At 36.6% G+C, this 144,179-nt stretch overlaps 1 protein-coding gene and 3 pseudogenes across 1 annotated transcript; 2 read left to right on the plus strand and 2 right to left on the minus strand.

Annotated features, from left to right (window-relative positions):
- Positions 1 to 10,845: 10,845 nt before the first annotated feature.
- Positions 10,846 to 83,847, minus strand: LOC149194977 (putative receptor-like protein kinase At1g80870; annotated as a pseudogene).
- A 44,355-nt stretch (positions 83,848 to 128,202) lies between these two features.
- On the plus strand, positions 128,203 to 128,321 carry LOC149194978 (5S ribosomal RNA; annotated as a pseudogene).
- A 1,888-nt stretch (positions 128,322 to 130,209) lies between these two features.
- On the plus strand, positions 130,210 to 130,827 carry LOC149194979 (uncharacterized). Its single transcript, XM_089407859.1, has one exon. It carries the CDS (start codon positions 130,210 to 130,212, stop codon positions 130,825 to 130,827), a length of 618 nt encoding a protein of 205 aa, XP_089263985.1.
- An 8,175-nt stretch (positions 130,828 to 139,002) lies between these two features.
- On the minus strand, positions 139,003 to 144,044 carry LOC149194980 (putative receptor-like protein kinase At1g80870; annotated as a pseudogene).
- Between the last annotated feature and the right edge of the window lie 135 nt (positions 144,045 to 144,179).

Raw genomic sequence — 144,179 nt, forward strand, 5'->3', positions numbered from 1 at the left:
TCCATATCTAGTACATGAGGACTTTATGACCAAGGTACTTGCAAAGGTAGTCTTGTACTAATCAAGTAATTACTTCCAAAGTGTGTTAGAATAATAGTTAAATATTGGCTGCTTTGGCATCAATAACAACTTTTACATTTTTTTATTCTTTATTTTTTATGGAATCTATCTCCTTCCTCAAAAGTATGTACGAGATCTGAAATATAAGATATAAATATAAAACTTGTAGTTGTTGTATCAAAGTAGTTTTTGGGAAACTAAAAAAGAAACTCTCCTAATTATTAACATGAATCTTTTATGCATATAATTCTAAACTTTCCACGATAATTTCATATGAAAACCCCGATCTTATAACTTAAACATATATATCCACTCTTTATGATTTCTTAACAAAATAAGGTAGAAAATGTTACTTTACAGAATTACACACGTATATATCCAAAGACTTGTCTATGTAAGTATATTGAGATTTCTATATATTATGAACTTCTTTCTCTACTCACTATTCAACAATCATGAGACGGGATTTACTAGTTAACATGTATTATTTTTCCAAACCTTTTCTTTCTCTCCTAAATGCCTAACAAACCAATTCTTAGATAAAGTACCCATCAAAAATTCAATTATTATTTTACAAACTTATTCTAGTCGAGCTCATAAACCTAGCGTGATACCAATGTAACATCTCCCTCTCCACTTTTGGAAAAAATGTATATATATATTTTTTCTTTTTTAAGTTATTTTCAAATTATTGCCTTCATTTATTCCTGTAAATTTTACTAAAATTACCTAATTAAATTCAATATTAATGTTTAGTATACATCAAAAAGATTATTTCTCAATTTTACTTTTACCACGGTGTGTCCTCATCATTTCTAGTACATCTTGTCATCATCATTTCTAGTACATCTTATAATTATAAAATCAAACGCTCTATATTCTCTCCATTTTTTTACCAAGTTCTTTTATGACGGCCTTGCCTCTTAGGCTTGTATCCTAACCTTCTATCATGCTCATATCAACATTGCAATTTTTTTAACCTCTACCTATATATATGGTACTTCCAATGAAATGATCCTTTTAGATATCAACCTAAGCATATCTTAGACGAAATCAGCTTTTAATTGTTTGACCGCTCGACTAGCACAACATTATAATTATTTATATCTGATTTCCTAGGGTGAAGTACTAGAAGTTGAGTGATAAAATCTCCTACAGGTCATGTTCATGTAATATTATAAGTTTGATACATGATGTCACTTTCCTACCATAGTTGGCATTGTACCATTTGCATATATTTTTTTTAAAACGCGACCCTAACAAGATGTATGCTAACTCAAGGGTTGGTCATGTGAATGTGACACTTCGTTTCAATCTTTGCCTTCGTCATGGCACTTTCACAATCTGTCAATTGGACGATTGGGATTGAGTCTTGTTAATGGGAAATAGTGATTACTTCATGAGAGGGTTAGGGTAACTACCCCACCAATCCGGCCAACGAAGGTTCATTGTGATTCAGCTGTGGTGGTGAGCTGAACTCTGCATTTTGGCATCAAACCTTACTGCACTACCGTCTTTAGTGGAAGGGCATTTGTTAAAATTTAATAGTGGAAATATTACTGTGATTTTCCATTCCATATTTGAATACATCCTTGATATCCGTTGCTAATTTCATTTAGTACGAGAATCTGTGTCTTTATTTTCTTCCTACGATTTGGTTCTTTAAGCGTTCAAATGCTAGTTTTTTGCATTCCTTTATGGATTTATTATAAACTGTACACTTGGCAGGATTACAATCTCTGTAATGAATATAGAGGTTTATGATCCTACCATAGAGTTCACGTAGTAGAGGTTGTTATCCAAATCTGGCCGCTTGCAAGAACAAAATTGATGGGAAAACTCTAGTATTTTTTTTGGAGACGGTAGTGAAAACAACACTTATTATGTAGTTATTATGTTTTTATTGTGTGTTATTCCGTGTGAATGTAAATCACTGTAAATTTTTTGTTTTACTTTGTAAATGGTGGGCTCATGAAAACAACCGTTACTGTTTTTAGTGTGTGTTATTGCCAGTAAATGTAAAATCATTGTAAAATCTTTGCTTTACTTAGTAAATGAGCTGTAAATGCATTTTCATTTTTAAAAGCTCAATACTAAGTTTTAGTGTGTTGCTCCAAACCTACTTTGTTATTTTTGATGTGAGTGAATATTATTCATGAAGTCTCTCAGGTGCGCGAAGGTATTTGGGCGAAATCAGTTCTGCCAGTTCTGCCATGCGTGAAGCTATCTAGGCGAAAGTAGCTTGATAAGAATCATGTCTTTCTGACCTTTCTAACAATTTAAACTTGACTTAGAGGGCCAATCTCATCCCTAGACCTTAGATTATGAGAAGATTCTTTTTAAATACAAACTTTTCCATGGGTATGGGCACTTTGAATAAATTGTCCAAGTCCTCCAACATCTCATCTTCTTTGTAATCCTATATCATATTCTCAAACTAATGAAAATTAAAAAACATTCAAGTTAGTTTCAAAGAAACACAAGAATATATATCCAACAAATCTCATTCCAGTCAACTTAACTCTCATAACACCTTCCCTCCCATAATAAATATAAATATTTTAACCCTTAAGAAGAAAAAGTCATGCGCGGTAAAGCCTAAATTAATATGTGTTATATAGTAATAAGAATAAGTATATACATCTAAGAATAAATATTTTAACCCTTAAGAAGAAAAAGTTATGCGCAGTAAAGCCTAAATTAATATGTGTTATATATAATAATAAGAATAAGTATATACATCTAAGATGTTATTTTTATTTAAGAAAAAGATGAGTGACAAATTAATATATTAAAATAAGGTTGAAAAACTGATAGATTTATTGAAAAAAAGAGATTAACCTACATAAAGTTTTATGTATCTTATCACAGTAAAACTATATTTTTTTTGTGGAACATTAGAAGTTATTAGAGGTTACAGAATTTTGCTTTTCCAAAATAATATTGTTTGAAGTGAAAGTCCACGCCTTACACAATATTAAAAATTATGAAAGCATATATTTTTATGGAATATTAAAATTATGAAAGCATATATTTTTATTGAATATTAAAAGTGATTAGGGGTAATAAGTTTTGTTTTTACAATATAATATTGTTGAAGTGAGATTTTGCACCGTTTACAAAATATCATTCCAACCGTCAAAAAGTGATTAGAGGCAACCAAGTTTTAGTTTTGCAATACAATATTGTTCAAGTGAGCGTCCTGAAAAAATTATTTCAAGAGAAAAAAGTCTCTTCTTCGAACTCTTCTTCTAATCGTCCAATAATGTAAGCGCCATCTCCGCTTTCAAGGCTATAGACGTCCTTTGATGATGATGGCCAGTGAATGATGCGTTTAGCCATGGCAGTGGTAAAGAAGGTGAATGCCTTTCGAAAATATTGACTCTTTCATCCAGCCCACAACACACGTAAATAGCCTTGGTGATCACGTCCACTTCTTCATCCACCTTCTTCCCTACCCATTCCTGTGCCTGCTCTGAATGGCGGCACACCCTTTCAAGAATCTTCAGAGAATTTTGGATCACCATCAGCTGACCGCCCTCCTCATTAGTGCCAATTTTGTCATTTCTTTGTGGTGATTATTAGTAAGTTCCTGCGTCGGAGAAACTCCGTAGTCCAAGAGAATGAATAGCATTCCAATAATGCCTGCATCAACCATGCCTTCGCAGCTTTCCTGGTTCTCCGACAGGCGTTCTAAGGTGCTCCATAACTTTCTGTAATACTGTTTGTGTATACAATAGTCCAGTACAAGAAACATGTATGAGACAAGTACTTGTATAATTCCTCCCAATTTTCCTGCCATGACAGAAACATCAGAGCTTTCTCCAGTCTACTACATCAACTGTCGATCTCCCTTATTAATGGATGGTCGATCCTTTCTCCCACGACATCATTTACATAACGGATCACCACCCCTGAAAACTCATTAGAATTTAACTTTATGAATTTTTTATTGTTTATATACACTGATTATTTCAATACATGCACATTATTTCCCTTATATTAAACGAGCTCATATCACATTGTAAGGCCTTTGTGTGACGTGCTACTCCTTGGCCAGATTAAAAAATCTTCATATCTGCATAGAGTGAGTCTAATTGATTCTGCAGACAATGTCGAGTGTCGGCTTTCGGTCCTCTTTCTCACGAAATGAAGACTTTCAATCCTCCGCCATTGCAATCCTAGAATGCATATCGATTAGGTAGGTGATCTCCTTGAATTGAACCTAATCTCATCGACAACCAAGATCTTTATGGATAAGAAAAAATTTGAAATGTAATGTGGCCGGGGAGCGGCAATTTTAAATTTCAAACGAGTGGCCCTTATGCAATTTCTGAGCTCTGTTCCTATGAGCTAGTCATTGTCCTCATGTTGCCACGGCCGTGCAGAGTGCACCCTGTTATAATGAATACAGCGATTTTTCTACACGGGTTAAATATGATGCCTATATACATGTTTTTGGCTTTTTTACAGTTTAAATACTATTTGTTTCAAAATCTATATGTTATCCCTGAGTTTCCAATAATTTTTTAAAAAGTCATATTGACCGGTGTATTGAAAATTTACAAGTTTATATATATATATATACCCTCACTGTTTCTAGTGACTTCATGGTTAATGCCTCCAATCTTGATAGTCGATAGCATGAAAAGGTTACATAGAGATGACGCAATAAACGTGAGCTTTAAGTCCTGAATGCCATCCCAATTCTCCATGTAGTATGAATTAATTTAGTATGAATTAATTGGGTCGCTGACCTCCAAGCTGTTGACATTTTCTATTTTATTAAATTTGGGAAAAATCTCATGTATGTGACAACAATAGGATTAGTTGCTATATTAGCTCAATTGTTTTTTGAGGAGGAGTTAATGCATACTATATTTGTTGTTAGGGAATTTATGATTCAATTTTATGCTCCAACGATATAGAAATGTAATCCCGTAGAAGATTGAGTGTGTGTAGAGAAAGCAGAGAAAATAGGGAGAGCTCAGAGTATGTGTGAAGAATTAGATTTGTTGTAATCTCCTTTCAATAATAAGATTGCCGATGCCTCTCTTATGGTGGACGTAGCCCAGATTGGTTGGGTGAACCACGTTAAATCTGTGTTGTGGTTTTATGATTTTTAATGTGCTGTGTATGTTTTGTTTTGTTTATTTCCGCTGCGCATTGTTTAGTCTAACAAGTGGTATCACACCAGCGCAGCAGAAGCATGGAGGGCCCATAACCTATAGGTCTCTGGTTGTGGAGCTGGTGCGTGTGACAGAGTTGAAGGTGGAGTTTTGGTGATTAGCGCGGTTTCGGCAGAGAGAGTCGTGCCAATTCCTGACTGTGATTGGGTTGGCGCGGTTTATTTTGGAATAGATGCGCCAATTGCCATGGATCCGAGTTTAATACTCACGCAAGAGCTCATTATCCTGATTCGCGCGGAATTGACGGGTTTAAGCGCGCCAATTTTTGTCACTTACACAGATTTTGTTCTGGCGCGGATCATCTGCTGTCAAAGGAGTGTCAGGGAGTGGACTGTGTTTAAGGCGTGGGTTTTCCGCTGTCAAGGAGCACCCGACAGTTTTTCCCTCTCGTAAACCTACAATTTTTTTTTTTTTCCCTTTCAAATTGTCATTACACGGTACGACAAAGGCATTTTTAATTTGGACTTGGAGATTTTGTTTGATACAATATGGCAAAAACTCAAAATGCTCGTTTTGAGATCGAGAAGTTCAATGGCAAAAATAAATTCGAAATCTGGAAAGTGAAGATGCATGATCTACTTGTGCAACAAGGCGTGGTGAAGGCGTTGTTGGGAAGATCCAAACAGTCTTACCCCATGACAGATGATGGATGGAATGAATCGGATGGAAGAGCTCTGAGTGGTATTCGACTGTGTTTGGCGGATGATGTTTTGTTTAACATCGTGTCAGAGAAAACTGTTGTTGGTTTGTGGACAAAGCTTGAGAAGCTGTACATGACAAAATCCTTGACCAATAGGATTCTTCTGAAGCGACAATTGTACAGTCTGTTCATGAAGGAAGGTACAACTATTACTGATCATTTGAATGTCTTTAATACTCTCACGGTGCAATTAGAAAGTATAGAAGTAAAATTTGAATCAGAAGATAAAGCTATAACTTTATTGTGCTCGTTTCCCGAGTCATGGGATCATTTTGTTACTTCTATAAGTCTAAGTATATCAGAAACCCTTGAACTTGATGACGTTATTGGAGCTTTGTTGTCCGAAGAGACAAGGAAGAGGTCAAATTCCGAAACCTCTACATCAGAAGCAATGATGGCTAGAGGTTGTTCTACAGAAAGACGCTCCAGTAAGCATAGCGACTCACGTTCAAAATCGAAAGGGAAGAAGAGTAAGGTAAAGTGTTGGTTTTGTGGAAAATCGGGACATTTGAAAAAGGACTCTTGGCAGAGACAGCAAGCATCCAAAGAAGACTCTTCAATAGCGAAGCAAGAAGCAAACACGACAAATACAGGTTCGGCATCCAAGACAGGTATGAGTGATGAAGTGTTATCAATTGATTTGTCTAGTCATGATCAACATTGGCTGTTAGATTCTGGTGCATCAAATCACATGTGTATTCATAGGGAATGGTTTAAAACTTATAAACCAATCAATGATGGAGTAGTTTACAGGGGAAATGATGTCACGTGTAACATTGTGGGTATTGGAACTGTTCAGCTTAAAATGTTTGATGGGACAAATAAAATTTTAACTGATGTAAGACATGTACCTGAACGAATGAAAAACCTCATTTCATTAGGAGTACTAGACACAAATGGATATAAAACCTTTATTCAAGCTGGAGTAATGAAAATTTATAAAGGAATTTTACTAGTAATGAAAGCAAACAAGGTTGGAAATTTTTTTCATTTAGAAGGAAGAACAGAGTCAGATTATGTTTCTATAGTGTCTGAAAATGACAGTAATTCTATTCGTTTATGGCATCAAAGGTTGGGCCATATGAGCGAAAGAGGATTAAAGATTTTATCTGATCGCAAGTTACTTCCTAGTCGAAAGTTTGTTAAGTTAGATTTCTGCAAACATTGTCTGTTTGGGAAACAAGGCAAGCAGAAGTTTCAAATTGGAAAACATACTAGTAAGGGAATCCTTGATTATATCCATTCTGATGTTTGAGGTCCATCTCCTGTAACCTCATATGGAGGTTCATCATATTTTGTATATTTTATTGATGATCTCTCTAGAAAAGTGTGGGTCTACATGTTAAAGAAGAAGACTGATGTGTTTATAGTTTTCAAATAGTTTAGAGCATTAGTTGAAAACATCACTGGAAGAACTATTAAATTTTTAAGAACTGACAATGGTGGTGAGTTTAATTCAAAGGAATTTGATAATTATTGCAAGGAAACTCGGATCGAAAGACATAAAACCACTGTATATACGCCTCAACAAAATGGAGTTGCTGAACCATGAATAGGACTCTTTTAGAGAGAGCAAGAAGTATGCTGAGTAATGCCAATTTGCAGAAGGAATTGTGGACAGAAGCGATTGCTACAGCTTGCTATTTGATAAATCGATCACCATCAATTGCAATAGGATGCAAAATTCCTCAAGAGGTATGGAAAGGTCATCCTTGTGATTATTCTAAACTGAAAGTTTTTGGTTGTGATGCATATGCTCTAGTTCCAAAACATCAGCATTCTAAATTAGATCCTAAATCAAAAAGGTATATCTTTGTTGGATATGGTGATGGGACTAAGGGATACAGATTGTGGGATCCTACTACTCACAAGATCATCATTAACAGAGATGTTAAATTTAATGAATCCTCACTTGAAAGTTCAGATGTAGATGATAAAGTGAAATAGGATAATGTATCTAAGCTTCAACACATTCAATTTGAAACCAGTCCAAATATTGATGATGATCAAGATGAACATGGTTCAGATGTAAGTCATGAACAAGTTTCAGATGTAGGTCATGAACAAGTTTCAGATGTAGATCATGAACATGATTCAGATGCTAATCATGAAGAAGTTCCTACAGATAATAATCAGCAAATTGTGGAAGTAACAGAAACATCTTTAAGGAGGTCCACCAGAATTAAACGTCCTCCTAGAAGGTATGATGATTATGTTACTTTAGTTGCTTTAACCACTAACGATGATGAACCTTTGTGTTATCAGGAAGCTGTAGAAGGTTCTAAAAGTGAAAAGTGGAAAGAAGCTATGAAGGACGAGATGATGGCATTACAGAAGAATGAGACATGGGATCTCGTAGAACTTCCTAAAGACAGAAAAACTGTGGGATGTAAATGGGTGTACAAATTGAAAAGGGGTTTTAATGGTTCAAAGGATAGGTAGAAAGCAAGGCTGGTCGCGAAAGGTTTTTCTTAGAGAGCAGGCATTGATTTTCATGAGATATTTTCACGAGTTGTAAAAATTGTTTCAATTCGAATTGTATTATCATTAGTTGCTTTTCTTGATTTAGAATTACAGAAACTAGATGTTAACACTGCATTTTTACATGGAGATTTAGATGAGGAAATTTACATGGAACAACCGGAAGGGTTTTCTCAAGATCGCAACAAGAAATTTGTCTACAGGCTTAAGAAATCATTGTATGGTCTGAAGCAGTCACCTCGACAATGGTACAAGAAATTTGATTCTTTCAAGTTGAGTCAAAATTATATAAGAAGTGAATATGATCATTGTGTTTAATTTAAGAAATTAAGTAATGGCATGTTCATTATCTTAGTGTTGTATGTTGATGATATTCTTTTAGCAAGCAAAAGCATAACAGAGATCAACAGGTTAAAGGCTCAGATGGCTAGGACATTTGATATGAAAGATCTAGGAGCAGCAAGACAAATTTTGGGCATGGAGATTTTCAAAGACAGGAGCAATGGTAAGTTGTGGCTATCACAACAGAAGTATATTGAGAAAATACACTTGAGGTTTGGTATGAACAATGTGAAGCCTGTTTCAGTCCCTTTAACTTCCCATTTTAATCTTTCTTCAAGTTTATGTCCTAGTACAAATGAAGAAAAGGAATATATGTCTCGAATTCCATATGACAATGTAGTAGGTTGTTTAATGTATGCGATGGTTTGTACTCGACCAGATATTTCACATGCGGTTGGGGTTGTCCGCAGGTATATGGAAAATCCAGGAAAAGAACACTGGTCAGCAGTGAAATGGGTGCTTCAGTATTTTAGAGGCACAAGTGATTATTGTATCACTTATAACAGAAGTAGTGAATTTGTTTGCGGTTATGCTGATTCCGATTTTGCAGGTGATTTGGATAAGAGAAGGTCAACTTCAGGGTATGTCTTTACTCTTGTAGGTGGAGCTATTAGCTGGATGTCAAAGCTATAGAATATTGTTGCTTTATCCACTACTAAAGCAGAATACATAGCTACTTCACATGCTTGCAAAGAAGCGGTTTGGTTGAAAGGTTTGATTGGTGAGTTTGGTAGGTTACAGGACAACATCAAGTTATTTTTTTATAGTGAAAGTGCAATTCGTTTGGCTAAGAATCCAGCCTATCATAGTAAATCAAAGCATATACCTATCAAGTACCATTTTGTAAGACAGGTTATCACTGAAAGGGGTGTTTCTCTTGAAAAGGTGCATACGAAGGAAAACTATGCACACATGTTCAGGAAACCAGTTTTGTTAGGGAAGCTACGTTGGTGTCTGGCTTCTCTTGGCTTGTAGAAAATATAAAAATAATAAATGAACAGGGATCAGGCTAATTGTTGTCAAGGTGGAGATTGTTGAGATTTTCTGTTTTATTAAATTTGGGAAAAATCTCATGTATGTGACAACAATTGGATTAGTTGCTATATTAGCTCCAGTATTTTTTGAGGAGGAGTTAATTCATCCTATATTTGTTGTGAGAGAATTTATGATTCAGTTTTATGCTCCAACTATATAGAAATCTAATCCCGTAGAGGATTGAGTGTGTGTAGAGAAAGTAGAGAAAATAGGGAGAGCTGAGAGTATGTGTGAAGAATTAGATTTGTTGTAATCTCCTTTGAATAATAAGATTGCCGATGCCTCTGTTCTGGTGGACGTAGCCCAGATTGGTTGGGTGAACCACGTGAAATCTGTGTTTTGTGGTTTTGTGATTTTTAATGTGCTGTGTATGTGTTGTTTAGTTTATTTCCACTCCGCATTGTTTAGTCTAACATGAGATACCACTTATGTTCACAACTTCCAAGTTCAAAATTCTTATTATGTTCATTGTTCTCCTCTATCCTGCTTGCCTCACTAGCTGCAGCCTGCAACTACAAGTTATTGAACTTGATGTGAATTCTTATGGGGAGAAGGGGCTTAGGTATTAGGCATAAGACCCATGCTACAAAATATGGATCTTGGAAGGCTACAGAACTTAGAGGTTGGAACTCAACAGACCACTCGCACACTTTGAGAAGATTTATCTTCTTAGTGGCTCTTAATCTTCTTACCGGTAGATTTCGCGAGAGGTAGGTGGTTTCTACGAAGGTGAATAAAAAAAGAAAGGGTTACCACAACATGAAGTATATATATGTCAAAATAGAACTCATCTGATTCCCCATAGAGGTGGGTGCTTGATTCTTTAGTGCTTTTGTATTTTGAGGTATATAATGCAATATTGAAATAGTTTGTAAGTTAGGTCACCAACAGAATCGATACTACCTAGAACTTGCCACAAATATATTGTGCCTCCGTCGAATATATTTATTGTGATCACTTTCATACTATTAACGAGATTTGATGAAATGTAATTTTAATATATAAACAAATTTTGTATTTCACATATTTGTAATTAAGTTATGGGATCTCACCAAAATACTCTTCCTTCCACCATTCTTTGAACTTCTTGAACTTCTTGTGGTTGTTCTTTCTTTAATTTTACTCTGTTATTCACATGGATTCACTGAGAGTCAACTCTCAACTAGATTCTTTATGGACCTCCGGGGTCTTGGTTCCTTTTCTCCCCCTTGTTCTCATCATCCCAGTTTCCACTCCTTAAAGGCCTAATTTGATTACCAATCCACTCCATCACATAGTATTTAGCACATATCTCACCACTGCCATCTTGTCTCCACCAACTATCGTTTCCCCACGGCTACTTCTTTTTCAAATCTTTGCAATCAAAGGCATATGCTCTCAATTCCTTTCTCCTATCAAAGCTACTAATATCATCGATTCCAGCATCTGAAGGGAACTATTTGCACCAATCCTCACCCTCTGTCAGAATCTATTTTCCCTTCATCTGTAACCCAAATACCTCATCCCACTACTCACAACCTCATGCACAAGACCATTATCACTAAAATACTCAATTTTACTAGAGGAACAAGCTTGATGCTACAAATGTAATGCTAGAGTGAAGTCGACCTCAGATACACAAGCGAAGTCTATCTTTAATGTTTACTATATTCCTATCATAAAGCTTCCCAATTCTTCCCTCCCCATAGTCAAGATTATTTGTTTTAGTATTTGCATTATCTCTGTTCATCTTTCCAACATCTTGGTGTTTATAAAGATCATAGCATATCTTAAAATCCTCGCTTATGTTAAGGTATTGGCTCTTCCACAGATCCTCACATCTACGTTGAGACTCGTCTCCCCCCAAGGTCCTCACTAAACAACTCAGGCCCATAGTCAACATCACACTTAAGTTTGGCTAGCCCAAAATTAGCTAGTTCGGCATTGAAACGGGCTTCGAGAAGAACATTGTTGGGCTTTAGATCACCATGAATAATGGTTGGATCACACTTAAGTTGCAGAAAGGCCAGTGCTTGGGAAATTCCCAAAATTATCTTAAACCTGTTTTCCCAATCCAACTTCTAAGGTGAACCATTCAAAAACAGAGCCTCGTGCAAGATTTTGTTCTGCATATGGTCATACACTAGGAGTCTCCTCTTCCTATCAGCACAGTACCCCAACAACCCCCCAATGATCGACAATTCATTCTGAAATTCACTTTCGCCTTACGGAGAACTGATATCATACCTCTTTACTACAATTTCCTTGCCATTCCTGAGAACCCCTATGTAAACTACATTGAATCCTCCCTTCCCAAGCCTATCATTAGAGTTGAACGAGTGAGTAGAAGCTTCGAGCTCATGGTATTTAAATCTTTGAATCCTGACAACGGTGAGATCATAAGAGGTGGTTTTATTGCCTTTCAGGTGATTGTACCTGAGGATCAACAACAACACCACTAGCCTCTGATATACAGATTAGAGCATGAACCACCTAACCTAAGACTTGAAGTGCTCTGATATACAAATCGGATCAGAGGATGAACAAATATGAATGATTCAATAAACAAATCAAAGTCAACGGGTGAAATTGAAAGAAATGGCGAAGCCATAACTGTCAAGGTCAATGTAACTGCCAACCATATTTATGGATTTCTTGTGTTTCTTGTGCTATGAGAACTTCCAGAACATACAAGTGACATGAACCGAGGATTATACTATACTAGTCAAAGATAGAAAAAGCTTTAAGTTGCTCCACCGTCACTCGCTAGAGAAGATGATATAAACATTGGTGACCATATCACAATCTAACTCGATCTATAAAGTTCCAAGCTTTTCCATCAAACTTGGGGTGTTTCAAATCATTTTCTGTTACTTGTTAGAAAGCTCTCAGAGGATTGTTAATAACTTGCAACACCATGCCAAAAGTGCATCCTCCTGTTGTTAGAAATTGTAATTTTTAATAAATGCATCAACAAAATCCAACTGTATTCAACATTTTAATATAGATATATATAATATGACTTTGATCGAAATGAAAGTTGAAATATGCCACTTATAGGTTAACAAAAAAAACCCTATTATAATGATAGAAATGAAAATATCAAAAAAATATACTATAATAATTAAAAAAAATCTTAACCCTATTAAAAAGATTAAAGCTCCACTTCCTTTTGATGCTTCTTAGTGCTTAATAAAAGTAAGATTGAGATAGAATTTAAGATAATGAAAGAATTTCAATTTAGAACACGAATATGGTAAGAATTGGCATTCAACCAAGAACAAAAGTAGACATTAAACCTTATTTGTAGAGCTTTTCACATCATGAAATGATTTCATTCTGGTATTATGGGTCTATGAATGAAATGTGTAAGGCAATTTAAGATAAAGCAGTAAGTTGGCTTGAGCATAAGTATCGGGGTCACTCCATATACCCCAACTATATACGTATGCATTAACGGCTTCCAATGACTGAAATTATTTTCCTAAATGGTACATAATAAATATCATTATCTTTGACTTTTTCAGGGAAAAAAAGTTCGATAGTATTATATATAATGGCAAATATTACATCATTTGTCGAGAAAATAGGTTCATTCAATATACAGAAACAAATTTTGCAGATTAGCTGGAACCAAAAGATGATCCCCAATATGGCTTAATAGTCATTATCTTTGGCTTTTTAGACATTACACATTTGACTTCTCTGCATAGACATTGAATTTGCAATATGTTTATTGAAAATTTTGAAATCTAGCCATGCCAACTCGCCATTTTGTTTCACTGTCCAGGTACAAAGCATTAACCTTTCTGCTTAGCCATGGCTTATCTCATCAACATGGTATAATTATCAAAGGAATGATGTCAGTGAGAATGGGTCTAAGTGTTGGGGAAATTTAGGTACCATCGAAATTTTGGTGGAATCCATAACTTTCCTTACAAAGAACCATGTTCCATAAATCCACATGTCCATATCAAAGGAGATATTTAGGTGTTAGTTTTACTGTTTTATGTTTATAATTTTTTTTTTGAGTAAAAATGTCTATTTTTAATATATAAATTGATTGTTTTAAAAAATTATATTTTGAATATATAAATTGATTATTTTAAAAGAAATGTTCCACACTTTTTTTTTTCAATATTTGGCAGAAATTTACGCTTAATATTTATAGGTTATCCTTATATTTTTTGTTGGCATTCCAAAACAATTCAAAAATAGCTAAATTGTATGTTTTTATTTCAGTCACAAAGTGTTGCTGCAAATTTTTTTTTTCAACCTACTTTGTGAGCAAATCACAATAAGTGCTCAAGGAGGAGTAAGTCAATTCATATATAAAATTCATTTATTTTTATTATGTGAGCAAAAATTTATATTTATATGTCTTTAATACAATTTAAACCAAATAAAAACTTATTTTTTTTTTATCAAAAAATGAATGAGAGAGAAACAATAACTCAACTAAAAATTTGAATATGTTCACTTCTCACACCATGAAAGAGTGTTGTTGAAATAACTATTATTAATTGCAAGACTAAGACATATTTATTTGCTAAACAATTAGATGAGTGAAATAGATAGAAGAAATAGACAATTTATTGTAAATATTGAAAAACTTTTACCTAGACTTGAGAAATTATTAAATATTATAAAAAATTAATATGTATATGTTAAATGTTATAAACAATAAATAGGTATATTCCCTTCTTAATATCCTTTCTTGAAATGAGGGCAAGGTTAATTTTCAAATATGTTATTAATTGATATTTTCAAATGCATATATACTAATTTATTTATTTTTATTATATATGCATTATATATCAAAAACTCTCTTCAAAAAAGGGGAATCAACTTTCTATAATAAAAAAACTTTGGATGGTGTAGTACATCTCAACTTTCATTTCATGATAAAGAAAATCATGATTTTTATCTAAATAATGATTTAGATGTCTTAGGGCATAATGAAGAATTTGATATCTTGGGGCATAATGAAGAATGTGATGAATAATTTTGACGAAGGAAAACCTAGCACCCAAAAAAAAAAAGAAAATGAAAGTAAGAAGAGAATTATTGATGAGTGGGAAACTAAGTATAAGTCATTGAGAGAGGCAATGCATAAAGGAAAAACATGTATCAAATGCATATATTGTGAAATGCATAAGGAAATGTGACCATGGGGAACTAATACTTGTTTCTCTACATTGCAACATGATTCTATAGTTGTTCATGCTAGTTCAAGCATCCATAAACTCTTAGAGGAAAAGTTGACATGTGGAAATGAGATGAAAGAAAATACTGTTACAAAACACATTGCATGCACTGACAATGTGAACAAAGAAAGAGTCATCACTACTATAAAATTAGTGTATTGTATGGTGCAAGAGGATCTACCACTCTCAAAATATGAATCTCTTTGCTTATTTACAATGCGTTTACACACACAAAATATGCCAAAGAATAAATATGATACATCATATACAAATCACGTGGTTGTGAAAGAATTCCTTTTTGCTATATTGCAATATCTTGAAGAGATACAAATTTTAAAATACTAGAAAGCCCTTTTGAAAATATAGTTCGTACCATAGAAAAGCATCTTGTGGTTTATGCCATGTTTTAAAATTCAAAATTATTGGCGCATCCAATTTCACAGTTTTTAAAGTTCATAAATGTTTGTGATTGAAGAGGGAAAATAACTTTTGATGTAATCAAATATTTAATGGAATCAAGGGGCCTTTCAAAAGAAAGATTGATAGGAGTTTCCATAGATGGTGCTTCTTCAATGGTTGGTAATGAAAATGGTTTTATTTCATTCTTGAAGAAAGATGTACCTAATCTTGCAGTTGTTCATTAAATTTCTCATCATGGAGCTTTAGCCACATCAGATGCTTCGAAAATAATACCTCAATTATTGTTTGTTGAGAAATTGGCAAATAAGATACATTCTTGAGTGTACAATTCTACGAAAAGAAAGAGTTAACTTGTTACTCTACAAGAACTTATACAACTTGAAACTCTCGAGGCTATTCAAATCCATGGAGTTAGATTGCTTTCAATGGGAGAAGTCATTGAAAGACTTGTTGTACTTTTACCTCCCATATTAATGTTGTGGAAAACTTAAAGAAAAGACTTATGGTATCATAAGGGAAGGATATTTTCAGTGCAATTCTGTTTAAATATGCTTGCACATATAATATGTGAATTAAACAAGTTGAACAAGCAATTCGAGGAAGAGTAGATTGATGTCAGATCTTTAGGGAAATCCATAGATGTTACTATAAATACTTTGAAAAGGTGTTCTTTTAGAAGTGACACATTTGCAGAAGCGAGATGTTATTTATCTAAATTTATAGATGCCTCTAAATTTGGCTTTTTAGGAATTTTTTATAAGGATGGGCTTGTTCACAGGTATGAATTAGAACTTGCAGCAATTCCACATGCATATGATGATTGTGTTGATATACAAAAACAATCACAGTAACCTTGTATTGAAGGTTTAGTAGAAAGTTACAAACAACTTGCAAAAGATTACGTTCAAGCTCTTGTAGAGAGTTTGAAAGGAAGATTCCATAATCTTTCATTTTTAAACTCAACAAATTTGTTTAGACCTTTCCATTATTTAGAGGATGTTGATGGCAAATAATGAAGTTCAAAGCGTTGGCTTGAAAAAAAATTTCAACACATACAAGATCCTTATTATGAAAGTGAATAAAACAAAACAACATTTTATTTTGAGGCTTCTTTGAAGAAGTTGCATCCATTTGTTGACACTCTTCGTGTTAAATATGAGGGGTCATCCAGGAAATATGCATGCAGGGTTTTTTATGTTACACGGTTACATACAAATTTTCCTAACATGACAAAGTTATGGGAGGCAACACTTACTGTTCCGACAAGTAAAATTACTTGTGAGAGAGGATTCTCAAGACAAAACATAATAAACGATGTCTGAAGAACAAAGCTATCATTATTTGGATTGTATGCCTTGATGCGAGTGTCCCTAACTAGGCTTCATTCATCGATGGGGGAATGGGATAGGGTACATGGCATCCGGAATGATGCTAAAGAAAGAATAATCTTAAATATTCATTAGAGGAAATTTTAGCCTAAAAGTGCCCATGAAACTTTGACATAATTTCCATGGCATAATATGTTAATGAATAAATATCGTTTAAATTTAAAAGGAGTTACATATAAATATTTTGGAGGGAAAATAATAAAAAGTAACTTTTTTAATTGTACTTTTGGCTCATATCCTTATAGGTTTACTCAAAATTCAAGTGTAGATACTCATTGGATGCACAATTAAATTTCACATCCAATGTGTATGCGTTATGCATACTTTTGAGAAGACATACATTGATAAAAAATGAAGATACATTAAAAAATATGTTAAAAATGAAGATACATTAAAAATCGTGTTCAACATGCTTTTTAAATGCATCTTCATTTTTTATCAATGTAGGTCTTCTCAAAAGTGTGCATAATGGGTAGTAGTTGGATGTGGAACTTATTTATGCATCCAACAAGTGTCTAAGCTTGAAATTTGAGTAAACCTATAAAGAGAAAAGCTATAAATTCAATTTAAAAAAGTATTTTTCTTATTTTCCCTACAAAATTCATAAGCCTTATTTTATTTTTTTAACTATTATTTTATTATTTTTCCTGTGGAGACCACTTTTAGGCTAAAATTTCTTCTAATGTAAATTTTTTCCATTTATGTTTATGTTTTAATGGTGTTGTGTTTTGACAATTACCTCTTTTGGTGAAACTATCAAAAAATTTAGCTTGTGTACATGTTGATATTGAATGTACTTTCTGAACATTTGCATAGTTCATTTACATTATGTTTTTGGTTTGAAACTTATTTCGCAACTATTGTTCTTGTAATGGGATAGACATCCAAGTGACTTAAATGGAAAACATGGTATGTGTGTTTCAATTTATGTTAAGTAAATTTCTTTCGTCTAATTTTAGTTGCAACAACATTTACATTCACTATTTTCATGTGAATATATATATATATATATATATATATATATATATATATATCCTTTTCACTTTATAATATTAATTTTTGTTATTTCTTAGAAATAAAAAAATTACAGATATGCATATACATATTTTCTAGATATTTTCCCGCTATTTCCTTCTTAAAAAAAATGTTGAACATTTGAACAACATGGAAAAATCATAGAAAAGATTCATCAACAAGTCTCAAATGAAAGTGTAGCCATGGGACTTGAGTGGATTGGTACAACAAAGAATGAAAATTTTTCAACAATTATAAATACAATTTGCATAAATTAGATCGTGTACAAATAAATATTAAAAGTCATGTGATGGGCAGTTTAAAAGTAAAACAATCATAAAAAAAATCTGTGATGGGTAGGGGCACCCATCAAATTTAACTTCGCATTTTACACAACAAGTCAACTCATCGCTCGAATAGAGGAAGCCGACATCGTTTGGAAGGGAGTAGTCTATACGTCTGAATTCCTGGACATCGTTGTGAAATTTCATGTATGGTTGTACATACCATGACAAAGGTTTCCACCATCTCCATTTGACTTCGGCTGAGGGAATTCCGACCATCCAAGTGCGTCGCCTCTGCCACCAAGAGACCATTAGACTTCCATTGTATATGATATCATGTATTTAATGTACCATACTCTCATTTGAATTTAGAAACCCACCCAAACACAAGCTTGAATTTCCACCATTCTATTCTACATTGGTTTCAAAATTTGAAATTATCGCCTACCCTCACTCTCAATCTCGCATGTGGCATTGCCACATGCCCTTGGGATTTATACAAAAATCAACTCATTCAAGACCACAATGGATGTTGCAAGGGCAACTTCGAACATGAATATGTTGGAGTTGATTTGCCAACATTTGTTGGAAAGCGAGGATGAAATAGATATTGATAATAGAACCAACAATGTTTATATTAATATTGTGAATAGTGATGATATCCAATCCAATGTCGCTGCCACCTGGGGCTCATGGCCTCATAAAAGTGGAAGATCAATATCAAAAGACAAATAGAAGAAAATTACAAAAGAAAACTATTTTTCTTGTTATTTTTTATCCACAGTTACAAAAAGTAAAAGGGAGTTCTCTTCTTGTTATTATTCTTTTATCCGTAGTTACAAGAAGTACGAAGGATGTAGGGGTAAATGAGAAGTTGAAGGAGGAAGAGAAAGAAGAGTTGAGGCATATGAGGGCTAGGTTGTACACAGGAGTCAAGTAGCGCCCGTGGAGGAAGTTTGTTGTAGAAATTAGAGACCCTAATAGTGAGAGCTCTTGAGTTTCGCTAGGCACTTTCGACACTACCAAATATGATGTTGTCTCTTGCATATGACTATGATGGAATCATGATCGAGGTCTCATCTTAATTTTCCCTCTCTTGTTTCTAATTGAGAGAATTTTTTTCCAAACAAATTTGTTTTCCTCGTTTTTTTTCAAAAGATAATTTTAAAGGGGAGTTTTCGGGTCATGGTTATTTGGAATAAAAATTGCTTTTGGAAAACTCTAACCTTAGAAGTTCACGAAGATCTTATTTATCAAATTTTTGAAAAATTATCTATTTATCTAATTTTCTAAAATTTATTCATTTGATTAACTTCATATATTCTTTATTCACGTGTCTTACTAAATTCAAATATATTTTATTTATCTTAGTCGAATTAAATTTTATCATCTTACTATACTGTATTTTGTTTATAATTTACATTATAATAATCATTTTTTTAAATGTAAATATATAAAGTTTGTATATTAAATTTTTTATTAATTTTAAATTTAATAATAAAATATTAAAATAAATTTTTAATTATTAAAATTTATAAGCGTTTTCATATTTTTAAATATATTTCATAAATTTATTTAAATAATAATAATTTTAATTAAAAATCAAAATATAAACTAATTATATTATTATATTGAATTTATCTTATTATATTGAATGAGACACTCTCCTTCTTAAAAATTCCATTTTTTAAATGGTTTTCTTTCCCTTTATTGATAGAGTATTAATAAATTGAAAATTGATAAATCCCAAAAAAAACACATCTATCATTCATACAACATGCTATGGTGATTAATGTGTTACGTTGGTTTAGTAAAAAATGTCTTTTATAAGTTATAATTTAATAAATGTATTTTTATATGCATTAATTAATTAATCTTATGTTTAAGACATCTATCGTTTACAATAGACTACTCGATGCCTTAAGTTACTAAAAATGTCTTCAGCAAGATATACTATAAAAGAAAATCACCACAATTTATAAATCTATAAATTATAATTTAATAAATCTATTTTTGTATTAATTAATTAATTAATTAATATTTTAATTAGAAAAATGTTATTTTAATATATAAATAACAAATTTGATGTATGTATGGTTTTTGTATTTATTTTAAATGAATTGCTATTAAAACCAGAGTTTAAACAAATGGTTTTAATTCATTTGAATTGTGATATCAAAGAAAATCCTATTAAAATAAGAGGTTAAACAAATTAGTTATTTAAAAAGCTTCTCTTTTTCATATATATAAAAGTACTAAGACATTAATATCCTAAAAGTCTTTAGTCTATTTTACATTTAGCTTTAAAATAAGTTATAATATGGTTAAAGAATCTTCTTAAAAGCGCAATTTGAAAATAACAAAATTATAAAGATTTAAGTTCAAATTGAGTAAATTTATCAAAACTATAAAGTTTGACATTTACATTGAGTAGTCCAATATGTTACGGATATTTAAACTCAAAAAATGTTTAGATATAGGAGTTTTTAAAAAAAAATTCAAATATTTCCATGTTTTTTAATACGATGTCACTCCATGCTTTAAAGGTTTTGACTCCATCATTGCATGAGATTTAGTTGATCATAAGAAGAGAATCCCAAAAATCATTCAAGTTCGATAATTTTTTTTTTCTTTGGTAATTTGAAGCTAAGCATACTAGTTCACTGAATTTTTTTCTAGTAGCCCAATAATGGTTCGATTATCATGCACTTTTTGTATCTCATAAGGTTCGAGCCATCGTGTCTGGAGTTTTCCAGGGAAATTCTGGAACCTTGAATCATATAGGAGTGCCCAGTATCCTTCGTGGAAGATCCTTTTTTTAATAAGGGCATCGTGCCATTTCACCCTCTGTTGTTGAATTAATGTAGTGTGTTGAAGAGCCAAGAGCCTGATGTCATCTAATTCATTGATTTGTTGTAACCTATTGGTCTGAGCTTCATTTAAATTCAAACCCACCTTGTGCGTTGTTCTTAATATTTGAATCTCAAATTCGATTGGGAGCATGGGTTCCTTACCAAATACCAATTGATATGGTGAATATCCCGTGGTGTTTCTCCATGTTGTGCGATATGCCCACAAGGCTTCTAGAAATCTTGAAGCCCAGTCACGTCTCTGTGATGCAACTGTTTTTGTAAGTATTGCCTCAATCACCTTATTAGTACTTTCTAGTTGGCCATTTGGCTGTGGGTGGTATGGAGTTGTAATTTTGTGTTGGATATGGTAATTTCTCAATGTTGTGGCAATCCTGTTACCTACGAATTTTGGTCCTCCATCTGTAGTTATGTCTCTTGGTAGGCCATATCGCACAAATAATTGGAAAAGAGAATGTATTACTGAATCCTCTGTAGCTCTTGTCACCCCCTCTACTTCAACCCATTTAGTAACATACTCTGTTGCAACCAGTATGTATGTTTTTTGATTGGATGATGGGTTAATAGGACCAATGAAAGCTACTGGCCACTGCTCAAAAGGCTCAATTAATAATTACGGGTTCAAAGGCATTTCATCAAATTGTCCAGGGCGTCCCACCCTCTGGCAGCTATGACAGGCTTGAAAAAACTTTTTAGCATCTTTAAATATAGTGGGCTAGTAATAGCCTATTTGTAAGACTTTGTGACCAGTTCTGTGGTCTACAAAATGTCCATCACACAGCCCATCATGGCATGCTTTTAGAATGTAAATCACTTCATCTTCCCAGACGCATCTTCTGATGTGCATATCTGCCCCTATATAGAATAAGTAGCCCCCAATCCAAGAGAATCGGGTACTGCATTGCACTGTTTGTTTTCATTCATTAGGCGTAAGGTGCTTGGGTAATTTTCCCACTACCAAGTAGTTTTCAACGTAGGCATACCATGGTGTTTTGACAATAGCAACAAATAAATGTTCATCGGGAAATTGATCCTCAACAACTGCTGCATCCACTGGCTTTGGCATTTGTGAGAGAAAATCAGCTACAGGGTTTTCTTTTACAGGTTTATCCTTAATTGTGATGTCAAATTCCTACAAGAGAACCAACCATCTAGTCACTCTTCCATTTGTAACAGGTTTATTTGCTAAATACTTAATGGTAGAGTGATCTGTATATAAAACTACAGGATATCCAGTTATATAGTGTCTAAATTTATTTACAACATATATTACAACTAAGAATTCCTTTTTAGTCACAGTATAGTTTAATTCAGGAGGAGATATATTTTTGTTGATATAATATATTGCATATGGCTTTTTATCTTCTTCATGTCCAAGAACTTCTCCGATTGTTGTGTCTAAAGCATCAAATGAAATTTGGAATGACAAATCCCAATTTGGGTCCCTTAGCACTCGGGTTGTTGATACAAGCTTTTTTATATGCTCAAAAGCACGGTCACACTTATCTATCCAAATAAAATCAATATGTCCTGTTAGTGCGTATAAAGGTGCAGAAATATGAGAAAAATGCTTTATAAATCTTCCATAATAGTAAGAAAATCCCAAAAAACTATGTACCTCTGTTTGTGTGGTAGGTGTAGGTATTAAGAAAATTATCTAAATTTTAGTCGGATCTACCTGTATTCTAGTTGCTGAGATATAATGACCTAAGATGACTCCCTCGGTCATCATCATATGATCCTTTTCGTGGCTCAAACAGAGCCTGGTGCCAATGCACCTTTGCAACACTTTTTCTAATGTTTGTAATGTTGGCTCAAAGTCATCCCCATAAGGTGTGAAATCATCCATATATACTTCGAGCCCTTCATTTATTAAATCTGAAAAAATGTTGAGTACAGCCCTCTGAAATGTGGTAGGGGCATTGCATACCCCAAAGGGTAAGACCCTGTAATCAAATGTTCCCCAAGGACAGGTAGAGGTAATTTTATCCTAATCTTCAGGGGCAATCTAGATCTGTTTGTATCCACTGAAGCCATCTAGGAAAGAAAATAATTTCTTTCCTGCTAAAGTGTCCAAGACCTGATCAATGAATGGAAAGGGGAAGTGGTCTTTCTGGGTTCCTTTATTTAGTTCTCTATAGTCAACACATATCCGCCACTTTCCATTCTTTTTCAGCACCACTACTAATGTAGAGACCCACCTGCTGTCAGATATTGGGTAGATAAAGTTTACATCTAAAATTTTTTGCAATTCAGCTTTCACAATATCCTGAAGATGAGGATTTAATCTCCGTTGGTGTTGGCAAACGAGTCTAGCATCATTTTCCATATAGATGTGGTGCGTACACAACTGGGGATCAATTCCTTTCATGTCTGGGTCATCCCATGCAAAGGCTTCTTTATATTTTCTCAGGAATTGAACCAACTTTTATTCTCATTCAGCAGTTAGGTTTTTGTTAATGTTTAAAGTTTTTCCTGGCTCAATTTCTACGGGATCTTCTTCTACTTCATTATCAAATGTCGCTTCAATCATGTGACATTAGATGAGATCTGGTTTATGGTTGGTTAATGAAGCTGTTAATGATGTTGTCCTTTGTTTGGTCTTTAAATTCGAGGGCATCTTCTATGGTTAGCGGTGATCTAATGTTTTCAGTTAGGTATGTTACAGGTTGTTTTTTCATTTTGAATATTGTTAAACTAGGCTGGGCTGGAGGATCTAAGGCAAAATTCTTTACATTACTTCCTCTTGGTATAGTCATGCTGCCTTGTCGACAACCAATGTAAGTGTCAGCAGTTGCTAGCCAAGGCTACCTACAATTAAGGGGTGTCCATGCAATCGATTTTTAGGATTGATGATTAGAAAGTCTGCAGGGTACTCCCAAGAGTCTACAGACACCATTACATCATGTAATGTGCCTTCTGGTCTTACTACCGATCGGTCAGCCAACTCCAATAAGGTTGTGGTTGGGTCTAATGATGTAATGCCAATTTTTTGACAAGTGGTGGTTGTAAGGATATTGATTGCATCTCCTAATCAACTAAGGCATTGGGGAAGGAGCATCCATTGATTTGCACCATGACCATAGGATTTCCTGGGTCCTCATATTTGACAGGTGCTTCTCTTCCTAATAGTAGGTTAGATAGGGTACCGACTATATGGACAGTTGGATTAGTTGTTATTTTCCTCTTTGGCTTTTTCGTACATAATTCTTTGATAGTTTTTGCATAAATCAGGATGTCTTGAATAGCCTGGAGGAGTGGAATTTTTATACACAAATTTTTTAGTTTTCCCAGAAGATCAAAATTAGGATGTTCTATTGGGCGAGGTATGATCAGTTATTCTGGGAATGGTGGAGAAGAGGTGGTTTCTTCTTCATGAGTTTTCTGTCTAGGCAGATTCTCTTCCTGTAGTTTTTTTTCTATGGGTAATGGATTTTCAGTTTGAACATTTTTATCTCCCTCTGATTCTATTATATGCCCAGATCTTAATTGAAGGTTGTTGCACTCCCTTAACTCTGTTTCTGGTTCTATTCCTTCAATTATTTGCATAGATTAAACCAGTTTGTTGTTGGGGTTCAGGTTGGGTTGGGTTGGGAGCTGCGTTCTTAAGTGGTTTCTTCTTCATGAGTTTTCTGTCTAGGCAGATTCTCTTCCTGTAGTTTTTTTTCTATGGGTAATGGATTTTCAGTTTGAACATTTTTATCTCCCTCTGATTCTATTATATGCCCATATCTTAATTGAAGGTTGTTGCACACCCTTAACTCTGTTTCTGGTTCTATTCCTTCAATTATTTGCATAGATTAAACCAGTTTGTTGTTGGGGTTCAGGTTGGGTTGGGTTGGGAGCTGCGTTCTTAAGTTGGTCTGGGGGTTTTGTTGCAATGTATAAGGTGTGGGCAGTGTGGGTTGAGGGAGAGGGATCATTCTAGCTGGGTGATTCATAGGTGATTGCCAGTTCGACTGCCAGTTTTGACTTTGCGAGGTGGAGGGTGACCATTGTGTTGAATATGCATTATTTTGCCAAAATGGTGGACAATAAGGAAATTTCGGTCAATTGGTTTGATTTGTTTGATTTGGCCATGGTGATATGGGGAATGGCTATTGTGATAAACTGGAGAAAGGTGGCTGATTATGCCACATTCCATTATACTATTGAGCATTATACTAAGGAGGCTGAAAAGAAGAGGATGAATCAATGGGCATACTTGTTTGTCGCGACTACCACTGGTGGTGTTGATTCAGTAGGTAAACCAGTTCTGTTTCTTCTTCTACTTCTTTGTAGACTGCTTTCAGTCCTAGGAGTGATGGGAAACTTTCTGTGGTGTGATCTTTCATACAAATAGCATAGATTTTGACCATATCCAGTGGGCACTCTTTGTGGCTATGTTTCTTTCTGTATCTGGCGCAGAATATTGCCAAATTCTATTCCGCTTCTACTTGCTTTTATTTAGCTTGCATAATGTCCAACTGCGTTGTCAGAGTCCCTAGGATATCAGTTTTGAAATCTTCAAGTAGATTGTCAATTTCTTCACGGGTTATACCTCCACCAGAGATCTTGTTATCCCTTGTGATCATGTCACGTTCTGTTGGCTTCAGTCTTGTTCTGCCTCTTGAACTCCTAATACAAAAATCAATGATGTCCGCAAAATTTTCCTGATATATGTCACCTTTACCCATAATGTTTAATGTTTCAATCCATTGTTCTTTGATGCCTTTAATTAGTGTAGTTTTTAACACGTTGTCAGGCAAGGGTAAAGATGCATAAGGAGATCTCTGGAGATTCTATTGAGAGCGTTCTACATATTCCTCCAATGTTTCACTAGGTCTTGCTATCATTTGAAATATTTCATCCTTTAATTCTCTGGATCTGCAATAGTCCTGATATTTCTTTATAAAATTAGTTTTCATCTAATCCCAGTCATTTATAATGGCCCCACCTAACCCCATAAACCATCGTAAAGATGCCCCTTTTAATGTGGAGGGAAATAATTTTAGTTTTTTGGGATCGATGGTATAGTCATACCCTCGGCATAATACATCAAACCCAAACAGAAATGCATCTGGATCTTCTGATGTTAGGCCATGGAATGTAGGAATATTCTAGAGAGGAATGGCCTTCATAGGTGCTTTAACTGCGGTGTCCACGATGGGATACTGTAGTGTGGAGGTTTGAGGTGTATTTGATCAAATATGTGCCAATACCTTTGATGGATCTATAGAGAGTTATTCATAGGATGACTAGAAGGAATAGAAATGAGCTTAACAACACTTCCCTATTCTGGGATGATGAGTGTTCCTTTTTGAACTACTATCTGGGTGGATCTTGGCTCCTCAGGTTCTTTTGCATTGTTTTGGATAAACTTGACAACACTCCCCTTATTTGGGCTTCTGAGTGTTTGAATTATTTCGAAAGGGGATCTTGGCTCATCTCTTTCCCCTGTTTCTCCTCCTCCTTCACGGAGATTACTAGAATTCCCTTCTTGTAAAGAAATTGGGCGAGAATTCTTAATTTCTTGAAAGTCTTGCTCAGTTTATTATGTTTTGTTGTGCACCTCAGCAAAGGCTACAGATGGTGATTCCATTACCTGAAGGGAGCCAATAGGTTGTCTAGAAGCAACCATTCTAGGGCCTACTGAGGGCCGAGATTCAACTTTCTTAATGATATCATCTACGAAGGCTGATCGACCAAGGGTCACCGATCCCTTAGCATTGTCGGGTTTGGGTAGTGGTTTTGGATTGTTTTCAAGTTTTTTCTTCTTAGCCATACACACAACTCAAATATTGATTTCTACCCTAAGCTTTTTAACAATCCTGCTGGAAAGAGGGTGGGGGATCAGGGCTTTTACATGCTTCGTACGCAGGTTCTTACCTTCCATTTTTAATACCCAACTCTTTCCTAACAGGAACCCATCAAATGCTCACTACTCCTTATAAATGGCCACACTCTCCCCCGCAAGGGTGCCAAAATTGTGAGGTATAAAAGTTGTCTTTTTAACTCCTAACTATCTTCACATTAGTTTATCAATCCGGGCAAGATTTTGTATTTCAAGAGTGTACACAGTTTGTGGCAACTATTTACTCAAGAGTAATGTTTCTAAATTGTAGTACAATGCTTTCAAATAGAAGAGTAAATGGATGCTTTAAATAAAACTCACTTGCAATTAAAGGAAAATCAATGCTCTAAAACTAAATCATTTACTCGACAAAGTAACAACAATTATCAGTCAAGGATACAGTAGCAGTAACTCATTCCTTGTTTAACTGATGTAAACTAAATCAAGCATAAATAAGATCTTCAATCTGAGATCTTTAACAGTAATAGCCAATGTCCTTTATAGTTGTTGATCTCATATAGAACACTCTAAATAACCAAATTGGAAATGACAATGAATTAAATCAATAATGCTATTGCAACTTAATGAAATGAGATAATGATGCTAACTGTAAGAATGCTAAAAGGAAAAAATAAATGATTGCATAAAGTAAATGAGCAGCAATGCTTTATAGTAGAAATGACAACAAAACTTATGTAACCGCAATGAACAGCAAAGCTAAGTTACTGAAGTGACCAGCAAAGCTTTGTAAGTAAAATGAAAATCACAACAATATACTTGCAAAATGAAGCGATCTTGTTATGAGGGAAATGAAGAGCAACACAATTCAGTTACACCATATAAAACATATCAGTTCATGAAGTCTGAAAATGTGAAACAGTAAAGTGATGCAACTACAATAGATAGAAATGAAACCAAAGCATCACACGACAGAAATTGTAAAGGAATGATACATGAACAACAAGTGAATCCACCATGGCCGAGCCCTTAGCCGCTAGTGAACACCGCCAGATTACTTCAGTATAAAAGAAGGAACAACAACTATATTATATATTAATCATATGCAAAATAGTTACAGCCAGTTCATGCTTTGTTTCAACAATGAGAGTCGATGATCAAAGTAAAAATACAAAAGTAATTTCTGAATAATCTCCTCCTGTTCTTCACAATCGCTGTCCCTTTTATAATGGCCAGGCGGATAAAATAGGAACAACAGATAGAACAGTAACAACGATCCCTCAGGATCAAGAGATCCTGAGAGATCCACTCAATCTTCCATCTTCAGTTAACTCTTTGTCTTTTGCGCTGATGTTGTGATCTTCTCTGTCCTTATCCATAACTGCGTGCTCCATCCTTGGCTTGCTACCTGTACGCTGCCTCCTGGTGAAGGAACAATAGTTACTCCACTTTGTCTTTTTCCTTCTCTCAGGTAGGGAACGGTAGTTTTCCCATTTCATCTTTTTCCTACATGAGAAAAGACAATAATTAGCTAAATTGTAATAATAAATAGTTCCCTAGTTTTTTTACTATAATCCCTTGATATATGAATATCTTTAAAATATAGAGGTAATATAATTAAAGGAAAGGATGGTGAAATAAATGGCAAATTCATACCTTTTCCATAGCTCAATAGTTGGAGACGTCTTACATTGCAAAACAATTCATACAAATAGAGCTCATCCCGAACAACATGGGACAGACCACAACTGATAACATCATGGACACATATATCAAGAATAGTCTGTAAAAGACAATACAACTATATCAAGTTGTCAAAGCAAGCCAACTCCTTCACCAGGGTAGGTGGCTTATGAGGCACCAAGTTCAACAAAAGTTTCCTCACCTCATGGAAGCTTCGCATGCAACGGGGACAATTTCTTCCTAAGGAGGAGGAATGATCCAGGTGGTTATTGGTGGCCACCGAACTATTGCACCTAGACCCCCTAGTTAGTTGCATCTATTTCCTTGTTCTTTTCAACATTTACTATTTTCAGCAGTTTTTCACGTTGTGAACTTCCATAATGGCAGAAGTTTCCTCAGACACATAATTTTATTAATCAAAAAAATAATTACATAATTGATTTTGCAAGAGTTAACACCCGAACAACACAAATACTCTTGCAATGAGCTATATATAAGCTCCATGTCCTAACTACCTCTAATTATGGATCACTTATTAAATAACAAGTGTCCATTTACAATAAATGTTATTCAAACCAACTAGCTAACTAATCTCCTAAAATAGGGCCTAAGATACGACACATTTGGAGAGTCATATCTAGTTACAACAATATGCTAATTCTAAAAGTCTCCATTAAATAATTAAACATTCTAGAATAATAATTATTAATTTAATATCTTAAATTAATAATTATTTTATTCTAATTTTATAACCTATGATAAAATTTTATTTTTGGATCATCTAACATTCCCCCCTATGATCCAAAGATACATTACAACAGATACCAAGTTCATCCCTGAACATAGTAAATTTTATTCGGCCAAGCGGTTTTGTGAAAATGTCGGAGATCTGATCTTCGGAAGGACAATAAACTGGCTTGAGGACATCTTTGGCAATGAGAGATCTGATATGATGATACTTGGTGTCCACATGATTTGTCTTTAAATGAAAAAGTGGGTTCTTGGCAAGTTTGATGGCTGACTGGCTGTCAATGAATAACGATGTAGCTTCTTCTTGAGAAATGCCCAAGTCCTGCAAAATTTGGTGCAACCAAACAATTTCACATGATGCTTCCCATGCTGAAATGTACTCTGCTTCTGCTGAAGAAGTGGCCACTGTAGCTTGTTTCTTACAACTCCAAGATACTGCTGCTGACCCCATGTTCATTAAATAACCTGATGTTGATGCTCGATCATCAATACTCCCAGCAAAGTCGGCATCAGAATATCCACCAAGTACAAAATTTTTAGTCTTTGTGTAAAGAAGACCAAAATATTTTGCTCCTTGGATATATCGAAGAACTCTTTTGGCTGCATTCCAGTGGCTGTCTCATGGTTCCTGCATAAAACGTGAAAGAATACTGACTGCATAAGATAAATCAGGACGAGTATTTGTCAAATAAATCAAGCTGCCAATCAACTGTTTGTAAGTTATACTGTCCACCTTTCCCCCCCTTCAAATTTTGAAAGTTTCAAGTTTTGCTCCATGCGGGTGAGAACGGGCTTGCAATCTTGCATGCCAAATCGTTGAAGAACCTCTGCTGCATACTTATTCTGAGAAATGAAAATATTATGTGGACGTTGGAAGACTTCAACTCCAAGATAGTAGTGAAGTAATCCCAAATCTGTCATCTTAAAACCTGCATGTAACTCCTTTTTCACCTGTGCAATATAATCATCATGGTTGCCAGTAATGATCAAATCATCTACATACATAACAAGAATTACCAGATATTTTCCCTGTTGTCGCACATACAAAGTATCATCAGATTCATTTCGTTGAAAACCAAATTTCTTAAGGTATTCATCCATCTTTGCATACCAAGCTCGGGGTGCCTGTTTTAATCCATATAAAGCCTTGATCAATTTGCAGACTTTATGTTCTTGTCCTTCAACTTCAAAACCTGGTGGTTGGGTCATATACACTTCCTCCTGTAAATCCCCGTTGAGAAAAGCACTTTTCACATCCATTTGATGAACTTTCCATCCTTTTTGAGTGGCCAATGCAAGTGTCAATCGGATGGTGTTCCATTTAGCTGTAGGAGCAAAAGTTTCCTCATAATCAATGCCTTCTTGCTGCGCAAAACCTTTTGCGACAAGTCGTGATTTATACTTTTCAAGTTCACCCTTTTGATTATACTTAATTTTGTAAACCCATTTACATCCTATGGGTTTAACATTTGCTGGACAATCAACAAGTTTCCAAGTGTTGTTATCAATTACTGCTTGATATTCTTCAACCATAGCCTGTTGCCATTCTTTATGTTTTACTACTTCTTTGTATGTGGAAGGTTCAGTAAAATCATTTGCTATCAAGGCAAAATTGCCTTCACTTCTATGTGCCCTACTGGTGCCAGCTTTATTATGCTTATCAGGCTTTACATCTTTCAAAAGTTGAACTGCCCATTTCAGAAGTTGGTGCTCACTTGTTTGCGCTTATGTAAAATCCCCATCATTGTAAAGAGTATTAATATAAACTGATGTTCGTCGTTCAGGTGAAGAATGTGGAGAATCACTGTCAGAAGAACTGCTGCTGCTTGGAGATGCGGATGAACTACTAGAAGACACATATGATGTTGTTGATGTAGATGGACTGGATGACTCATCTTCAGAGGAAGGAAAATCAAGTTCATACCAATTTGGTGAAGTTGGTTGACTTTGCATTTTTCAATTTCTTTTACTTCCCTTAGTTTCTAACTTGTGAAGAAGATTTTAAATTTCTTCAGCACTCTTACTCTCTGTTTCATCAAAAATGACATCCCTGCTCACAATGAATTTTCCATTTGTCAAAAGATGATACCCTTTCTTCTCATCAGAATAGCCAATCATTGTGCATTTTAAACTTCTTGAGTCAAGCTTAGTTTGTTTTTCTTTCGGAACTAAGGCATAACACACTGACCCAAAAACTCTAAGATGTTTAACTCAAGGTTTGAAACCAAACCAAGATTCCTAAGGTGTGATTATGTCTAAAGAAGCAGTTGGAGATCTGTTTCTTAAGTAGACAGCTGTATGGATTACTTCTACCCAATATGTTGGACTTAACCTTTTGAAATTTAACATGGATCTCACCATGCCTAACAAAGTGCGATTCATTCTTTCAGCTACTCCAATTTGCTGTGGAGTGTAAACATTAGTAAGAAGTCGCCTGATGCCATTTTCACTGCAATAAGTTTTGAATTCATTTGAAGTGAATTCTCCCCCATTATCTGTCCTGAGAGTACCTATGTTTTCTTTGACTTCATTTTCAACAAGTTGGTGAAAAATTTTAAACTTTTCAAATGCTTTTGAGTTGTTCTTCAAGAAGCAAACCCAAGTCATTCTGCTGAAATCATCAATGAATAGTAAGAAATATTTGCAACCACCAAATGAAGTTTGTAGTGGACCACAAACATCACTGTGAACTAGTTGTAGCCGGCTGTTTGCACGCCATGAACTTGTTGGAAAACTTTCTCGATTTTTTTTGCCATAAATGCAAGCTTCACATTTTGCATTTTCCCTTTTGAATGTGGGAAGTCCTTTAACCATTCCTTGTTTCTGCAATTGAGAAAGACTCTCAAAATTCAAATGTCCATATCTTACATGCCATAGTCTTATAGGTGAAATACCTGTAGTCACTGCCCCTACAAAATCAGAATGCCTTGGAATAACTATCCCTTTCATCCGTAACAGTTTTCCATCTTCATAACCTGTCATGACTGTTTTCAAGTTCCGTTTCACTGAATTAATCTTTACTAAACCATCTTCCATAATCACCTGATGTCCTGCTTGTCGAATCATGAGTAAAGAGAGCAATTTTTTCTTGAAACCGGGTACATACCATACATTGGAAATCATTTTTTCTCCAATTCCATGGAGAAAAACTTTTACTACTCCTTTTCCATAAGGAGTATGTTTTGTATCATCAACAAGGAAAATGGAATTAAGTTGGCAATCTTGAAAATTCCAGAAAAAATCGCGTCGACAAGTCATGTGCTGAGTTGCCCCGGAATCCAAGATCCAGGCATCTTCATAGTCACTGGTGAGGAAGTTGTGATGCTGGTGAGGAAGTAAAAACATATTCTGAGTTATCTTCACCTTGATCATTTGCAAATTGTGCTGAATGTTGCTGAAACTTGGGAATTTTATTAAGTGATGTTCGACAATCTTCAGAATAATGGCCAACTTTGTTACATCTTCGACACACAATTTGACTTAAGTCTCTTCCTCTTCCTATAGATTGTCCTCTGCCTCTGCTTTGACTTCTATTTTGAGATTTTCCTCTACCTTGATTATTATATCCTTGTCCTTGAAAATTGCCTCTTCCTTGGTTGTTTCCTCTACCTTGAAAATTATTTCTTCCTCCTATGTTAAAATTGTTTCCTTTGCTTTGGCTTCGACCTCGATTATGTGGTACTTGATTCTGATTCCATCTGCCTCTGCCCCGAGAACTATCGACTGATGACTTACTAGTGCTGGCCTCTGTGAGAAAAACATCTTCACCAACTTTCTTCTTCTTCCCAAAAGTTTTATCATGTTGAGTTAACATTTCACAGAGTTCATCAAACTTTAATTTCTCTAATTTCCTAGTTACTTGTAGAGTCTGCAAAAAATGCGTATAGGAAGAAGAAAGCCCTAGAAATTACAATTGTGACTATAAAGCTATCATCAATTGTGGGAAAATCAGCATTAATAATTTCTTGCTTAATATTTTTAAGTCTTGAGATATACTCAAGAACATCACCGCCTTCAGTTAATTTTTGTTGCAACAATTTTAATTGTAGATCAAATTTCTTTGATTCAGGCTGTGTATCAAAGAGGTCTTTAAAAGTTTTCAAGGCAGACCATGCATCTATAGCATTTTTTATATGGACATACATTTCATCATTCACAGACGATTTAATAAGAGCTAAGGCTTTAGCATTCTTTATTTCCCATTTTGCTAGTGCAGCTGCATCTGTGGGTTTATTCGGCTTAACATCTCCATCACATATTCCCTGCCATAATTCATTGTAAATGAGTGTGCTTTCAATGATACGATGCCATGTTTTATAAGAGTTGGTGCCTTCAAGTTTGTCAGAATCAGAAAACAAATTAATCAACTTAGACATTTTAGGATTGAAGTGTCGCACCAAGAATTAGAACAGAAATGACAAGATAGTCAACACAACACACCACGCAAAAACAACACGATCTATCGGGGCTTGGCCTTGACCCTTGAATAGTCATCAAAACAAGAGAAAATTGATTGAGCTTTGCACTTGGCTCTAGTCAATTTCTCAAATTTTTACAAGGCAACTTTCAAAATTTGACTTTTTACAATGGTGCTTTTGCACAATATGGTAAAAAAAAGAAATTACCCCCCCTCAAAGTAAAATTACTTTGAGCTACAATATCATACTTATCTCTCCAAAGAAAAATTAAAGATAATATCCCCTTATTACTCCAAAAATAATTTTTACAAACAATAAATTCCCAAAATACAAAAATCACCAGATCTCTCCAAAAATATAATATTCCTTATCTCTCCACAAAAATTACAAACAATGGAAAAAACCTTATCACTCCATTAACATTACAAAATTAAAAAATATTTCTTATTGCTGGCACGCTGACTTGTTGCTGGCAGACTGGCTCACGCTGGCTTCTAGCTCTTTCCATAACCTCTGCACGCTCTAACTCTTGAATGGGCTTTAGTTTGCCCCAAAGTTCTGAAAGATGATGCTTGTCTCAGATCAGCATCACTCCATAGCAAAGTTCACTGAAATATTTATATCAAAGCCACATGAAACCCATCCCCATCTGCTAAATGTTGTTCTGGATGGTACAGATGCAATTTTATTATGTGCAGAAACATATCGCGGATTATACTCTTTTCAGGCTATCTCAATAATAGGAAAGATTTGTGCAGAAGTAAAGAAAGTGTACAATCAAGCTATTTATTTTAAGAGAAGTATGAAATATAGCAATGATCCACCTTGGAATCTATTGCAACTAGTGCGGTAAGTGCAGCAATCAAAGTGAACGATTTGGTTATTGTTAATAGCAAAATTCTTAGCCTACGACTTGATCCCAGTTGAGTACAGTGAAAATTTCATCACTTCCAGCCAAAATGCATTCGCCTGCAGCTCTGTTTAGTTTCCTTGGCGTGAATTGCTGGTGTCATTTTCTAATTACGCTCTGCTCAATACATACGCACTCCGTGACAAAATAATTCAGATTAAAATAAAGCACTGATTCAGCAAACCGTTGACTGAATTTTGCTTCTGCCAACGCGGCGGGAACACCCTTCCCAATGTATCATTATACTTATATTGAAACGAAGCTCTCTAGTCAACTATGACAGCCGGCGCGCACTGCAAGAAGTAGCCCAGCCGCATACAGTGCTCACAGCCTGGGCAATGTGTCAAATGAAACTCGATGGGTCAAAAAATAAATATGGTCCAAAGTATGAATGGTTTCGGCATTCCAAACACAATGAATTTGCCAGATCCCTTGCCGGCCCTTGAATTTCAGAGTTTCACTGAAAATTTGATTAGACACAATTACATAACACAAGAGGAAGAAAAATCTGAAAGAAGAAATGGAAACGTAGGGACTGAATGGCACGATTCGCCCAACCACAGACTCGCCAACATGCGTACAATCCAAACCCACCGATAGGAACTCTAGACTCACCAAGTGTCTTCTTGTTCTCCAAAATCTTCCCCAATAATGGTTTAGGCATTCAATTTGACAGGACACAGTGGCAGCAGTAATTCTCACAATTGATTTTCAGATTTAAAAAAAAAATCTAAAATCACTAAAATAATAAAATTTCTTTTCTTTTGAAAATAAAACTGGACAAATTCATACCAATCATTTGTTGAGCACTTTAATGGAGTTTTCCAAAAACTTGTAGAGCTGGAATCTCCTCTTCACATCTACTGCAACATTACTGGAGCTCTGATACCACAATAATGGCAGAAGTGTCCTCAGACACGTAATTTTATTAATCAAAAAAATAATTAATTGATTTTGCAAGAGTTTACACCCGAACAACACAAATACTCTTGCAATGAGCTATATATAAGCTCCATGTCCTAACTGCATCTAATTATGGATCACTTATTAAATAACACGTGTCCATTTACAATAAATGTTATTCAAACCAACTAGCTAACTAATATCCTAAAATAGAGCCTAAGATACGACACATTTGGAGAGTCATATCTAGTTACAACAATATGCTAATTCTAAAAGTCTCCATTAAATACTTAAACATTCTAGAATAATAATTATTAATTTAATATCTTAAATTAATAATTATTTTATTCTAATTTTATAACCTATGATAAAATTGTATTTTTGGATCATCTAACATTCCAGACCCATTTTGATCCCCTAAACGGTGTTTTTCTAGGGTCTGCGACATTCCAATGGCTGTAGGGAGGGGCATGCAATGAAACTTGTATTACTCAGTGAGACCTTTCCAACAAGGTATCATACGCTCCAAACGAAGATAATATGACCAAGTTACAACCCCGAGAAGTTCGATGCCCAACTAACCTCAACGGGGCCTACAAACTCATGGTGTTACATCTCCTGGGGTTAAAGTTTTGCTTGCTTAGGGATTTCTCATGTCTTAAAATAATAAATAGACCCTTGAGCCTAATTGTAACAGAATTCAGAGGAATGCAACTGCCACATATCTTCTCAGCAATAAGCTACCATCACCTGAGCTATCTTATTTCCATTATGTTTGTAAGCATAGTTCATTATTTCTATTCATGAAATGAAGTATTTTTCTATTGCGCCTCTATGTTTATGATTATATCTATAACTTGTTGCATTCTTGCTTGAGCTCGAACCTATATTATATATCTTTGAATATTCTTCATTCGAATTTAGCACAAAATATTTCTATTAATAGAATGACGTAGATATACTTGAATTGTAAACATTTATAGTCCGAATTAAATAACCACATATTTTGCACTAATCTATTTCAATGAAGTTTATACTTATGTAAATCCTTTTAGAAATACATTAAGGGCTTCCAAATTCCTTCGAGTCTTAACCCAACTTCCTTTTTAGTTCCCTCCCGATCTCTTCCTTTAACTATTAGAAAACTAGTTAGAAGTAATTATAATTTTGTTTCACCTCCTCAACCCTTAGAAAAATACTGCTAAGTTTTCTTTGGGTTAACTAGTCCTCTTCTTGCACTAGTAATCACTTTCCAAGGTAACTATATTTATCTCCCATAGTTCCATGTACAAATTCCACCACATAAAATTTCTCTCTGGCCTTGTAAATTTTCTTATGGTATGTATTTTCTGTCACGCACACACACACACACACATATGTTTCTTTCGCTCCTCTCAAGAAAAAACTCAATATAATGATAGAAATAGGATTTTTCTTTGTTTCTTGTTCTTCCCCTTTAGGCATAACTAATTTCAACTATTTTGTAGGTAGTTAGAGGTTAATCTCTCATGTTATCATATAACATATTTATAAGAGGAATAATATAACAAACGTAACTTTTTAATTTCATTATTAGAAATGAAAACAATATTTTCATCACATGTAATTGAATCTTTTTGTTAAACTCACATGGAATCTAAATATCAAATGGGAATTATAAGCATTACATTACATATATTATTTAAATGATATGCATTTATAGTACATAGTGTGAGTCTTGGATTCATATTCCAAGTGGTCTCTTGGACACCGATGGTTGTTCACATTCCACACCAACCCATAGAGGATTAGGTGCCCAACATTTCCCCGCTTAATCCGAAGGGGTATGTATGAGTTGAGGAAGAGAGTTGTAATACAAAATGTGAAACAGTGCATCGCAACACTAGGCTAAATGTGATCTCTGAAATGATGGTATAAGCGGGGTGGTTTAAGGATGATCACCAACACTGGAATTCTTAGTGGAGTTCCTGGAACTCTTCAAAATCTAGCATGAAGCCGAGGCCTTCTGCTAGAGGAAGTGCTCCTCAAATTTTGAAGAGGGAAACCTTCAACCTTGAAAGGGAGGTCTCAACCTATGATGGCTTAAGGATGACCACCAAATTTGTAATGCTTAATGCAATTCCTAGAACTCTTCCAAAACTAGAAAGAAGCTGAACTCTTCTACTATATGAAGTGTCCCCAATGGTTTGAAGGGATCTCACGACCTCGCATAGATGATTTAACGTTGATCATCAACCTAAGGCATGCCCAAGGGCATCTCTGTTACAGGCTATAGCTCTGAATCTAGGATGGGCGGTTGTGGCTTAGGCTTGCTTGATGTGGCTTTGAAGCTTGTAGATGACCATCACTTCCCCCCCCTAGATACAAGGTGAGAAGGTGGAGAAAAATCATCTGCAAGATAGTTTAATATTCTAGAATAAATTCTAACATATTACTCAAATATCATCTTGGATATTGAAACCCATTGCCAAGAAGAGATCCATCCAAGATGAACCTTTTTTCTTGGAGAAGGCTTGTTTTTGAAGCATCTATGTGAAGTATTAGTGGTTTTATGACAATGATTACATGGATGAAGATAAAAACAGTGATATTTCATATGGCCAACTCAATCACAATGTTTCCATATAATAACTTTTGGATGCGAATGTGGAGGAGAAGAGTCTGGAATAGATGAAGGTGAACCGCCATGAAGAAACCCAACACTTTGAAACTAAATGGGCTCGGAAAAGTCTAGAATATGAAAGGACATGTCCTTATCATAACCAAGACTTGTTTTGTGCTTCTTGTGGACATGTTGTTCCCAAGGCCTAATGATTTTATTGTGAAGTGCGGGCTGAATTTCTAGTTCTACATGAAATTCTACTGCTTCTTTGAGCTCTAGAAATGAATCAACTTGCTTTTTATGGGAGTCTTCTTCAATGATGTGAACAGAAATAGGTTCAAAATGATGACTCCTCTATTTTAATTCCTTTTGTTGAAGTGACATTCAAGCTCCAAAAATTATATCTTCTCTTGTGCATTTTGCAGACAATTTTTGATATCAAAAATATTATCCTTGTTGATGTTTACCATCCTGTTGACAGTGGATTGTATCAAAGTATTTAATAAATCTAATACATCATAAATTAGAGACATTTTTGGGTCTTTAACATATAGACACAATGTTCCAATCAACCAACAACAACGACAGTGATGCACTTCACACGATGGTTGAACGAAGGTTTTAATGTTCAATATATATCATTATATACCTTACATTATACCAAAAATTAATGCATACATATGCTCATTTAATCATTTAAAACATTTCTTTCACTTGAGGAAGCTTGACAACTTGGAGATAACTACATAGGATTTGAATACTTTCTTTTAGGGTTGTTGTAGGAAGGTGAAGGTGTTGCAGATAGTGTGATTGTGAATATTCGAGTTTACCCAAACAATATTTTTACATAGGTAGTTCGGAAGGTTGGAGAAATTACAGAAATTTTTTGTTCAAAATTTGGAGGTGGTAGTAGCAGCAACAAGATCTCGAATCTTGAGGAATATGTAACGAATTTGACAAAAATGACAGATAAGGGAAACCAATGGGAGGAAGGTCAATGTATTACTATTGTATATAAATTAATGACATGGATTTAGACCCCTGTATGTCATGAAAGTGGTTTATGAAACTGTATGAATGGCGGGAGGAGAGAGGTATTACATAGGTGGTTTGGAGTGGATGCATTTGGCGGGGTAGTTGTTGAAACTGTAGTGGCACAGATATGCGAAAGTGCCAGGTTCCAATCCTACCAACAATCTGCCTTCAAATCTCTAGTGGATATCATCGTCTACTACCTCTGTGACCTTGGTAAGGATGTTCACTACTTCCCTGGCCTCACAAGCATAACAAAATGTAATGCCTTCAATGTGATAGATGCCATGGAACATGTGGAGACCAAAATGGTATTGGGATTGAAAACTAAGAACAAATGAGAGCTTGAAAATGAGGTCATCCAATGACACACTAACATGGAATGGTCAATGGACAATATCTGGAGGTGCAAACTCAGCCATACTGGGATAAGGGAGTGCAAATAATATGTGCATGTGCCCACTTACAACTGTATTCCTTCCCTGTGTTCAACTTTCCTACTTTTCATTTCTTGTTTTTTCTTGCTATTGGGGAAAATCGCATGAAATAGAAACATTGCGACTCGAGGGATGCCAAGCAAGGGGTCATGACTCACTAGATAAAATTAAGTCGAGTGGGTTAAAATTTTATACGATCATAAAGGAAAGATGGTTTGGGTGATGTTGACTCCTTGTAGAAAACCTTCACACAAAGAGGACGTAGAAGAACAAAAAGATAGCAATATGATATTCTTCTATCCACAATGTGATTCAAACTACCATATGTTGTTGCTACCGTGTGCTCAAATGAAGGGAACATTCAATCAATGCACCACAACCATACCATAGATTGATTCAAACTAGCGTAGTATCCACAGGTTTTGAAATTTTTGTGGAAAAAATTGGATTCCACACAGAGAACATGACTATATCTCAACGTTAACTATCCACCTGTGCAACATACAGAGTTGATTGTTCAACTTCTTAGTACATACCATTATGGAATATTTATACATGACATTGTGAAGAGAAAAACTACAACTCCCTCCTTCTGCATTGTTCAAAAACACATACCTTGATAACATCTCGTTTATCTCATGGAGAAGTTAAATTATTCAAGGGAAAGCCATTGGAAAATTCAATGATATGGTTGGCCTATGGAATGCAAAATGCACTCGACACAATCACACATGAAATGACAAACCTTGGCATTATTTTTCGAACTCGGAGCCTTCATTAACAAAATGTTTTATCACATGCTTTTCAATATCATCAATCATGTAAATAAGATGACCGTGCAACGCATGGACTATAACTTTCACCGTAGGTAATTCAAGAGAATATGAATCGACTGTTCACATCCTTGGCTAGAAACAATGATATTTTATGTCGATGCTAGAGAAGATTCATGGTTAGATGTAGTGAGGCAGAGTAACACCTGGGAAGAAATCTTATAGGTATAGTTCTAAAATGCACAGAGAGACAAACTTGATCTGCCCAAGAAAATTAAGAGTAGCAAGTCAAATGAATTGTGGGTAGAGATTGGAGCTAGAATATAGTTGACAAGATTTGCTTTGAGGTAAATGTAACGTTTATGTAGGATGATAGTGCAGAAGGCAGATAGGATAGCTAAAGTAGTGCACAAATGGTTGAATATTTAACAATCGATTGGAAAAGAACCTAGTTTGAAGAAGACCACACAATTAATGGATGGAGAAGCCCACATATCATGGATCTAATACCATGTTAAATTTACATTGAATTCAAATTGTGAATGGGAAAGATAATCATTACATATACATATATTATTTACGTGATATACATTTATAGTACATGGTGTGACCCTTGGATTCATATTCGAAGTGGTCTATTGGATTGTAGTGGCTATTCATATTCCACACCAACCCATAAAGGACTAGGTGTCAAACACTTTCTAACCTAGTACATAAATAAAAGTCACATGATAATTTTTCCAGGGGTAGTACATATCCCCTCCCCCATAAAATGGACACCATCCTTAGTGTTTTAGACTTGTTTCCTCTTTGGAGCAACGCACAGGAAAAAAATTGATCATTTCATGTCCATTTCCCAGGTGGCCTCCTTAGGCCCAAAGTGATTCCATTTCACTTTAACCTGGGTGATCGCTTGATCCCCAAAGAAAGTCTTCCTCTTTTTTTTGTTCAAATTCATACTCAATTGCAACATATCTCTACATATGTTAGGAATATGTTGTTAATTTTAATTGATGCACCAAACAAGAGTTAGAATTATCAATATAGATACACCATAAATAATAATATAAAGCAATAGGGTCCCCTACACATTTATCTAATGCACATTCCAAGAAACATGGAATTCATTAGTAATTTTTCTACAAAATATCAAACGTGATAATTACCATTTTATTTTATACATTTACATAGTGATAAAACTATTTTAAGGATCAATTACCTACGTTGCCACTCAAGGTGGCTCACAAATAATTCTTGGTCACATCCAACAACACCATTATTGTTATAGGTCATTCTGTCACATCAGTCGAAAAGGCATAAAAACCAGATCAATCAACATCTGTGAACACTTTGTCATAATACCTTTTCAAATCCCTAAGCATCATTTCTCTAAAAAGTTGATGTTTCTGGGCCTATATGCTCCAAAAATATGTTTTTAGGTGCAATGTATCTTGTATGTATTTCCACATGTGTTGGGTGAAAGTTGCATACCTAAGCACAAGAGTTGACTAATGTAGGTTTCCCCATTATGCAAGTGCATTGATTCTATAATTTCAGGAAAATTAAAAATTATTTTCGAATGTTCTCCTTCGAGAAGCTTCTAAGGTGGTTTTATCCATTTACCATGATCTCAAATTCCTATTTCATCCTTCTCTAGTGATATTATCTCTCATCCCTTGAGCTTCTCCTCCCTCATAAGTGGATCTCAAGCTTATATTTGTAAATAGTAAACTACCATGTTTACCCTATAAATTTACTACCTCCCATGGAGTCTGGGTTGGCTTTTGGAGAATTCTAGTGCCCTCATGTTGTTTACTTTAGCTTAAGGAATCATTATCCATTTTGATTAGGGTTGAGTGTGAAGGTTTTCTTTGTGACAAGGAACTACAAGTTAATTGTGGTAATCTACAAAGTCAAATTATCTATACGGTTGTAAATCTCTCCTTTATTTATTAACAAAAATGAATATTGTTTTCCTATTCTTGTGTTATTCTTATGTTGTTGTATTTCGATGCCATGTTGACTCATTGAATAGATATATTGGATTATGCTATGTGGATATTTCATTTCCTTTCCTTGTTTTAGTCATTGTTTCAAGGTCTATTCATATCATGTGGAGCTAAGATTGTAGCGTACAAACGAAGAGAAGAGAAGGACTTGCTACAAATTCCAGGGAGGTATCTATTCATAGTCTAATTCTTGTAAGCAAAACATTGATCTTTTGTCCTTTGTTGTTCTAGATCATACCACTAGATCTAGGGAGTTCATTTTTGTTCGCAAAAGTGAATCTTCCATATAAATATTATTTTTGTATCATGATCTCACAATATCAGAAATACAATAGCCATGCATGATAAAGTTTTAGAAAACATTGTTTTTATGCCATTTTCATGGCTATGATGTCAATGGTTTGTCACATCCGACAAGATCATTATTCTTTTATCATAATCTCACAATAGTAAATATACATTAACCATGCATTTTTAATGTTTAAGGCAACTTCCTTTTTATGTCAATTTCATGATTGTTATGTCACCCCCATTTGTTTTAATATTTTTCAAGAGGGACAAATGATGGGTAATTTAGTTATTTTATTATTTCCCTTCGTTCACTTTTTGTCATTTATTTCATGCATAATGTTTGACCAAGGTTTTGCATATTGCGTTGGGATTTCTTATTTAAATCTTATATCAAGTTTGTTTTCCTACTTTTCCTTCATAACACCCATCAAAACATCACAACAAGAATAGAAAATACAAATACAATAAAAGCCATCATAAAAAAACAAGGGAAAAACAAAGAACTACATGGTGATGCTGAAGATGAAAAAAGGACAAGAAGAAAAATTGCAAGGAACAAATCATGGAACATAAATTTTTCTTGTTGTTTCCTCCCCACAAACACCTTATTTATAAACTCCTCACTGACTCTTTTCATAGAGTTTATATCCTTCTCTACATTGCAAATTTTTAGTTAAGTTTTCTATGGATTATACACATTTTTTTCTATGCAACAACTAGGGTGTCCCTCCCCTTGTATTCCTTGCCACATCGATTGTGTTAGCACACATCATGTTAGTAAAAATATCCTAAACATAATCATTTACTCCTCTAATATTGAAAGAACATACTCACATTATCCATCTAATCAACCCTTCAACAATATCTAAAATCTGCCTACAATCAAAGAGTCATGGCTAGCATTTAAAAAATAAAAGATTGATTTGGAGAACTATTGACTAGTATCATACTATTACTTATTGTATTTAACATAGTGGTATAACATGGATAAACTAGGCATAGGTGTTATTTATGTTGATTTGCCATAAACACACTCATTTTCAGAATCTTGATATTTTTAAGGTTCATACCAAAATTTCATTGGCTCCCCAGGTAGTTGTCCACCTATTCCTAGTCTCATTTTTACCATAATCCACTATTAATGTTGTAACCCATGTTAATAGAATAGAATGCTTGGAGTGATTATGCATATACATTCAAGATTGTATGCACATAAAATCTCATTATTTAATATTTTTTCACATGCCTATCCTGTCGTTCATCATGTTATGGAATCTTCTCAAAGGTATTTTTTTTTAAGAAGAAACAACAATTGGAAGAAGTCATGTTAACCCCCCCCCACCCGCTCATAGTGAGGGACACAAAATTCGACCATTATATTCTTGCAAGTTTGTTGGTCTCCTCTAGGGAATCTATCATGCATCCTTCTTGCTCATCATGCTATATCAATGAAGATCAAATCTTTTGATATCAAAGTTATATTTAGAAATCATTTAAACCAATTAAATTTTCTTGTCATTTTTTATTTCAAGAAAACTCAACCCTTTTTATTGTTAAGTGGGTATAAAACAAACCAATTATAAAACCATAAAATGATTCTATGATACAACTCTATAACTCACGACAATTTGATGCCCTATGCATCTATTATGTATAGGAAATTCAAGAGTTATTTAGTCGTTTTTTTTTCTATATTTTATGGTGTGTGACACTTATTTTATTGTAAATTTTCATGTTTTTAATATTAACTCTAATTTTGATTAATTTACAATTACTAAATTTTTGGTAAATTTGATATCTTCGTGAAAATCAATATCTCTATTCTGAACTGCTTCCGTTCGTATTTGGCATCTTGAAATAACCAAAATACTATTATCATGTCACCTTCAACTTAAAAGTTTCAAATACACTACTCACTATGATATTTCCGTGACTAATATCCTTTCAATTACGAGATATTATTATATTTTGTCACAATTTACAAACATTTCAATGGTTTACAAAAACAAATTAATAAGCAATTCTACTATAATTTTCAATTACTTGTATTATCATTTTCTCTTCCTTAAATATTATTAGCCATGCTTTGTACCCCAACTCTTAGCTCATTCTAGAGTAACTTGTTTGGGAAAATTCCCCATCATAAAATTCATATACACTAAATTTCCAATCATTGAATGATCAATCTTGGAAATTCCTTTGCTCATGGAAATAAAATAAAAAATCATTTTTGAACATCCAACTCTCACCACATAGAAGAAGCATTAAACTTTTGAAACATTGTCAAATAGCATTAAATAGTATACATCCCTCCATGCTAATTTTTCATACTAACCATTCTATTGTTATAACAAGTTTTTGTGTCTCCCTTTACGAGGAGACCATTAAGTGAAGAATTTGCATTAATTCCTTTACAAGTTTTAATGATTGATGAAATCCAAACCTACTCATGCCAACTAGATAATAGTGTATTGGACATATTTATACCTGAGTTAGATTGTATATATATAGAATTTTTTATCTAATTGTTACCTCACAAGTACACCAATATGTATTATGTATAACATATACAATTAATGCTATCAATATTCATCATATCACTTGCTAGTGTTTAATTTTGTAGAAAAGATCCTAACAATTGCTATCAACAAGCCAATATAATTACAATTGACTCACACAGAGACACAATATATATATATATATATATATATATATATCCTCACATATTTATTAAAAGTTATCAATGAGTAAGCCCACATGGCCTCCTCCAGTAATCCGGTACACCATATATTTTGGTTTATGTGATCCTTTTTCAGCTTATTTCTCATGCAGGTACATAGTTATTCTTCTATTATAGATTGAAATTTTATTTTATCATCAAATATTTCCTTAATTGATTCTCTTTGCAATATCCTCCTTCAATATTTAGTACATGAGGACTTTATGACCAAGGTACCTGCAAAGGTAGTCTTGTACTAATCAAATAATTACTTCCAAAGTATATTAGAATAATAGTTAAATATTGGTTGCTTTGGCATCAATAATAGATTTTACATTTTTTTATTCTTTATTTTTTGTGGAATCTATCTCCTTCCTCAAAAATATGTACGAGATCTCAAATATAAGACATATTTATAAATATGGAACTTGTAGTTGTTGTATCAAAATATCTTTTGGGCAACTAAAAAAGAAACTCTCCCAATTGTTAACATGAATCTATTATGCATATAATTTTAAACTTTCCATGATAATTTCATATGAAAACACCGATCTTATAACTTAAACATATATATCCACTCTTTATGATTTCTTAACAGATTAAGATAGGAAATGTTACATTACATAATTACACACATATACATCGAGAGACTTGTTTATGTAACTATATTGAGATATCTATATATTATGAACTTCTTTCTCCACTCACTATTCAACAATCATGAGATGTGATTTACTAGTTAACAAGTATTATTAAATAAGTTTTCCAAACATTTTCTTTTCTGTCCTAAATGCCTAACAAACCAATTCTTGTAGATAAAGTACCCAACAAAAATTCAATTATTATTTCACAAACTTAATTTATGTAATAAAATTTATACCTATTTACTCATGGAAACATTGTTTTGCTTCTCTTTCCTGTATAACACGTAAATTTATTTGGTTCATTATCTCGTAAGAAATATTCAGTGTTGATTTTAATTCTAGCCGAGCTTATAGACCTAGCGTGATACCAATGTAACATCTCCCTCTCCACTTTTGAAAAAAAATGTGTATAGTTTTTTTTTTCATTTTCAAATTATTGCCTTCATTCATTCTTGTAAATGTTACTAAAATTACTTAAATAAATTCAATATTAATGTAGTGAGAATGATGAGTAGAAACTTAGTATACATCAAAAAAATTTATTTCTCAATTTTACTTTTACCATGGTGTGTATCATCATTTCTAATACATCTTATAATTATAAAACAGACGCTTTATATTCTTTCCATTTTTTAACCAAGTTATTTTATGACATCCTTGCCTCTTAGGCTTGTATCCTAACCTTATGTGATGCTCATATGAACATTGCAATTTTTTTTAACCTCTACCTATATATATGGTACTTCCAATGAAATGATCCTTTTATATATCAACCTAAGCATATCTTAGACGAAATCAGCTTTTAATTGTTTGACCGCTCGACTAGCACAACATTATAAATATTTACATCTGATTTCCTATGGTGAAGTCCTAGAAGTTGAGTTATAAAATCTCCTACACGTAATGTTCATGTAATATTATAAGTTTGATACATGATGTCATTGTCCTACCATAGTTGGCATTGTACCATTTGCATATATATTTTTTAAAACAAGACCTTAACAAGATGTATGCTAACTCACTGGTTGGTCATGTGAGTGTGACACTTGGTTTCAATCTTTGCCTTCGTCAATTGGACGATTGGGATTGGGTCTTGTTAATGGGAAATAGTGATTACTTCATGAGGGTTAGGGTAACTACCCCACCAATCTGGCCAACGAAGGTTCATTGTGATTCAGCTGTGGTGGTGAGCTGGAACTCTGCATTTTGGCATCAAACCTTACTGCACTACCGTCTTACTGTGATTTTCCACTCCATATATGTGATGGCATGAAACACATCCTTGATATCCATTGGTAATTTCATTTAGTAAGAGAATCTTTGTCTTTATCTTCTTCCTACGATTTGGTTCTTTAAGTGCTCAAATGCTAGTTTTTTGCATTCCTTTATTGATTTATTTTAAACCGTACACTTGGCAGGATTACAATCTCTCTAATGAATATAAAGGTTTATGCTCCTACCATAGAGTTCACGTAGCAGAGGTTGGTATCCAAATCTGGCCGCTTGCAAGAACAAAATTGCTGGTAAAACTCTAGTGTAATTCTCTTTGAGATTCTCTCTATGAAATTTTATACATAAAGATATTTTTTAATATAATTTTAGAAGATTATTGATTTTTCTATTTTTTGGTTTATTGAGCTGAGAGGATCATTCTACAATCCAATATAAGGGACATGCGTAAGTATGTCACTTTCTCAAGAAATAATAAAAATAATTTTCACTAATATTAAACCAAAACAAAATTAAATAATCATATAAATAAACAACTAAAAATCTACTAAAGAGCCTCATTCTACAATCGAGTATGAGGGACATGTGTAAGTATGTCACATCCTCAAAAAAATATTAAAAATAATTTTCCCTAATTTCAGCCAAAACAGAAAAAAAAAAAAATTTAAATAACCATATAAATAAATAACTAAAAGTAGAGGCTCATTCTACAATCCAATATAAGTGACATGTGTAAGTATGTCATGTACTCAAAAAATAATAAAATTAATTTTCACTAATGTCAACCAAAAAAACAAAAAATAAATAATCACATAAATAGACAATTAAAAATCGATTCGAGGCAAATTTTACAATCCATTATTTCACTTTTACTCTTCAAGTAATAAATAAAATAATTCCATGCCTATCTTAAATAATACGATTTTATCTAACTTTATAGAGTCAAAGTAATTAAACGAAGTTTATATTTCTCTTATAAATATGTCAATATAGAACTTAAATAAATTGCTTGAATATCCATATTAACTAATATATTTCACTTCAGTAGGAACTCTCTCTCTATTATGTGTGTACTAATGTTTGCTTTAGTAAAATATTTCAATGCTTGAAAAGAAAAAGAAATTAAACATAAAATAATATAGTTATTTCTTAAAGAGGAAAATGTGTTAGGATGTGGGGGGGGAGCCATATTAAACTTATCATAAACCCATTCCTTCAAAATACAAATGGGTTTGGGTAGGGGAACCAATAACTATTCTGAGCTTCTAGCTACCAAATACCTCATACATTTTGCCTTGAACAAATAGTGCTCGAATGTCTAACTCTTTGGTGACTCAAAAATAGTATGCAACTGGATAAGCAAAAAATCTCATTGCAATGCATACTCATTAAGGAATATATTGGATGATACTCACTGAGTCATCTCAACTTTTGACTCTTTTGCTTGTCAACACATTTACACGGAGCGCAACTTAGCTGTCGACCAGCTATCCAAGGAAGCAACGCACAGGGATGATGATACTTGGATGATACAAGAGGATAAGGATGGTGTTACCTATCAGCACTATCAATAGGCGGTTCATAGATCCAAAAGCATAACTAAAGACTCAATATGAGTTAGAAATTTTTTGTTTTGATCATATGTAAATATTTATATATACTTTTACTCATTTATCACAAAACTATGTCTCCCTACGAAGAGATCAAAATGTTTTTTTTTTTTCTTTTTGATCAGCATGTTCCCTGCCTCGAGTACTATAACACTACTTTTACGTTTTTGGGCAGGCTCTGCGTTACCTTATGCATATGCTCAATATCTACAAAATGTAATTTTCTCTTTTAATAATGAAAATTATGACTTTTTCCATGAGAAAAAAAAAAAAGAGGAAAATGTGTAATTCATTCAATTATTAATATAAAATATTAATAATGACAAAATATTCAAAAATACAATATATGTAATGAAAAATTACCGCTATAGATCTATCTTAATCACATATTTACCAAGCACTAGAAGGGATTAAATCTCTTGACATGTACATTTTTTTCAAGTTTGAGATTTGGTCCCTCTCATCTTTTGGTAGATCTGTGGATAAAATGGATCTACCTCCCGACATTTTGGTGTAAATATTGCATTTATACTTCCCGACATTTGTTGGAAATAATACTGAGAGGGGGGGTGAATCAGTATTATCAAGCAATTTACCAAATCTTCCTTATTTGATCTTTTGAATTATTCTTGCATATCAGTACCATAAAATAATGAGCATGAATAAAGAAAATAGACAGTCACACCAAAGAACACAAGATGTAAGGTGGAAACCCAATGCGGGAGAAAACCACCTGCTGCAATATGTCTCTATCTTCTTTCAAGAAATTCTTTTTACAATGATTTTGTACTGGTGCAGTCCTTTACCAGCACGCAGGCTGCAACCTGCAGAGAGCTACAACTCTCTCTCGTTTTCCAGTCTCTCCTGGAAGGGAGCTACAACCCCCTACTTCTTTTCATGAAGAATCAAATGATCAACAAGTATACAACAGATACAGTCCACTACAGATATCAGATCAGTAATTACAGAAATAACCCAGAACACCTTATGAACAGAAATATACAGTCAACAGATCATCTTAAGACAGGGACGCATATTTTCTTTCTGTGACCTGCGACTGGACGCAGTCTACCTTCCACTGTTCTGCGTGCCGACGCACTGTTCCTCTATGCTTTGCTGCGACCGGCGCACCCAGAAACACTATCGCGCCGCGTCTTTTGCTTCAGAGACGCACCCAATAACACAGTCACGCCGCGTCCTTTGCCTCCGAGACGCACCTGAGCCTTTACTGTACTGCGTCCCGGCGCACTTTTCCTTCACTGAACCTGCGTCCCTTCAGATATAAAAGATATGAGGACTTCAGAACCAACCCAAACACTCAGATCCACAGATCTGATCATGCGCCATAGAGATCACAGTCCATTAGAAGATTCGCCTTCATAGATCTGGACTAGATCTCACCAAAAGATATTCAACCAAGATGATACTTAATCCAAATGAACTCCTTTGCTTTATATAGGCAAGCTTCTCCCCAAAACATGGAACAATACCACGAGCCGACACCATAGAAACACAAAAACGTCGGCTAGATACCACGCAAGAAACCCCCACGTGCTTTTCTCTGCCTTGAAATGTGTGCACTGGGCGGACGCACCTCCTGAACGGCTGGCCGGCGTCCCTGGACGCGGGTTCTGTATGGTATACCTGCGGGGACGCACTTGCTGAACATATTTCCTGCGTCCTTCTTGATTTATCACCTGAAAGGGTTTGCCATCAAGGACAACACCTGAATCATAATGCCAACAATCTCCCCCTTTGGACTTGATGGCAACCACATAATCTTCAGCTTCATTCTCCCCCTTTGACATCAAGAGCAAAGGGTATGCTCCCCCTATGCTCATGCATCTCCAGATCTGTAACCAGAAATCCATCATGAAGGAGATAGAGACATATTGCAGCTATTTCCAAGATCTCCTTTTCCATAATGCCAACAATGCATTATGTGCTCCCCCTGAGCCTATACCACCAATAGGAAGATGATCAACAGTAAGATGATGTATCAACAACCCCCAGCTTTTGCCTGAGGTATTCAAAAGTGTCCCTGGGCAATGGTTTGGTGAAAATATCAGCAACTTGTTCCTTAGAAGGAACATACTCCAACTTGACCTTCTGTTCAAGTACTTGTTCCCGGAGAAAATGGTACTTGATTGGTATGTGCTTGGTTTTTGAATGCATAACCGGATTCTTTGAGATGTTGATTGCACTTGTGTTGTCACATAAGATAGGGATTGGAGGAGTACAAGTGATTTGATAATCCTGCAAATTCTGCATCATCCAAAGGAGTTGGGTGCAACAAGATGCAGCAGCAACATATTCTGCTTCAGCTGTAGACAAGGCAATTGAACTCTGTTTCTTGCTGAACCAAGAGACCAGTCTGGGACCCATAAAGAACGCACCACCACTTGTGCTTTTCCTGTCATCCACGCTTCCGGCCCAATCTGCATCTGTATAGGCATGAAGAGTAAGATCTGTATCTCTAGGATACCATAAGCCATAATTTTGAGTCCCTTGAAGATATTTGAAAATTCTCTTCACTGCTTGAAGATGAGTCTCCTTTGGATTTGCCTGAAATCTTCCAACTATTCCAACTGCATGCATGATGTCTGGTCGGGTACCTGTCAAATATAGTAAACTTCCAATCACAGATCTGTAGGTTGGTTGATGTACTGCTGCAGATTCATCATTTGCACTGAGACTACATCCTGTGACCATGGGTGTACATACTGGTTTTGCATCTTCCATGCCATATTTCTTCAAAATCTGCTTGAGATACTTGGTTTGAGATAAAAAGATTCCTCCTTCCTTCTGTTGGATTTGCAAACCAAGGAAATATGTCAGTTCTCCTAGCAAGGACATTTCAAATTCTTTCTGCATGACTGAGGCAAAGCTTTGACTCATAGCTTCTTCATTGCTGCCAAAAATAATGTCATCTACATACACAACAAGTATTAGCAATTTATCATTTTCAACTTTTATATACAGATTGCTATCTGCTGAACCTTTTAAGAAACCTTGTTGATGAAGATATTTGTCCAACCGGTAGTGCCAAGCCCTTGGAGCTTGTTTGAGACCATAGAGAGCCTTTTTCAATCGGCATACAAGATTTGGATCATTTCCAAGAATGAACCCATCTGGCTGTTCAATGTACACTTCTTCTTCCAAGTCTCCATTCAAAAAGGCTGATTTCACATCCATTTGAAATACTTTGAAGTTCTGAAAACTTGAGAGAGCAAGGAACATTCGGATGGCCTCAAGTCTTGCAACAGGAGCAAAAGTTTCTTCAAAGTCTATTCCTTCTTGCTGCGCATACCCTTTACAGACGAGTCTGGCTTTGTTTCTAATTACTTCTCCATTTTCATTCAATTTATTTTTGAAGACCCATTTTGTTCCAATAACATTCTTATCTTTTGGTCTAGGAACCAGCTCCCAAGTGTTGTTCTTTTCGATTTGCTCAAGTTCTTCATCCATTGCTTTCACCCAACATTCATCTTTGCATGCCTCTTTCACATTTTGTGGTTCGGTGGAGGAAAGTAATGCCAAATAGCTTGAAGCTTCTGCAACTGTTCTTCTAGTTTGTATACCTGCTTCTTTTTGTCCCATGATCTGAGATTCTGGATGGTTCTTCTGAACATATCTGGATGGAGTCTTTTCTTCTATTCTTGTCCGTTCTTCTGCTTCTTCGTGAGGTTCTTCTTGAGATTCTTCTTGAGGTTCTTCTTCTTCATCATTCTGTCTTTGAGGGTAGCTCTCATCTTCTTCGATGTCTTCACGATGTATTTTCCTAGGAATATATCCCTTTTCATCAACCACTACATCAATGCTGTCAACAATTCTGCCAAGTCTTTTATTGTAGCATTTGTATGCTTTGCTATGTGGAGAATAGCCAAGAAGAATGCCTTCATCTGCTCTAGGATCAAGTTTGCCAAGCTGCTCCTCAGTATTCTTGATATAGCATTTGCTCCCAAATATTTTGAAGTGCTTTACCGAAGGAGTTTTACCACTCCAGAGCTCATGAGGGGTTTGAGTGCTGTTCACCCGGACATTTGTCTTGTTGAGAATAATAACCGCAGTATGTGCAGCCTCACCCCAGAAGGTTGCGGGGGTTCCTGATTCATCAAGCATAGCACGAGCCATTTGTTGGATTGTTCTGTTCATTCTTTCAACAACTCCATTTTGCTGAGGCGTTCTAGCTGTAGAGAATTCTCTCATTATCCCATGTTCATCACAGAAATCGAAAAATTCATTTGAAGTAAATTCCCCACCTCTGTCAGATCTGAGGCACTTAATTTTGTGACCTGATTCATTTTCAGCCAAGGCTTTGAAGGTTTTGAATTTTTCAAATGCTTCATCTTTGTGCTTCATAAGACCTAACCAAACAAACCTGGAGAAATCGTCAATAAATAATATCAAGTATTCCTCTCCTCTAGGTGTTCTTTTTCTGAATGGTCCACATACATCTGTATGTACTAGCTCAAGAGGCATGCTGGCTGATCCTTCTTTCTCTGGAAAGTTAGTTCTGGTTTGTTTTCCAAACTGACATGATCTGCATATGGTGTTGTCAGGAATTTTGATATCTGGAAGATCGCGAACTGCCTGATATTTGCAAGCTTTCCTTATTTGTGAGAAGCTTAGATGTCCCAACCTTCGATGCCATAACCAGTGCTCTTCATTCTTGCTTAGATAGCATTGTTGTTGTCCTTCATCAAATATGTATAGATTATTTGGAGTTCTCTTTGCTTTGAGAATTGTTTTACCTGTATCAATATCACGAACAAGGCATCCATTTGATCTGAGTATGACCTCGGTTCTTTGATCACACATCTGGCTGACACTTAGTAGATTATGCTTCAATCCATCAACAAACAAAACATTTCCAGCCTTAACATCTTCTTTTAAAGGAGCAATACCTTTTCCTTTTATAGTTGCAGGAGTATCATTTCCAAAAGAGACTTTCTTTCCCTTTTCTAAATTAGAATAAGACTCAAGTTTTTCTTTATCACCTGTCATATGCTTCGAACATCCACTGTCAATGTACCATAGATTTTCTTGTCCTTCTGCATAAAATGCTATCCCACATCTTTCTGTTTGAGGTTCCTTTATTCTCCATGTTTTGGCGCCTGAGGCTTGTTCCTTTTTCTGCTCTTGTACCTTTCTTTCCGGAAACCTGCTTCTGCATTCAAAGTCTTTATGTCCAAAATTATTGCAAATAGAACATTCAACTTCATTTTCAAGAGCTGAAAAGTTGTTATAGGTCCTTTTTGTAATCCCTGTCATACTTCTTTGTTTTTGAGCTTCCCTAGTCATGATTGTTTTATACGCAACACATTGAGCTGCTTTGTGACCAAAGTTATGGCAAGAAAAGCATTGTCCATTGAAGAAGCTTCTGCGATTATTGGATCTACCAGCCAACTGATTGTAATTTCTATTTTCATCTATTCTTGAACCAAATTGAGAAGATTTTACCTGTGGCTGGTTGTGGCTTTTGTTTACCCTTAAGCTGGATTGCCCCTGATAGTTTCTGCTTGACATTTGTCCCTGCTTTACCTGATGATCTTCCTTGTGCTCTTGCTCATTTCTTCTTGCTGCATCAAGATAACTTTTTGAAGTGGATGCTTGAGAAGTTTCTCCATTATAGCCCAAACCTGTCTTATTTAGTGGAGACCGCTGCACACTGATAATCTCATCCAAAGTTTCAGATCCTTTGACAAACTTGAGATTAATAGTTTTTGTTTTCTCAATTTCTTTTCTAAGACCAACAATTTCACCTTCTAATTTTTCAAGATGTTTTTCCTTTTCATCAATTTGGAATTGTAGAGTATCAATAATCATGTTCTTTTCTTCTATGCATCTCTTGAGTCTAGTAATTTCATCATAAAGGTTATCCACATCTACAGCATCCTCATAATCATCATCTTCAAATGCCATTAACAACCTATATTTATTACCTTGTTCATCTTCATCACTGTTTGATAAGCCATCACTATCTTCATGGGTGTAGTAGCTTTTCTTATTTGCACTTTGTTTATTGTTCCATCTAACTGGTTCCTTTCCTTTATCCTTATAAGAGCATTTTGCAGCATAATGACCTACTCTTCCACAAGCAAATCATTTGAAAGGTAGCTTACCTCTGAACCTTTCAGAACCTCTTTGAAGATTTCTGACAAAATTTGATTCTTCTTCCTCTTCTTCTGGATCATGGCTTGCTTCATAGTAATCTTCTTTGCCTGATGCTTTAAAAGCAGCCTCCCTTCTGTCTGATGGTCCTCCCTTTCTCATTTCATAAGCAGTTAGAATTCCATGTAGCTGAGACATAGTAAGAACACGGAGATTTTCTTTTTCTTCTATTGCAGATACTTTGGATTGAAACTTGGGGGATAATGATCTTAGAATCTTTTGAACTACTAGAGACTCCTTTACTTCTTCACCCAAATTTTTCATACAATTTACAATCTCATCTACCCGAAGAAAATAATTAGCCACACTTTCATCATTATACATCTTGAGAGTCTCATATTGAATTCTGAGAGTTTGAAGTTTGGCTTGTTTTACCTGTTCATCTCCTTCATAGCTTGTGATCATTTTGTCCCATATTTCTTTTGCTGATTTGAAGTGCATTACCTTCATGAATTCTGTTTGGGATATACTTCCTAATAGAGTACTGACTGCTTTTGCATTTGTTTCATACTTCTTTTTCTCAGCTGGATCTGTAGGAGTAGCTGAAGGAAAAGCATAGCCTGTTTCTACAATGTCCCAAACTTCAGTACCAAGAGATTGAAGATATGCAGTAACTCTTACCTTCCAATAATTGAAGTTTGTCCCATCAAAAACTGGTGGCCTGATTGATGCTTCTCTCTCGTAGTTGCTCATGATGAACGATCTACCTTCAAGCGATCAAGATTTTCTGAAGGACCTGCTCTGATACCAATTGTTGGAAATAATACTGAGAGGGGGGGTGAATCAGTATTATCAAGCAATTTACCAAATCTTCCTTATTTGATCTTTTGAATTATTCTTGCATATCAGTACCATAAAATAATGAGCATGAATAAAGAAAATAGACAGTCACACCAAAGAACACAAGATGTAAGGTGGAAACCCAATGCGGGAGAAAACCACCTGCTGCAATATGTCTCTATCTTCTTTCAAGAAATTCTTTTTACAATGATTTTGTACTGGTGCAGTCCTTTACCAGCACGCAGGCTGCAACCTGCAGAGAGCTACAACTCTCTCTCGTTTTCCAGTCTCTCCTGGAAGGGAGCTACAACCCCCTACTTCTTTTCATGAAGAATCAAATGATCAACAAGTATACAACAGATACAGTCCACTACAGATATCAGATCAGTAATTACAGAAATAACCCAGAACACCTTATGAACAGAAATATACAGTCAACAGATCATCTTAAGACAGGGACGCATATTTTCTTTCTGTGACCTGCGACTGGACGCAGTCTACCTTCCACTGTTCTGCGTGCCGACGCACTGTTCCTCTATGCTTTGCTGCGACCGGCGCACCCAGAAACACTATCGCGCCGCGTCTTTTGCTTCAGAGACGCACCCAATAACACAGTCACGCCGCGTCCTTTGCCTCCGAGACGCACCTGAGCCTTTACTGTACTGCGTCCCGGCGCACTTTTCCTTCACTGAACCTGCGTCCCTTCAGATATAAAAGATATGAGGACTTCAGAACCAACCCAAACACTCAGATCCACAGATCTGATCATGCGCCATAGAGATCACAGTCCATTAGAAGATTCGCCTTCATAGATCTGGACTAGATCTCACCAAAAGATATTCAACCAAGATGATACTTAATCCAAATGAACTCCTTTGCTTTATATAGGCAAGCTTCTCCCCAAAACATGGAACAATACCACGAGCCGACACCATAGAAACACAAAAACGTCGGCTAGATACCACGCAAGAAACCCCCACGTGCTTTTCTCTGCCTTGAAATGTGTGCACTGGGCGGACGCACCTCCTGAACGGCTGGCCGGCGTCCCTGGACGCGGGTTCTGTATGGTATACCTGCGGGGACGCACTTGCTGAACATATTTCCTGCGTCCTTCTTGATTTATCACCTGAAAGGGTTTGCCATCAAGGACAACACCTGAATCATAATGCCAACAATCTCCCCCTTTGGACTTGATGGCAACCACATAATCTTCAGCTTCATTCTCCCCCTTTGACATCAAGAGCAAAGGGTATGCTCCCCCTATGCTCATGCATCTCCAGATCTGTAACCAGAAATCCATCATGAAGGAGATAGAGACATATTGCAGCTATTTCCAAGATCTCCTTTTCCATAATGCCAACAATGCATTATGTGCTCCCCCTGAGCCTATACCACCAATAGGAAGATGATCAACAGTAAGATGATGTATCAACAACCCCCAGCTTTTGCCTGAGGTATTCAAAAGTGTCCCTGGGCAATGGTTTGGTGAAAATATCAGCAACTTGTTCCTTAGAAGGAACATACTCCAACTTGACCTTCTGTTCAAGTACTTGTTCCCGGAGAAAATGGTACTTGATTGGTATGTGCTTGGTTTTTGAATGCATAACCGGATTCTTTGAGATGTTGATTGCACTTGTGTTGTCACATAAGATAGGGATTGGAGGAGTACAAGTGATTTGATAATCCTGCAAATTCTGCATCATCCAAAGGAGTTGGGTGCAACAAGATGCAGCAGCAACATATTCTGCTTCAGCTGTAGACAAGGCAATTGAACTCTGTTTCTTGCTGAACCAAGAGACCAGTCTGGGACCCATAAAGAACGCACCACCACTTGTGCTTTTCCTGTCATCCACGCTTCCGGCCCAATCTGCATCTGTATAGGCATGAAGAGTAAGATCTGTATCTCTAGGATACCATAAGCCATAATTTTGAGTCCCTTGAAGATATTTGAAAATTCTCTTCACTGCTTGAAGATGAGTCTCCTTTGGATTTGCCTGAAATCTTCCAACTATTCCAACTGCATGCATGATGTCTGGTCGGGTACCTGTCAAATATAGTAAACTTCCAATCATAGATCTGTAGGTTGGTTGATGTACTGCTGCAGATTCATCATTTGCACTGAGACTACATCCTGTGACCATGGGTGTACATACTGGTTTTGCATCTTCCATGCCATATTTCTTCAAAATCTGCTTGAGATACTTGGTTTGAGATAAAAAGATTCCTCCTTCCTTCTGTTGGATTTGCAAACCAAGGAAATATGTCAGTTCTCCTAGCAAGGACATTTCAAATTCTTTCTGCATGACTGAGGCAAAGCTTTGACTCATAGCTTCTTCATTGCTGCCAAAAATAATGTCATCTACATACACAACAAGTATTAGCAATTTGTCATTTTCAACTTTTATATACAGATTGCTATCTGCTGAACCTTTTAAGAAACCTTGTTGATGAAGATATTTGTCCAACCGGTAGTGCCAAGCCCTTGGAGCTTGTTTGAGACCATAGAGAGCCTTTTTCAATCGGCATACAAGATTTGGATCATTTCCAAGAATGAACCCATCTGGCTGTTCAATGTACACTTCTTCTTCCAAGTCTCCATTCAAAAAGGCTGATTTCACATCCATTTGAAATACTTTGAAGTTCTGAAAACTTGAGAGAGCAAGGAACATTCGGATGGCCTCAAGTCTTGCAACAGGAGCAAAAGTTTCTTCAAAGTCTATTCCTTCTTGCTGCGCATACCCTTTACAGACGAGTCTGGCTTTGTTTCTAATTACTTCTCCATTTTCATTCAATTTATTTTTGAAGACCCATTTTGTTCCAATAACATTCTTATCTTTTGGTCTAGGAACCAGCTCCCAAGTGTTGTTCTTTTCGATTTGCTCAAGTTCTTCATCCATTGCTTTCACCCAACATTCATCTTTGCATGCCTCTTTCACATTTTGTGGTTCGGTGGAGGAAAGTAATGCCAAATAGCTTGAAGCTTCTGCAACTGTTCTTCTAGTTTGTATACCTGCTTCTTTTTGTCCCATGATCTGAGATTCTGGATGGTTCTTCTGAACATATCTGGATGGAGTCTTTTCTTCTATTCTTGTCCGTTCTTCTGCTTCTTCGTGAGGTTCTTCTTGAGATTCTTCTTGAGGTTCTTCTTCTTCATCATTCTGTCTTTGAGGGTAGCTCTCATCTTCTTCGATGTCTTCACGATGTATTTGCCTAGGAATATATCCCTTTTCATCAACCACTACATCAATGCTGTCAACAATTCTGCCAAGTCTTTTATTGTAGCATTTGTATGCTTTGCTATGTGGAGAATAGCCAAGAAGAATGCCTTCATCTGCTCTAGGATCAAGTTTGCCAAGCTGCTCCTCAGTATTCTTGATATAGCATTTGCTCCCAAATATTTTGAAGTGCTTTACCGAAGGAGTTTTACCACTCCAGAGCTCATGAGGGGTTTGAGTGCTGTTCACCCGGACATTTGTCTTGTTGAGAATAATAACCGCAGTATGTGCAGCCTCACCCCAGAAGGTTGCGGGGGTTCCTGATTCATCAAGCATAGCACGAGCCATTTGTTGGATTGTTCTGTTCATTCTTTCAACAACTCCATTTTGCTGAGGCGTTCTAGCTGTAGAGAATTCTCTCATTATCCCATGTTCATCACAGAAATCGAAAAATTCATTTGAAGTAAATTCCCCACCTCTGTCAGATCTGAGGCACTTAATTTTGTGACCTGATTCATTTTCAGCCAAGGCTTTGAAGGTTTTGAATTTTTCAAATGCTTCATCTTTGTGCTTCATAAGACCTAACCAAACAAACCTGGAGAAATCGTCAATAAATAATATCAAGTATTCCTCTCCTCTAGGTGTTCTTTTTCTGAATGGTCCACATACATCTGTATGTACTAGCTCAAGAGGCATGCTGGCTGATCCTTCTTTCTCTGGAAAGTTAGTTCTGGTTTGTTTTCCAAACTGACATGATCTGCATATGGTGTTGTCAGGAATTTTGATATCTGGAAGATCGCGAACTGCCTGATATTTGCAAGCTTTCCTTATTTGTGAGAAGCTTAGATGTCCCAACCTTCGATGCCATAACCAGTGCTCTTCATTCTTGCTTAGATAGCATTGTTGTTGTCCTTCATCAAATATGTATAGATTATTTGGAGTTCTCTTTGCTTTGAGAATTGTTTTACCTGTATCAATATCACGAACAAGGCATCCATTTGATCTGAGTATAACCTCGGTTCTTTGATCACACATCTGGCTGACACTTAGTAGATTATGCTTCAATCCATCAACAAACAAAACATTTCCAGCCTTAACATCTTCTTTTAAAGGAGCAATACCTTTTCCTTTTATAGTTGCAGGAGTATCATTTCCAAAAGAGACTTTCTTTCCCTTTTCTAAATTAGAATAAGACTCAAGTTTTTCTTTATCACCTGTCATATGCTTCGAACATCCACTGTCAATGTACCATAGATTTTCTTGTCCTTCTGCATAAAATGCTATCCCACATCTTTCTGTTTGAGGTTCCTTTATTCTCCATGTTTTGGCGCCTGAGGCTTGTTCCTTTTTCTGCTCTTGTACCTTTCTTTCCGGAAACCTGCTTCTGCATTCAAAGTCTTTATGTCCAAAATTATTGCAAATAGAACATTCAACTTCATTTTCAAGAGCTGAAAAGTTGTTATAGGTCCTTTTTGTAATCCCTGTCATACTTCTTTGTTTTTGAGCTTCCCTAGTCATGATTGTTTTATACGCAACACATTGAGCTGCTTTGTGACCAAAGTTATGGCAAGAAAAGCATTGTCCATTGAAGAAGCTTCTGCGATTATTGGATCTACCAGCCAACTGATTGTAATTTCTATTTTCATCTATTCTTGAACCAAATTGAGAAGATTTTACCTGTGGCTGGTTGTGGCTTTTGTTTACCCTTAAGCTGGATTGCCCCTGATAGTTTCTGCTTGACATTTGTCCCTGCTTTACCTGATGATCTTCCTTGTGCTCTTGCTCATTTCTTCTTGCTGCATCAAGATAACTTTTTGAAGTGGATGCTTGAGAAGTTTCTCCATTATAGCCCAAACCTGTCTTATTTAGTGGAGACCGCTGCACACTGATAATCTCATCCAAAGTTTCAGATCCTTTGACAAACTTGAGATTAATAGTTTTTGTTTTCTCAATTTCTTTTCTAAGACCAACAATTTCACCTTCTAATTTTTCAAGATGTTTTTCCTTTTCATCAATTTGGAATTGTAGAGTATCAATAATCATGTTCTTTTCTTCTATGCATCTCTTGAGTCTAGTAATTTCATCATAAAGGTTATCCACATCTACAGCATCCTCATAATCATCATCTTCAAATGCCATTAACAACCTATATTTATTACCTTGTTCATCTTCATCACTGTTTGATAAGCCATCACTATCTTCATGGGTGTAGTAGCTTTTCTTATTTGCACTTTGTTTCTTGTTCCATCTAACTGGTTCCTTTCCTTTATCCTTATAAGAGCATTTTGCAGCATAATGACCTACTCTTCCACAAGCAAATCATTTGAAAGGTAGCTTACCTCTGAACCTTCCAGAACCTCTTTGAAGATTTCTGACAAAATTTGATTCTTCTTCCTCTTCTTCTGGATCATGGCTTGCTTCATAGTAATCTTCTTTGCCTGATGCTTTAAAAGCAGCCTCCCTTCTGTCTGATGGTCCTCCCTTTCTCATTTCATAAGCAGTTAGAATTCCATGTAGCTGAGACATAGTAAGAACACGGAGATTTTCTTTTTCTTCTATTGCAGATACTTTGGATTCAAACTTGGGGGATAATGATCTTAGAATCTTTTGAACTACTAGAGACTCCTTTACTTCTTCACCCAAATTTTTCATACAATTTACAATCTCATCTACCCGAAGAAAATAATTAGCCACACTTTCATCATTATACATCTTGAGAGTCTCATATTGAATTCTGAGAGTTTGAAGTTTGGCTTGTTTTACCTGTTCATCTCCTTCATAGCTTGTGATCATTTTGTCCCATATTTCTTTTGCTGATTTGAAGTGCATTACCTTCATGAATTCTGTTTGGGATATACTTCCTAATAGAGTACTGACTGCTTTTGCATTTGTTTCATACTTCTTTTTCTCAGCTGGATCTGTAGGAGTAGCTGAAGGAAAAGCATAGCCTGTTTCTACAATGTCCCAAACTTCAGTACCAAGAGATTGAAGATATGCAGTAACTCTTACCTTCCAATAATTGAAGTTTGTCCCATCAAAAACTGGTGGCCTGATTGATGCTTCTCTCTCGTAGTTGCTCATGATGAACGATCTACCTTCAAGCGATCAAGATTTTCTGAAGGACCTGCTCTGATACCAATTGTTGGAAATAATACTGAGAGGGGGGGTGAATCAGTATTATCAAGCAATTTACCAAATCTTCCTTATTTGATCTTTTGAATTATTCTTGCATATCAGTACCATAAAATAATGAGCATGAATAAAGAAAATAGACAGTCACACCAAAGAACACAAGATGTAAGGTGGAAACCCAATGCGGGAGAAAACCACCTGCTGCAATATGTCTCTATCTTCTTTCAAGAAATTCTTTTTACAATGATTTTGTACTGGTGCAGTCCTTTACCAGCACGCAGGCTGCAACCTGCAGAGAGCTACAACTCTCTCTCGTTTTCCAGTCTCTCCTGGAAGGGAGCTACAACCCCCTACTTCTTTTCATGAAGAATCAAATGATCAACAAGTATACAACAGATACAGTCCACTACAGATATCAGATCAGTAATTACAGAAATAACCCAGAACACCTTATGAACAGAAATATACAGTCAACAGATCATCTTAAGACAGGGACGCATATTTTCTTTCTGTGACCTGCGACTGGACGCAGTCTACCTTCCACTGTTCTGCGTGCCGACGCACTGTTCCTCTATGCTTTGCTGCGACCGGCGCACCCAGAAACACTATCGCGCCGCGTCTTTTGCTTCAGAGACGCACCCAATAACACAGTCACGCCGCGTCCTTTGCCTCCGAGACGCACCTGAGCCTTTACTGTACTGCGTCCCGGCGCACTTTCCCTTCACTGAACCTGCGTCCCTTCAGATATAAAAGATATGAGGACTTCAGAACCAACCCAAACACTCAGATCCACAGATCTGATCATGCGCCATAGAGATCACAGTCCATTAGAAGATTCGCCTTCATAGATCTGGACTAGATCTCACCAAAAGATATTCAACCAAGATGATACTTAATCCAAATGAACTCCTTTGCTTTATATAGGCAAGCTTCTCCCCAAAACATGGAACAATACCACGAGCCGACACCATAGAAACACAAAAACGTCGGCTAGATACCACGCAAGAAACCCCCACGTGCTTTTCTCTGCCTTGAAATGTGTGCACTGGGCGGACGCACCTCCTGAACGGCTGGCCGGCGTCCCTGGACGCGGGTTCTGTATGGTATACCTGCGGGGACGCACTTGCTGAACATATTTCCTGCGTCCTTCTTGATTTATCACCTGAAAGGGTTTGCCATCAAGGACAACACCTGAATCATAATGCCAACAATCTCCCCCTTTGGACTTGATGGCAACCACATAATCTTCAGCTTCATTCTCCCCCTTTGACATCAAGAGCAAAGGGTATGCTCCCCCTATGCTCATGCATCTCCAGATCTGTAACCAGAAATCCATCATGAAGGAGATAGAGACATATTGCAGCTATTTCCAAGATCTCCTTTTCCATAATGCCAACAATGCATTATGTGCTCCCCCTGAGCCTATACCACCAATAGGAAGATGATCAACAGTAAGATGATGTATCAACAACCCCCAGCTTTTGCCTGAGGTATTCAAAAGTGTCCCTGGGCAATGGTTTGGTGAAAATATCAGCAACTTGTTCCTTAGAAGGAACATACTCCAACTTGACCTTCTGTTCAAGTACTTGTTCCCGGAGAAAATGGTACTTGATTGGTATGTGCTTGGTTTTTGAATGCATAACCGGATTCTTTGAGATGTTGATTGCACTTGTGTTGTCACATAAGATAGGGATTGGAGGAGTACAAGTGATTTGATAATCCTGCAAATTCTGCATCATCCAAAGGAGTTGGGTGCAACAAGATGCAGCAGCAACATATTCTGCTTCAGCTGTAGACAAGGCAATTGAACTCTGTTTCTTGCTGAACCAAGAGACCAGTCTGGGACCCATAAAGAACGCACCACCACTTGTGCTTTTCCTGTCATCCACGCTTCCGGCCCAATCTGCATCTGTATAGGCATGAAGAGTAAGATCTGTATCTCTAGGATACCATAAGCCATAATTTTGAGTCCCTTGAAGATATTTGAAAATTCTCTTCACTGCTTGAAGATGAGTCTCCTTTGGATTTGCCTGAAATCTTCCAACTATTCCAACTGCATGCATGATGTCTGGTCGGGTACCTGTCAAATATAGTAAACTTCCAATCACAGATCTGTAGGTTGGTTGATGTACTGCTGCAGATTCATCATTTGCACTGAGACTACATCCTGTGACCATGGGTGTACATACTGGTTTTGCATCTTCCATGCCATATTTCTTCAAAATCTGCTTGAGATACTTGGTTTGAGATAAAAAGATTCCTCCTTCCTTCTGTTGGATTTGCAAACCAAGGAAATATGTCAGTTCTCCTAGCAAGGACATTTCAAATTCTTTCTGCATGACTGAGGCAAAGCTTTGACTCATAGATTCTTCATTGCTGCCAAAAATAATGTCATCTACATACACAACAAGTATTAGCAATTTGTCATTTTCAACTTTTATATACAGATTGCTATCTGCTGAACCTTTTAAGAAACCTTGTTGATGAAGATATTTGTCCAACCGGTAGTACCAAGCCCTTGGAGCTTGTTTGAGACCATAGAGAGCCTTTTTCAATCGGCATACAAGATTTGGATCATTTCCAAGAATGAACCCATCTGGCTGTTCAATGTACACTTCTTCTTCCAAGTCTCCATTCAAAAAGGCTGATTTCACATCCATTTGAAATACTTTGAAGTTCTGAAAACTTGAGAGAGCAAGGAACATTCGGATGGCCTCAAGTCTTGCAACAGGAGCAAAAGTTTCTTCAAAGTCTATTCCTTCTTGCTGCGCATACCCTTTACAGACGAGTCTGGCTTTGTTTCTAATTACTTCTCCATTTTCATTCAATTTATTTTTGAAGACCCATTTTGTTCCAATAACATTCTTATCTTTTGGTCTAGGAACCAGCTCCCAAGTGTTGTTCTTTTCGATTTGCTCAAGTTCTTCATCCATTGCTTTCACCCAACATTCATCTTTGCATGCCTCTTTCACATTTTGTGGTTCGGTGGAGGAAAGTAATGCCAAATAGCTTGAAGCTTCTGCAACTGTTCTTCTAGTTTGTATACCTGCTTCTTTTTGTCCCATGATCTGAGATTCTGGATGGTTCTTCTGAACATATCTGGATGGAGTCTTTTCTTCTATTCTTGTCCGTTCTTCTGCTTCTTCGTGAGGTTCTTCTTGAGATTCTTCTTGAGGTTCTTCTTCTTCATCATTCTGTCTTTGAGGGTAGCTCTCATCTTCTTCGATGTCTTCACGATGTATTTGCCTAGGAATATATCCCTTTTCATCAACCACTACATCAATGCTGTCAACAATTCTGCCAAGTCTTTTATTGTAGCATTTGTATGCTTTGCTATGTGGAGAATAGCCAAGAAGAATGCCTTCATCTGCTCTAGGATCAAGTTTGCCAAGCTGCTCCTCAGTATTCTTGATATAGCATTTGCTCCCAAATATTTTGAAGTGCTTTACCGAAGGAGTTTTACCACTCCAGAGCTCATGAGGGGTTTGAGTGCTGTTCACCCGGACATTTGTCTTGTTGAGAATAATAACCGCAGTATGTGCAGCCTCACCCCAGAAGGTTGCGGGGGTTCCTGATTCATCAAGCATAGCACGAGCCATTTGTTGGATTGTTCTGTTCATTCTTTCAACAACTCCATTTTGCTGAGGCGTTCTAGCTGTAGAGAATTCTCTCCTTATCCCATGTTCATCACAGAAATCGAAAAATTCATTTGAAGTAAATTCCCCACCTCTGTCAGATCTGAGGCACTTAATTTTGTGACCTGATTCATTTTCAGCCAAGGCTTTGAAGGTTTTGAATTTTTCAAATGCTTCATCTTTGTGCTTCATAAGACCTAACCAAACAAACCTGGAGAAATCGTCAATAAATAATATCAAGTATTCCTCTCCTCTAGGTGTTCTTTTTCTGAATGGTCCACATACATCTGTATGTACTAGCTCAAGAGGCATGCTGGCTGATCCTTCTTTCTCTGGAAGGTTAGTTCTGGTTTGTTTTCCAAACTGACATGATCTGCATATGGTGTTGTCAGGAATTTTGATATCTGGAAGATCGCGAACTGCCTGATATTTGCAAGCTTTCCTTATTTGTGAGAAGCTTAGATGTCCCAACCTTCGATGCCATAACCAGTGCTCTTCATTCTTGCTTAGATAGCATTGTTGTTGTCCTTCATCAAATATGTATAGATTATTTGGAGTTCTCTTTCCTTTGAGAACTGTTTTACCTGTATCAATATCACGAACAAGGCATCCATTTGATCTGAGTATGACCTCGGTTCTTTGATCACACATCTGGCTGACACTTAGTAGATTATGCTTCAATCCATCAACAAACAAAACATTTCCAACCTTAACATCTTCTTTTAAAGGAGCAATACCTTTTCCTTTTATAGTTGCAGGAGTATCATTTCCAAAAGAGACTTTCTTTCCCTTTTCTAAATTAGAATAAGACTCAAGTTTTTCTTTATCACCTGTCATATGCTTCGAACATCCACTGTCAATGTACCATAGATTTTCTTGTCCTTCTGCATAAAATGCTATCCCACATCTTTCTGTTTGAGGTTCCTTTATTCTCCATGTTTTGGCGCCTGAGGCTTGTTCCTTTTTCTGCTCTTGTACCTTTCTTTCCGGAAACCTGCTTCTGCATTCAAAGTCTTTATGTCCAAAATTATTGCAAATAGAACATTCAACTTCATTTTCAAGAGCTGAAAAGTTGTTATAGGTCCTTTTTGTAATCCCTGTCATACTTCTTTGTTTTTGAGCTTCCCTAGTCATGATTGTTTTATACGCAACACATTGAGCTGCTTTGTGACCAAAGTTATGGCAAGAAAAGCATTGTCCATTGAAGAAGCTTCTGCGATTATTGGATCTACCAGCCAACTGATTGTAATTTCTATTTTCATCTATTCTTGAACCAAATTGAGAAGATTTTACCTGTGGCTGGTTGTGGCTTTTGTTTACCCTTAAGCTGGATTGCCCCTGATAGTTTCTGCTTGACATTTGTCCCTGCTTTACCTGATGATCTTCCTTGTGCTCTTGCTCATTTCTTCTTGCTGCATCAAGATAACTTTTTGAAGTGGATGCTTGAGAAGTTTCTCCATTATAGCCCAAACCTGTCTTATTTAGTGGAGACCGCTGCACACTGATAATCTCATCCAAAGTTTCAGATCCTTTGACAAACTTGAGATTAATAGTTTTTGTTTTCTCAATTTCTTTTCTAAGACCAACAATTTCACCTTCTAATTTTTCAAGATGTTTTTCCTTTTCATCAATTTGGAATTGTAGAGTATCAATAATCATGTTCTTTTCTTCTATGCATCTCTTGAGTCTAGTAATTTCATCATAAAGGTTATCCACATCTACAGCATCCTCATAATCATCATCTTCAAATGCCATTAACAACCTATATTTATTACCTTGTTCATCTTCATCACTGTTTGATAAGCCATCACTATCTTCATGGGTGTAGTAGCTTTTCTTATTTGCGCTTTGTTTCTTGTTCCATCTAACTGGTTCCTTTCCTTTATCCTTATAAGAGCATTTTGCAGCATAATGACCTACTCTTCCACAAGCAAATCATTTGAAAGGTAGCTTACCTCTGAACCTTTCAGAACCTCTTTGAAGATTTCTGACAAAATTTGATTCTTCTTCCTCTTCTTCTGGATCATGGCTTGCTTCATAGTAATCTTCTTTGCCTGATGCTTTAAAAGCAGCCTCCCTTCTGTCTGATGGTCCTCCCTTTCTCATTTCATAAGCAGTTAGAATTCCATGTAGCTGAGACATAGTAAGAACACGGAGATTTTCTTTTTCTTCTATTGCAGATACCTTGGATTCAAACTTGGGGGATAATGATCTTAGAATCTTTTGAACTACTAGAGACTCCTTTACTTCTTCACCCAAATTTTTCATACAATTTACAATCTCATCTACCCGAAGAAAATAATTAGCCACACTTTCATCATTATACATCTTGAGAGTCTCATATTGAATTCTGAGAGTTTGAAGTTTGGCTTGTTTTACCTGTTCATCTCCTTCATAGCTTGTGATCATTTTGTCCCATATTTCTTTTGCTGATTTGAAGTGCATTACCTTCATGAATTCTGTTTGGGATATACTTCCTAATAGAGTACTGACTGCTTTTGCATTTGTTTCATACTTCTTTTTCTCAGCTGGATCTGTAGGAGTAGCTGAAGGAAAAGCATAGCCTGTTTCTACAATGTCCCAAACTTCAGTACCAAGAGATTGAAGATATGCAGTAACTCTTACCTTCCAATAATTGAAGTTTGTCCCATCAAAAACTGGTGGCCTGATTGATGCTTCTCTCTCGTAGTTGCTCATGATGAACGATCTACCTTCAAGCGATCAAGATTTTCTGAAGGACCTGCTCTGATACCAATTGTTGGAAATAATACTGAGAGGGGGGGTGAATCAGTATTATCAAGCAATTTACCAAATCTTCCTTATTTGATCTTTTGAATTATTCTTGCATATCAGTACCATAAAATAATGAGCATGAATAAAGAAAATAGACAGTCACACCAAAGAACACAAGATGTAAGGTGGAAACCCAATGCGGGAGAAAACCACCTGCTGCAATATGTCTCTATCTTCTTTCAAGAAATTCTTTTTACAATGATTTTGTACTGGTGCAGTCCTTTACCAGCACGCAGGCTGCAACCTGCAGAGAGCTACAACTCTCTCTCGTTTTCCAGTCTCTCCTGGAAGGGAGCTACAACCCCCTACTTCTTTTCATGAAGAATCAAATGATCAACAAGTATACAACAGATACAGTCCACTACAGATATCAGATCAGTAATTACAGAAATAACCCAGAACACCTTATGAACAGAAATATACAGTCAACAGATCATCTTAAGACAGGGACGCATATTTTCTTTCTGTGACCTGCGACTGGACGCAGTCTACCTTCCACTGTTCTGCGTGCCGACGCACTGTTCCTCTATGCTTTGCTGCGACCGGCGCACCCAGAAACACTATCGCGCCGCGTCTTTTGCTTCAGAGATGCACCCAATAACACAGTCACGCCGCGTCCTTTGCCTCCGAGACGCACCTGAGCCTTTACTGTACTGCGTCCCGGCGCACTTTTCCTTCACTGAACCTGCGTCCCTTCAGATATAAAAGATATGAGGACTTCAGAACCAACCCAAACACTCAGATCCACAGATCTGATCATGCGCCATAGAGATCACAGTCCATTAGAAGATTCGCCTTCATAGATCTGGACTAGATCTCACCAAAAGATATTCAACCAAGATGATACTTAATCCAAATGAACTCCTTTGCTTTATATAGGCAAGCTTCTCCCCAAAACATGGAACAATACCACGAGCCGACACCATAGAAACAAAAAAACGTCGGCTAGATACCACGCAAGAAACCGCCACGTGCTTTTCTCTACCTTGAAATGTGTGCACTGGGCGGACGCACCTCCTGAACGGCTGGCCGGCGTCCCTGGACGCGGGTTCTGTATGGTATACCTGCGGGGACGCACTTGCTGAACATATTTCCTGCGTCCTTCTTGATTTATCACCTGAAAGGGTTTGCCATCAAGGACAACACCTGAATCATAATGCCAACAATCTCCCCCTTTGGACTTGATGGCAACCACATAATCTTCAGCTTCATTCTCCCCCTTTGACATCAAGAGCAAAGGGTATGCTCCCCCTATGCTCATGCATCTCCAGATCTGTAACCAGAAATCCATCATGAAGGAGATAGAGACATATTGCAGCTATTTCCAAGATCTCCTTTTCCATAATGCCAACAATGCATTATGTGCTCCCCCTGAGCCTATACCACCAATAGGAAGATGATCAACAGTAAGATGATGTATCAACAACCCCCAGCTTTTGCCTGAGGTATTCAAAAGTGTCCCTGGGCAATGGTTTGGTGAAAATATCAGCAACTTGTTCCTTAGAAGGAACATACTCCAACTTGACCTTCTGTTCAAGTACTTGTTCCCGGAGAAAATGGTACTTGATTGGTATGTGCTTGGTTTTTGAATGCATAACCGGATTCTTTGAGATGCTGATTGCACTTGTGTTGTCACATAAGATAGGGATTGGAGGAGTACAAGTGATTTGATAATCCTGCAAATTCTGCATCATCCAAAGGAGTTGGGTGCAACAAGATGCAGCAGCAACATATTCTGCTTCAGCTGTAGACAAGGCAATTGAACTCTGTTTCTTGCTGAACCAAGAGACCAGTCTGGGACCCATAAAGAACGCACCACCACTTGTGCTTTTCCTGTCATCCACGCTTCCGTCCCAATCTGCATCTGTATAGGCATGTGAGTGTGACACTTGGTTTCAATCTTTGCCTTCGTCAATTGGACGATTGGGATTGGGTCTTGTTAATGGGAAATAGTGATTACTTCATGAGGGTTAGGGTAACTACCCCACCAATCTGGCCAACGAAGGTTCATTGTGATTCAGCTGTGGTGGTGAGCTGGAACTCTGTATTTTGGCATCAAACCTTACTGCACTACCGTCTTACTGTGATTTTCCACTCCATATATGTGATGGCATGAAACACATCCTTGATATCCATTGGTAATTTCATTTAGTAAGAGAATCTTTGTCTTTATCTTCTTCCTACGATTTGGTTCTTTAAGTGCTCAAATGCTAGTTTTTTGCATTCCTTTATTGATTTATTTTAAACCGTACACTTGGCAGGATTACAATCTCTCTAATGAATATAAAGGTTTATGCTCCTACCATAGAGTTCACGTAGCAGAGGTTGGTATCCAAATCTGGCCGCTTGCAAGAACAAAATTGCTGGTAAAACTCTAGTGTAATTCTCTTTGAGATTCTCTCTATGAAATTTTATACATAAAGATATTTTTTAATATAATTTTAGAAGATTATTGATTTTTCTATTTTTTGGTTTATTGAGCTGAGAGGATCATTCTACAATCCAATATAAGGGACATGCGTAAGTATGTCACTTTCTCAAGAAATAATAAAAATAATTTTCACTAATATTAAACCAAAACAAAATTAAATAATCATATAAATAAACAACTAAAAATCTACTAAAGAGCCTCATTCTACAATCGAGTATGAGGGACATGTGTAAGTATGTCACATCCTCAAAAAAATATTAAAAATAATTTTCCCTAATTTCAGCCAAAACAGAAAAAAAAAAAAATTTAAATAACCATATAAATAAATAACTAAAAGTAGAGGCTCATTCTACAATCCAATATAAGTGACATGTGTAAGTATGTCATGTACTCAAAAAATAATAAAATTAATTTTCACTAATGTCAACCAAAAAAACAAAAATAAATAATCACATAAATAGACAATTAAAAATCGATTCGAGGCAAATTTTACAATCCATTATTTCACTTTTACTCTTCAAGTAATAAATAAAATAATTCCATGCCTATCTTAAATAATACGATTTTATCTAACTTTATAGAGTCAAAGTAATTAAACGAAGTTTATATTTCTCTTATAAATATGTCAATATAGAACTTAAATAAATTGCTTGAATATCCATATTAACTAATATATTTCACTTCAGTAGGAACTCTCTCTCTATTATGTGTGTACTAATGTTTGCTTTAGTAAAATATTTCAATGCTTGAAAATAAAAAGAAATTAAACATAAAATAATATAGTTATTTCTTAAAGAGGAAAATGTGTTAGGATGTGGGGGGGGAGCCATATTAAACTTATCATAAACCCATTCCTTCAAAATACAAATGGGTTTGGGTAGGGGAACCAATAACTATTCTGAGCTTCTAGCTACCAAATACCTCATACATTTTGCCTTGAACAAATAGTGCTCGAATGTCTAACTCTTTGGTGACTCAAAAATAGTATGCAACTGGATAAGCAAAAAATCTCATTGCAATGCATACTCATTAAGGAATATATTGGATGATACTCACAGAGTCATCTCAACTTTTGACTCTTTTGCTTGTCAACACATTTACACGGAGCGCAACTTAGCTGTCGACCAGCTATCCAAGGAAGCAACGCACAGGGATGATGATACTTGGATGATACAAGAGGATAAGGATGGTGTTACCTATCAGCACTATCAATAGGCGGTTCATAGATCCAAAAGCATAACTAAAGACTCAATATGAGTTAGAAATTTTTTGTTTTGATCATATGTAAATATTTATATATACTTTTACTCATTTATCACAAAACTATGTCTCCCTACGAAGAGATCAAAATGTTTTTTTTTTTTCTTTTTGATCAGCATGTTCCCTGCCTCGAGTACTATAACACTACTTTTACGTTTTTGGGCAGGCTCTGCGTTACCTTATGCATATGCTCAATATCTACAAAATGTAATTTTCTCTTTTAATAATGAAAATTATGACTTTTTCCATGAGAAAAAAAAAAAAAAGAGGAAAATGTGTAATTCATTCAATTATTAATATAAAATATTAATAATGACAAAATATTCAAAAATACAATATATGTAATGAAAAATTACCGCTATAGATCTATCTTAATCACATATTTACCAAGCACTAGAAGGGATTAAATCTCTTGACATGTACATTTTTTTCAAGTTTGAGATTTGGTCCCTCTCATCTTTTGGTAGATCCGTGGATAAAATGGATCTACCTCCCGACATTTTGGTGTAAATATTGCATTTATACTTCCCGACATTTGTTGGAAATAATACTGAGAGGGGGGTGAATCAGTATTATCAAGCAATTTACCAAATCTTCCTTATTTGATCTTTTGAATTATTCTTGCATATCAGTACCATAAAATAATGAGCATGAATAAAGAAAATAGACAGTCACACCAAAGAACACAAGATGTAAGGTGGAAACCCAATGCGGGAGAAAACCACCTGCTGCAATATGTCTCTATCTTCTTTCAAGAAATTCTTTTTACAATGATTTTGTACTGGTGCAGTCCTTTACCAGCACGCAGGCTGCAACCTGCAGAGAGCTACAACTCTCTCTCGTTTTCCAGTCTCTCCTGGAAGGGAGCTACAACCCCCTACTTCTTTTCATGAAGAATCAAATGATCAACAAGTATACAACAGATACAGTCCACTACAGATATCAGATCAGTAATTACAGAAATAACCCAGAACACCTTATGAACAGAAATATACAGTCAACAGATCATCTTAAGACAGGGACGCATATTTTCTTTCTGTGACCTGCGACTGGACGCAGTCTACCTTCCACTGTTCTGCGTGCCGACGCACTGTTCCTCTATGCTTTGCTGCGACCGGCGCACCCAGAAACACTATCGCGCCGCGTCTTTTGCTTCAGAGACGCACCCAATAACACAGTCACGCCGCGTCCTTTGCCTCCGAGACGCACCTGAGCCTTTACTGTACTGCGTCCCGGCGCACTTTTCCTTCACTGAACCTGCGTCCCTTCAGATATAAAAGATATGAGGACTTCAGAACCAACCCAAACACTCAGATCCATAGATCTGATCATGCGCCATAGAGATCACAGTCCATTAGAAGATTCGCCTTCATAGATCTGGACTAGATCTCACCAAAAGATATTCAACCAAGATGATACTTAATCCAAATGAACTCATTTGCTTTATATAGGCAAGCTTCTCCCCAAAACATGGAACAATACCACGAGCCGACACCATAGAAACACAAAAACATCGGCTAGATACCACGCAAGAAACCCCCACGTGCTTTTCTCTGCCTTGAAATGTGTGCACTGGGCGGATGCACCTCCTGAACGGCTGGCCGGCGTCCCTGGACGCGGGTTCTGTATGGTATACCTGCGGGGACGCACTTGCTGAGCATATTTCCTGCGTCCTTCTTGATTTATCACCTGAAAGGGTTTGCCATCAAGGACAACACCTGAATCATAATGCCAACAACATTTTGGCATCATTGCCGGGGAGGCATTGTAGGATAAGGCATCAACTATTTCTCATGCTTTTCCCTTTCCTTTGCAATTGAATTTCTAGATTAAAGAGATTCCCCTCGCTTGCTGAAGCATACTGGACGACATTCCCAAAGCGCTGACAAGCCATGTTTTCCTTTCTCCAAATGAGTGATTTCCTTTACTACAAAGTGTGATTTATGATTTAATGAAATTTAGTTTTTTTGAGTAATTTTTATTTATGCAAAGTGTGATGCTTGATTTACTTCAATTGAGTTTTTTATGAGCAAATTATTTTACTGCAAAGTGTGTTACTTTTTTTTCCAGGTGTTAACAGGACTTCCAACTAGCAGGAAAATGCCAGGAAATGTGATGCTATTCAAAGAAGTATCTCAAATTCTAGCAGAAGCTAGCGTCTCTACTTCACAAAAAGAACACATCTTGGCATCAATTAGAAATCAGTTGACTCCTCTGGAAGAAGGGAATCATGAAGCACCATGACATCTTCCTAGGGTGACCAAGAAGGTATGGGTCATGCTTGATGAGGAGAAGTCATCAGAAGCAGAGATTGAATAACACCAACCTGATCCAGCGTGCACTTTGCACCAGATGCTAACCATGAATCAAATGACCAAGAGGATATGGATCCCATAGAATCTTGGTTTCATACGACTTCCAGTATTCATCCCTCCCTTATCATTCAATAGTTTGTAGCATCCAATCAATTAATGCAGCTGGTGCCTCATGTTCTATTATTTTCTCGCATATACTTTATAAATTTGAACATGAATATGATTATCCTCTTCTTGTGCACTTGGTTTTACTGGAAGTCCTCTTATACTTAAAAGGGAGTCTTTCGCTTCTTAGGGTAGAGCCATGAAGAAAGTTGCCACAACAATGCAATTGGGGTTTTGACTTTCAAAGCATAACCACTAAAACTACTTTTAATCTGCATCAGTTTTTAACACACACATTTGTGACAAATCTAGTTGAGTATGATTCACTCTAATACCTCATGATTTTTCAAAAGTAACCATGATAAATGACTCTAATAAGGTTTTCATCTGAGATATATATTTCAGTTTCCATAGAAGGCACTATAAGCGAGCCCCCTATGGTGGACCACTCTTGTAAAGATCATAATAAGCTATTCATGAGACACTAGCATTATTAACTTAAAGAATCTTTCATTCATTAGCTAGGATATTTTTAATAAGTCTTTGGGGTAGAGGGACTAGCTAGTAATGATTATTCATTAAAAACTTTTCACACAATCCCGTACTATTAAGGAGTAGATCCGCCTCCCTACTTATTAAATAACCTTCAATGTTAATTACAACCAGAATTTATAAAAGAATTATGGGAGGATAGGAGGTCTCATGGTGAGCCAACCTATTAGCTTTGCTATGCAACGCTGACTTTCTAAGGTAAGAAAGAAGCGTGGTCTATTTGGTTGTGTCCAAAGGGGGCTCACATTGGTCACCTTTCCCTTTCTTCCTTCACCCCACTCACCTCTAAACCTTTCCCATTCCCTAAATAAACCTTCTAAAATCCGATAAAGTCCCCTTCAGCCCCAGCGCTAAGTGCAAAGTCAAACCAACCATAAAATCTTACCCATATTCCCTCATGCGCTCATAAACCACTCATCACTTTCCCGCCTTTGATCATTCGCCGATAATCTAAAGGCCCACATTGAACCCAATATAGGTGACCCGCTTGACCAATTTTCACCGTCAGATGCATCTCCGCCCGATCCAACGGTCTTCGCATACATTGCGCCGAGAACTTGATCAAGCAATAGTGCATGATGAGAGCGGTTTTTCTCTCTCATCTGCTGCTACATCTCGATCATTAAGTGGAATCGCTCGGCCCTGAGCATTTACCACTTAGCACCTAAAAGCGGTGCAATGAAAACCGTTATCGCCCGATTAGACCTCCCTTGCCCATTAAATGGCTGTGCAACTCTGTCGCCCAATTACCGTCTGATCTATCTGTTGAAGATCCAACGACCCTAACACACCACGCTCCCATCTTAGCCGATAGCCTCCACCGAGCCATTTCCACCATCCATTTCCCCGATTTGACGATCATGTCTCCCTCTCATCCCAACTGCCCGCATACCCATGCATGCCACATCCTATGACCATTCCATTGCCCGAAGAAGGAGATGACCAGCTCTGCTAGGATCAGTTAGAGTAATATCCCCAACAACGACATTAAACAGAAAGCATGGCTGGAAGGAGAAAAGGACATAGCACTGCACTATAATAGAATTTATCAGTCATGGACTTCAGTGTTTCGAGCATTCCAATCGCCTAAAGGATAGCATAGCAGTTGTATAGATCAGATTTGCACACTAAAGCAAGCAAGCTCGTTCAAAGACTCCATTGGGCAGTTAAATGCAGTTGGTGGTCAATTAAGACCCCTCCATACCTAAATGGCCAGGCCCCATAGTAATGTAAACTTATAAATATCCATAAGAAAGATGTAATCAAGGTTGGCATTTGATGTAAGGTTCAACTTCTAGAGACTGTAGAGATTTTGTCACTTGCAGAATCTGATCTTCATTTTCAGCAAATACAAGCTTCTTTTGTTGTTAAGTGCTCACTGTCCATTTTCCTGTATTCTAAGCTTGTACCTCATATGCTCTGTTCTTGATCTCTTGATGTTTAGCACTAGATAACTATCATCTTATCTCTGTGTGAGAATCTTCAATGCATCACTGAATAGGTTGCTGAGGTTCCTTTCTATCTAATGTAGGAGAGATGTCATCGTGTCTTTGCATTAATAGATTAGATTTGGAGGTTTCTATACTAGTTGCAGCCTGCCATCACATGGTCTAGTGTATCTGCTGGTGTGGTTAGTATTCTCCATATTCACCTAATATATAAACTATGAGCATTGGTGGTCTAAAGCCTTGTAGTCTGAGGGTGTTCATGCATGTCTGGAGTGAAACAGAGTAGAAGTGGTTATATGGCTTGAACCAAACCATCATTCCTTCCATTGAACATTGCAACAATAGTTGAATTTATATGTTACGAGGCATCTCCGAGCTACAACCTAGGATAGTTTCTTGGAATCCTAACATAATTGGCCCCGTTGCCGAGGAGAGGAGATTGAAGCTCAGCTTCCCCTGGGAGAATGACATAGATCCAGCTTTGATGATAGAAAAATTCTCGACACATTTTTGGTTGTAATCATCTATCTAGCGACTCTACTGGAGTACTAACCTTTTGGTGACTCCACATCACAGTTCTGGCTCAGTTTGTGAGACATACTCGAAAAAATCCTCAGAAATAACCAACTGACCTAGTACCTGACCCTGAGAATATTGTCTAGCAGAGAAAGATGTCACGAAAGGGAGCATCAGGATCAAGTAAGCCTAAAAAATCTTATGTATCTCTGCCAGAAAGGCTTGTAACAGAGCATCGACATGTCGAAAATATAGCCTCTCATACTAGCAATGAAGAAATATTCTAAGAGAATCATAAAGCTCCCATTCCTTTAGGTTCTGCTTGGATATCAGTCCAAAGGAAACCTCCCCTCTTGTACATCATATTCCTTTAGCCCTGTCATTCATTTCTCATCTTTCTATCATCCAAATTTCCAGTACCCTTCCATCTACCCTAGTCATGGCATGCCCACAAGTGCCCACCAAAATGGAAAGAATCATAGCTGCTAGGTATGGACTGCTGGTCCTGCCTATTCCTTTGAATTCCATGTCTGCAGGAGAATATCATAAATACATGCCTAAGTTAACTAGTACAAAGGGAGTAACAGCTGAAGAGCACCTTCAATCTTTTGATAGCTATTCTGATAACCTAGATATCGGTGAAGATGATGTGTGGATGAGAGTATTTGTCCAAAGCTTTGATTGAGATGCTAGAAAGTGGTTCAGAGAGCTGTCCCCTAGGTCTATAGCAGACATTGAAGCATTATATGATGTGTTTTCAAAGCATTTGGGAGATAAGAAATACCTGCTATACTACCATACTGAGTTTGGAAGCCTGAAAAGGGAAAATGGGCAGTCATTGTCTAATTTTAATAAAAGATTCAATCGTATGTATAGCAAGATACCAGTTGAAGTCAAGCCTACACCCACCTCCGCCAAACTCACCTATGCCAATGCCTTTGATTCTGATTTCTGCTTGCTATTAAGAGAGAGGAGATGTGCTTCTCTAGCTAAAATGCAAGATGTAGCCTTGGAGGCAGAATCCAATATCATGGCTGTAGAGAAACTCAAAGGACATGTTGATAGAAGGAGGCAAAGAGGTGAGTCTTCCTCTTCTTCTTCATATTCAAAACCCAAAATAGACAAAAAGACTAAAGTGATAGAGTCATTGGCTGCTGAAATATCGAAACTGAAGGTTGAGCAGAGTTCTAGGAAAGCAAGGCTTCCTAATACATTTGCTCCTAGAAATCCAAATCCATTCAGAAGAGCAAATGAACAATTGTAGATCATTCAGAGGGGCGAAGAGGCCAGTGAAGAACAACAGGTTAAGACTCCTTTCCAGAATGCAGTCATTGAGAAGGAGCAATTTGATGAAGAGGATGAGATTCACTGCATGGAAGACAAGGGCAATGCTACCTTTTTGACATTAGCTGCCTACGAGGAGTCATTACTCAGGGACCAGACTAGTCATGAGTGGGATAGAGAAGTTGTTCTACAGACTGAAGTCCAACAAAGAGATAACTTGAGCTCAAGAACGAGTAATGTCAAAGAGAATCTTACCCAAAGAGCTGTTGTCCCCATAGAGCAGCAGATCAACAAGTAGAAGCGATCGACAACTTATCCCATCATCCTGAAAGCATCAGCTCAAGAGGTAAGAGGCCTTGATAAGTCCCCTTCCCCTTTTAGCTTTGAATTAGAAGTCCAAAAGTTAAAAATATATGTACCTCTGATAGAACTTGTAAAGAGTGAGGTCTTTAAGAAGCCCGTCCTTGATGCCCTTGAGCTGAAAGCTACACAAACATCCAATGTCTATGTGAATTTACAAGATGATAAACCTGTAGTTGTGCTTAGCCCAATAACTAAACCTATTGATGACAATTCCCCATCATTTTATGTCTCCTTGATCGTTCTTGACAAAATCCTCCACAACTGTGTGCTGGATATAGGTGCCAGCCATAATCTGATGCCCAAAGCCATCATGGAAGAGTTAGACCTTGATATTATCAGACCTTATCATGACTTGTTCTCCTTTGATTTGAGGAACGTGAAATGTCTTGGGTTAATCAAAGACTTAGCTATCACCCTAACTCAGATGCACATGAAAAGCATGATGATGGATATTATGGTAGCAGATTTCCCCCTATGTTTGGTATGCTACTTTCTAGAGGGTGGATTAAGAGGTTGGGTGGGACATTGCAAAATGACTTGTCTTATGCCACCATCCTAGTTTTTGGAGGAGAAAGAATAAGACTATAAATGGAAGCCCATCTGGCCTATATCATTAGTGATGAGAAAAATCCCACTAATCATCCCATTTATGCTATGGACACTGATTTTGGAGCATGTATTCTCCAAATTGAAGAATCACATAAGGCCTCGGTGCAACTCAAGAGACCAGTATGCGAGGCCATGGAAGAAGAAGGGAAACATGCTTGGGGTATGTTCTTTGATGGAGCCTGTTCAAGGGATATTGCAGGAGCAAGAGTGATGGTGTCTCCAAAACAAGAAAGCACACATCTGTCTTTTAAACTGACTTTTCAGGTCACCAACAATATAGCAGAGTATGAGGCTCTGATATTGGGCTTAAACACTACCAAAGACATAGGAATCAAAGGCATAAAGGTATTTGGAGATGTTGATCTCATCATTCACCAAGTGAACAAAACATTCCAAGCAAGGCACCCAAGGCTGAAAGCATACAGAGATGAGGTAAATGGAGACTCAAAGATTCTTTTGACAACTTTGTATCTCATATATCCCTAGAGTAAAAAATCAGCTTGTTGATTCCGTTGTTGTGTCTGCTAGCATGTTCATCCCTCCCATGCCCCCTAGATTGGGTTATCAAATCTAGGTAAAATATAGACCATCCTTGCCTGATAATGTCCAACACTAGAAATCTTTTGAGGATGATGATGAAGTAAAGAGGTTTATGCAAGTCATTGATGAATTCTCTGAAATTCAAATTGATCAAGAGAATGAAACCTTGGAAGAATGTCCCCAGCCCCAGCTAAGGAACAGAATTTGCCAAGACATCATTGTTCAGTTGCCTAGCAATCATATACCTAAAGGGCTAGTGCCTCTAGAGAAGTTGTTTGATCATAATGATGTGCCTCATAAGATTTCCCAAAAAGAAAACTAGTCTGCATCCCATAGGCATAACATAGGGAGTCCAGATCATCCAAAGTATATAAATCTCTCCACCCATTTGTCTGCTACCCAAAGTTCTATGTATTGCACCTTAATGAAGCAATTTGCTTATCTCTTTCCCTAGGAATACAGTGATCTTAAAACTTATGACAAAAATATCATCCAGCATAAGATCCCATTGGAGAAAGACACCATTCCTTTCAAACAGAAGCTAAGACCTATAAATCCTTTCTTCCTCCCTCTGATTGAAAAATAAATGAAGAAGTTGTTGGCTGCCAAAATCATAGTTCCCCTGAGATATTCGAAGTGGGTAGCCAACTTGGGAGTGGTGAGGAGGAAAAGTGGAGAAATTAGGTTGTGTGTTGATTTCAGGAACCTGAACAAATGTTCCAGAAACGACAATTATCCCCTGCCAGAGATGGAACATTTGCTACAGAAAGTCTCAGGAGCCAAAGTTATGTCTTTCCTGGATGGATTTTCAGGGTATAACCAAGTTGCTGTACATCGAGATGACCAAGAAAAGACTGCTTTCACCACTCCTTGGGGCACTTTTATGTACTCCAAGATGCCCTTTGGGCTGACGAATGCTGGGGCTACCTTTAAGAGAGCCCTAGATATAGCATTTCTAAGAGAAAAGGATAAGTTTGTTCTCATCTACCTGGATGATATAATAGTATACTCCAGCAGCCATCAAGATCATTTGCAGCATTTGAAGAAAGTGTTTCTAAAGTGCAGAAGGTTTGGGATATCAGTGAATCCTAAGAAGTCACAATTTTCTTTAGAAGAGGGCAAGCTGCTAGGACACATTGTTTCTACTGCAGGTGTCAAGATTGACCCAGAAAGAGTGGAAGTTATACAAACCTTGTCTGCCCAAACATTAAAAAAGGACATCAAATCCTTTTTAGGCAAAATAAATTTTGTAAGGAGGTTTATTCATAGTTTAGCAGAATTGGTAAAGCACATCACCTCTATGTTGAAAAAGGGATCAGAGATCAAATGGATTGATGCAGCAAGAAGATCTTTTGAAGCCATCAAAAGAGCTATTATGGAAGCCCCCACTTTGATCAGCCCAGAATATAGAAAGGAGTTCCGTATCTTCTCCTTTGCTTCCGGTGGCACCCTTGTAGCAGTCTTATTGCAGAAATATGATGGGGATTCAGAGCATCCGGTGTATTTTTCAGCAAAACCTTAAGGGATGCTAAACTAAGGTATGATATTATCAAGAAACAGGCTTATGCTCTTATCAAATCTTTAAAATCCTTCTGAATCTACATTCTGCACTGCAAGGTAATTGCATATGTGCCCTCTGCTTTAGTAAAGGATTTCCCAACACAACCAGATGTTGATGGAAGAAGGGCTAAATGGATTGCAAAGCTTATTGAATTCAACATAGAATTGAAGCCCACTAAGCTTGTCAAGGGCCAGGGCTTTGCTCAGATGATGGTTGAAGAAAATTTCAAAATGCTTGACATAACTTGCATGGGTACAAATTCAGAGGATGTACAAATAGAAGAAGCAATTGTAGGCCAAGGACATGACCAGTTGTTGGCCAAGAATCTAGCTTCTTGTGAATGGTATTCTAGAATAGCTCAATTTTTGTTGAAGCTAGAAGTTCTTCCAGGCCTTAAGGCAAGCCAAGCTAGGACTATTAAGCTCAGAACAACCAAGTTCTGTATTCATGAAAGCTTGCTTTATTGGAGGGATCCATCTAGAATCCTTTTAAGATGTCTGGACAAAGAAAAAACTATCGAGGTCATGCATCAGTTTCATTCCAACATTTGTGGAGGAAAACACTATTGGAAAGCCACAGCCCATAAGATCCTCAGAGCTAGGTATTATTGGCCCACTCTGCTTTCTGATGTCTTTTCATTTGTAAGATCCTATAACAAATGCTAGAGGTTTGAAGGAAAACAACAGTTTAAATCCTTACCCTTGAAGCCAATACATGCCAGTGGCCCTTTCCAACAATGGGGCTTGGATTTCATAGGAGAAATTAATCCACATTCTAGTGGCCAACACAGATGGATCTTAGTAGCCACTGACTACTTCACTAAATGGATTGAGGCCATCCTTACAAGGAAAGTTGATCAGCGTGTTGTCATGAAGTTCTTGACAGAAAACATTTTCACCAGCTTTGGTTGTCCTCACAAATTGGTTACAGACAATGCACCAATAAGAGCCTGATAAGGATAATCAAAAAGCTATTGGAAGACAACAAAATGAACTGGGATTCCAAACTAAAGTTTGCATTGTGGGCTGACAGGGTGACCACCACGAAATCCACAGGGAATTCTTCGTTCAAGCTGATATATGGCATTGAGGCTGTATTCCCAATCCAGTTGACCATCCCTATGGCCAAGTTCTTGCAGGAAGAGCAGAATGAGGAAATGACATGGCAAATAGGATTAGTGACTTGGATGAAGTGCATGAAATCAGAGATCAATTAATTGAAACGTCTGCAACACATCAAAAGAGAATCAAGGAAGCCTTTGACAGAAAGGCAAGTGGACAATTTTCAAATTGGAGACTTGGTTCTTAAATGGGATGCACTGAAGGAAAAGAAAGGCAATCATGGTAAGTTCATTGCTCTGTGGACTAGACCTTCTGTCATTCCTCAGGTCCAGGGGAACAACACTTTCATGCTACAAAGTATGGAAGGAAAAATAGTTTTTGATGGCCAAGTCAATGGGCGGTTTTTGAAAGTTTATGTTAATTAAGCCCTTTAGGCCTCAACATTGTAAATATGTTCTTTTTACAAGTCTTAGTGTAGGATTAATTAGACTCTATGCCCAATGGAACACTAGGAAATATTGCTGATCTTGTTTTTTGTATGAAAGGTAGTGGTCTATGGTTCTTGAAACCTCACAGGGAGGCTTTCATCCCCAAAAGGAGCCAGTGTTAGCCCTGCTATGCAGCGCTGACTTTCTAAGGTCAGAAAGAAGCATGGTCTGTTTGTTTGTGTCCAAAGGGGGCTCACATTGGTCACTTTTCCCTTTCCTCCTTCACCCCACTCACCTCTAAACATTTCCCATTCCCTAAATAAACCTTCTAAAATCCGACAAACTCCCCTTTGTCCCCAGCTCTAAGTGCAAAGTCAAACCAACCATAAAACCTTACCCATATGTCCTCATGAAATCATAAACCCCTCATCACTTTCCCGCCATTGATCATTCCTTGATAATCTAATGTCCCACATCGCATCCGATAAAGGTGACCCGCTTGACCAATTTTCACCATCAAATGCATCTCTGCCCGATCCGACGGTCTTCACATACATCGCACCAACAACTTGATCGAGCGATAGCACGCAATGAGAGCGGTTTTTCTCTCTCATCTGCTGTTACGTTTCGATCATTGAGTGGAATCACTCGACCCCTGGCATTTACCACTTAGCGCCCGAAAGTGGTGCGATGAAAATTGTTACCGCCTGACTAAACCACCCTCGCCCATTAAACGCCCATGCAACTCTATCGCTTGATGACTTTCTGATATGTCTGCTGAAGATCCAACGACTCTAACAAAGCCCGCTCCCATCTCGCTCGATAGCCTCCACCGAGCCATTTCCGCCGTCCATTTCCCCAATCTGACAGTCATCTCTCCCTCTCATCCCAACTGCTCGCGTACCCATGCATCCCACATCCTATGACCATTATGTTGCCTGAAGAAGGAGATGACCAGCTCTGCCAGGATCGATTATAGTAATATCCCAAACAACCACATTAAATAGAAAGAATGGCCAAATGGAGAAGAGGACATAGCATGGCTCTATAATAGAATTTATTGGTCATGGACTTCACTGCTTCGAGCATTCCAACCACCTAAAGGAAAACATAACAGGTGTATAAATCATATTTGCACAGTGAAGCAAGCAACCTCGTTTAGAGACTCCATCAGGCAGTTAAATTTAGTTGGTGGTCAATTAAGACCCCTCCGTACCTAAATGGCCAGGTGCCATAGTAATGTAAACTTATAAATATCCAAAGGAAAGATGTAATCAAGGTTGGCATTTGATGTGAGGTTCAACTTCTGGGGAGTGTAGACATTTTGTCACTTGCAGCATCTCATCTTCATTTTCAACAAATACAAGCTTCTTTTGCTATTAACTGCTCACTGTCCGTTTTCCTCTGTTCTAAGCTTGTACCTGATATGATGTGTTCTTGATCTCTTGATGTTTAGCACTAGATAACTGTCATCTTATCTCTGTGTGAGAATCTTGAATGCATCACTCAATAGGTTGCTGAGGTTCCTTTCTATCTAATGCAAGAGAGCTGTCATCCTGTCTTAGAATTAATAGATTAGATTTGGAGGTTTCTGTACTAGTTGCAGCCAACGATCACATGGACTTCTGTATCTGCTAGTGTGGTTAGTATTCTCCATATTCACTTAATATCTAAACAGTGAGCATTGGTGGTCTAAAGCCTTGTATTCTGAGGGTTTCCATGCATGTCTGGAGTGAAACAGAGTAGAAGTGGTTATCTGGCTTGAACCAAACCATCATTATTTCCATTAAACCTTGCAACAATAGTTGAATTTATATGTTACCAGGCATCTCCGAGGTACAAACTAGGAGAGTTTCTTGGAATCCTAACACAAACTACCACGATCATGGGACCTAACATGTGTGACATTACTCTGTTGGTTAGCAAGCGAGAGTAATGGCTTGTAGCTGAACAGCTAGAAGATAGGAGATCTCATCAAGAACTTACCTATTCATCTGTATTACATCTTGTGAGTGGCACTGCCATCTACTAGTTACCAAGCTAGGACAATGGGCTTCATCTAAAAATAAAATAAGAGAACTCTAAATCTATATCTAGTAAGTGGGACATAGGCATTTCATTGCATTAAAAGACACCCCTACTGAGGCTATAGATGAGTGTGGGCAGTGGGGCCATGTCTGTGGTATTAAAGTTAATTGCATACTATGATTTTCTCAGTTATCCTTCTCTTTCCCTGAAACTCATCATTTTAATTCCTGGACAATGGTTTTAAGATTATTTGAGCATGATGCTTTCAGTTCTATTTTTCATAAATCATGAATGTTTAATGATGTGGTACCCTTAGTGAAGGTAATTCTTTGTACTATATTAAGAAGAAACTTACTTTTGCATCTGGATGACAACAAAATTTAGAGTGTTCTCTAATTGGTACAGGAAGGTGTCATCTTGTTCTACTTTTATTTCCCTTTTCTAGTCTCATAAATCAATTCTTTATGGTATTTACAGTGATGAATTTCTCAATGATGATTACTCACTAGGTTTTGATGGACAACAATGTGTGTTGATGGTGGCTACCTCTAAATAACCACTACATGAACTAGGTACAAGACTTTTATAGTAGGTGCATGAATGTTGTGGTAGTCTTCTTGAAATTGCACCTTTTCAACAAATATTTGATTTTTTTTTTTATCATGAATGTTAATAAGACTCTGGGTAGAGGTAAGATCTATAAAATCTATGACAAGTAGGGAGTCCGTTTGAAACAAGACAATAGGTATGTGATTTCTATCGTAATGGTGCAATACTCTTTTTCCATAATCTATGGTACAAAGCATTTCTTTCATGTACATGATCTTGTTACATTGCAATTTTGTCATTCATGCACTCGATACTTTCATAAGGACTGTCACATGGTTCTAGTTGGCACTGTAATAGTAATGTTGCAGACTTAATGAATGCTTTAAAAATGAAGACATCCCATGATATCTTAATATTTCCTTGCTGATATTTTTGCTCACATTTTTATCAAGAACCATAGTATGATCTTTAAACATTCCCCCTTGGTTCTTCCATGGTTTTATAAACTTATGGTTTGGCTTGCATGAGGACATGCAAGAAGGAGAGTGTGGGGGAGTGTTGAGATTCTGTTTTGTCTAGATTTTCACACTTCTTTTTTGAATAACTCTATCCTTGTACTAAGTGTTTATAATCATTATTAAGTTATTATTTAGAGGCATTTAGAGCTGACAATTATTGATCTATGAACTCTTTGTGTTTTGTTAATTTGAAGAGTATTTAATGTGAAAATGTCATTAATGTTAGGCTCTTTTGTGGCAGGTGTTAACAGTTCCTATATGAGCAGTTCCTACACCAACATTCCTGCACCAGTTATGCCTGCACCAACATTCCTGCACCAGTTGTGCTTGCACCAACATTCCTGCACCAATTTGGGGTTTCCATACATTGATACATTTCTAGGGAAATATGAAAGAGGTTTTTGTTCAAAATGTTCTTTCAACAATTCCACATAAGTCAATATACACCCAGGTGGTATAGAATTATATTTAGGGAATAATTTATGCCTCAACCTTAAATTCACAACACTTTCCCAACTGCCAACTTCCTCCTCTTTTTTTGTGCAGATGAAGGTGGATAGGTAAATTCCTGAACATGGGTTTTGGTCCCAGTATAGAAAATTGACTACGCCTTAAAAATGTTTCTAAAATTCATAATAGTATAAAAATTACCTAAGGTTATTTGAGGCAGTTTTATAAAGAGAGACTGTTTTTCCAAATCTCAGATTTCACAAGATCCAAATCATCAGTTTTGGGCATGATTTCTGAGGAGATGGAGTTGAACTAGAAAATTATGAGAACAGTTATTGTTGTAAACATAACAAAATAGGTTTCCTCCAACAAAATTTCCCAAATTCGTAATGGTTAAGGATATACAAAGTGTTCTTTGGAGGAAGTTTGTTAAAAATATAAGTTCTTCCAGAATTGTATAAAACGGCCAGATTTGGGAAATTCATGCTAGGTATTGATTTCTTCAATAGGGAAATAGTTTTACTGATACTCTATTGATGAAGATCAATTGGGATTCAATCTCCATGTTGTTTGCCAAGAGAATTGTCATGTAGAAGTATTATAAAAAGAGAGGAATTATGTAGGTATAGAGGATGGCATATTACATTTTGTAAATCGTATTTCATTGTAGAAGGAGGATCGATTATGATAGTGCAGGGAAGGAGGAGAAACACACCAGTGGTATGATCCCTCGAGGGGACCACTGGAGCCAACACAAAGTTATTGAATGAATTTTTAATAGGCCTTTTCACAATGAATGTATTTGGAATTTAATTTTGAATTATGGTTTCTACCATGAAATGAATTTCTATAGCATTCAATTATGAGTTTTTTTCTCCATATTGTGATAATACTATGATTTAAATTTGTACAAGGGCAACTTGCTAGGTGGTTGGGCCCACCATCCAGTCTATTGCCCCAAACCTCTTAGAATTCTTTTGCTGTATTTTATTTTCTACATAGCGTGTGAGTGTGATAAGATATATGTCTACAATTTCATTTCACATTTTTTCTTCTTTCTCTGGTCATTTGGTTTTTGATTTAATTCCATAATTTATTTTCCATTATTCTGGTCATTTGAGTTCGATGATGTAGTTGTTCTTTTCAAATGTATTTTTATGAAGGTTGAGGTTAAGTAGCAGAGGATAGATAGAAAATGTTTTTATTGCTATATCTCTCATTTTTATTATGAATTTAGTATGATACTTGCCCTGATCTCATTGCTTCATAATAAGGTTTACTTTCAGGATATTATCGTCAACGAAACAAGTGATGAGTAACAATTCTGGTTAATTTAACTTAACTTGTATTGTCGAGTATTCATGACTAACTTAAAACCATTATTTTAGATGTAAAACTAATTCTTGCTCTTTGAAGAGAAACATTCATTCTTGAAACTTTAATAATTAAATTGTAGGATCAACGTCAGGAAAAATTATCATATTGTTTTATTGGCAACTAAATTGCTCACAAGAATTCATGGAATGATTTAAGGTTAAAAATTTATATCCCTTCATCTTAATTAACTGTTTCTTTAGGCCGATATATTCACTGCAGGAATAGGACATACTTTCGGTGAAGGAACATCGTTTCAGTACAGGAACAACGTTCCAGTGCAGGTACATTGTTGCAATGTAGGAATGTTGATTCAGGTGAGGAACGAAAACTTATAACAAAGAGAAATGCACACTTTCCTTAAACTTGAATATTGTATCATTTCCACAGAAGTAATATAATTTAGATCTCTTTTAAAATGTTTCAATTGCTTCATTAGATTAATTGTAAAGAAGTTGACTTATGTTTTAATTTATGCTTTTCATATTTACAACATAGCCGTAATATTTTAAGAGGTTTTTACATTGATTATTTCTTGAATCACTTTATTTTTAATGGGGCCTACATTCCCTTCTCCCCTGGATAATTGAGGATGACATACTGCAATAGTCAACTCAACCCAGAAGAGGATCCAAAAGTAGATTCTCGGAGTTTGTTTACTTTACTTTCGAAAAGTCTTGTTCCTTTTTCCTAAATGATGCTTCTTTTGAATTTCTTGCAAAAGCTTGGTTTTTATTTGACAAATCCCTGAGGTTGTATTATGGCAAACATTGCTGGTGTAAACCTTGCATTTATACTGCTCGATAGAGAGGGAAGAAGATTTATTGCACAAGATGCATTGATTTTTGCGTAGATGATGATTTATAATCCTATTTCATTGCTTGCGCTAGAAGAATATTTGATTTCCAATTATTCAATTTGTTTGCACTAGCTGCATTGGCTTTAGTGTAGATGCTTATTTCTAATACTATTTGATTTCTGTCTCTAGATGCATTGATTTCAATGTAAATGGTTGTTTCTAATCTTATTAAATTTATTGTACTGGATGCATTGATTTTAATGTAGATTTTGATTTATAATTATATTTGATTGCTTGCACTAGATGCATTGATTTAAGTGTAGATGTTTATTTCTAATCTTACTAGATGCATTAAATTCAGTCTAGATGTTGTTTTCTAATCCTATTACATTGCTTGCATTAGATGGATTGGATGTTTTTAATCTTGAGACTATAAATTATATAAAAAAAATTCAACATTCGATGGAGGGCAGAGTGGGAAGACTATTTCTTGCACAAGATGCATTGATTTCAGTGTAGATTATGTTTTCTTATAATTATATTTAATTTCATGCACTAGATGCATCGATTTCAGTAAACATGTTTATTTCTAATCCCTTTTGATTGCTTTCTCTAGATGCATTGATTTTACTGTAGATGTTGACTTCTAATCCTATTTGATTTCTTGCATTAGATGCATTAGTTAAATGTGGATTTGGATTTCTAATCCTATCTGATTACTCTCATTGGATGCATTAATTTCAGTGTAGATGTTGATTTCTAATCTTATTTGATTGTTTGCATTAGATAATTGGATTGCAATGTAGATTTTATTTTTAATCTTATTTGATTGCTTACATTAGATGCATTAGACGTTTTTAATCTTGACATTGTAGATTATTAGTAAAAAATATTTTCAAGATAAATTTAGTAAATACCTAAAACACTATTAATAATTAATTAGTTTTCATAAGGATTGTGCCTCGAGGGATTTGATTCATCTTGGAATATGATAGATCTAGTGTCAGATGCATCTAAGCTCATTCTAGTAGGGGGAAACCATGTCACATTTTTAGATTATCATTATTATGTATATGTTTGAGATTAACTTCAAAATTCACATTATGTTTTCTTTACTTCACGTGGCCATATCATTCTCTTATTTAATTTAGTCTCTGTTTCTTGCATTGAATTGTGCGTACATCTGTGTTTGCATGTTTTGAGTAGTTTGTGTGTTGCTGTGTTTGGATTTGGATGATAATATTTCTTAATGTTATAGTTCTTGTGTTATATTTTATGTGTATTTAATTATATATTAGTAATTAGTTGGTGATGAATAAGGGAGACAATCTTGTCAAGAGTTTGTAGGAGTATTGATAATGCACATTTATTTCATTTAATTTTAGGTATCACAACTTCTCATAACTAATTAATTCTCAATAGCGTCCCTCCATGTATTACTAAATATATCTTGAAATGTAGTTTTAATGATTTATTGCATCAATATTACTCTTGAAATAATTTTTTTCATTAACAAGTTTTGAATTAATTTATTTCCTTCAAGAATATTTTGATGAATTTTTATCTATAGGCTATTTAGCAAAGTTAAGAAATAATGTATTTTTGAATTATTTTTTTTAATGAGTGGCTAGAATTATAAATCCTTTATATTATTTGTTTCTAAAAACAATTATGACATATTTTTCAAGAATATTTTGATTTGGTTTAAATGCTTATAAATATATCGTTTCCTCTTATAAATATTATGAATACATTATTATATGCACTTATCAATTAGCAATTTTGAATATATTTTGCATATATGTGATTGTATATTAATAATTAGTTGGTGATGTAGAAGGAATAGAATCTTGTCAAGGATTACTTTGCAGGTGGATTGGTTTTGCGCATGTATTTCCTTTTAATTCTAGATATTGCAATTTCTGACAGCTAATTAATTATTAATAGTGTCCTTTTAGGTATTTACTAAATATATCTTCAAAATATTTTTTCTTAATAATCTACAATTTCAAGATTAACAACATCTAATGCATCTAACGAAAGCAATCAAATATGATTACAAAATAACATCTACATTGAAATCAAATCATCTAATGCAAACAATTAAATAAGATTAGAAATCAACATCTATATTGAAATCAACACATCTAGTGCATCCAATCAAATATAATTAGAAATCAACAACTACACTGAAATAAATTCATCTTGTGCAAGCAATCATATATGATTAGAAACAACCATCTACATTGAAATCAGTGCATCTAGAGAAGTAAACCAAATAGCATTAGAAATAAAGATCTACACTAAAACCAACGCATCTAGTGCAAACAATCAAACACAATTAAAATAAAATATGCGCCTAGTGCAAGCAATGGAATAGGATTATAAATCATCATCTACAAAAAATTAAATGCATCTTGTGCAATAAATATTCTTCCCTCTTTGCCCCCTCCATCTATATCTATATATCCATTCATCTCTCGTTCGTTGTCTCTCTATCTCAGCCCCCCCAAACACACATGCTCTCTCTCTCCATATATATCTCTCTTCCTGCCCACCTCGCTCTCTCTTTCTCTCCACCTTTATATCTCTATGTAGTTCTTCTTACCTACCTCTCTCTCCCCCTCCAACTCCCTCTCTCCTTTCTCTCATTTAATTTCTCTCTTCCTTCCTCTCTGTCCCTTTCTTTCCCACCTCACTCTATCCCCCCCATTCTCTCTTCACCCCCCAACTCTGTCACTGTCTCCCTCCCTCTCTCCTCTCTGATTCTATCCCCCCTTCCTTCCATCTCTCCTTCTTTATCTCTCTATCTCAAACCAAAACATACACACTCTCTCCATTTCTCCCTTGTTACTTCCTCTCTCAATCCATTGGAATCGTAGACCATTCAAATATTTAACTCGAGCTATTGTAGTAAACAACATACCTTGTCTCTATTCCTCTCCAATATTAATAGCAGTTTTATCCAAAGCCAATCATTGTGACTTATGGAGTGTTAAATCCTAAATAATTTTCAGTGGTAGTTGTTTTCTATTACCACATTTGAATGCAAAGTAATTAGAAATGTTGAATGATGGAAAATGTGAATAATAAGAATGTATCTAATTATAAATAGTTTATAGTTTCAAGAGGCAAACATTTTATTTAGGATGAAAGTTCAAGTATTGTATTTATGGGTGAATTATTGTAACACATAAGTCAATGCTAATTAATTCTTAATAGTGTCCTTGTAGGTACTTATTAAATATATCTTGAAAATATTTTTTCTTAATAATCTACAATGTCAATATTAACAACATCTAATGCATCTAATCCAAGCAAACACATAATATTAGAAAATAACATCTACATTGAAATCAAAGGATCTAATGTTCACAATCAAATAAGATTAGAAATCAAGATCTACACCGAAATTAATGCATCCAAAGAAAGAAATCAAATAGGATTAGAAATCAACATGTACACTGAAATCAATCCATCTAGGGAAAGAAATCAATGCTTCTAGTGCAAGAAATATTCTTCCCTCTCTCCCCTCCATTGACTCTTGTTTTTTTTTTAATAATTTAGTCTCAAAATTAACAACATCCAATCCATCTAATGCAAGAAATCAAATAGGATTAGAAAACAACATCTAGATTGAATTTAATGCATCTAATAAGATTAGAAATCAGCATCTACACTGAAATCAATGCATCTAGTCAAATAAATCAAATATAATTAGAAATATGTTATGCTCTTGACTTGCGATACATTCTAGAATACCAGAAAGGAAAAGAAATATCACCGAGAAAACATAAAAAAATGATAAAAACAACAAGTATTTTACTATTTAGAAATGAATCCAATGTTCACATGCTTCTTCGAGGGGGCAACGCCTAGAAAAATGGAGATTGATTACAATAAGACTTGATGATATTTCCTTTACTAACTAAGACTATTTATAGCTAAATGACATCCAAAAACCTAACTACTAGTGGTCCCTTTCATAACATGGTTTAACCACTTTATTTATTAACTATGGCCCATTTACAACTAACTGTGGTCCCTTCTCTCTAATGCGGGTCTACCACTTACAATTATGAATGCAAGATTTATTTACTCTCTAACTAAATGTGATTATGACTCAGGAAATTGGGCTTATGACATAAATAAAGGGGTTAGGGTTCGACCTTAACATGCCCTCCCCCATGAAAAGAAGCATTATACTCAAGGCTAAAGTTGCGGAAACTACTAAAGAATAGTGGTTGGTTGTGAGGTCACATCTCCTGGATTCATGTCTTGCCACTTAACGATGACTTCCTTGATCATGCGACCACAGAGGTGTCTTTCATGGGTATGGAGAACCTATTCTCGTTGGAGCTAAATTGAGCCTTCCTCATCTAACTAGGGTACACTGGTTTGAATTGTGCAACTGTTCCCCACCATTTTCTTGAGGCATGATATATGGAAGACCATATGGAATTTTGAAGTTGGTGGCAAGGATAGTTTGTAGGCCATTGCTCTAATGCACTGAAGCATTTGATAAGGTTCATAGAATTTTAGTGCTAGCTTCTAGCAACCCTTTTCTTTGAGAGATGTTTTCTTATATGGTTGCATTCGCAGGAATACCTAAACCCCTTCTTGAAATGTGCACTTGGAACAATGTCGATCTATCTGTTCCTTCATTTAATTTTAAGCTTGATGTAGATTACCTTTGATATGAGCTATCATGGTGCCACATTTTTGTAGGAGTTGATCATCTGCCTACACCTTAGAAAATCCAGGGATATAAGAAATAGGTGAAGGTGGGAGTTAGCCATAAACTACCTCATATGGAGTCATCTTGTTGGCCTCATGATAGTTAGTATTATACCACCATTCAGCTAAAGGTAGCCACTATATCCATTGATGTTGCTTTTCGAAAGTGAAGCAAATTAGATATGTCTCCAAACATTTTTTGACTACTTCTATTTGACCATCGGTTTGGGGATGATAAGTGGTACTTAGTTGGACCTTGTAGCATGAAAATTTCTTGCCAAAATTTATTGGTGAAGGCGTTGTCACAATAAGACACTATGGAAGTCGGCATGCCATGCAATTTGAAAATATGGTCAACGAAATATTGAGCCACCAAAGTGGGGGTAAATGGGTGGGGTAGAGAGAAAAAATGGGAATATTTAGGAAGTTTGTCCACAACCACCATGATGATGGATTTATTGCCCGAATTTGGGAGACTAATGAGAAAATCCATGGAAACACCTGTCCAGATAGAGGCACGGAGTGGAAATGGTTGTAAGGATCCTGATAACTTGATTGTTTCTCCTTTGTTGTGTTGAAACACATCACATTCAGCTACAAAAGTAAGAATTCAATTTTTCATGTCAGTCCAAAAGAAATAACGACGACTGCAAGAATAAGTATTTTGAAAGCCTAATTTTCCTACAGTTGGAGATGAGTGGAACTCTTCCAAAATGAGGGTTCTAGCAGTGGATTTCGGTGATATAACTACTTAATCGTTGTAACGAAGAATATCATCCTTCCAAGATTAATCATATAAGGAATTAGGATATTCTCTCAAGTTATTAATAAGTTGGGAGAGATACGGGTGTGAAAACCATTCCTTGTGGTCCTCTTCAATTCAATCTAGTATGGGAAGAGGGATTGATATCACGGTCCTTTCATCCTCGAATTGGCACGATAAAGCATCAACTACTACATTGTCACAACCTTTCTTGTAAATTATCTCATAATCATATCCTAGCATTTTGGACAACCATTTATTTTGCAGTGGAAATGATATATGTTGCTCCAAAAAATATTTTAGGCTTTGATGGTCCTTGCGGATTTCAAAACATCGCCCTAACAAGTATGGTCGCCTAGTCTCTACTTCATGTAAGATGCCCATCATTTCCTTCTCATAGGTAGATTGGTCTAGATGTTTTCCACTTAGTTGTTGGTTGGTGAATATCAATGGTAAACCTTCCTGCATTAATACAACACCAATACCAGTACTGGAAGCATCACATTCAATCACAAAATATTTGGTGAAGTCTGGTAGATCCAATACGGGAGTGGAGCACATGGCTTGTTTGAGAGTCACGAATGTCTGCTGAGCAACATCACTCCAGAGAAATGATTTCTTCTTGATAATATTAGTGAGGCATCTAGAAATATTATTATAATTGCGGACAAATTTTTCATAGTAGCTAGTGAGGCCCAAGAATCCCACCAAACTCTTAAAGTTTTCTGGATGGGGCCAATCTTGCATTAACTCTATCTTTTTTGGCTCAACCCTCAGTCCTTCACGACCGACAATGTGTCCCAAATACTAGACTTATTCCATGCCAAAAAAGTACTGGGAAAATTTACAAAATAATTTGTGATTGCAGAGTAGTTACAAGATGAGCTCTGCATGATGAAGATGTTTGTCCCAGGTTAGGTTGTATATGAGAACATCATCAAACATGACAAGCACAAATTTCTGGAGATATGGTTTCAGCAGGTGGTTCATGAGGCTCTGAAAACTAGACGGAGCATTACAAAGACCAAATGGCATGACCAAGAATTCATAATTGCCTTCATTACTTTGAAAGGAAATCTTGGGAATGTCTACTTTCTTCATGCAAATTTGGTGATAGCCAGAGCGAAGGTCTAGCTTGGTAAGTAATTGAGCACCATGTAGTTCATCAAGAAGATCATCAACAACTGGAATAGGTAATTTTTCTTTGATAGTGAGCCTGTTAAGGGCCTGAAACTCCGTACACATGCACCATTCACCATCTTCCTTTAGCACCATGACCACTAGTGATGAAAAAGTATTGATGTTGGGACAAATAACAGTGGCCTCAAGGAGTTCCTTGATTATTTTTCAATTTCATTATTTTAGGTGAAAGGATATTGGCATGGGTGCATATTAAGCAGTTGGGCCCCCACACAAAAAGGATGTTATCGTCATGTTCACCCCTAGAGGGTGGAAGCCCTTTAGTTTTATCAAATACCTATTGGTGGTGGTCTGAGATCTATTGCATCTCAACATGAATATGAGGAGTAGTGGAGTCAGTGGCCTTGATGGAATTAAATTGGGTGATGACTCCTTGATGGCACTTTTAAAAGAAAGTCCATTTTGTGTAAGCTAATGATAGTTGGAGCACCTGCCTAGAGTCCAAGTAATGTATGAATGTGGTAATTTTGCTTATAGCTCATATATAACTCCTAGAAATCCATTGTGATCGGGCCCTATGTGCGAATCCATTGATCACCAAAGACAATGTCACAACCACCCATTTCGATATCAAACATGTGCGTCTTTAGGTGGTAGTCTCCCATCTAAACTTTAATATTTCACAGTGCCTTCACATTTCATTATCCCCCCATCACCGATAAGGACATAAAAATTAGATATTTCCCACACAAAACGATGAAAAACTTCAAAAATTCACTTATGGATAAAGTTATGTGTGCCTCCACTATCAATAAATACCACTACTAGTCTGTGTTTAAGAAAGCCTGGGGATTTGAGAGTTTGAGGGGAAGAAATGGTTGCCAAAGCATGTAGTGAGATAACTGGTTAATTTGCCGTAGCTCTAAGATCATTGTCAGGATGGGTTTCCTGACCTTCGTCCTCAAGCCCACTAAGGGTTACGAATTCCTCAGATGAGTTGTTATTAGTAGCATCGATTTGAAATCTTTTTGATTCCTTGCATTTATACCCCAAGGAGTATTTGTCATCAGAGTAGTAGCACAATCCTTGTTTTCTTATTTAAGTTATTTCTATTGGAGACAGATTTTGAACCTTAAGTGTTTGAGTAGGGCCTTGAGCCTCGATGGGATGCCCCTTGGCTACGACATTTGGACGCGTGGACTGGGAAGCTAAGGAAATTTCCACATTGATGGCCTCTTTGCAAGCATCCATCCACATAGCTAGGTGGTGCATCCAGACATGGGCTTGGATGGCTTCTTTGAGACCACTGGTGAAACACTCTAATTAGAAGTCATCTCCTAGACTATCAGTTATGATGGCCAATGTATCAAAGGCTGCAATGTAGTCTTTTACTGTGCCTATCTACAGGAGGTTAGTAGGTCTGCACAAAAAATTAGATTGCCTATCAAAGCAGTCACATAGGGATTTTGAGAAAACGTGCCAAGTTATCTTCCCAAGATAACATTTATCATGCCATTGCCACCATTTACATCTCTCTTGGTCCATGTAAAGGGCTCCCACGGATATCGTTAAGGGAGAAATATTGTTCCACTTGTGCTACCCATAGTACAGGATTAGAGCCATCAAATTTGTATATGTCCAGCTTGTGTGGTCGAGGGTGGGAATGTTGGTGATTTCCATGCAAGTGAGTGTGATGGCGAGATTCTCCGTCGAGGTGCTCATCACCACTATGCTCCTCCGAATGAGGCCTTTTCATCATATTGGTGAGTATTGAAATCTCTGAGGTAATTTGTTCCATATTGCCCTACAACTCATCCAACCTTTTTTCAAGGCGCACGATCTTCTCATAGGCCATGACTTGAGATCTAGTATCTACCATACAAAAGCCCTAGAAAATTAATTAAGAGTGGTCTTCTTAGAAATAGGTTGAAATCAATAATCTATTGCCATGGATCACTTGAAGTCACTCTAGAAAAAAATTGGAACCGCTGAAAAGTTGAGGCTGACAAGTGAATAGTACCACTACGATCAGCTCACCATCCTGAATCTTATGAGTCTCTTGCAAGCGTCTCGTGATGGTCTCATATTTTTATTTATTTTTTATTTTTTTATTTTTCACACTCCAAAAGAATTTTTAGTGCTCACTAATCAAGACTGTAGTGGTCAAATTCTAGACAACTTGATCCTACCCAATGTCCTATGAAAATAGGGCCTGGACTACAGTAGTAGCAAGCCTCACTGCACAAAGAGTTTGATTGGCACTATGAAACTCCAACTTGGAATTTATGTTTCACAATGACAGCAAAACCCCAACTGTTAGATCTGGTTAGTACTACGGCAAAAAAACGCCTACTGTTGGATCTGATTTGCACTCCGATGGTAAAACCCCAACTGTTGGATCTTATATGGAAGATAAGGTAGTGGGCGATAATTAGAAAGAATATGGAACTATGGTCACAAAGGATTGTTAGGTGCTACAAATCACAATATATAGAGGGGTGCAACAATAGTACTCAGCACAATCATTCAGTGTGCTAACTAAGGAGGTTCAACCGTACCCTTAGCCATACTACCTGACTACCCTTATCGAGTAATCTCCCTGAGTGTTGTTCTCAATGTACCATAGCAGCAAGACGGTAAATGACTAATCTAAGGATAGGTTTCTGGTTAGCCTAGGGGGCTTCTAATATACCCAAGGGTACATGGAAGTGCATTCCACAGGCGATTCTATCTAATGTGCTACTACTAGAAGGGGTGACCACAGGGGTTACAAGGGAGTCCAAAAAGCATGACCACCTCTTGTAGTTCCTATGTGCATGACTCCCCAAATCTGTAGGCTTGTGCCCTCAATGACAGATCATGTAGTTTAAACACATTGGAATGCATCTCTATCCTAAAAACAATTATGCAAAAATTATAGGCACAATCAAAGCTAGAAAGTGCTTCGATACCACTTGTAATGTTCTTGACTGACGAGAAATTATAGAATACCACAAATGAAATGAAATATATCACAGAATACAAAATAAAATGAGAAAAATAACAAGTATTTTATTATTTGGAAATGGATTCAGTTTCACTTTCCTCTTCAACGGGGCAACCTCCACCAAAGTAGAGCTCGATTACAATAAGACTCGATGATCTTTCCTTTGCTAACTAAGTCTATTTATATCTAAATGTCATCCAAAATCCTAACTACTAGTGGTCCCTTGCATAACACAGAGCAACCACTTTATTTATTAACTATGGCCTGTTTAGAAGTAACTGTGGTTCGTTTTCTCTAATGCGGGTCAACCACTTACAATTATTAATACAGGAATTATTTACTCTCTAAATCGCTATGACTATGAATCAACCCATTGGGCTTATTACATAAATAAACGGGTTAGGGTTCGACAATAACAAAATCAACATCTACACTTAAATCAATGCATATAGTGCAAGCAATCAAATAGGATTAGAAACAACCATCTACGTTGAAATCAATGTATCTAGAGAAAGAAATAAAATAGTATTAGAGATAAAAATCTACAATGAAACCAATGCATCTAGTGAAAACAATCAAATATAATTAGAAATCAAATATGCATCTAGGGAAAGCAATAAAAAGGGATTATAAATCATCATCTACACATAAATCAATGAATCTTGTGCAATAAATCTTCTTCCCTCTCCACCCCCTCCATCTATATATGTATCTCTCTTCATCTCCCATTCTTTGTCTCTCTATCTAAGCTCCCCAAGCACAAATTCCCTCTCTCTCCATATATATCTCTCTCCTTCCCTCCCTCCCTCACTCTCTCTCTCTCTCTCATCAACTCCCATCTACATCTCTATCTCCCTCTGCCTCTCCTTTCTCTCTCTATATCACCCAAAACGCATACACACTATTTCTCCATGTTTAACTATTGCTCCCTCCTTGTTCCTCTCTATCTCCCTCTCCCCCCTTCTATTTCTCTTCCCTCATTCTCTCCTCAACATCTACACTGAAAGAAATCAAATATGATTAGAAATCAACATCTACACTGAAATCAATGCATGTAGTGTAGGCATTTAAATAGAATTCTCAGAAAACATCATATACACTGAAATCAATGCATCTAGTGCAAGAAATATTCCTCCCTCTCCCCCCTCCATCAAATCTATTGTGAAGGGTTCTCTGTTGTAGTTCATTGTCAAAAAAGGTAGCCAAAATAACCTCATTTCAGCAGAGGTCATGAAGTGGCTGAGCCTAAAGCCTATCATCCACAACCGTACACCATCGGATGGCTTTGCCAAGGATGAGATCTTTGTGTCATCTAGCATTTTCGCCTTCCCTAGAACATCAAGCCCTTCACAAATGAGGTATTGTGTGACATTGCTCCTTTTCAAGTTTATGATGTATTGTTAGGAAAACCATACTTATGGAAGTGACATGTTGTATATGAGTTTAGACCTCGCTCTATGATTATTACTTTGACTAATAAGTTATACATAATGTTAGATGTACACTTGCCTATTGTCATCTCTTTCATCTCTACAAAGCCATGTAGTAAGCTCATTTCACAGACCAAGAAATTTGTTTTCCTTGTGATTCGCCCCCAAGGCAAGAAGAAGGTTATGGACATGACTTCGAGGGAAGGCTCCTCTACACAACAACAACAAATGGAAAAGGTCATGGATGAGTACAGGGATATTTTCACCTCACCCATAGGGGTACCTCGCATTATGAGGTCAAGAACTCCATTGATCTAACACCAAGCATGTTGCTGCACAATGGACCGAACTGTCGATGCTCTATTTTGGAGAGCTTTGAGATGAAGAGGAAAATTCAGGAACTCCTACAGAAAAAGAACATTAGGAAAATCTCATCACCCTTTGGGAGCCTGATTATATTGGTACAAAAGAAGGATGGGACCTCGAGGCTATGTATTGAATATCAGGCACTGAACGAGATTATTGTCTGGAGTAGGTACACAATCCCACATATTGGTGTTGTTATAGACTAGCTCAATGGGAGAAAATATTTTAGCATGATTGACATGAAGCCAGGTTATCACCAAGTGCCTATCGAATCCTCTGATGTGTGTAAGACTACCCTTAAATCCAAGGAGGGCCTTTTCGAATGGTTAGTCATGTCATTCAGACTAACAAATGCCGCTACAACCTACATGAGACTGATGGATGACATCTTGCAACCCTTCACCAATGGATTGGTTGTGGTTTATTTAGATGACATCTTGATCTTCAACTATAGTTGGGAAGAGTACCTCCGTGATATTCGACAGGTCCTTGAAACCGTTCAACAACACAAGCTATGTTGTAACTTGGAGAAACACACCTTAGGCCCGACCCAAGTTCAATATCTAGGGTACATCATTGATGAGCAAAGTGTACATGTGACCCATCCAAGTTCCAAGTCATTCGGGATTAGCCAGACCTGACCACTCTAACAGATATCTACAACTTTTTGGGTCTTGCCAATTTCTATAGTAGGTTTGTGTTAGGGTTCTCTCATATCGCTTGGCCTTTAAGTCAGGTCACCAAGGGTTGAGCAAAAGCAAAGCTCTTTTGGTGTGAAACCCAATTGTGAGTGTTCTTTGAGTTGAAGAATCACCTTTGTTCTACAGTAGTGCTCACATTACCATACCTACAACAACCATTTGAGATTGAGACAGATGCCTCTAACTATGCTATCGGTGTGGTTCTTACTCAACATGGTTATCCAATGGCTTACATAGTGAGACACTTTCAAACACAGTCTAGAAGTACCCCACTTACAAAAAAGAAATGTATTCCATTGTGTACGCCTACCATGAGTGGAAGCATTACATTCTAGGGAAGGAAACGATCATCCAAACAGACAATTGGTCTCTAGAGTTCATACAAACACAAGGGATGTTGCAAAACGATCACCATAAGAAATGTTCGACCTATCTGAAAGATTTCCATTTGAAAATTAAGTATAAGAAGGGAAACACCAATAACATCATTAATTGCCTTAGCCGACCACCGGTCATGGCTCTAATCATTATGGTAAACTCCTATGGGCATGAGACATCGCGGTCATTGCATCTTTACAAGAGGGGTCTAGAATTCAACAACATATACCAGACACTCCTCGAAGGGAAGAAAGTTCCAAATTTTCACCTTCACGATGCACTATTATGCCACTTGGGATGCATCTGTGTTCCTTCAAGTGAGTGTGACAAGTTGATTTTTAAGGTGCACTACAGTTGAGTCAATGGACATTTTAGAGTAGAGAAAAAAATGGTGGTATTGCATAAGTATTTCTATTGGCTAAAACTTCATCAAGATGTTGGGAAGTACATTATAACTTGCACCAACTGTGTCATTGCATGACAAACCATGAAGAAGAAATGCTTGTATACAACTCTACCTACTCCTAGTTGGACTTGGGAATCTGTCTCCATGGATTATATGTTGGACCTTCCTTCTACTAAGCATGACAATGATTTCATTTTCGTGTTCCTTGACAGATTCTCTAAGATGAACATCACGACAACCTACAAGAAGTATATCATAGTAGAGGCCACTGTGACGCTCTTCTTTGAACAAGTGTGGGTACACTTTGGGATCCCATGGTCCATTATCTCATATCGGGACAATATATTCTTGAATGAATTTTGGTCAAGTCTCTCGTCGATGCTGGATACAAAACTTACTGAGTCCACATCTTTCCATCCTCAAATTGATGGCGAAATAAAGGTTGACAACATGATGATCATACACATTCTATGAATGTACAAATCAAAGCATCCACACACATGGGATCAAAGTCTCCCCTATGTATAACACAGCTACAACAGAGCTCTCCACGGCTCAACAAGCCCCAACCCTTTTGAGATAGGGCTAGGATTTCAACCATTATGCCCCATTGATGTGTCCATACCATTTGTAGCCACTCAGGTAGATTTGGCTCATGTGCAGTTTGAAGCTGAAAGGCCTAACAACTTCACTGAGCGCATTCGACACACCTGCCAATAGGTCCATGATATATTGGACAGAGCCAATTCTAAGTATAGGTAGTGCCATGATTAGGATCGAGTGTTGGAGAAGTTCTAGGCCGGTGACAAAGTTTGGCTACATTTGCAGAAGGAGTGTCTTTTTGGATGCCACTGCAATCTTTGCCCACTCCGATATGGGGTATACATAATCTACAAGGCCATCAGTGACAATACCTTCGAGCTCAGCATCCCATCGTTTCATGTTCTGAACCCATTGTTCAATTTAGATCACCTTCCGCCATTCTTTCCACCTTTGTTGGACATGTCTTACAATGCAAAATAACTCATACAAATAGAGGTCAACCAGAACAGCATGGAACAGACCACAAATGATAACATCATGGACACATATATCAAGAATAGTTGGCAAACGATGATATAACTATATCGAGTTGTCAAAGCAGGCCAACTCCTCCACCAGGGTAGGTGGCTCATGAGGGACCAAGTTTAACAAAAGTTTCCTCACCTCATGGAGGCTTTCCATGCAATGGGGACCATTTCTTCCTAAGGAGGAGGGATGATCCATGTGGTTATTGGTGGCCACCCAACGATTGCACCTAGAGCCCCTAGTTATTTTCATATGTTTCCTTGTTCATTTCAACATTTACTATTTTCAGCAGTTTTCAGGTCATGAACTTCCGGAGTCATTTTGATCCCCTAAACAGTGTTTTTCTAGGGTCTGGAACATGTCAATGGCTATAGGGAGGGGGATGTAAGGAAACCTGTAGTACTCAGCGAGACCTTTCCAACAAGGTATCATGCACGCCAAACGAAGATCATATGACCAAGTTATGACCCCGAGAAGTTGGATGCCCAACTAACCCCAACGGGGCCCATAAACTCATGGTGTTACATCTCCTAGAGTTAAGGTTTTGCTTGTTTATGGATTTCTCATGTCTTACAATAATAAATAGACCCTTGAGCCTAATTGTAACATAGTTCAGAGGCATGCAGCTCCCACATATCTTCTGAGCGATAAGCTACCATCGCATGAGCTATCTTATTTCCATTATGTTTCTAAGCATAGTTCGTTATTTTATTAATGAAATGAAGTATTTTTCTATTGCTTTTCTATGTTTATGATTATATCTATAACTTGTTGTGTTCTTGTTTGAGCTCGGACCAATATTATATATCTCTTAATATTCTTCATTCAAATTTAGCACAAAATATTTCTATTGACAGAATGACATAAATATACTTGAATTGTAAACATTTATAGTCCGAATTTAATAACCATATATTTTGCACTAATCTACTTCAATGAATTTTATACTTATCTAAAGCCTTTCAGAAATAGCTTAAGGGCTTCCAGATTCCTCCGAGTCTTGACCCAACTTCCTTTTTAGTTCCCCCCCGATCTCTTCCTTCAACTATTAGAAAGGTAGTTAGAAGTAATTATAATTTTGTTTCACCTCCTCAACCCTTAGAAAAATAATGCTAAATTTTCTTTGGGTTAACTAGTCTTTTTCTTGCACTAGTAATCACTTTCCAAGGTAACTATATTTATCTCCCATAGTTCCATGTAAAAATTCCACCATATAAAATTTCTCTCCAACCTTGTAAATTTTCTTATGGTATGTATTTTCTGTCACACACACACACACACACACACACACACACACACATGTTTCTTTCCCTCCTGTCAAGAAAAAATTCAATATAATGATAGAAATAGGATTTTTCTTCCTTTCTTTTTCTTCCCCTTTAGGCATAACTAATTTCAACTATTTTCTGGGTAGTTAGAGGTTAATCTCTCATGTTATTGTATAACATATTTATAAGACGAATAATATACCAAACATAACTTTTTCATTTCATTATTGGAAATGGAAACAATATTTTCATCACATGTAATTGAATCTTTTTTTTAAACTCACATGGAATGTAAATATCGAATGGGAATTATAAGTATTACATTACATATATTATTTACATGATATGCATTTATAGTACATAGTGTGAGTCTTGGATTCATATTCCAAGCAGTCTCTTGGACATCGATGGTTGTTCACATTCCACACAAACCCATAGAGGATTAGGTGTCCAACATTCCCCTGCTTAATCCGAAGGGGTATGTATGAGTTGAGGAAGAGAGTTGTAATACAAAATGTGCAAAAATGCATGGCAACACTAGGCTGAATTTGATCTCTGAAATGATTGTATAAAGGGGGTGGTTTAAGGATGATCACCAACACTGGAATGCTTAGTGTGGTTCCTGGACCTCTTCCAAATATAGCATGAAGCCGAGGTCTTCTGCTAGAGGAAGCGTGCCTCATATTTTGAAGAGGGAAACCTTCAACCTTGAAAGGAAGGTCTCAACCTGTGATGGCTTAAGGATGACCACCAAATATGTAATGCTTAATGGAATAACTAGAACATTTCAAAAACTAGAAAGAAGTTGAAGTCTTCTGTTAGATGAAGTGTCTCCAATTGTTTGAAGGGATCTGACAACCTCGCATAGATGATTCAACATTGATCATCAACCTAAGGCATGCCGAAGGGAATCTTTGTCACAGGCTACAGCTCTGAATCTGGGCTAGGAGGTTGTGGCTCAAGCTCGCTTGATGTGGCTTTGAAGCTTGTAGATGACCATCATTTCCCCCCCTGTTAGATACAAGGTGAGAAGATGGAGAAAACTCAGCTACCAGATAGTTTAATATTCTATAAGAAATTCTAACATATGACACAAATATCATCTTGGATGTTGAAACCAATTGCCAAGAAGAGATCCATCCAAGATGAACCTTTGTTCTTGGAGAAGTCTTGTTTTTGAAGCATCTATGCGAAGAATGAGTGGTTTTATGACAATGATTACATGGATGAAGATCAAAATAGTGATATTTCATATGGCCAACTTGATCACAATGTTTCCATTTAATAACTTTTGGATGCAAATGTGGAGTAGAAGAATTTGGAATAGGTGAAGGTGGAATGCCATGAAGAAACCCAACACTTTGAAGCTAAATCAGCTTGGAAAATTCTATAATATGATAGGACATGTCCTTATAATAACCAAGACTTGTTTGTGCTTGTTGTGGACATGTTGTTCCCAAGGTCTAATGATTTTCTTGTGAAGTGAACTCTGAATTTCCAATTCTACATGTTATTTTGCTACTTCTTTGAGCTCTAGAAATGAATCAAATTGCTTTTTTATGGGAGTTTTCTTCAATGATGTGAACATAATGAGGTTCAAAATGATGACTCCTCTATTTTAATTCCTTTTTTTGAATTGAGATTCAAGCTCCAAAAATTATATCTTCTCTTGTGCATTTTGCAGAGAATTTTTGATATCAAAAATATTATCCTTGTTGATGTTTACCATCCCATTGATAGTGGATTGTATCAAAGTATTTATTAAATCTAATACACCATAAATTAGAGCCATTTTTGGGGCTTTAACATATACACACAATGTTCCAATCAACCAACAACAATGACCGTGATGCACTTAACACTGTGGTTGAAAGAAGGTTTCAATGTTCAATATATATCATTATATACCTTACATTCTACCAAAAATTAATGCGTACATATGCTCATTTAATGATTTAAAACATTTCTTTCACTTGAGGAATCTTGACAACTTGGACATAACTACATAGGATTTGAGTACTTTCTTTTAGGGTTGTTGTTGGAAGGTGAAGGTGTTGCAGATGGTGGGAATGTGAATATTTAAGTTGACCCAAACAATATTTTACATAGGTAGTTCGGATGGTTGTAGAAACTACGGAATTTTTTGGTTCTGAATTTGGAGGTGGTAGCAGCAGCAACAAGATCTTGACTTTTGATGAATATGCAATGAATTTGACAAAACTGACAGAGGAGCGAAACCAGTGAGAGGAGGGTCAATGTATTACTGTTGCATATGCATTAATGACATGGATTTAGACCCTTGTATGTCATGAAAGTGGTTTATAAAACTGTATGAATGGTGGGAGGAGAGAGGTATTACACAGGTGGTTTGGAGTGGATGCATTCGGCTGAGCAGTTGTTGGAACTGCAATGGCACAAATATGCGAAAGTGTTAGGTTCCAATCCTACCAACAATTTTCCTTCAAAGCTCTAGTGGATATCATCGTCTACTACCTCTTTGACCTCGATAAGGATGCTCACTACTTCCCTGGCCTTGTAAGTATAACGAAATGTAATGCCTTCAATGTGATAGATGCCATGGAAAATGTGGAGACCAAAATGGTATTGGGATTGAAAACTAAGAGCAAATGAGAGCTTCAAAATGTGGTCATCCAATGACACACTAATGTGGGACAGTCAATGGACAATATCTGGAGGTGCGAACTCAGCCATACTGGGATAAGAGAGTGCAAATAATATGTGCATGTGCCCACTTACAACTGTATTCCTTCCCTCTGTTCGACTTTCCTGCTTTTCATTTCTTGTTATTTCTTCTGATTGGGGAAAATCGCATGAAATAGAAACATTGCTACTCGAAGGATGCCAAGCAAGGGGTCATGACTCAGTAAGGTTTGTGGGTCAAAATTTTATACAGTCATAAAGGAAAGATGGTTTGAGTGATGTTGACTCCTTGTAGAAAACCTTCACACAAGGAGGACGCAGAAGGACAAAAAGATAGCAATATGATATTCTTCTATCTAGAATGTGATTCAAACTACCATATGTTGTTGTTGTTGTGTGCACAAATGAAGGGAACATTCAACCAATGGACCACAACCATACCATAGACTGATTTAGACTAGCATAGTACCCACAGGTTTTGAAATTTTTGTGGAAAAATTTGGATTCCAAACAGAGAACACGACTATATTTCAACGGAAACTGTCAACCAGTGCAACATACATAGTTGATTGTTCAACTTCTTAGTACATACCATTATGGAATATTTACACGCGACATTGTGAAGAGAAACACTACAACCCCCTCCTTCTGCGTTGTTCAAAAACACTTACCTCGACAACATCTTATTCCTCTCATGGAGAATATAAATTATCGAAGGGAAATCCATTGGAAAATTCAATGATATGGTTAGCCTATGGAATGCAAAATGCACTCAGCACAATCATACATGAAATGAAAAACCTTGGCATTGTTGTTCGAACTCGGAGCCTCCATTAACAAAATGTTTTATCACATGCTTGTCGATATCATCGATCATGTAAATAAGATGACCGTGCAATGCATGGATTAAACTTTTCACTCTCCAAACAGTTCAGTATTTCCTTTGAAATTCTATTGACCAAACACTAATTCAACAGCAACGAAGATGTTCACCGCACGTAATTTAAGAGAATATGAATCGACTCTTCACATCCTTGGCTAGAAACAATGATACTTTATGTCAGTGCTAGAGAAAATTCATGGTTAGATGTAGTGAGGCAGAGTAACACCTTGGAAGAAAGTTGATAGGTACAGTTCTAAAATGCACAGACAGATAAAATTGATCTGCACAAAAAAATTAAGAGTAGCAAGTCAAATGAATTGTGGGTAGCGATTGGAGCTAGAATATACTTGACAAGGTTTTGTTTGAGGTAAATGTAACGTTTATGCAGGAAGGATAGTGTAGAAGGTAGATAGGATAGCTAAAGTAGTGCACAAATGGTTGAATATTTAACAGTCGAATGGAAGAGAACCTAGTTTGAAGAAGACCACACAATTAATGGAGGGAGAAGGCCACACATCATGGATCTGATACCATGTTAAACTTACATTGAATGTAAATAGTGAATGGGAAATATAAGCATTAGATATACATATATTATTGACGTTATATACATTTATAGTACATGGCCTGACCCTTGGATTTATATTCGAAGTGTTCTCCTAGATTTTGGTGGCTATTCATATTCCACACCAACCCATAGAGGACTAGGTGTTGAACACTTTCTAACCTAGTACATAAATAAAAGTCACATGATAATTTTTCAAGGGGTAGTACATATCCCCTCCCCATAAAATGGACACCATCCTCAGTGTTTTAGACTCCTTTCCTCTTTAGAACAACACAGGGAAAACATTGATCATTTCATGTTCCATTTCCCAAGTGGCTTCCTTAGGCCCAAAGTGATTCCATGTCACTTTATCTTGCGTGATCGCTTGATCCCCCAAGAAAATCTCCCTCTTTTTTTGTTCGAATTCGTACTCAATTTCAACATATCTCTACATATGTTAGGAATATGTTGTTAATTTTAATTAATGCACCAAACAAGAGTTATAATTATCAATATAGATACACCATAAATAATAATATAAAGCAATAATGTCCCCTACACATTTATCTAATGCGCATTCCAAGAAACATGGAATTCATTAGTAACTTTGCTACAAAATATCAAACGTGATAATTACCAATTTATTTTATGCATTCACATAGTGATAAGACTATTTTAAGGATCAATTACCTACATTGCCACTCAAGGTGGCTCAAAACTAATTCTTGGTCACATCCAACAACATCATTATTGTTACAGGTCATTCTGTCACATCAGCCAAAAAGGCATAAAAACCATATCAATCAACATCCGTGAACACTTTGTCATAATCCTTTTTCATATCCCTAAGCAAAATTTCTCCAAAACATTGATGTTTCTGGGCCTATATGCTCAAAAAATATGTTTTTAGGTGCAACGTATCTTGTATGTATGCCCGTGTGCGTTGGGTGAAAGTTGCATACCTAGGCACGAGAGTTGATTAATGTAGGTTTCTCCATTATGCAAGTGCATTGATTCTATAATTTCGAGAAAATTAAAAATTATTTTCGAATGTTCTCCTTCGAGAAGCTTCTAAGGTGGTTTTAGACATTTACCATGATATCAAATTCATATTTGATCCTAATCTAGTGATATTATTTGTTATCCCTTGAGCTTGTCCTCCCTCATAAGTGGATATCAAGCCTATATTTATAAATAGTAATCTACCATGTTTACCCTATAAATTTACTACCTCCCATGGAGTTTGGGTTGGCTTTCAGAGAATTCCAGTGCCCTCATGTTGTTGATTTGAGCTTAAGGAATCATTATCCATTTTCATTAGGATTGAGTGTGAAGGTTTTCTTTGTGACAAGGAGGTACAAGTTAATTTGGGTAATCTACAAAGTCAAATTATCTATACAGTTGTAAATCTCTCCTTTATTTATTAACAAAAAAGAATATTGTTTTCCTAAACTTATGTTATTCTTATGTTGTTGCATTTCGATTCCATGTTGACTCATTGAATAGATATATTGGATTATGCTATGTGGATATTGTATTTCCTTTCCTTGTTTTAGTCATTGTTTGTTATGAAACCAGCTCAAGAAAAGATAGAAAAGATAGATTAATGCCTTAGAATTCAGCCTCTTTGCGGGGGCAACCTCCTTTACATTACATAAATGAACAATTCTTGGATGATTCAAATGACAAAACCTCCTTTGTATATATAGGAGTCTAAGGAGTCACAATATAACCCAGCCGACCTAACAATAATAATATAAAGCCACAAAAATAACAATAAAGGGATTCTATGGGGCACAATAATAACAATATGGGGATAATAGGGGCACAACAATATTAATAAGAGATGCAACTACAATAGTAATGGGGTAATCACTAGTATTATAGGGACCCAACATGCCCCTCTCCTTCAAAAAAGTGTTTTCCTCAATTCTTGAGTTGTTTTGGATGCTTGTGTATAAAATTCTCATCCTCCCATGTGGAATCTTCAGTGGATAAGTTCTTTCACTTGATAAGATACTCCGAAATTAATCGTTTTCGTAGCTGTCGATTTCTTGTTTCTGTGACTTCTTCTAGTTCCAATATAATTTTTCCTTCCTCGTCAAGTTCTGGCAATATTGTTTGAACTGGGAGCTTGTCGCCTATAACCTTCTTTAAACATGAAACATGGAAAACTAGGTGTAATCGAGAAGCTGCAGGAACCTCTAATTTGTATGACATAGTACCAATCTTTTGCAATACCTTGTACGGACCATAATACTTTGGTGATAATTTATTATCCTTCTTAGCTTGCTTGAGGGACATTTTCTTATATGGTTGTAGCCGTAGGAATACCCAATCACCTACATCAAAACTTCTTTCGTTGCGATGTTAATTTCCCTATTGTTTCGTTCTATCCCGTGCCAACACGAGGTTATCCTTTAATAGTTGGAGGACTTGTTGTTGATGTTCGATGTGATGTTCCACTACTTGAACCTTAGAATTTTCTCTTAAATATGATGTGATGGATGTTGGCTGATATCCATAAAGTGCCATAAATGGGGTCATTTTTGTTGCTCTATGGAAGGAAGTGTTATACCACCATTCAGCCAGAGGCAACCATATGACCCATTGTGTCTGTTTGTCAGATACAAATCAATGAAGATATCCTTCCAAACATTTGTTTACTATCTCAGTTTGCCCATCAGATTGAGGATGATAAGATGAGATATGAGGTAACTGAGTACCAAGACAAGAAAATAATTCTATCCAAAAATTTCCAGTGAAAATGGGATCTCTATCACATACAATAATCTTTGGGTTTCCATGTAGCTTTTGAATTGTTTCCATAAATGCAGTAGAAACTGTACTGGATTTAAATGGATGTGATAATGCACAAAAGTGTGCATACTTGGTAAGTCTATCAACTACAACCATGATGACACTCTTTCCCTCAGACTTGAGTAAACCTATGACAAAATCCATTGAAACCTCCTCCCAACATTGGCTTGGAATGGATAAAGGTTGTAATAGACCCGATTTCTTAATTGTTTCCAGTTTATTTTGTTGGCAAGCCAAACATTCTGTCACAAATTTTTGAATATCTGATTTAAGGCCATCCCAAAAAAATTCATTCTTAACCCTGTAGTAAGTTTTTAAAAATATTGAGTGCCCTCTTAAGGGAGAAGTGTGCAATTCCATAAGAATCTTTTGTTTTAGTTGGGAATTCTTACAGAGGTATAAGTGATCTTTGTACCATAAAGAATCATTTTGCCAACTAAATGTATCAGACGTACTGGAATCTTGTTGTAACTTTCGAATAAGTGCCCACACTTCTTCGTCATTCTTCCATTCCTCCCTTGCTTCGTTTATCCAATCTAGTTGGATAATACAAATGGCACACGACAATGCTTCCACATCTTCATCCTTTCATGAGAGTGCAACTGCCACCACATTTTGCTTCCCTTTTTTGTAGATGATTTCAAAGTCATAACCCAACATCTTTGTGACCCACTTTTCTTGCTCTTTAGAGGATAATCTTTGTTCTAAAAATTATTTAAGGCTATCATCATCCACTTTTACCTTGAAGTGTCTTCCCATTAGGTAGGATCACCATTTTTAAGTGCATGGAGTATTGCCAACATTTCCTTCTCATAAATAGTTTTGTGTTAAAACTTTCCCTTGATTGGACAACTTTCAAAACAATGGGTATTTCATCTTGCATTAAAACAGTACCAATTCCATTTCCTGAAGCATCACATTCCACAATAAAGGTTTTTGTGAAGTCCGGTGTAGCTAAGACTGGTGCTTGGCACATTGCCTCTTTAAGATGTTTGAAGGCTTTTATTGCTTCTGGAGTACATGAAAACTCATCTTTCTTCAATAATGTTGTTAGAGGTGCTGCTATTCTCCCATACTTTTTAACAAACTTGCGATAATACCCTGTCAACCTGAGAAATCCTCGCAGATGCTTTATGGATGTGGGGATTTTCCATTCCTTAATGGCTTTAATTTTTCTAGGGTCTACCTTAACTCCTTCATGAGATACAATATGACCCAGATATTCCACCTCTTGTACTCCAAAGAAAAATTTGAATCTTTTTGCGTATAATTGTTTCTCCTCCAATAGTTGTAGCACCCTGTCAACATTTTCAACATGATCCTTCCAAGACTTGCTGTAGATTAGTATATCATCAAAAAATACTAACACAAATTTTCTAAGGAATGGTTTGAAAATGGAATTCATCAAACCTTGAAATGTTGAAGGTGCATTGGTAAGGCCAAAAGGCATGACCAAAAATTTATAATGACCCTCATGAGTTCTAAATGCTGTTTTTGGAATGTCTTTAGTCTTCATTCTAATTTGATGATATCCTGAATGAAGATCCAACTTCGTGAAGTAAATTGATCCATGCAATTCATCTAGTAATTCATCAATGACGAGAATGGGAAACTTATCTTTAATAGTGAGCTTGTTGAGCTCCATATAATCCAGACACATGTGCCATGATCCATCCTTCTTGTGCACTAATACTACTGGAGCAGAGAAAGAACTTTGACTCGGTTGAATTATACCAGCCTCTAGCACTTCTGCAACCATACGTTCAATTTCACTCTTTTGGGAATAGGGATATCTGTACAGCCTGATGTTTGGAGGAACACTTCCTGGAATCAAATGAACAGCATGATCATGATCATGAATAGGTGGGAGACCTTTGGGAGCCTCAAATACCTTGGAATGATTGTCCAAGTCTTTTTTCGAGATCTAGAGAAATAGATGATTGCAATGTGGAAACATCTAGCGAACATAATTGTGCAATTACACACCTTTATTCCTTTTTTATAAGCTTTGTCATACCATTAGAGCTAATTATCCTTCCCGACTTCCCTGCAATACCCCTTAATTCAACTTCCTTTCCTTCCACGGAAAATTTCATGAAAATTTCTTGAAAATTAAAAGCTATTGTACCCAACACCTCCCATTGGAATGGAAAGCATTGGGCTAGTTAATACATATTCTCCCATCGATAGCTTGATATTATGGCACTTTCTAGAGCAATTTATTGTTCCTCCATTTGCAACCATCAATTGACACTCTGGTGCTAGATATAAGAAGCAATTCAATTCTTTTGATACCTTACAATGAATAAAATTGTGGGTACTTCCTGAATCAATCAACAGTATTACCTTTTTCTTCTTGATTTGTCCTTCTATCTTGATGGTTTGAGGAGTGGTAATTCCCACCAATGCATTACAAGATATGTTCAGATTCATTTCTTCTTTATCTAGGCTTTGTTCATGGAGTATATCCTCTTATTTTGACCTTTCTTGCTCCTTTTCTTCTTCCTCTTCGCAATCTGTGTAGAATAATTTCTTCTCAGCACACTTATGACCTTTAGTGTAATTGCTATCACAACTGTAACAAAGCCCTTTTTCTCTTTTTTCTTCCAATTGTTGCGGTTTCAACCTTATAGGTTGTGGAAGACTAGGGGCAACAACACTTCCATCTTTATAGTTGTGAGTGGTATGCTTCCTGGTTGCCATAATTTTGCTTTCCATTTTTCTTACTAACCTGAATGCCTTCTCTAATGAATAAGGTTCCCAAAGGCGAACATCATGTTGGATATTATCTTTTAAATTCCCTATGAACACATCAATCCTATGCTCCTCTAGAATATTTTTTACCCTTATGTTCAATTTTTGAAACTCCTCAATGTGCTCCATTAGTGAACACTTTTGTTTGAGACTTATCAATTCGCTAAAAAAAGTGTTGTTTTTTGTATCCTCATAATGTGCTATCAATTCTTCCGTAAAAAATGCCCAAGTGATAATTTTTTTACGAGAGAAAAGCCATTGATACCATACAAACTGATTTGGTTCCAAATATAAAGTTGCAATACAAACCTTTTGTGCGTTTTACACATTATTGAGATCGAAAAATTGCTCCATCTGTAATATCCATGTTGCGGGATCCTTGCCATCAAACTTCCTCATATTGATTTTTGGAATATGGTGGGTCTTGGATCCCACATTAGAGTCTAAGAAGTCATGATTAACATTTCTTTTGTTCGCATCATGAGTTTCCTTTACTACCCTTTCACCATTAGCAAGTATTTCTTGTAGAAAATTTGTCAAATCTATCCTCAAATCTGCCATACCTTTCTCCAAATTTGTGTTCAAATCTATCTTCAAGTTGTCCATCTTATCTTCCATGCCATTCATCTTATCTTCCACACCATTTATCTTAGTTGTTGTTAGCTTTTGTGAGAGTGACATTTGTTACACTGGTTCTTGTAATTTTGATATATCATGTAGCATTTCTTCCTCTTCTTCATGAGTCATGCTAGAGCTTTCAGGTTGCTTACTAGGTGTTTGCATTTTCTTTCCTTAGGGCATCATTTACCAATAATAATGCTCTACTATGCCCTTTGAATTCCTTCAAAATAAATTTTCAAACCAAGCTTAAGCAAAAAATTAAAAAAATCTACACACCTTTTTTCACTTTGTAGGAGCTAGATATTGCCTCTGATGTATCTCTGTACTTTTTGATCATACAGTTCTTAAATTGCGACCTACAATAGCCCTCTGTGTCCTCTTTCCAATTCCATGAGTCTGACCCAATTTGGATTCTCCAAGGAAGAAATTGTATGATGTGCCACAAGTCACTATTTCGACCTTTGGCTCTAAAAAATATCTACAAGAATCTACAGTCTGTCTCCTTTCTGTAACTTCTTACTAAATTTTAATCCGATGCTCAGAGAGAAAGTTATGACGATTTTCCCCAGGTCACCTGTTTGGAATGTAATTCAGGAATCTGCAAAAAGACCAACTTCCTTAGATCATATCTCCGCAAATATGGCGTGAAAAGCTCAGAAATTCGGACCCGAGGTTCAGCACGATGTCTTCTCAAATGGTTTTTTTTTAGCTTCTGAGACGTCGCAGAAAAAAAGTTATAGCGAAAATTCCACGATGACATATTTGGAGCAACGAAACCCTAGAATCCAAGGCTCTGAAACCAAATGTTATGAAACCAGCTCAAGAAAAGATAGAAAAGATAGGTCAATGCCTTAGAATTCAGCCTCTTCAAGGGGGAAACCTCCTTTACATTACATAAATGAACAATTATTGGATGATTCAAATGAAAAAACCTCCTTTCTATATATAGGAGTCTAAGGAGTCACGATATAACCCAACCGACCTAAGAATAATAATATAAAGCCACAAAAATAACAATAGAGGGATTCTATGGGGCACAGTAATAACAATATGGGGATAATAGGGGCACAACAATATTAATAAGGGATGCAACTACAATAGTAATGGGGTAATCACTAGTATTATAGGGACCCAACATTGTTGCAGGTTCTATTTATATCATGTGGAGCTAAGATTGTAGCGTACAAATGAAGAGAAGAGAAGGACTTGCTACAAATTCTAGGTAGGTCTCTATTCATAGTGTAATTCTTCTAAGAAAAACATTGATCTTTTGTCCTTTGTTGTTCTAGATAATACAACTAGATCTATGGAGTTCATTTTTGTTCACAAAAGTGAGTCTTCCATATTAAAATTATGTTTTTATCATGATCTCACAATATAAAAAATACAATAGCCATGCATTATAAAGTTTTAGAAAACTTTGTTTTTATTCCATTTTCATGGCTATTATGTCAATGGTTTGTCACATCTTACAACATCATTATGCTTTTATCATAATCTCGCAATAGTAAATATACAATAACCATGCATTTTTAATGTTTAAGGAAACTTCCTTTTTATGTCATTTTCATGATTGTTATGTCACCCCCATTTTTTTTATTTTTTTTTCAAGAGGGACAAATGATGGGTACTTTAGTTATTTTATTATTTTCCTCTGTTCACTTTTCGTCATTTATTTCATGCATAATGTTTGACGAAGGTTTTGCATCTTGGGTTGGGATTTCTTATTTAACTCTTCTATCAAGTTTGTTTTCCTACTTTTCCTTCATAGCACCCATCAAACTGTCACAACAACAACAAAAAACACAAATACAATAAAAGACATCATAAAAAAACAAGGGAAAAACAAAGAACTACATGGTGATTCTCAAGATGAAAAAAGGACAACAACAAAAATTGCAAGGAACAAATCATGCAACATAAATTTTTCTTCTTGTTTCCTCCCCGCAAACACCTCACTTATAAATTCCTCACTAACTCTTTTCGTAGAGTTTATATCCTTCTCTACATTGTAAATTTTTAGTTAATTTGTCTATGGATTACACACACTTTTTTCTATGCAACAACTAGGGTGTCCCTCCCCTTGTATTGCTTTCCACATTGATTGTGTTAGCACACATCATGTTAGTACAAATATCCTAAACATAATCATTTACTCCTATAATATTGAAAGCACATACTCACATTATGCATCTAATCAACCCTTCAACAATATCTAAAATGTGGCTACAATCAAAGAGTCATAGCTAGCATTTAAAAAATAAAAGATTGAACTGGAGAAATATTGACTAGTAGCACATTGTTACTTCTTGTATTGAACATGGTGGTACAACATGGATAAACTAGGCATAGGTACAACATGCATAAACTAGGCATAGGTGTTATTTATGTTGATTTCCCATAAATACACTCATTTTCAGAATCTTGATATTTTTTAAGGTTCATACCAAAATTTCATTGGCTCCCCAGGTAGTTGTCCACCTATTCCTAGTCACATTTTTACCATAATCCACTATTAATATTGTAACCCATGTTAATACAATAGAATCTGTGGAGTGCTTATGCATGTACATTCAAGATTGTATGCACCTAAAATCACATTATTTCATATTTTTTCACATGCCTATCTTATCGTTCATCTTGTTATGGAATCTTCTCAAAGTTTTTTTTTTTAAGAAGAAACAACAATTGGAAAAAGTCATGTTAACCCCCACCGCCCCGCCCCGCCCCCCCGCCACCCATAGTGAGGGACACAACATTCGACCATTATATTCTTGCAAGTTTATTGATCTCCTCTAGGGAATGTATCATGCATCCTTCTTGTTCATCATGCTACATCAATGGAGATGAAATCTTTTGATATCAAAGTTCTATTTAGAAATCATTTAAACCAATTATATTTTCTTGTCATTTTTTATTTCTAGAAAACTCAACTCTTTTTTTTGTGAAGTGGGTATAAAACAAAACAATTATAAAACCATAAAATGATTCTATGATACAATTCTATAACTCACGAAAATTTGATGCCCTATGCATCTATTATGTATGGGAAATTCAAGAGTTATTTAGACTTTTTTTTCTATATTTTATGGTCTATTACACTTATTTTGTTGTAAATTTTCAAATTTTTAATATTAACTCTAATTTTGATTAATTTACAATTACTAAATTTTTGGTAAATTTGATATCTTCGTGAAAATTAGTACCACTATTCTGAACTAATTCCATTCTTATTTGGCATCTTGAAATAACGAAAATACTATTATCACGTCACTTTCAACTTAAAAGTCTCAAATACACTACTCACTATGATATTTCCATGACTAATATCCTTTGAATTACAAGATATAATTATATTTTGTCACAACTTACCAAAATTTCAATGGTTTACAAAAAAATTAATCAACAATTCTACTATAATTTTCAACTACTTGTATTATCATTTTTTCTTCCTTAAATATTATTAGCCATGCTTTTTACCCCAACTCTTAGTTCATTCTAGTGTAACTTGTTTGGGAAAAGTCCCCATCATTAAATTCATATACACTAAATTTCCAATTATTGAATGATCAATCGTGGAAATTCCTTTGCTCATGGAAATAAAATAAAAAATCTTTTTTGAACATTCAACTCTCAACACAGAGAGGAAGCATTACAATTTTGAAACATTGTGAAATAGCATTAAATTCTATACATCCCTCCATGCTAATTGTTCATACCAACCATTCTATTGTTATAACAAGTTTTCGTGTCTCCCTTTATGAGGAGACCTTTAAGTGAAGAATTTGCAGTAATTCCTTTAAAAGTTTTAATCATTGATGAAATCCAAACTTACTCATGCCAACTAGATAATACTATATTGGACATATTTATACCTGAGTTATATTGTATATATATAGAATTTTTTATCTAATTGTTATCTCACAAGTACACCAATATGTATTCTGTATAACATATACAATTAATACTATCGATATCCATCATATCACTTGCTAGTGTTTAATTTTGTAGAAAAGATCCTAACAATTACTATCAACAAGCCAATATAATTACAATTGACTCACACAGGGACACAAAATATATCTATATATATATCCTCACATATTTATTAAAATTTATCAATCAGTAAGCCCACATGGCCTCTTCTAGTAATCCATTACACCATATATTTTGGTTTATGCGATCCTTTTTTAGCTCATTTCTCATGCAGGTACATAGTTATTCTTCTATTATAGATTGAAATTTTATTTTATCATCAAATATTTCCTTAATTCTTTCTCTTTCCAATATCCTCTGTTAATATCTAGTGCATGAGGACTTTGTGACCAAGGTAGTTGCAAAGGTAGTCTTGAACTAATAAAGTAATTACTTCCAAAGTGTATTAGAATAATAGTTAAATATTGGTTGCTTTGGAATCAATAATAGCTTTTACATTTTTTTATTCTTTATTTTTTATGGAATCTATCTCCTTCCTCAAAAATATGTACGCGATCTCAAATATAAGACATATTTATAAATATAAAACTTCTAGTTGTTGTATCAAAATATTTTTTGGGCAACTAAAAAAGAAACTCTCCCAATTATTAACATGAATCTATTATGCATATAATTCTAAACTTTCCACGATAATTTCATATGAAAACACCGATCTTATAACTTAAACATATATATCCACTCTTTATGATTTCTTAACAGAATAAGATAGGAAATGTTACTTTACAAAATTACACACACATACATCGAGAGACTTGTCTATGTAAGTATATTAAGATGTCTATATATTATGAACTTCTTTCTCTACTCACTATTCAACAATCATGAGATGTGATTTACTAGTTAGCATGTATTATTAAATAAGTTTTCCAAATAGTTCTTTTCTGTCCTAAATGCCTAACAAACCAATTCTTGTAGATAAAGTACCCAACAAAAATTCAATTATTATTTTACAAGCTTAATTTACTTAATAAAATTTATACCTATTTACTCATGGAAACATTGTTTTGCTTCTCTTTCCTGTGTAACACGTAAATTTACTTGGTTCATTATCTCGTAAGAAACATTTAGTGTTGATTTTAATTCTAGTTGAGCTTATAAACCTAGTCTGATACCAACGTAACATCTCCCCCTCCACTTTTGAAAAAAATGTGTTTAGTTTTTTTTTCTTTTTCATGTCATTTTTAAATTATTGCCTTCATTCATTCTTGTAAATTTTACTAAAATTACCTAATTAAATTTAGTATAGAATAATAAGTAAAAATTTAGTATACATTAAAAAAAAATATTTCTCAATTTTATTTTTACCATGGTGTGTCATCATCATTTCTAATACATCTTATAATTCTAAAATCAAACGCTTTATATTCTTTCCATTTTTTAACCAAGTTCTTTTATGACATCCTTTGCCTCTTAGGCTTGTATCCTAACCTTCTATGATGCTCATATGAACATTGCAAATTTCTTTTAACCTCTACCTATATATGTGGTACTTCCAATCAAGCGATCCTTTTATATATCAACCTAAGCACATCTTAGACGAAATCAGCTTTTAATTGTTTGACCGCTCGACTAGCACAACATTATAAAAATCTATATCTGACTTCCCACGGTGAAGTCCTAGAAGTTGAGTGATAAAATCTCCTACACGTAATGTTCATGTAATATTATAAGTTTGATACATGATGTCACTTTCCTACCATAGTTGGCATTGTACCATTTGCATATATATTTTTTAAAACACGACCCTAACAAGATGTATGCTAACTCAATGGTTGGTCATGTGAATGTGACAATTGGTTTCATTCTTTGCCTTCGTCACGGCACTTTCACAATCTTTCAATTGGACGATTGGGATTGAGTCTTGTTAATGGGAAATAGTGATTACTTCATGAGAGGGTTAGGGTAACTAACCCACCAATCTGGCCAACGAAGGTTCATTGTGATTCAGCTGTGGTGGTGAGCTGGAACTCTGCATTTTGGCATCAAACCTTACTACACTACCGTCTTTAGTGGAAGGGAATTTGTCAAAATTTAATAGTGGAAATATTACTGTGATTTTCCATTCCATGTTTGTGATGGCATGCAATACATCCTTCATATCCGTTGGTAATTTCATTTAGTAAGGGAATCTGTGTCATTATTTTCTTCCTATGATTTGGTTCTTTAAGCGTTCAAATGCTAGTTTTTTGCATTCCTTTATTGATTTATTTTAAACTGTCCGCTTGGCAGGATTACAATCTCTGTAATGAATATAGAGGTTTATGCTCCTACCACAAAGTTCACGTAGTAGAGGTTGGTATCCAAATATGGCCGCTTGCAAGAACAAAATTGATGGGAAAACTCTAGTGTAATTGTTTTTGAGACTCTCGTCTATAAGATTCAATATGTAAAGATATTTTTTAATACAATTTTAGAAGATTATTCATTTTTTCTACTTTTTGGGTCTATTGAGCTGAGAGGATCATTCTACAATCTGGTATGAGGAACAAGTGTAATTATGTCATTTTCTTAAAAACAAAAACAAAAATAAAAAATTAGCTAATATCTACCAAAACAAAAAAGAAAATTAAATAACCATATACAAAAAGATCACGTCAGGATATTCTTTTTATTTGGGTTCCAGAGCCATTTCGTGGGCCTCCAAGAAGCAGCCAATAATGTCAGTGCTAATAGCAAAACATGAATATGTCGCAGCAAAACAAGCATCATGTCAACGAGTTTGGATGAGAAGGATGCTTAAGGATCTTCATCATGACCAAGAGGGAGCGTCAACTATGTTTTGCGACAACACCTCAATTGCATTGTAAAATAATTATGTCTTCCACAAGAGGACCAAGCATATTGATGCTAAAAATCATTTTATTAGAGAGTTGATTAGCAGTGATGAAATTGCGTTGCAGTAGTGTAGGTCATAGGAACAATTTGCTAACATCTTCATAAAGCCATTGGCATGTGAAAGTTTCGTTTTTCTCATAAACTCTTTGAGAATTGTCAATGGCTACAATTGTGATTAAGGGAGAGTGTTGGAAATAATATTCCCAACCACCACAATAAACAGCCTCACAGCAGCCATACTTGTGAGACGTAATTGTGTAGGTTTCATCTCTATTTGGAGATAAAAGGACTGAAGCGAGGCACAAACCATTCTGAAACACAACAAGGAATTTAAAGTATCTATTGTACTTTGGTAAATAGATATGAGAAAGCATTCATTCAGTGACTATTGCCCACACTCCACAAACACCTGCGTGATTCTGATTACACTCAACAACAACATCATATTAATTACTTTGCTCTGTCATGAATTAAATGAAAAATCATCTGTTGAGTTAAATATGAATGTAAAAGTCATTTTGTAATAGGTTAGAGAGTAAGAGAGTTAGAAAAAAAAAGAGAGTGAAGTCTCTAGGGAGAAAATGGTGGAGCAAATTTTGGTGGGTTGGTGGGCACATGAAACAACAATTACTGTGTTTTTACTGTATGGTATTCCATGTAAGTGTAAATCGCTATAACAGTTTTACTTAGTAAATGAGTGAGTCTCATGTAAATGTATTTTCATGTTTAAGAACTCCATACTAAGTTTTAGTGTGTTGTTGTTGGGTCCCTATAATACTAGTGATTACCCCATTACTATTGTAGTTATACCCCTTATTTATATTGTTGTGCCCCTATTACCCCCATATTGTTATTTCTGTGCCCCATAGAATCCCTCTATTGTTATTTTTGTGGCTTTATATTATTATTGTTAGGCCGGTTGGATTATAAGACTCCTATATATAGAAATGAGGTTTTGTCATTTGTATCATCAAAGAATTGTTCATTTATGTAATGTAAAGGAGGTTTCCCCCTCGAAGAGGCTGAATTCTAAGGCGTTGATCTATCTTTTCTATCTTTTCTTGAGCTGGTTTCATAACATTTGGTATCAGAGCTTTGGATTCTAGGGTTTCGCTGCTCCAAACAGGTCATCGTTTTAGAAGTCACAAAAAAAACCCATTTGAGAAGAAATCGCGCTGAACCTTGGGTCCGAATTTCAGATCTTTTCGCGCGATATTTTCGGAGATATGATCTGAGGAAGTTGGTCTTTTTGCAGACTCCTGAATTACATTCAAAACAGGTGACCTGGGGAAAATCGTCATAACTTTCTCTCTGGGGATCGGATTGAAATTTCATAAGAAGGTACAGAAAGAGGACGGATTTTAGTTTCTTGTATCTGTGTTTCAGATTCAAAGGTTGAAACAGTGACTCGTGGCACGTCGTACAAGTTCGCTCTACTGAACAAGTCTAAAAGCAAGTCACTGTGGGAGATTTCACATAACTCTTCCTTGGAGAATCCAATTTGGCTCAGACTTGTGGCATTGGAAAGAGGACACAGAAGGCTACTACAGGTAGCAATTTCAGAACTGGATGATCCGAAATTACAGAGATACATCAGATTCAATATCTAGTTTCTATAAAGTGAAAAAAAGGTGTGTAGTTTTTTTTTAAATTTTTATGTAAGCTTGGTTTAACGGAATTCAAAGGGCATAGTAAAGCATTATTATCGGTAACTGATGCCCCGAGGAAAGAAAATGCAAACACCTAGTAAGGAACCTGAAAGCTCTAGCATGACTCATGAAGAAGAGGAAGAAATGCTACATGATATATCAAAATTACAAGAACAAGTGCAACAAATGTCACGCTCACAAAAGCTAACAAAATCTAAGATAAGTGGCATGGAATCTAAGATAAATGGCGTGGAATCTAAGATGGAGGATTCGATGGTAAATTTGAAGATAGATTTGAAGTCAGACATGGAAGAATTGAAGAACTTGCTACAAGAAAGGGTCACTAATGGTGAAAAGGTAGTAAAGGAAACTCATGATGAGAACAAAAGAAATGTTAATCATGATTCCATAGACTCTAATGTTGGATCGAAGACTCACCATGTTCCAAAAATCGATATGAGTAAGTTTGATGGCAAGGATCCCACCACATGGATATTACAGATGGAGCAATTCTTCGATCTCAATAATGTGCAAAACACACAAAAGCTACGTATGGCAACTTTATATTTGGAACCAAATCAGTTTGTATGGTATCAATGGCTTTGTTCTCGTAAACAATTTATCACTTGGGCAATTTTTACGGAAGAATTGATAGCACATTATGAGGATACAAAAAGCAACACTTTTTTTAGCCAATTGATAAGTCTCAAACAAAAGGGTTCAATAATGGAGCACATTGAGGAGTTCCAAAAATTGAACATAAGGGTAAAAGATATTCCAGAGGAGCATAGGATTGATGTGTTCATAGGGTCTTTAAAGGATAATATCCAACATGATGTTCGCCTTTGGGAACCTGATTCATTAGAGAAGGCATTCAGGTTAGCAAGAAAAATGGAAAGCAAAATTATGGCAACTAGGAAGCATACCATTCACAACTATAAAGATGGAAGTGTTGTTGCCCATAGTCTTCCACAACCTACAAGGTTGACACCACAACAATTGGAAGAAAAAAGAGCAAAAGGGCTTTGTTACAATTGTGATAGCAAATACACAAAAGGTCATAAGTGTGCTGAGAAGAAATTATTCTACATAGATTGTGAAGAGGAAGAAGAAAAGGAGCAAGAAAGGTCAAAAGAAGAGGATATATTCCAGGAACAAAGCCTAGATGAAGAACAAATAAATCCGACCATATCTTGTAATGCATTGGCGGGAATTACCACTCCTCAAACCATCAAGATAGAAGGACAAATCAAGAAGAAAAAGGTAATAGTGTTGATTGATTCAGGAAGCACCCACAATTTTATTCATTGTAGGGTAGCAAAAGAATTGAATTGCTTCCTATATCCAGCACCAGAGTGTCAAGTGATGATTGCAAATGGAGGAACAATAAATTTTTCTGGAAAGTGCCATAATATCAAGCTATCCATGGGAGAATATGTATTGACTAGCCCAATGCTTTCCATTCCAATGGGAGGTGCTGATGTTGTACTAGGAGTCCAATGGCTACAATCCTTGGGTACAATAGCTTTTAATTTTCAAGAACTTTTCATGAAATTTTCTGTGGAAGGAAAGGAAGTTGAATTAAGGGGTATTGCAGGGAAACCAGGAAAGATAATCAGCTCTAATGGCATGACAAAGCTTCTAAAAAAGGAGCAAAGAGGTGTAATTGCACAATTATGTTCGCTAGATGTTTCCACATTGGAATCATCTATTTCTCCAGATCTCCAAAAAGTCCTGGACAATCATTCCAAGGTATTTGAGACTCCCAAAGGTCTCCCACCTATGCGTGATCATGATCATGCTATTCATCTGATTCCAGGAAGTGTTCCTCCAAACATCAGGCCGTACAGATATCCATATGTCCAAAAAAGTGAAATTGAACGTATGGTTGCAGAAATGCTAGAGGCTGGTATAATTCAACCGAGTCAAAGTTCTTTCTCAGCTCCAGTAGTATTGGTGCACAAGAAGGATGGATCATGGCGCATGTGTCCAGATTATAGGGAGCTCAACAAGCTCACTATTAAAGATAAGTTCCCCATTCCTGTCATTGATGAATTACTGGATGAATTGCATGGATCAATTTACTTCACCAAGTTGGATCTTCGTTCGGGATATCATCAAATCAGAATGAAGATTGAAGACATTCCGAAAACGGCATTTAGAACTCATGAGGGTCATTATGAATTTTTGGTCATGCCTTTTGGCCTTACCAATGCACCTTCAACATTTCAAGGTTTGATGAATTCAATTTTCAAACCATTCCTTAGAAAATTTGTGTTAGTATTTTTTGATGATATACTAATCTACAGCAAGTCTTGGAAGGATCATGTTGAACATGTTGACAAGGTGCTACAACTATTGGAGGAGAAACAATTATATGCAAAAAGATCCAAATGTTTCTTTGGAGTCCAGGAGGTGGAATATTTGGGTCATATTGTATCTCATGAAGGAGTTAAGGTAGACCCTAGCAAAATTAAAGCCATTAAGGAATGGAAAATCCCCACATCCATAAAGCATCTGCGAGGATTTCTTGGGTTGACAGGGTATTATCGCAAGTTTGTTAAGAATTATGGGAGAATAGCAGCACCTCTAACAACATTATTGAAGAAAGATTCATTTTCATGGACTCCGGAAGCAACAAAGGCCTTTAAACATCTTAAAGAGGCAATGTGCCAAGCACCGGTCTTAGCTACACCGGACTTCACAAAAACCTTTATTGTGGAATGTGATGCTTCAGGAAATGGAATTGGTGCTGTTCTAATGCAAGATGAAAGACCCATTGCTTTTGAAAGTCGTCCAATCAAGGGAAAGTTTTTAAACAAAGCTATTTATGAGAAGGAAATGTTGGCAATACTCCATGCACTTAAGAAATGGCGACCCTACCTAATGGGAAGACACTTCAAGGTAAAAACGGATCATGATAGCCTTAAATACTTTTTAGAACAAAGATTATCCTCTGAAGAGCAACAAAAGTGGGTCACAAAGATGTTGGGTTATGACTTTGAAATCATCTACAAAAAAGGGAAGCAAAATGTGGTGGCAGATGCACTCTCAAGAAAGGATGAGGATGTGGAAGCATTGTTGTGTGCCATTTCTATTATCCAACCAGATTGGATAAACGAAGCAAAGGAGGAATGGAAGAATGACGAAGAAGTGTGGGCACTTATTCGAAAGCTACAACAAGATTCCAGTACTTCTGATACATTTAGCTGGCAAAATGATTCGTTATGGTACAAAGATCGCTTATACCTCTGTAAGAATTCCCAGCTAAAACAAAAGATTCTTATGGAATTGCACACTTCTCCCTTAGGAGGGCACTCAGGATTTTTAAAAACTTACCACAGGGTTAAGAAGGAATTTTTTTGGGATGGCCTTAAATCAATATTCAAAAGTTTGTGGCGGAATGTTTGGTTTGCCAACAAAATAAAGTTGAAACAATTAAGACACCGGGTCTATTACAACCTTTATCCATTCCAAGCCAACGTTGGGAGGAGGTTTCAATGGATTTTATCACAGGTTTACCCAAGTCTGAGGGAAAGAGTGTCATCATGGTGGTAGTTGACAGACTTACCAAGTATGCACACTTTTGTGCATTATCACATCCATTTAAAGCCAGTACAGTTTCTACTGCATTTATGGAAACAATTCAAAAGCTACATGGAAACCCAAAGATTATTGTAAGTGACAGAGATCCCATTTTCACTGGAAATTTTTGGACAAAATTATTTTCTTGTCTTGGTACTCAGTTAGCTCATAGCTCATCTTATCATCCTCAATCTGATGGGCAAACTGAGATAGTAAACAAATGTTTGGAAGGATATCTTCGTTGCTTTGTATCTGATAAACAGACACAATGGGTCAAATGGTTGCCTCTGGCTGAATGGTGGTATAACACTTCCTTCCATACAGCAACAAAAATGACCCCATTTATGGCACTTTATGGGTATCAACCACCATCAATCACATCATATTTAAGAGAAAATTCTAAGGTTCAGGCAGTGGAACATCACATCGAACATCAACAACAAGTCCTCCAACTCTTAAAGGATAACCTCGTGTTGGCACAAAATAGAATGAAACAACAGGCAGATCAACATCGCAGTGAAAGAAGTTTTGATGTAGGTGATTGGGTATTCCTACGGCTACAACCATATAAGCAAATGTCCCTAAAGCAAGCTAAGAAGGATAATAAATTATCACCAAAGTATTATGGTCCGTACAAGGTGTTGGAAAAGATTGGTACTATGGCATACAAATTGGAGCTTCCTGCAGCTTCTCGATTGCACCCAGTTTTCCATGTTTCATGTTTAAAGAAGGTTATAGGCGACAAGCTCCCAGTTCAAACAATATTGCCAGAACTTGACGAAGAAGGAAAAATTATATTGGAACTGGAAGCAGTCACAGAAACAAGAACTCGACAGCTACGAAATCGATCAATTTCAGAGTATCTTATCAAGTGGAAGAACTTATCCGCTGAAGATTCCACATGGGAGGATGAGAATTTTATGCAGAAGTATCCAGAACTGCTCAAGCGTTGAGGACAACACTTTTTTGAAGGAGAGGGGCATGTTGGGTCCCTATAATACTAGTGATTACCCCATTACTATTGTAGTTATACCCCTTATTTATATTGTTGTGCCCCTATTACCCCCATATTGTTATTTCTGTGCCCCATAGAATACCTCTATTGTTATTTTTGTGGCTTTATATTATTGTTGTTAGGTCGGCTGGATTATATTGTGACTCCTTAGACTCCTATATATAGAAAGGAGGTTTTGTCATTTGTATCATCGAAGAATTTTTCATTTATGTAATGTAAAGGAGGTTGCCCCCTCGAAGAGGCTGAATTCTAAGGCGTTGATCTATCTTTTCTATCTTTTCTTGAGCTGGTTTCATAACAGTTGCTCCAAACCTACTTTGTTATTTTTGACGTGAGTGAATATTATACATTAAGTCTCTGAAATAGGTCGGCCATGCGCGAAATCGAAGTCTATGAAATAGCTTCCCGTTGCGCGAAGGTATCTGCATGAAATTAGTTCAGCGACGTGTGAAGCTAGCTACGCGAATGTAGCTTCACAAGAATCATATCTTTCTGCCCCTCCGTGAAAATTAAATTCCAAAATATTTCTAATAGTTTAAAATCGACTTAGAGGGCCAATCTCATCCCTAGGCCTTGGATTATGAGAAGATTATTTTTAATACAAACTTTTCCATGAGTATGGGCACTTTGAAAAAATTGTCCAAATACTCAAACATCTCATCTTCCTTGTAATCTTGTATCATATTCTCAAACTAATGAGGATTAGGAAGCATTCAAGTTAGTTTCAAAGAAACACAAGAATGTATATCCAAAAGGTCTCATTCCAGTAAACTTGACTCTCATCAACAGCCTCCCTCCCATAATAGATATAAATATTTTAACCCTTAAGAAGAAAAAGTGATGGGTGGTAAAGCCTAAATTAATGTGTTATATATAATAATAATAATAATAAGTATATGCATGGGTGTGATCATACCAACGTTAATGCATTGGATCCCATTAGAGATCCACAGTTAAGCGTGCATGGGCTAGAGTAATATTGGGATGGGTGACCTCCCAAGAAGTCCTAGTATTGCACCCTCTCCCCTTTTAAGAAGAATGGAAAATTCAATAACAAATCCTTCATCTAATAACAATTCCACAAACACAAAGGGGAGTGGGAGCGGACAGGGGAGAGTGATGAAGGTAAGCATTTAGGGTTAGGGTTTCGGCACGGTTTTCCTTAGGCAAACTTGAGCCCTGGACAGGGTGCATGGATAGCCTGCAGCCACTTGCACCAAATCAAGACAAGGGAGAGTTCTGGGTCACTAAGAGGAAGGTGGATAGAATATAGGTAGCCTGACAAAGAAATGACAACTTTGGGTTTGGGGGGGGGGAGATCCCCTCCTATAAAAATGTAGTAGCAGGCGAGTCAAGCAGGAATGGAGTGAATGGGAGCACAAGGAAATGAGGTAAGGACGCACCGATCATGGGGGCTCGATGGCAAGCGGGGTCAGGAAACAGATGCCTACCCAGAGCAATGAAAAAACCCAGGTTTGTAATCCCAAACAATAAACTCGAAGAATACAAAGAATATATGAAAGATCATGCTTTGATCTGTAAGTTCGTGGGGACATGGCCCTCTGAAAAATAACTGGCCAAATGGATACAACAGAGATGAAAGCCCAAGGGACATATTGACCTAAAATTAGGTGCAAAGGGCTTCTTCACAGTCATTTTTGCCAATCTGGAAGATAAGGAGAGGTTTTTTTAGAAGGGACCCTACTTCTTTAACAACGGAGGTCTCTTTATGAGGCATTACGAAGAATGCTACAACCCAGACAAAGAAAAAATGTTAGCGGCACCAATATGGGTCAGGATGTTTGGACTCCCAATCAAGTTCCGGGATCCAAAGATTCGGAGGGTATCGGGAGCTCAGTCGGGACATTTGTCAAAGTGGCCGAGACCACCAGGAGGGGAAGATATACATCCTACGCCAAGATTTGTGTGTACATGAATATCACAGAACTACTTCCAGACTATATTGAAGTGGAATACCATGATGAGGTGTGGCAACAACTAGTGGACTATGAGCATATTCCATTCTGCTACAGAAGATGCCATGAATACGGTCATCTCTTCAAATCATGCCCTTTGAATGCAACTAGAGCATCAACAGATCTTGGGAAGGAGGAAGAAGCGAGGAAGGAGGAAGCGGTGAGCAGGGAGGATGATGAAGGTTTCACAGAAGTTCCTCATCAAAGAAAACCTCAAAAAGGACCGATTAATCAGAAACCACCTTCTAAGGAATTAACTCAGGAAAATCAGAACAAGTTCGGGGTATTACAAGAAGAGGAAATGGAAGCGGAAGGGGAAGATAGTGACGAAGAACCAGCAGAACCTATAAAGGTAGACAAGGGGAAAAATAAAATGCAGACAAGTCTGGAACTCGAGAAGGAAGGTGAGAGAACAGAAAACCCTCAAGACCAGACCCAAATGGAGATAGACCCCCAGAAGGACAAAGGAAGTGAAGAGGAACAAGTCATGAAGAGACTTCTACATGAGTGGAGGCATCTGGACGAAAGATTCATTCCAGAATATCAAAACAAATTATACAAAGACATGTTCCAAAGATATCAGGAGAAAAGATGGGCAATCATAATAAATCAACCAGAACAGTTAGGATCGCAAGGATGAAAAATCACAGATACGGGTAATGCAGGGAAGGGTGGAAGAAAACAAGGAAGAAGACAATTAAGCAAGACCATCCAAATGGTTGGAGAAATGCTGGTAAAGTTAGGAAGAGTCATACCTTTGTCAGAGGTATTCCAACAACCCCTCAAACTGTTAAAATGATAATTACAACATGGAATATTAGAGGGATGAACAATAGGGGGAAACAAAGATATCTGAAAGAGAGACTAAAGAGAGATAAGCCCAATATAATGATAGTCCAAGAAACAAAGATTAGTGAACAGAAATTGAAAGATATGATGAGCAAATTTAAGCCGCATTATGAGATAATAGGTCAGGATGCCATAGGCAATGCAGGGGGCCTAGCAATTCTCTGGAACCTAGAGGAGATTCAATTTGAAAATTGGGTAAGTGTACCTCGAATTATTTCGGGAAAATTCAGGAATATTGGATCACAAGAATGGGTCCTTCTCACCGGAGTGTATGGTCCACATATACTAGGAGAGCGTAGGATCTTCCTTCAGAACTTGGGAAAAATCCGAAGCCTCTTCCCAGAAACTCCATGGATTGTAGGAGGAGACTTCAACATGATCACATCCCTAAAGGAAAAACGAGGAGGCCTCAGAAGATCAGACTCGGATATGGAAGCCTTCGGAGATATGATCACGGAACAAAGACTAGTTGACATACCAACGATAAATGGGATTCACACATGGAACAACAGAAGAGGAGGCATACACCAAATTGCCTCGAGGCTAGACAGATTCCTAATATCAAAACAAATAATAAACCGGGATATCTTCATTGAAGCAATGATTCTTCCAGGAATGGGTTCCGACCACTGGCCGATCAAACTGGAAATTGACATCAAAGCTAGCCCCAAGAAGTGTCCTTTCAGGTTTGAGGCCTTCTAGCTCAGAGACCAGAAGTTCATGACGAAAGTGGAAGAATGGTGGAAACAAAGCCAACAAAGGGGAAGAAGTAGAATGCAAACCTTCCAATTAAAATTAAAGGAACTAAAAGAGAAAATAAAAAAATGGAACAAGGAGCAATTTGGGAACATCTTCAAGGACCAGCAAATTCTTGACCCGAAAATGAGGGAACTGCAGCAAGAAATCATAACAGTAGGCAGAAGTGAGGAACTTTCTAGATAGGAAGGGGTTTTGATAATCCAAATTGAAGAAAGAAGGAAACAGGAGGAGATTCTTTGGAAACAAAAATCAAGATTGAATTGGTTAAGGGAGGGGGAGAGGAACACGAAATTCTGCCATCAGGCCATGATTCAGCAGAGACAAAGAAATAGAATCTTCTCTATAAAAAAATGAAGAAGGACTTCACTTAAATTAGCATGAGGAAATGGAACAGACTCTAGTGAGTCACTTCAAAGACCTCCTTACGGAACCCCAAGAGGATAGAAGAGAAGCCATTGGGAGAATCTGCAATGAGATGCTAAGTATGATCACGAGAGACCAAAACATAGCTCCTATGTTAGCAACAACAATGGAGGAAGTGGATGAGATCGTGAAAGGGATGAACAAGAATAAAGCTCTTGGCCCAGATGGCTTCACAGTGTAATTCTACCAAGCAGGATAGAAATTCTTAGGGCAAGACATTCTGAGTGTGGTGGTAGAATCTCAAAGAAACCAGAAGGTATGTCTAGGCCTAAACTCAACTCTTCTGTCTCTTATTCCTAAAACTGCTAAGTCTGAAAATCCCCAAGGTTTTAGACCCATTGTTCTTTGTAATGCAATATATAAAATTATTGCAACTCTTATGGCCAAAAGACTTAAGCCAATCCTTTCTAGCATTATCTCTCCGGAACAAACTAGGTTTGTGGAAGGTCAACAAATTCTGGATGGCTTGGTAGCATCACAAGAAGTAGTGCATTCTTTGAAATCCAAAAAAGAAGCTGGAATGATGATCAAATTGGATCTCTCTAAGGCTTACGATCGTCTGAATTGGGCATACCTTAAATCGGTACTAGCGGCCTTCGATTTTTGCAATAGATGGATAGATTGGGTCTTCGATATGATCTCCACCCCAAATTTCTCCATTCTTCTAAATGGGACGCCAACTTCAACCTTCAATGCCTCTAGAGGACTGAGGCAGGGGGACCCTCTGTCCCCCTTCCTGTTCATCATTGCGGCAGAAGGGCTGGGAAGATATATCAAAAAAGAATTGCGGGAAAGGAAAATCAAAGGGCTCTGGATATGGGGTAATAACCTTCCGATCACACACCAACAATTTGTGGATGATATCATGTTGTTTTGCACAGTTTCTCTCAGAGAAGTAAAAAGAATAAAAGGGATCCTAGACCTCTTCATGGAAGCATCTGGTACTCAAATCAACAAGGAGAAATCATGCACATTCTTCTTCAACACTACCGGAAATGTCAAAACATATTTGACAAGATTATTGGGTTTTCGTTCAGGCGACTTACCCATAAAATATCTTGGCACCCTGTTAGCCCTGAATCCTCTAAAGATGGTGAATTGGCAACAAACCATTGAGAAACTCACTAACAGATTGGCTAATTGGTCCTTCAGAACCCTGAATATAGCAGGAAGAGTAGTACTGGTCAAAGCGGTCTTACAAGCAATCCCAATCTACCAACTTTCGGCAACGGTGGCCCCCAAAGGTGCATGCACCAAAATGGTGGAGATCTTCAAAAAATTCCTCTGGGGAGGACCGAAGCAACAAAAGAAGTGGGCTTTGATATCCTGAAAGGGCTTGATTAAGAGTAAAGAGGAACGTGGATTGGGATTGAGAGATCCATACACTTTGAACCAAGTAATGGGGGCTAAGCTCTGGTGGAGATGAATGATGGGAGGAGGAGACCTATAGAAAAGAATCTGGATGAAAAAATATAACATACCAACAACAACAAAAAAATCTTAAGACTTGAGGAAATCCCAAGAGGATCTACAATATGGAACCTGGCCAGTCAAAACAGAGACATAATATCCAAGCATGCCTTCTGGGAAATTCGGAACGGAAATTCAGCCAAATTCTGGGAAGAAGCTTGGCAACAAAGGGAGAAAATGAATGATGTTCAGGGACTAAGAAACACATGCCAGAGGGCAAAAGAGGAAGGTTTGAAATATGTTAGCGAGTTCTGGAATGAAGAACGCCAAGAGGAGTCTTGGAGAACTTGGAAAAATCCGGAAGAATGGGATAGGAATATTGATACAGAACAAAGAGAGTTGTATATAAAAGAAATGAAGACAAGGAAAATAGCTATCAGAATAGGTCCAGACATACTGAGATGGGGTCATTCAATGAAGGGAACCTTCATGATCAAAGAAGCCTACAAACTCATCACGCCGTAGGAACAAGACAACCTGACACCCTTATGGAAACAAATATGGCAAAGGAATTGGTGGCCAAAAGTGACTCACTTCCTATGGCTTGTATGTAAAGGGCGCATTCTGACATGGGATTAGCTTCAAAAGCGTGGATTTCAGGGCCCCCCCAGATGTTGTCTTTGTAAACAGGACCAGGAAACACAAGAACACCTTTTGAATTCTTGTCTTTTTGCCCAGCAGCAATGGGAAGAAATCAGGAGACTCTTTGGAAGGACAAATAGAGATCATCATAACATCAAAGAAACAATCAAACAATGGGGGCACGGTCAATTCACGAGCCCTATGGTTAGGAGAGCCTGGAATCTAGTGGTAGGCATGAACAAGTGGATGATATGGAAAGAAAGAAACCGGAGAATCTTTCAAAACAAAGAGATGCCTCTAGAGTAGGTCTGGAAAAGAACCTTGAGTCATATAAGAGAAACCATTCTAGTAGAAGCTTGGAGTCAAGAGGATTGGAAAACGACACCTGCAGAAGAACAGATCCTGACCAAGATAAATCTAGATCAACGAATGGTAGCTCGTTAGATGGGGAAAACGGCTGAAACAAACAGCATTAGCCCTATCCATTTGTCATGCCCTTCAGAAGGTTTCATCAAACTGAATTTTGATGGAGCTTCCAAAGGCAACCCAGGGTCAACAGGGCTCGGAGGCATCTTCCGGGAAGACCAAGGTAGGACAAGATGGGTGTACTCAGACCATGGTGGTATCATGAGCAATAATGAAGTTGAGCTTATGGTAGTTTATCAAGGACTAAGAATAGTGATAAGAAATGGATACAACATCTTGGAAGTAGAGGGCGACTCCCAACTAGTTATTGACATGATTAAGAAACTTAATAACGGTAAGACTTGGGACAAAGTTACGAAAAGCTGGAGGACAGCTAGCCTGGTCCAGGATTTGGAAGCCATTATAAAGCGATTTGAATATATGATCATAAAACATGTAAGAAGGGAAGGCAACAAAGCAGCTGATTTCCTAGCTAATTGGGGAAGTAATGAACAAGGTGGCAAGCTGGATAGTATCTGGCCACCACATCTTGAGGAGCCCAGATTAGAGCCCCTCAAAGCAATCCTTACCCAAGATTACCATGAGGACACGACCTCAAGATAGCAGATACAGGTGGCCCCCGATCGGGGTGGTGAAAGTGGAGAGTACGAATAGAAGGACAACGTAGGGAAGAGGATGGCCACAATGGCCACCAACTTCCTTCATCATAGATCAAATGGATGTGGTGGCGTTCTGCATGCCTGTGGGAGTCTCGAGGCAAGGAAGTGGCAGGAGAGTGGGGGGAGATGAGGGAAGAAATGGCGGCGGTAGTGGGATGGGACGTAGGATAGTTGGGAAGGGGTTCATGAGGGTGTCCAGCGTAGGAAGAGAGCCCAGTGTGCAGCGAAGGAAGGAGGAGAATGGAGTAGTGTGGGCGTTGGGATCTTTTGCGGTCGACCATAAGACCGGGTATGTTTCCTTAGCCTCAACTCCTGCATCTCATTTTGTCATGCATAGTATGTTGGAGGAGGGGGGAAAGCTGAGAATTGCTAGGGAAGGGCCACGTCTGAGCGGGTCTGAAATTAATTGTGTTATGCATAGTAAGTTGGAGGCGGGGGGAAAGCTAGGAAATGTAGAGGAAGGGCTGGGTTTGAACGGGTGAGAGGTATGCATGGTGAGGAAGCGTGAGGAACAGAACATTGGCATGCCGAGGGATTGTAATAGCAGGGCAAAGGGGTAGCCCGAGATAACTAAGAGTGCAATCTATGTGGGGGACAGGATGACAGAGGGTTCGCCCATTTACCTTAGTCCAGGGGGAGAGAGACCATCGATTATCCATAATAACGGAGGAGATTGGAGTGGTGAAGGAAGGCTCAGCGATATGGACATGCTAGCTTATGGGAAGAGTGTAGCTCCTAGAAAGCTAACTTTTGTTGTTGATAATTGTAAGCAAGAGGCAGTAAAGGGAAAGATGGCTCGCCTGGGTAGAGGCAGGGGTCGTGGAGGCAGAAGGCGTCAGAGCCAGCCAGGTAGAAACGATCTGACGATCTCGACACCAGCAAGTTAGAGGCGAGGCAGGAAATCCATTAGGACAGTTGTTCAAGAAGCTGCATGCACATACAAAGAAGGGATGGACGCTAACATTCGTCAACTAGTACAGGAGATGGAAGACAACGTCATGGAAGAGGATTTTGAGCTAGAGATGGAAGAGGATTTTGAAGTGCTTACTAGCCAGGGCTTTGGAGCAGGTCGCAGGTGAAATGGTAGAAATAGCCCAAGGTATGTCAAACATCAGAAAGCATATGAAAAACCTGCAAATTATCATGTTTATGCAGGATAGCAAGCTGGATGAGATCCAGCAACGGTTGATGATGCTATCTCCAGCACCAGGCAACTCGGCGACAACACTAGGAAATGTGGAATCAGACAAAGATGACCGAAAGGATTAGTTTCATGTAGTTTTCTAGTTTGATCATTTTGCGGATAGCATTTTCTCTTCAGGTGTTTTATGTTAGTTTGGAACATGATTAGTGTTTTTAGATGTGTAGTTTACTTAGCTTGGATTGAAACATTGATTCAATTTTATTATTGGATGGCCTATAATAGACTGAGGTGGCCAACATACTTGGTTTCCCATATGGGCCAGTTGAGGCCACCAAACTGTTGTATATGGAACAACTTGGTTTTATAAATAGAAAAGAAAGGTACTACCATAGCTTACAAAAAAATAATAAGTATATAATCTTAGATATTATTTTTATTTAAGAAAAAAATGAGTAACAAATTAATATATTTAAATAAGGGTGAAAAATTGATAGATTTATTTAAAAAAAAGAAAGAGATTAACCTACCTAAAGTTTTATGTATCTTATGAGAGTGAAACTATATTTTTTTTTATGGAACATTAGAAGTTATTAGAGGTTACTCAGTTTTGCTTTTGCAAATAATATTGTTGAAGTGAAAGTCCACGCCTTACAAAATATTAAAAATTATGAAAGTATATATTTTTATGGAATATTAGAAGTGATTAGACGTAATGGGTTTTGTTTTTACAATATAATATTGTTAGAAGTGAAATTTTACACCGTTTACAAAATATCATTCCAACCGTCAAAAAGTGATTAGAGGCAACCAAGTTTTGGTTTTGCAATACAGTATTGTTGAGGTGAGCGTCCTGAAAATATTATTTCAAGAGAAAAAAGTCTCTTGTTCGAACTCTTCTTCTAATCGTCCAAAAATGTAAGTGCCATCTCCACTTTCAAGGCTATATTTGGCCGCACGTCCTTTGATGATGAGTGCAAGTGAATGATGCGTTTAGCCATGGCAGTGGTCAAGAACGTGAATGCCTTTGAAAATATTGGCTCTCTCATCCAGCCCACAACACACGTAAATAGCCTTGGTGATCACGTCCACTTCTTCATCCACTTTCTTCCCTACCCATTCCCGTGCCTGCTCTGAATGGCGGCACACCCTTTCAAGAATCTTCAGAGAATTTTGGATCACCATCAGCTGACCGCCCTCCTCATTAGTGCCAATTTTGTCATTTCTTTGTGGTGATTATTAGTAAGTTCCTGCGTTGGAGAAACTCGATAGTACAAGAGAATCAATAGCATTCCAACCCATGCTTCAACCCATGCCTTCGCAGCTTTCCTCGTTCAGTGACAGGCGTTCTAAGGTGCTCCATAACTTTCTGTAATACTGTTTGCGTATACAATAGTCCAGTACAAGACACATGTATGAGACAAGTACTTGTATAATTCCCCCCAATTTTCCTGCCATGGCAGAAACATCAGCGCTTTCTCCAGTCTACTACATCAACTGTCGATCTCCCTTATTAATGGATGGCCAATACTTTCTCCCACGACATCATTTACATAATGGATCACCACCCCTGAAAACTCATTAGAATTTAACTTTATGAATTTTTTATTGTTTATATACACCGATTATTTCAATGCATGCACATTATTTCCCTGACATTAAACGAGCTCATATCACATTGTAAGGCATCTGCGTGACGTGCTACTCCTTGGCCAGATTAAAAAATCTTCATATCTGCATAGAGTGAGTCTAAGTGATTCTGCAGACAACGTCGAGTGTCGGCTTTCGGTCCTCTTTCTCACGAAATGAAGACTTTCAATCCTCCGCCATTGCAATCCTAGAATGCATATGGATTAGGTAGGTGACCTCCTTGAATTGAACCTATTCTCATCAACGACCAAGATCTTTATTAATAAGAAAAAAAATTGAAATGTAATGTGGCCAGGGAGCGGCAATTTCAAATTTCAAAAGAGTCGGCCTTATGCAATTTCTGAGCTCTGTTCCTATGAGCTAGTCATTGTCCTCATGTTATAATGAATACAGTGATTTTTGTACACGGGTTAAATTTGATTCCTATATACATGTTTTTGGCTTTTTTACAGTTTAAATACGATTTGTTTCAAAATCTATATGTCATCCCTGAATTGCCAATAATTTTTTGAAAAGTCATATTGATCGGTGTATTGAAAATTAACAAGTTTATATATATATATATATACCGCACTACCCTCACTGTTTCTAGTGACTTCATGGTTAATGCCTACATAGCGATGACGAAATAAATGTGAGCTTTAAGTCGTGAATGTCATCCCAATTTTCCATGTAGTATGAATTAATTGGGTTGGTGACCTCCGAGCTACCAGTTATGTTCAGAACTTCCAAGTTCCAAATTCTAATTATGTTCATTGTTCTCCAAAGTCCTGCTTGCTTCGCTAGGTGCAGCCTGCAACTGCAAGTTATTGAACTTGATGTGAATTCTTGTGGGGAGAAGGGGCTTAGGTATTAGGCATAAGAACCATGCTACAAAATATACTCAACCGACCACTCGCACACTTTGAGAACATGTATCTTCTCGGTGGTTCTTAAGCTGCTTACCTGTAGATTTCGCGAGAGGTAGGTGGTTTCTGTGAAGGTGAATAAAAAAAGCAAGGGTTACTACAACATGAAGTATATATATGTCAAAATAGAACTCATCCGACTCCCCATAGAGGTGGGTGCTTGATTCTTTAGTGTTTCTGTATTTTGAGGTATATATTACAATATTGAAATAGTTTGTAAGTTAGGTCACCAACCGAATCGATATTACCTAGAACTTGCCACAAATATTGTGGCTCCATCGAATATATTTATGGTGATCACTTTTAAACTATTAACAGAGATTTGATGAAACATGATTTTAATATATAAACAAATTTTGTATTTCACATATTTGTAGTTTAGTGATGGGATCTCTCCAAAATACTCTTCCTTTCACCATTCCTTGAACTTCTTGTGTATGTTCTTTCGTTAAGTTATTCACATGGATTCACTGAGACTCAGCGCTCCCCTAGATTCTTTATGGAACTCCACGGCCTTGGTTCCATTAGATTCTTTATGGAACTCCAGGCTCTTTGTTCCATTAGTCTCTCTTTTCTCCACCCTGTTCTCATTGTCCCAGTTTCCACTCCTTAAAGGCCTAATTTGACTACCAATCCACTCCATCACATATTATTTCGCACATATCTCACCATTGCCATCTTGTCTCCACCACCTATCCTTTCCCTAAGGCTACTTCTTTTTCAAATCTTTGCAATCAAAGGGATATGCTCTCAATTCCTTTCTCCTATCAAAGCTACTAATATCATCAAAGCTACTAATATCATCGATTCCAGCATCTGAAGGGAACTATTTGCGCTAATCCTCACCCTCTGTCACAATCTATTCTCCCTTCATCTGTAACCCAAATTCCTCAACCCCACTACTCGCAACCTCATGCACGAGGCCATTATCACTAAAATACTCAGTTTTACTAGAGGAACAAGCTTGATGCTACAAATGTAATGCTAGAGTGAAGTCGACCTCAGATTCCTTGTCAATAGGTCTTGGACACAAGCGAAGTCTATCTTTAATGTTTATTCTATTCCTACCATAGAGCTTCCCAATGCTTCCCTCCCCATAGTCAAGAACATTTGTTCTAGTATTTGCATTATCTCTATTCATCTTTCCAACATCTTGGTTTTTATAAAGATCATAGCATATATTAAAATCCTCGCTTATGTTAAGGTCTTCGCTCTTCCACACATCCTCACATCTGTATTGAAACTCATCTTCCCTAAGGTCCTCACTAAACAACTTAGGCCCATAGTCAACATCACACTTAAGTCTGGCAAGCCCAAAATCAATTAGTTTGGCATTAAAACGGGCATAGAGAAGAACATTGTTGGGCTTTAGATCACCATGAAAAATGGGTGGATCACACTTAAGTTGCAGAAAGGCCAGAGCTTGGGAGATTCCCAAAATTATCTTAAACCTGGTTTCCCAATCCAACATCGAAGGTGAACCATTCTCAAATAGAGCCTCATGCAAGATTTTGTTCTGCATATGCTCATACACCAGGGGTCTCCTCTTCCTATTAGCACAGTACCCCAAAAACCCCCCAATGATCAACAATTCATTCTGAAATTCACTTTCGCCTTGCAGAGAACTGATATCATACCTCTTTACTACAATTTCCTTACCATTTCTGAGAACCCCTCTGTAAACTACATTGAGTCCTCCCTTCCCAAACCTATCGTTTGAGTTGAATGAGTGAGTAGAAGCTTTGAGCTCACAATATTTGAATCTTTGAATGGTTGGTTTTGTTGCCCTTCAAGTGATTGTACCACAAGATCAACAACAACACCACTAGCCTCTGATATATAGTTTAGAGCATGAACCACCTAACCTAAGACTTGAAGTGCTCTGATATACAAATCAGATCAGAGGATGAACAAATATGAATGATTCAATGAACAAATCAAAGTCAATGGGTGAAATTGAAAGAAATGGCGAAACCATAACTCTCAAGGTCAATGTAACTGCCAACCATATTGATGGATGCCTTGTGTTTCTGGTGCTATGAGAACTTCCAGAACATACAAGTGACATTAACCAAGGATTATACCGTAGCAGTCAAACATAGAAAAAGCTTTAAGTTGCTCCACCGTCACTCGCCATACAAGTGACATTAACCAAGGATTATACCGTAGCAGTCAAACATAGAAAAAGCTTTAAGTTGCTCCACCGTCACTCGCCAGAGAAGATGATATAAACATTGGCGACCATATCACAATCTAACTCGATCTATAAAGTTCCAAGCTTTTCCATCAAAATTTGGGTGTTTCAAATCATTTTCTGTTACTTGTTAGAAAGCTCTCAGATGATGGTTAATAACTTGCAACACCATGCCAAAAGGGCATCCCCCTGTTGTTAGAAATTGTAATTTTTAATAAATGCATCAATAAAATCCAACTGCATTCAACATTTTAATATAGATATATATAATATGACTTTGATCGAAATGAAAGTTGAAATATGCCATGTACACGTGAACAAACAAAACCCTATTAAATGATAGAAATGAAAACATTAAAAAAATATACTATAATAATTAAAAAAATATAAGAAAAAAATAAGTTATTGTAAATTCATCTTAACCCCAATCTATTAAGTATTAGAAAGTTTAAAGCTCCACTTTCTTTTGATGCTTCTGAGTTCTTAATAAACTAAGACTGAGATGAACTTAAGATAATGAAAGAATTTCAATTTAGAACATGAGTATGGTAAGAATTGGCATTCAACCAAGAACAAAAGTAGACATTAAACCTTATTAGTCCTTGCCTGGACTATTAGCGATTGCTTGATCATTGACTGACCATTAGTTTATACTTTGATCGATTTTTTTTAGTGTTTTTGCATTTTAACCTAAATCTAATGCTCTCAATTTCATTCAACAAAATTTTAAGCAAAGTTTTTGGTTTGGAAAACAATCGACCTCTTATTACAACCTTCATGTTTCCCTATGCAGAAAGATTGAGCCAACATCATCTTATCCAAAGTAGGCCGGTTGAGGAAAAGTTTGCAATATCGTCTTATTCAAAGTAGGCTGGTTGAAGCAAAGTTTGCAATATCATCTTATCCGTTTGCCTACATCTAAAATAAATTATCAAAAGTTTTATGGTGCAATGATTTTGATATACTCGTTCCCATTTCTTTATATCCAATGTTTTAGCGGCCACTTCCAAGTCCTTTCCACATGTCTCTCAAGGCCCTTTCCACATGGCTATTAACATGCAACTCTGGTATTGGTATCGTAAAAGATAAGATATTTAGGGCAGAAAGCTCAAGCATCATAAAAATAAGATATTTGGGGCAAAAGGCTCAAGCAGAAATCAACGAAGACATCCAGGTGAAAGGCTCAAGCAGAAATCAAGAAAGACATCCAGGCGATGACTAGGGCCACTACTTCTATAGTCCGCAAGAATTGAATTCCACCCTTAGACATGCTCTGGTATCTACCTACTGAGATTAGCCTTATGGCACATTATTATTATATATTATATAGCCTTTCTGAGCTTTCCTCCATTTACTCACTACTTCAAGGTAGCGTATGAGTTAGTCAATGTGTATGAGTTAGTCAATGGATCTGCATGAATTTATTGGTTAGTTAATGGATCTGCATGAATTTGGGAATTTGGGTTGTGAACTGAAAGTGTTTATATTTATATTTTCGTCAATTATTACTGTAGTGCCTACCTGTTTCATAATATCTTTGTGGATGATTGACCGATCTACCAGGGGAAATTAAAGGTCAGTTCTGCAATTCTCTATAATTTTTTAAGCATTCTACATTATAAAGACAATCATTTTACATTAAAAAGACAATGAAAAAAATTTAAGCTGTTGTTCAGTAATTTTTTGCACAAAAACAATAGTATTTTTTCACACAAAAACATTAATGTAATTAAAGGTGAGTGAAAATTTATTTTTTTATACTCTTTTTATTTTTTATTTGTGAGAAAGCTCTAGAATATTTTAAACACAAATGTCCAAAATAGACAAACCATCAATAATGTTACCAAAGTAGGGGTGGGGTAGACAATACCTTCACAAAAAGTGAGATCTAATACATATATTATATATACGATTCACGAGTTGAACATTTAGTTCTATTAAGACTGAAATGTGTTGTATAAAACACAGTCTCTATCTTAAGCTATTCCCATACAAAGAGATTTCATAAACTTTAGCTTAATGAATCCTAGAATTCCAATTCAGAACATATTTATATAATCCTTTGCAACTGGTAGGGAATTTGAGGGTTTTATTTAGTTTTCTGTTTTCAGAACATATTTATATAATCCTTTTCAACTGGTAGGGAATTTGAGGGTTTTATTTAGTTTTCTGTTTTCTTTTCCTTGTGAGAGCAGCTTCTCTGAAACAAAGATTCTCATTGGATATAAATTTGAATCTCTCTTTCTAGCTAAATAAAGCGTAACACAAGGGACTAAGGGGTTTATTGATGGGCTGGAGATTGCAGAGAATTACTTGTGAGCGCTGGCTACGGTTCTAAATGGAACCCAAGGTGCAAAAACAACTTAGTTTCCTTATATGATTTACCTTGATTTGGTTCGAACCTCTATCGCTTTCAGAGGTGAGTAGCTTGGGAATTGAAATAGTTTCCTTATACGATTCACATTGATTTGGGTCCAACCTCTATCGCTTTCAAAGGTGAGTAGCTTGGAAATTAAAAAAGGGTGAAGTGGGAAAACAATTACATACCATTTTCTCGAATTGAACAAATTCTTGCATTTATTCTTCTCCTCTAAAATTATAAAGCTTGAAAATTCACAGAACGAACTTTACTCAAATACAAAGAACCGTTAGAACGGTAGTTAGATGTAATCAATGAGCTCATTTGACGGTGAACATGTTACCTATAACAAACAAATATGTTCCCTCCCTTCAAGGCAGTTGCAACCACCTGTAACACACTTGAGATCCGACAAAGTGTAACCATCCCTTTAAGGCAGGTACAACCACCTGGAACACAATTGAGATCCCACACATGCTAACCAGTTGCCTTCTCGCTGGTGGAAATAGCTAGCCATTCTTGTAACTGCAACCCTTTCAACTCTTTCAAATTTCGTGCGTTGTTGTTACTAGAGACTCCTAATTGCCAAAAGAATGGCATACCTTCTAGTGAGTCTCCTGCTCAATACATTGACCATTCAAAGCATTTTTCCTATGTATATGGCTGCCATGTGAATAGAAGAATTCAGGTTTCTTTGTTTAGTGTGAATTCAAGACATTTTCCTACGTATATGGCTACGAGGTAAATAGAAGAATTCAGCTTTCTTGGTTCAGTGTGGTATGCAATCAAAATAAGGTTTAATAAAGAGCCATGCGCGTTTTAAGGAGGCAATGCCCACCCTCATTCAAGTTATAGAGAGACCAATATTAAGTGTCACTTGTGCATAGTGCACGTTGGTCATTCGGCATCGCATTATGGAAAAAGAGGGACAAGTGGTGATTTATATTTTATTCAATTGTCAATTTTTGTTATGCCCCGATCTCTGCATGTATTACAGTTGTATATTTCTAAATTTTGTTTTGAATAACACACTTCTGAATAAGACTCCATTGTTTAATTTATTAAGTCGTGGAGTGATATTACATTAGCACCATCTCTCATTTGAACGATTGGTCTCCAGGTTGGCATACCAGCTGTCTCCTTACCACATTGTTTCATAGCATGTCGCTGTTCTGCAACATTTTTTGTTTCCATCTTATCTTCTATCTAGATTAACTTGAACTGATAAGACGCCGTGTAAGGGACCAACGATTTGGCATTTTCCCGTCAGCCGCCCTACAACTGTCGTTGATTAGCGGCGATTCTACTCTAGTGCCTGCACTCCTCCGCAATTACCACATCTCGCCATTGTCGTCCCTCGAAATACGAGCAGGTAAGGGACGTGACTCCCTGTAGTGGGAGCGTTTAATCATTTATACCTCTCTACTGTCGAATGTTGGAAGTCTGAACTACGCGGATTTTCACATATTTCGTTAATTTTTGT

The sequence above is a fragment of the Pinus tabuliformis genome, chromosome 2_2 (assembly GCF_031772625.1).
Source record: "Pinus tabuliformis cultivar Carrire ecotype Pingquan chromosome 2_2, CPIR1, whole genome shotgun sequence".
Taxonomy (NCBI): Eukaryota; Viridiplantae; Streptophyta; class Pinopsida; order Pinales; family Pinaceae; genus Pinus; species Pinus tabuliformis.

Bases quoted from the DNA above. Each gene is read 5' to 3' on its own strand.
- LOC149194979 (XM_089407859.1), top strand. From the start codon at position 130,210: ATGATGAGCAAATTTAAGCCGCATTATGAGATAATAGGTCAGGATGCC.